Raw genomic sequence first — 144,179 nt, 5'->3', positions numbered from 1 at the left:
TTTACTTACTATCACAGCCTGTTAATGTAGTTCAAACCTTCGATAAACGTCCTAGAATGGATAATATATCAAAAATCTATCTTTGGCACTATAGGCTAGGTCATATCAATAAGAACGGGATAAACAGATTGGCTCAAGAAGGAATTCTTAAAGTTGGTGATTGTGAATCACTTCCAACCTGTGAGTCCTGTCTTCTTGAGAAGATGATCAAATTACCTTTTACTGAAAAAGGTGAGCGAGCCAGTGAACTCTTGGGTCTGATACATTCTGATGTATGTGGACCCATGAGCTCAAGTGCAAGAGATGAATATTTCTACTTCATAACCTTCACAGATGACTTATCGAGGTATGGATATGTCTACTTAATGAAGCATAAGTCGGAGTCATTTGAAATATTCAAACTATTTCGAAATGAGGTAGAAAAACAAACTGGGAAGTGTATTAAAATTTTTCGATCTGATCAAGAAGGTGAATACCTTTCCAATGAGTTTCTGACATATTTTGGAGAGAATAGGATTCTCTCTCAGTGGACTCCTCCTGGAACACCACAGCATAATGGTGTGTCTGAAAGGAGGAATCGGACTTTGTTGGATATGGTTCGATCCATGATGGGGTTTGCTGGTCTGCCGATCTCCCTCTGGGGATATGCGCTTGAATCGACTTGTTACCTTCTAAATAGGGTTCCGAGTAAGTCTGTAACCAAAACGTCATATGAGATATGGATAGGACGTAAGCCAGTACTCTCGTACCATAGGATTTGGGGGTGTCCGACTTATGTTAAACGTTTAATTACGGACAAGCTTGGACCTAAGTCTGACAAGTGTTATTTCATAGGGTACCCAAAAGAGACCAAAGGATATTATTTCTACCTAGCTGATGAGCAAAAGGTGTTTGTCAGCCTTAAGGCAATCTTTTTGGAAAAGAAGTTCTTTGGAGAAGGAACTGTTGCCTCTAAGGTCGAACTTGAAGAAGTTCGGCAGGTGAAAAAATCGATACAAGTTGCTGAACTTGAACCGGATTTGGTTAGATCAGATCCGGAGCCCATTGTTCTTGAACTCTTAAGGTGGTCTGGTAGAGTACCACGTCAACCGGACAGATACTATGGTTTCTTGATCCAGGACGGCGATCCTATCGAACTTGATGAAAATGATGAGGATCCGATCACCTACATGGATGCAATGCAGAGACCTGACTCTGAGAAATGGCTAGAGGCCATGAAATTTGAAATGGAGTCCATGAAGGTCAATGATGTGTGGACATTGGTTGACCCATCCGAAGGAGTAAAACCCAAAGGGTGTAAATAGGTCTTCAAGAGGAAGAGGGATGCAGACAAAAAGTTGGAGACCTATAAAGCCCGTCTGGTTGCCAAGGAATATCATCAACATTATGGTATAAACTATGATGAGATGTTTTATCCTGTGGCAATGCTCAAATCTATTCGGATTATGCTTGTGATAGATGCCCATCTGGACTATGAAATCTGACAGATGGATGTGAAGACTGTAGTGAGTTTTAGTGCAGGGATAAAACTATAATTTTAAAACTTTTTCAAAATTATTATTTTATAGTAGAAATTATTAATTAATCTAATTTGTGGCTGAACCCTTTTGATGGCCGATGTTGATCGAACTCCTTCGATCTTGATCTACTGACTCTTCGAATGCTCTGGATCATCAGCAGATGCACATGAGAAGTTGATGATGCTCTCCCTGAAGTTTGGTGGGCTCACGACACTCGTAGCTCACGTTCTTACTTCCCGAACCCTAAGCCAAAACCCTAGGGTACACTACGAAGAAACTTGCGCCCACTTTGTTTCTTTCTTTTCTCTCCTTTTCTTTTCTTTTCTCATGCAGAAAAGCTCTCTCACACCACCCTACTCTCTCAGATGATCTTGTGTGCATGCCCTATCTTATCTTCTTTTTAAAACGATGCAAGACCGCATCTTTGCAGCATTTTTACCATGTGAGAGGATAAAGATAAGTGGTTGCTCATTTGAATTCAAATTGAATTTGAATTCAAATGCCAACCAACTCATTTCTATCCACTCTACGTGTGAGAAGAGAGGGGTGTGGGCTCTCTTGTGCATGGAGAGTTTACATGAGAAACTCTTTCTCATGTATAATAAGTGATGCACAAGATGGATAAGGCAAGTTGGCGCATGGAGTTGGTTGCCCCATTCAAATTCAAACTTCATTTGAATTTGAATGGCCAACCAACCATTTTTATCCAGATAAATGGCACACAAGAGAGGGTGTGGGAAGGCTTCTACATGGGAGAAAATTCATGAGAACTCATTTCTCGTGAATTCAAATGGGCACTTGAGAAGTGAGGTGGCGCAGGGAGATTAGTTAAGGTGGTTTGAACCTAATTGAGCCAACCTAATCAAAATAAGTTAGGCACAATTATACTAAGTTAAACCCAACTTAATTAAGCTCAATAAAATCTTAATCAAATTAGAAATTGACTAAGCCCAACTCCTGATCAAATCAGTGACCAAAATACCTTAGCGATTAGGTCAACACTTAACCTAATCGGGTCAAACCCAACTAAATCCAATTCAATTGGACTTGATCTAAAAATAATTACTCAATCAAATTAAGTTAATTAGTGATCAAATCACTAATTAAACCTTTCATAAATACTGAGTCTAAATTCGATGGGCAATCGGGCATTAGAGTCCATCGATATGAAACCCTGATCAAAAAAGTCTCAAACCAGTGGGACTCTTGACCCCGGTACCCAAAATGTGTGAAACTCGTGATTAGAGAATCCTGATTCTCGATCATAGAGTTTCAGACACGTAGGACTCAAAGTCCATGAGCATTAGGACTCTTCATCAACCATCAGATCAGATAGGAATCTCTAATGTGTGTGACCCCGCAGGTTCGAACCTAAGTCGGTAGCACAGGAACCAATTCCTGTACTAATCAAAGTGACCATCTAGCAATGGTACCCGATATTCGGATAGATCGAATAGTCACAATCATAATATTCAGAACCTACGTGAATATGGTTACTGTATAATTCATCCCTTTGGACCCCTATGTTTAGGACGACTCAGGGTTAAACTGTCAACCCTCATTAAATCATCCGAATCATGCTCAACTCAAACAGTCCTGTGACTCCTCACTAGGACTACCCTGGCCAAGGTTTTGCTAAATTGAAACATAACTGTACACAGCTCTTGAATTGGAGTGGTCAATCCCATCTTGACATACTCACCGACAAGTCAAGTACTTGACTACACCCAGCAGCCTTCCGTCACTGAATTAGAAATTCAGGTAGTCCAGTGCCTAAGTGTAGTGAGTTGCTTGAAAGTCACCATAGCGGTCTCAGGTCGGAGGGACAGTTATACCCATATCCCATCGGAGCAAATCTTGACAGTAGAAATAGCTCCGGAGTCTGTCACATTCAGTGCAGATGTATCCTTACATCTCACCTGTATGCCATACCAGTGTCTCCACACTCCTTGATTAAGAGGACAACCAACCCATATGGCACACAACGATCTATGCTTGATAAACATTATTGCCCTTAGTTACAACATATCATTTGGTTGCGAACAAGTTTAAGGACTAAACGACAAATCCTCCTTTATCGAGTCTAAATAGTCCTAAGGACTTCACCACAACACAGGAGTTCATTAGAAGATAAAATAATTTGTGATGAAAATACCAAAATAACTTTTACTTATTTATAATTCATATGCTAATACAAGAAGGAGCATAACCATCAACAGATTGACGATTGACTTTGGGACACTATTTCCAATAATCTCTCACTTGGTCTAAAGCCAATCGGTGCAGTATCTAATACCCATCTTCGATTTGAAGTCATCGAACTCCTTCACCACAATGGCTTTAATGAATGGGTTGGTCAGATTCTCCTTTCCGTCGATCTTCTGAAGGTCGACGTCACCTCGATCCATGATTTCTTGGATGAGATGGTAGCGACGCAGAATATACTTCGTCCGCTGGTGTGCCTTTGGTTCCTTCGCCTGAGCAATGGCTCCAGAGCTGTCACAGTAGAGCAAAAATGGACCAACGAGGGAGGGTGCTACTCTGAGCTCAGTGATGAATTTTCTCAGCCACACCGCTTCTTTGGCAGCATCTGATGCAGCGACATACTCTGCCTCACAAACTAAATCAGCCACAGTGTGCTGCTTGGAACTCTTCCAGCAGACAGCCCCACCATTAAGGGTAAAAATAAATTCCGACACACTCTTGCTGTCATCGTGATCAGACTGAAAACTAGAGTCTGTAAACCCTATAAGTCTCAAGTCCGATTCACCATGAACAAGCCACTGGTCCTTAGTATTTCTTAAATACTTCAGGATGATTTTAACAACCTTCCAGTGATTCTTCCCTGGATCAGATTGGTATCTACTCACTACCCCTATCTGGTCGTGTACATGTCATGGCGTACATGATAGATCCCACTGCCGAAGCATATTGAATTCTACCCAGACGCTCTCTCTCTTGAGGTATTGTCGGACAATCTCTCTTTGAAAGAGAAATTCCATGGCTTATCGGTAGATAGCCTTTCTTAGAATTCTCCATGCTGAACCTCTTCAACATAGTATCAATGTACATGGATTGGGATAAGCCAAGCAACCTTTTAAATCTATCCCTATTGTCGCGCCCCCGACCCGAGATTGTGAATCGAGGGTCGCGGCAACCGCCGCATACTCATGAAGAACTCTCTCCATAAGCATGCAAGGCATCTCATCACGATATCAATGCATCACAGCGGAATAAATTTAAATAATTATTATTCAACTGTAATTCAAGTAATTAAATCAAATATCTTATATCCAATAAAATTTTTGCTAAAAATAAAACAATAGATCTAAGTTTATTGAAGTTGACAATGCTAAATCTCGCCTCTAAAAGCTCTGTCCCAATATTTCTTCCCACGCTCGAAATTAATTATCTGAATCTGAAAAATAGAAAAAAAAGTAATGAGCTAGGCAGCCTAGTAAGTAACAATTATCTCAACTAGATATTTCAGATATTATATAATTTTCAAGAACAATGTTGCAAATAAACATAAAAAATATATTTCATACTGATTTAATACAAATTCAATATTTTCAAATATTCACATATAATATAATCATAAATCCGATTCGATTCAAAGCACTCGTAACTCAACAGCTTCGACTATGACCAACGTTTAACCCCCATTGGCGGGGTCCACAGAATACCAGCGCACAACCTCCACTGGCAGGGTCCACAAATACCAGCGCACAACCCTCACTGACAGGGTCCACAAACACCAGCGCACAACCCCCACTGGCAGGGTCCACTGAGTACCAACATATAATCCTCATTGGCGGGGCCCACTGAAACATAGTTAGGCTGAGAGCATAAATCCAATCAGTACCAAAACACTTTGTACCATAATATATCATAATTTTTCACTGAATATGTGCATAAATCGACGTACCATAATATTTCAAAAGCACTTTTCTTTCAAAACATAATTTCATAAATCATGCATAATTTCAGAGAATAATTATTTATTTTCAGAATAAATATGGAATATCTCGAGAAGATGATTCATTACTTACTGTTGGTGCAAAAATCCGCTTGCACCGGAGAAGTTGGAGTCGGGGAAGCCGCGGTCGCCGTCGGGACCTGCAAGGGAAGTCTAAACCGGAGGTGGGGTTGCTCCGGCAAGACCCTCCGACGCTCAAGTCAGTTCTCTACCTCAACAAGAATGGAGTGCTCGAACGGAGAATTTAGCAGAGTTTTGAGATAAGGAAAATGAGCTTAAAGAATAACGTATCTGGTCCCCATTTTATAGGCGAAGGAGGCAACGGATTGATGGCGACGTTTGTAACCGTCTGGTAGTGGGCCGCCCATGGTCAGGAGAATTGATTGCGAAAGATAGTGGGGTAGACCCGTGGCTATCGTCATAGCCCACCACGTAGGGCTTGTTGCAAATAGTGGAGCGGCATCCGTTGCCGCTAGCTGTCAGCGAGTAGTGGGATCGTGCAGCACCTGTCGCAGGGAATGGAGCAGCATCGTGGCCGTTGACACAGCCTGTCAGAGAGTAACGGGTCCGCTGCAGGGGGCGATGGAGCCGCACGAAATCCGCTATAGGAAGTGGAACAGGATCATGGTTGTTATTGTGATCTGCCAAGGGGCGCGGATCTGTTGATCGAGGCTCGGCAGTGGTCGGAGTTTGGCCTTTGTAGGAGTCCGGGAGGGGTCCTCCTTTCGGTTGAGGTCGTGGGTGGAGTCCGGCTCCAGCAGCTGATACTGAAGTCGGAGACTGAGGGCGGAGCCCGACTCCCATAGGAGTCCGGGGGAAGCCGTCCCACTGTCGATGGCGGAGCCCGGCTCCCGTAGGAGTCCGGGCGAAGCCGTTCTGCTGTCGACGGCTGAGCCCGGCTCCCGTAGGAGTCCGGGCGAAGCCGTTCTGCTGCAGATGGTGGAGCCCGACTCCCGTAGGAGTCCGGGCGAAGCCGTTCTTCTGTCGATGGCGGAGCCCAGCTCCCGTAGGAGTCCGGGCGAAGCCGTTCTTCTGTCGATGGCGGAGCTCGGCTCCCGTAGGAGTCCGGGCGAAGCTGTTCTTCTGTCGATGGCGGAGTCCGGCTCCCGTAGGAGTCTGGGCGAAGCCGTTCTTCTGTCGATGGCGGAGCCCGGCTCCCGTAGGAGTCCGGGCGAAGCCATTCTTCTGTCGATGGTGGAGCCCGGCTCCCGTAGGAGTCCAAGCGAAGCCGTTCTGCTGTCGATGGCGGAGCCCGGCTCCCATAGGAGTTCGGGCGAAGCCGTTCTGCTGCCGATGGCGGAGCCCGGCTCCCGTAGGAGTCCGGACGAAGCCGTTCTTCTGTCGATGGTGGAGCCCGACTCTCGTAGGAGTCCGGGAGAAGCCGTTCTTCTATCGATGGTGGAGCCCGGCTCCCGTAGGAGTCCGGGCGAAGCCGTTCTTCTATCGATGGTGGAGCCCGGCTTCCGTAGGAGTCCGGGCGAAGCCGTTCTGCTATCGATGGTGGAGCCCGGCTCCCGTAGGAGTTCGGGCGAAGCTGTTCTGCTGCCGATGGTGGAGCCCGGCTCCCGTAGGAGTTCGGGCGAAGCCGTTCTTCTGTCGATGGTGGAGCCCGGCTCCCGTAGGAGTCCGGGCGAAGCCGTTCTTCTGTCGATGGCGGAGCCCGGCTCTCGTAGGAGTCCGGGCGAAGCCGTTCTTCTGTCGATGGCGGAGCCCGGCTCCCGTAGGAGTCCGGGCTGTGGGGGTACATATGGGCGTTGTGAGATCTCTCCCCCCATCCGGTCTAAAAGAACTGGGCCTTCGACTTTGCTCAAGTTAGGGCGAGGTTCTCCTCCTGTCCCTAACAGGGCTGTGGAGGCACATATGGGCGTTGCGAGGCCTCTCCCTCCATCCGGTCTAAAAGAACCGGGCCTTCGACTTTGCTCAAGTTAGGGCGAGATTCTCCTCCTGTCCCTAACAGGGCTGTGGGGGCACATATGGGCGTTGCGAGGCCTCTCCCCCCATCCGGTCTAAAAGAACCGGGCCTTCAACTTTTATAAGGTTGCCCTCTCATTTTTGATACAGTCTGCTTGAATTGTCCCAAGATAAATGGGCACGCATTTTTTGATTAGGACGAAATTACTGGTAGTACATCCGTAAGTTTTCTGAGCTCCAAGGTCGCAGGAGGTCGGCTCCTCCGAGCTCCTTGAGATAATAAGCTCCAGGCCGGACTACTTCTTTGACCTCATATGGTCCCTCCCAGTTTGGGGCAAGCTTCCCCTGGCCCTATGGTTGTGAGACAACAGCTCGTCGGAGTACTAGATCCCCTGCTTTAAATGCCTTGTTCTTGACTCGGGCGTTGTAATATCGGGCAACTTTCTGTCTGTAGGCTGCCATTCGAACCTGAGCAATCTCCCGCCTTTCCTCCAGTAGGTCGAGGTTGGCTCTGAGACTTTGCGCATTTTGGGGTTCGTCGAATGCCACGACTCATGCCGACAGGAGTTTAAGCTCGATCGGGATGACGGCTTCCGTACCAAAGGCTAAAGCAAAGGGAGTCTCCCCTGTAGGCAACCTCTGGGTGGTTCGATACGCCCATAGCACATGATAAAGTTCGTCCGCCCAAGTTCCTTTTGCTTTTTCGAGCCTGGTCTTAATCCCCTGCAAAAGGGTTCTGTTAGTTACCTCAGCTTCGCCGTTCGCCTGAGGATGGGCCACTGATGTGAAGTTGTGGGAGATGTTTAGATCTTCACAGAATTCAGCAAATCTGGCTCCCGCGAATTGCCGTCCGTTATCAGTGATTAGGGTTCTGGGCAAACCGAACCTACACACGATCGATTTCCAGACGAAGTCCTGCACTTTCGCTTCCGTGATTTTGGCTAGTGGCTCGGCCTCGACCCATTTGGTGAAGTAGTCGATTGCTATAAGGAGGAATTTCCTTTGACCAGACGCCATGGGAAAGGGGCCAAGAATATCCATCCCCCATTGCGCAAAAGGCCATGGGGCGCTCAAGGGTGTGAGCTCGGTAGCAGGTTGTCTCTGGACGTTGGCATATCTCTGGCATCGATCACACTTTTTGACATATTTGATTGAATCACGATGCATTATTGGCCAGTAATATCCTTGGCGGAGTAGCTTGTGGGATAGAGACCTGGCACCCAAATGGCTTCCGCAAGCTCCCTCGTGTACTTCCCATAAAGCGTAGTCAGCTTCTGAGGGTCGGAGGCATTTCAAGAGAGGCAAGGAGTACGATCTTTTGTACAATTTGCCCTCATAAAGGATGTACCGGGAGGCTTGATTTTGGAGTTTTCGGGCTTCTTTCGCGTCCTGGGGGAGAATCCCATCTCTCAGATAGGTTATCAGCGGGTCGACCCAGCTGGGCTCGTGGTCGATCTCCATTACGAGCCGCGGTTCTTTCGTACTCGGATGTTTTAAAACTTCAAAGAGGACGCCTTTGGGTAATTTGGCCGGAGCCGATGTCGCCAATTTGGAGAGAAGATCGGCTCTGGTATTCTCCGACCTTGGAATTTGCCTGATGTCGAAATTGCCAAAGGCAGGGGTGAACTCCTTCACCTTCTCAAGATATTTGGCCATACTGTCCTCCCGCGCTTCGAAGCTCCCGCTGACTTGCCCCACCACAAGTTGGGAATCGCTGTGCACCCGGAGTTGATCTATTCCGAGCTCCCTGGCGATCCTCAATCCTGCGATCAGAGCTTCATATTCCGCTCCATTGTTTGTTGCGGGAAATTCGAAACGCAGAGCGTACTCCGCAACGACTCCTTCCGGGCTGGTCAAGATCAGGCCCGCACCCGCGCCTGTCATGTTGGAAGATCCGTCCACATGGAGGGTCCAAAAGCGATCGGAGCAACTGGCTTCTTCGTCGGGAGAGTTCGGATGAGTCTTCAGGTCGTCAATTTTGCTTTGCTCAGGTTCAGCCTCCTCGGAGATGGTGCATTCTACTATGAAATCCGCCAATATTTGGGCCTTTATTGTCGGTCTTGGTTTGTAGTTGATGTCGAATTCTGTGAGCTCGATTGCCCATTTCGCCATTCTCCCAGAGGTGTCAGCTCGGTGTAAAACCGCCTTGATCGATTGGTCGGTGAGTAACGTCACCGTGTGCCCTTGAAAGTAAGGCCGGAGTCTCCGAGCTGCAATCAACAAGGCGTAGGTCAGTTTTTCTAATTTAGTATACCTGGTCTCGGCGTCCCTCAACACGCGACTAATGTAGTAGACCGGTCGCTGGACTTTCATTTCCTCTTTAACAAGGACAGCTGCAAGGGCTGTGGGAGAGACTGCCAGGTACAAAAATAGTTCCTCCTTAGGCTCGGGTTTCGCCAGCAGTGGGGGCGAGCTAAGGTAGCTCTTTAATTCTTCGAATGCCTGTTGGCATTCAGAGGTCCAACAGAAGTTCTTCGGTTGCTTGAGGGTTTGAAAGAAGGGAAAACATCGTTCGGCCGACCTCGCGACAAAGCGATTGAGAGCCGCAACTCTTCCCGTGAGGCACTGAACCTCCTTGATCGACCTTGGGGCAGTCATATTTTGGATGGCGCAAATTTTCTCCAGATTGGCCTCGATCCCGCGCCCCGATACCATGAAGCCCAAGAACTTTCCTGAGGTTACCCCAAAGGCGCATTTGGTCGGGTTCAGCTTCATTCTATACTTTCGAAGAGCGCCAAAGGTTTCCTCGAGGTCGGCGACATGATTTCCGAAAGACCTGCTTTTCACGAGCATATCGTCCACATAAACCTCCATGTTTCGGCCGATCTGCTCCTTAAAAATTTTGTTCACCAGTCGTTGATAGGTTGCGCCCGCGTTCTTGAGGCCGAACGGCATAACCCTGTAGCAGTAAAGGCCGCAATTAGTGATAAAAGCCATCTTTTCTTCATCTTCCGATGCCATTCTAATCTGGTTATAGCCGGAGAACGCGTCCATAAAAGTGAGAAGCTCATGGCCCGAGGTTGCGTCCACCAGTTGGTCGATCCTGGAAAGGGGGTAGCTGTCTTTTGGGCAAGCTTTATTCAGCTTTTTGAAGTCGATACACATCCTCCACTTGCCGTTTGCTTTCTTGACCAAGACAACATTGAAGATCCACTCAGGATAATTGACTTCCTTGATAAATCCAGCCTTGAGAAGTTTATCCACTTCCTCGGCTATTGCCTTTTGCCTCTTCGGGGCTTGACTCCGGATTTTTTCTTTTGTCGGCCGATGTTTAGGGTCGACCGCCAGACGATGTTCCATGACTTCTGTGTCAATCCCCGGCATATCCGTCGGGACCCATGCGAAAACGTCCGCATTCCTTCGAAGGAAATCCACGAGACGCGTCCGCACCTCCTCCTCCAGGTTGGAGCCAATTAACACCACATGCTCCGCATTCCCATCATTCAAAGGAATTGGTATTAGGTCCTCGATCAGACCGCCCCTCTCTTCAGTGAGGTCATCGCGCACATCCAACCCATCGACCGGACAGAGGTCCGCTTGATCGTTTCTCTGTAGGGCAATGTTGTAGCATTGCCTGGCCAGCGCTTGGTCTCCCCGGACTTCTCCGATCCCCTTGTTGGTGGGGAACTTCAATTTCAAATGGTAGGTCGAAACAACGGCTCTGAGGGCATTGAGGCCGGGTCGGCCAAGAATTGCATTGTAGGCAGATGGCGCCTTCACCACCAGAAAATTCACCAGGGCTCTAGACTACTTTGGATGCTGACCCACGGTCACAGTTAGAGCTATCGTTCCTTCCGTCGGAACGGCGTCACCGGTAAACCCTATTAAGGGGGAGCAAATCGGCCTTAGATGACTGCCAAGAGTGGCCATTCTTGAAAAGGCACCGTAGAATAAGATGTCGGCCGAACTCCCGTTGTCGACGAGAATGCGACGGACGTCATAATTTGCTATGTTCAAGGAAACTACGACCGCGTCGTTGTGAGGGAATTGGACTCCCTGGGCATCTTCTTCAGTGAAGGCTATGGGTTCTTCAACTTTTTGCCGCTTGAGGGGTGCAGCTGATGTGCTGATTGCCTCCTGCCGGGATTCCCCCGAGATGACATTGACGGAATCCGGCGGAGACTGGTCGCCCGGCCACACTTTATCGGCGACCACAACTGGAGGTAGTTGTGCAGGAACCTCGTGAGAGGGCATCGAACGGGGAAAAGAGGATTGGGTGCCAGAAAAGGTGGCCGGAAGCGGGTCCGTTGAGCGCTCCTTCAAGAACAAGGGTGCTGCGAAGACATGCCCCCTTCCTCTAGCGCTAATCCTGTTGGTGCAAAAATCCACTTGCGCCGGAGAAGCTGGAGTCGGGGAAGCCGCGGTCACCGCCGGGACCTGCAAGGGAAGTCTAAACCGGAGGTGGGGTTGCTCCGGCAAGACCCTCCGACGCTCAAGTCAGTTCTCTGCCTCAACAAGAATGGAGTGCTCGAACGGAGAATTTAGCAGAATTTTGAGATAAGGAAAATGAGCTTAAAGAATAACGTATCTGGTCCCCCTTTTATAGGCGGAGGAGGCAACGGATTGATGGCGACGTTTGTAACCGCCTGGTAGTGGGCCGCCCATGGTCAGGGGAATTGATTGCGAAAGATAGTGGGGTAGACCCGTGGCTATCGTCATAGCCCGCCACGTAGGGCCTGTTGCAAGTAGTGGAGCGGCGTCCATTGCCGCTAGCTGTCAGCGAGTAGTGGGATCGTGCAGCACCTGTCGCAGGGAATGGAGCAGCATCGTGGCCGTTGACACAGCCTGTCAGAGAGTAACGGGTCCGCTGCAGGGGGCGATGGAGCCGCATGAAATCCGCTATAGGAAGTGGAACAGGATCATGGTTGTTATTGTGATCTACCAAGGGGCGCGGATCTGTTGATCGAGGCTCGGCAGTGGTCGGAGTTTGGCCTTTGTAGGAGTCCGGGAGGGGTCCTCCTTTCGGTTGAGGTCGTGAGTGGAGTCCGGCTCCAGCAGCTGATACTGAAGTCGGAGACTGAGGGCGGAGCCCGGCTCCCATAGGAGTCCGGGCGGAGCCGTCCCGCTGTCAATGGCGGAGCCCGGCTCCCGTAGGAGTCCGGGCGAAGCCGTTCTGCTGTCGACGGCTGAGTCCGGCTCCCGTAGGAGTCCGGGCGAAGCCGTTCTGCTGCTGATGGCGGAGCCCGGCTCCCGTAGGAGTCCGGGCGAAGCCGTTCTTCTGTCGATGGCGGAGCCCGGCTCCCGTAGGAGTCTGGGCGAAGCTGTTCTTCTGTCGATGGTGGAGCCCGGCTCCCGTAGGAGTCCGGACGAAGCCGTTCTTCTGTCGATGGCGGAGCCCGACTCCCGTAGGAGTCCGGGCGAAGCCGTTCTGCTGTCGATGGCGGAGCCCGGCTCCCGTAGGAGTTCGGGCGAAGCCGTTCTGCTGCCGATGGCGGAGCCCGGCTCCCATAGGAGTCCGGGCGAAGCCGTTCTTCTGTCGATGGCAGAGCCCGGCTCTCGTAGGAGTCCGGGCGAAGCCATTCTTCTGTCGATGGCGGAGCCCGGCTCTCGTAGGAGTCCGGGCGAAGCCGTTCTTCTGTCGATGGTGGAGCCCGACTCCCGTAGGAGTCCGGGCGAAGCCGTTCTGCTGTCGATGGCAGAGCCCGGCTCCCGTAGGAGTTCGGGCGAAGCCGTTCTGCTGCCGATGGCGGAGCCCGGCTCCCGTAGGAGTCCGGGCGAAGCCGTTCTTCTGTCGATGGCGGAGCCCGACTCCCGTAGGAGTCCGGGCGAAGCCGTTCTTCTGTCGATGGCGGAGCCCGGCTCCCGTAGGAGTCCGGGCGAAGCCGTTCTTCTGTCGATGGCGGAGCCCGGCTCCCGTAGGAGTCCAGGCGAAGCTGTCCTGCTGTCGATGGCGGAGCCCGGCTCCCGTAGGAGTCCGGGCGAAGCTGTCCTGCTGTCGATGGTGGAGCCCGGCTCCCGTAGGAGTCCGGGCGAAGCCGTTCTTCTGTCGATGGCGGAGCCCGGCTCCCGTAGGAGTCCGGGTGAAGCCGTTCTTCTGTCGATGGCGGAGCCCGGCTCCTGTAGGAGTCCGGGCGAAGCTGTTCTTCTGTCGATGGCGGAGCCCGGCTCCCGTAGGAGTCCGGGCGAAGCCGTTCTTCTGTCGATGGCGGAGCCCGGCTCCCGTAGGAGTCCGGGCGAAGCCGTCCTGCTGTCGATGGCGGAGCCCGGCTCCCGTAGGAGTCCGGGCGAAGCCGTTCTTCTGTCGATGGCGGAGCCCGGCTCCCGTAGGAGTCCGGGCGAAGCCGTTCTTCTGTCGATGGCGGAGCCCGGCTCCCGTAGGAGTCCGGGCGAAGCCGTTCTTCTGTCGATGGCGGAGCCCGGCTCCTGTAGGAGTCCGGGCGAAGCTGTCCTGCTGTCGATGGCGGAGCCCGGCTCCCGTAGGAGTCCGGGCGAAGCTGTTCTGCTGAGAATTTTGGCTGTGGGTATTTTATACCCAACACTTACCTTTCACGGAGCACTGAACGAATTGATCGACTAACTTCTAGGAGATTCTTTCACACCTATTATCCAAAATTATATTTTTACATTAATTTTAATTCAAAATTAAATCTAAACAAATCCCAATTCAAAACCTCACTTAAAATTGACTCTTTTCTAAACTCGATCAAAATCATCAAAATGAAGCCTTTCACTACGCTAATCCTAGAGGAGTAACTTTGGAGAGAAAAATCCATCAACAGAGAGAAATAATCTAGAGAGAGAAAATTCTAAAGAGAGAAAATAGAGAGAAAAAGTCCAATTTTAGAGAGAGAAAGTCAGGGTTCAAACTGAAAGAAGAGAGAGAAGAGAGAGAAACTCTCTCTCTCATCATTTTTTTATTTTTTTTATTTATTTATTCATTTATTTATGTAAATATATATATAAGTATATATATATTTTTTTTTTTGTTATTATTATTATTTTTTTTCTTTTCCTTTCTTTTCTTTTCTTTTTCTTTCTTTTCTTTTCTCTTTTTCTTCATTTTCTTCTTTTTCTTCTTTTCTTTTCTTTTCTTTTTCTCTCTTTTTTTTTTCTTCTTTTTCTTTTCTTTTTTTTTCTTTTCTTTTCTTCTTTTTCTTCTTTCTCTTCTTCTTCTCTCGACTCCTTCCAGGCCGAACTGGGGACCGACGGTCCCCTCCTTGTGCCGGGCCGTTCAGGCCACGGCCGCCGCGGCGGAGGCCGGTGGCAGAGGGGGGCCACTCCCCCGGTCACGGTGGAGCATGGCCGGCGGTCGATTGCGATCGCCGGTGCCAGAAAATTCACGGAAAAAAGAGACCAAAACAGAGGTCCCTTTTTTCGATCAAAAATCGGCGACTCCCATCGCCGGCAACCACGCACAAATGCACGGGAGGAAGGGGAGGGAAGAGAGGAAAAGAAGGAGAACTCACCTCGACCTCCGGTGACCCTACCGACGAGCAATCACGGTGAAAACGAAGCAAGGATCCGCGGCTCTAATTTGGGAAAATCGGAGAGGAAAAGAGGGAAAGAAGACCAATGATCGGCATCAAGGAAGGGAAAAGTCCTTTTATAGAGGACCCTAGGACTCCGAGAGGTCTTAGGATTCCCGTTTCGTCCGGATCTCGCCGGAGAAGAAGACTCCTATCGGGAGTCTTCTTCCCGATTTGATTCCTCTATTTTTTTTTTTTTTGGGTTTGGGTCTCGACGGTATGGCTTGGGCTTGGGCTAGGTTTTGGGCTATGACATTCTTCACCCCTAAAAAAAAATTTCGTCCTCGAAATTTTTCATACCTGTCACCAGTGTATTGGAAACCTGTGCATTCTATTGAGTAAGCGCATAAACTCTTCCCTGGATTTTAGAAATCTGTCCACCACCCTTATGTTGTCCTTCATGAGTTCTTTAACCAACTTGATTTTCAGTATTTAGCAGACAGCTAGCAATTTTATGATTCATCTGACCACATTTGAAACAAGCACCTGTATTCCAATAGCAATCCTTGTCTGTATGATTTTTGCCACATCTGGAGCACTGCTCACCATCAATCTGTTGAGTCTTATTATCTATTGCTCCCTTAGCTGATCTTTTGATGTTTTTATTATTCTGCCCTTGTGTGTCATTTGATTTTGCTCTCTTTCTTTGCTTTCTTTCTCTTTTCATGCGTTCTTCATTGACTTCTCTTTCAATTATCAGTGCTTTGTTTACCACATCTACATAAGTTGTCAATTCATATGGAACCACTTGTTTTCGAATCTCAGTTCTCAGTCCCATCTCAAACTTGTGAATATATTCTTGCTCACCATCCACTAATCTCGGAGCAAATTTTGCTAACTCTATAAATTTTGCTTCATATTCAGTCACACTCATACCCTTTTGCTTCAAATAAATAAACTCTTGCTCTTTCTGGATCCTTATACTCCGAGGAAAATACTGATCATAGAATGCAATCCAAAATCTTTCTCAGGTAAGTATTTCGCCGTCTTGTTCATGCTTGCGCTGTAGTTGCTGACACCAGTTGTATGCTTCTCCTTATAGTAAATAAGCTGCATATCGAATCTTTTCTTCATCAAGACACTCTTGGACAGTGAAGGCCTTCTCCATCTCCATTATCCAGTTATCAGCCTCCAAAGGTTCAGTAGTCCCCTTAAAAGCTGGAGGAGCAAGCTTTTTAAATTCTGAAATGTTGTTCCATTGTACTGGTTACTCTCCATGTTGTGGTGGTGGATGCTGATGTTGTTGTGTATCTCGTTGTGTCTGCTGTTGTTCAAACATTTGCTGCTGTATTTGTTGTTGCGCTTGTACCATCCTGATTAGAGTCTGCATTAACTGAGCCATATCTGATTCTTGACGTGCTCTCGAAGTACTCCCATTAGGATCTATGACTCCCTCCTCCTGAGGGGTGCCACTGATCAGATGGAGAGTGCTACCATCCCGTGGTTGTGATGTCTCCCTTGCAATTCCTTGAGTAGTTCTTGTCTTTCTACGGGGAGGCATGATAACCTTGTAGTAGTAAAACCTTATTAGATTCATTTATCTATTTGTTAGGATGGGTTTATTATGATGCTCATACTTTAACATCCCAATATTCCTAATGTTTACCCACCTACACTCATACTATGTCAAATTCTATGTGTCATAATTTATCCACTTATACTCTGATACCATATTAATTGTCACGCCCCCAATCCGAGATTGTGAATCGAGGGTCGCGGCAACTGCCGCATACTCATGAAGAACTCTCTCCATAAGCATGCAAGGCATCTCATCATGATATCAATGCATCACAGTGGAATAAATTCAAATAATTATTATTCAACTGTAATTCAAGTAATTAAATCAAATGTCTTACATCCAATAAAATTTTTGCTAAAAATAAAACAATAGATCTAAGTTTATTGAAGTTGACAATGCTAAATCTCGCCTCTAAAAGCTCTGTCCCAATATTTCTTCCCACACTCGAAATTAATTATCTGAATCTGAAAAATAGAAAGAAAAGTAATGAGCTAGACAGCCCAGTAAGTAACAATTATCTCAACTAGATATTTCAGATATTATATAATTTCCAAGAACAATGTTGCAAATAAACATAAAAAATATATTTTATGCTGATTTAATATAAATTCAATATTTTTAAATATTCACATATAATATAATCATAAATCTGATTCGATTCAAAGCACTCGTAACTCAACAGCCTCGACTATGACCAACGTTTAACCCCCATTGGCGGGGTCCACAGAATACCAGCGCACAACCCCCACTGGCAGGGTCCACAAATACCAGCGCACAACCCCCACTGACAGGATCCACAAACACCAGCGCACAACCCCCACTGGCAGGGTCTATTGAGTACCAACATATAATCCCCATTGGCGGGGCTCACTGAAACATAGTTGGCTGAGAGCATAAATCTGATCTGTATCAAAATACTTTGTACCATAATATATCATAATTTTTCACTGAACATGTGTATAAATCGACGTACCATAATATTTCAAAAGTACTTTTCTTTCAAAACATAATTTCATAAATCATGCATAATTTTAGAAAATAATTATTTATTTTCAGAATAAATATAGAATATCTCGAGAAGATGATTCATTACTTACCTTTCACGGAGCACTGAACGAATAGATCAACTAACTTCTAGGAGATTCTTCCGTGCCTATTATCCAAAATTATATTTTTATATTAATTTTAATTCAAAATTAAATCTAAATAAATCCCAATTCAAAACCTCACTTAAAATCGACTCTTTTCTAAACTCGATCAAAATCATCAAAATGAAGCCTTTCACTATGCTAATCCTGGAGGAGTAACTTTGGAGAGAGAAATCCATCAAGAGAGAGAAATAATCTAGAGAGAGAAAATTTTAAAGAGAGAAAGTCCAATTCTAGAGAGAGAAAGTTAGGGTTCAGACTGAAAGAAGAGAGAGAAACTCTCTCTCATCATTTTTTTTATTTATTTATTTTTTATTTATTTATTTATTCATTTATTTATATATATATATAAGTATATATATATATTTTTTGTTATTATTATTATTATTTCTTTTCTTTTCTTTTCTTTTCTTTCTTTCTTTTCTTTTCTCTTTTTCTTCATTTTCTTCTTTTTCTTCTTTTCTTTTCTTTTCTTTTTCTCTCTTTTTTTTTCTTCTTTTTCTTTTCTTTTTTTTTCTTTTTTTTTCTTCTTTTTCTTCTTTCTCTTCTTCTTCTCTCGGCTCCTTCCAGGCCGAACAGGGGACCGACGGTCCCCTCCTTGTGCCGGGCCGTTCAGGCCACGACCGCCGCGGTGGAGGCCGGCAGCAGAGGGGGGCCACTTCTCCGATCACGGAGGAGCATGGCCGGCGGTCGATTGCGATCGCCGGCGTCGAAAAATCCACGGGAAAAAGAGACCAAAACAGAGGTCCCTTTTTTCGATCAAAAATCGGTGACTCCCATCGCCGGCAGCCGCGCACAAATGCACGGGAGGAAGGGGAGGGAAGAGAGAAAAAGAAGGAGAACTCACCTCGACCTTCGGTGACCCTACCGGTGAGCAATCACGATGAAAACGAAGCAAGGATCCACGGCTCTAATTCGGGAAAATCGGAGAGGAAAAGAGAGAAAGAAGATCGATGATCGGCTTCAAGGGAGGAAAAAGTCCTTTTATAGAGGATCCTAGGACTCCAAGAGGTCCTAGGATTCCCATTTCATCCGGATCTCATCGGAGAAGAAGACTCCTATCGGGAGTCTTCTTCCCGATTTGATTCCTCTATTTTTTTTTTTTTTTTGGGCTTGGGTCTCGACGGTATGGCTTGGGCCTGGGCTAGGTTTTGGGCTATGACACCTATAGATCCTCATCCCTAGGATGTAGGAAGCTTCTCCCAGATCCTATATGGAGAACTGTGATGACAGCCAAATCTTTATTCTCTGTAATGCAGGGACATCATTCCCGATTAAGAGAATGTCATTCACATACAATACAAGAAATACTACTACTGGACCATTAGCCCACTTATAAATGCAGGGCTTTTCTTCATTCTTGACGAAGCCATACGTCTTGATCGTCCTATCAAAATATATGTTCCAACTCCGGGATGCCTGCTTAAGTCCATAAATGGACCTCTGTAGCCTGCACACCTTAGACTCATCTGTGGATGTGAATCCTTCAGGTTGTATCATAAACACCTCTTCGTCCAGCTCTCCATTTAGGAAAGCTGTTTTCACATCCATCTGTCAGATTTCATAGTCCTGATGGACAGCTATCGCAAGCATAATCCGAATAGATTTGAGTATTGCCATAAGAAAAAATATCTCGTCATAGTCTATACCATAACATTGATGATATCCCTTGACAACCAGACGGGCTTTATAGGTTTCCACCTTTCCGTCTGCACCCCTCTTTCTCTTGAAGACCCATTTACACCCTATAGGTTTTACTCCTTCGGGTGGGTCAACCAATGTCCACACATCGTTGACCTTCATGGACTCCATTTTAGATTTCATGGCCTCTAGCCATTTCTCAGAGTCAGGTCTCTGCATTGCATCCATGTAGGTGATCGGATCCTCATCATTTTCATCAAGTTCGACAGGATCACCATTCCAGACCAAGAAACTATAGTATCTATCCAATTGACGTGGTACTCTACCAGATCGCCTTAAGGGTGCAGGAACAATGGGCTCCAGATTTGATCTAACCAAATCCGATTTAGGTTCAGCTACTTGTGTCCGTTTTTCTACCTGTCGAACTTCCTCAAGTTCGACCTTTGAGGCAACAGTCCCTTCACCAAAAAATTCTTTTTCTAAAAAGATTGCCTTAAGGCTGACAAACACCTTTTGCTCATCAGCTAGGTAGAAATAATACCTTTTGGTCTCTTTTGAGTATCCTATGAAATAACACTTGTCAAACCTAGGTCCAAGCTTGTCCGTAATTAAACATTTTACATAAGTCGGACACCTCCAAACCCAAAGGTGCGAGAGTACTGGCTTACGTTCTATCCATATCTCATATGGCGTTTTGGTTATAGACTTACTCGGAACCCTATTTAGAAGATAACAAGCCGATTCGAGCGTATATTCTCAGAGAGAGATCTACAGACCAGCAAACCCCATCATGGATCGAACCATGTCCAACAAGGTCTGATTCTTCCTTTCAGACACACCATTATGCTGTGGTGTTCCAGGAGGAGTCCACTGAGAGAGAATCCCATTCTCTTCAAGATATGTCAGAAACTCATTGGAAAGGTATTCACCTCTTCAATTAGATCGAAGAGTTTTAATACACTTTCCAATTTATTTTTCTACCTCATTTCAGAATAGTTTGAACATTTCAAATGACTCCGACTTATGCTTCATTAAGTAGACATACCCATACCTCGATAGGTCATCTGTGAAGGTTATGAAGTAGAAATATCCACCTCTTGCACTTGAGCTCATGGGTCCACATACATCAGAATGTACCAGACCCAAGAGTTCACTAGCTCGCTCACTTTTTTTAGTAAAAGGTGACTTGGTCATCTTCCCAAGAAGACAGGACTCACAGGTTGGAAGTGATTCACAATCACCAACTTCAAGAATTCCTTCTTGAGCCAATCTATTTATCCTGTTCTTATTGATATGACCTAGCCTATAGTGCCAAAGGTAGACTTCTGACATATTATCTATTCTAGGGTATTTACCGAAGGTTTGAACCACATTAACAGGCTGTGATAGTAAGTAAATTTCATTATTTAGTTATCCAACAAACATTGAAACACCATTCAAAATGATATTGCAAACATTTTCTTTTATTAAAAATTCATAACTGTACATGGCCAAAAGGCCTACAGAAATAATATTTAATAAAAAACTTGGACAATAGTGACATTCACTCAGAATTACATTACGAGAGTTGATTACAAGGTTCATGATTCCTAAAGCTAGAACTGGAATTTTGCTTCCATCTCCAACATTCAGGAACCTCTCGCCTTCATCAAATCTCCTACTGACCTGCAGATCCTGCATCGAATTACAGATATGATAAGGGCTTCCGATATCCAATACCCAGGCAGTAGTATCACAAATGGAAGAGTTGCAAGGTGTTATCATATAATTACCTTACTTTTTCTTCAGCCTGTTCCGGTCCAGGGAGGCAATGTATAGAGGACAGTTTCTCTTCCAGTGCCCCTGCTTCTTGCAAAAGAAGCACTCCGCCTGACTCTGGTCGGGCTTGCGCTTCTTGGTCTGACCCTGTGCAGACGTCCCAGCATGCGGCTGCACCTTCTTATTCTTCTTCTTCTTGTTCTTCTTCCCTTTCTTAAAGGGTCGACGTCCAGAAGAAAATCCTCCCATAATATTCACCGACTTCTTATAGAGCTGGTGGTCCTTCTCAAAGTTCTGTAGCAACCCCAACAAGTCATGGTAGTTCACTGTAGGCTTTGTCATCCGAAAATGAGTAAGGAAGGGGAGGAAGGACTTGGGCAAAGAATTAAAGATCGCAACCTTAGCGAGCTGCTCATGCAAGGAAAAGCCCAGTTTACTTAGGCACTCAATCATTTCGATCATGTACAGTACATGATCGGTGACTGAGTCTCTATCCCTCATCCGAGCTTTGAAAATGGCACAACTAGTTTTGTGCCTTTCAACATCGTTAGGCATGCCAAAGGAGTCGTTCAATATTTGAAGCATTTTCTGCAGCTGGGCATTCTCGAACCTGCGGCTGAACTCATCATTCATTGCCGCCAGCATTATGCACCAAATGGTGGTACGATCGTTGAGCCACTTCTGATAAGTGTCTCAGACCGTCCCTCTAGCGTTCGGGGTTGGCTCCTCAGGTGCCGGATCCGTTACTACATAAAGGATCCGTTCATGCTCAAGGTTGATTTTTAATTTTCGATACCAGCTATCGAAATTAGGTCTAATAATGATCGGAGTGATAGGGTAGTTGCCATAACTCCATAAAGGAAAACCAGACCTCTATTGGTATATAAATTATTAATACTAAAGACTTGGATTTTAGTCTAAAGTTTCTCCCAGTATTTTTACAAACTGGTAGCCTCAACCTCCAATTCGAGGAATTATTTTAATTTCTTAGTGGGTACTAGAATCCACACAGACCACACACGAGCCCAACTTTGGTTGGTCAACCCATGTGCATCTATGGGTAGGTTCATAACCAGTTGTTTCTCTAAACAACTTCTAGTAATTAATTTTTTCCTAGAACCTAATCAGTAGGCTTTGGCCTCCACTGAAAAGATCGGGTTAGGTCCAACCATTAACATGACTTGATTTGGTGAATCAGACCAATAAATGATCAGGTCTGACTTTGGCCGGCCAACCTGACCACCATCAGAAAGACTCAACCAAATGATCATACTATGAATGATAATTTCATTAGTCAATAAGCACCAGGCCTTTGGGCCTCCAATGATTATTAAACTAATGAACTCATTATCACTCACTTAATGGGAGGCAATGACTTAGTTATCAGTATAACTTAATCATTTTTAGGGATCTAATAATTTTTGAGGATTTTATTAAAGGATAGAAGAGAAGAAATTAACCAGCCAATTTTAATCCTCCCACTGACTTCACCAAGTCAGATTAAAAAGGATTTAATTAAAACCGACATTAGGAGCACCTAAATCAGTCACACTGATTTACCTAATGACATGGGTGAGTCCTAATCACCAAGTGATCTAATCAAAACCTAACTCACCAGGTTGGCCAGGTAAGTGAGATCAGTGGTGGGGATATGTCATTAACTCGTTAGAGATCGAATCAATGTGAGTAGCTCCCACTTAAAAACCACTGGTCAAACTGCCGAACTTATCTTAGACACCAACTGGTTCATTAATTTTAACTTGATCAACTTAGTAAATAGGGTTCCACTGTGTAGCCATGAATTAAGTCCATCTTGGTCTAGTTAAAGACATGGACCCATTCAACTACAACTATTGGAGTTGAGTCTAGAGTGTCTTTGACCTAATCTAATTCAACTTTTGATTAGATTTGACCAATTACTCTAATTTAGTCTATTTCTTTAAGCTAACCTTAGGTCTAACCCAATTATAGACCTAATCCATCTAACCCATTGACCCACAAGTTTATGCAATTGTCTTAGGTCTTAATTCACAATTCTAGACCAACTAGACAACACTTAATTCTTTTAATTAAGTATTTGGACTGATGGGTCAGGGTTTGACATTTCAAAAATAATTTTCAAATTGGAAAGGTTTTATTTTCTATTCACCAAATGTGTTGACTTATTTCACAAACAGATCAGCACATTTCATAAATAGCAATCCTATTGCTAATAATAGAAAATAACTCAATCAAAATAAATCATGAATATTCTTTTAGATCTAATCTAACACATTCATGATAAATTTTATAATTGAACCTTTATAATTAATTCCTTTTGCTGCTTCATTTGTATGGAATATAATTACAGTGACACCCCTACCGCCATAGGAGAACCCCATCGAATGGGAGGAGAGGGCCTTTAAACTCTACTTTTCTCCTATGACCGGATGACCATGGCAATCAACCCTATTAGACTACTTGCTACTTGGATCAAGTATATCTAAATATACCAATTTCAAAATTTAAATTTCAAATTTCAAATTTCAAATTTCAAATTTTGAATTTCAAATTTCAAACAAATTTCAAATTTTAAATTTTTGAATTTCAAATTTTGAATTTTAAATTTTGAATTTTAAATTTAAAATTTCAACCAAATTTCAAATTTTAAATTTTGAATTTCAAATTTCAAATTTTTGAATTTTGAATTTTGAATTTCAAATTTTAAATTTTGAATTTTAAATTTTTAAATTTTAAATTTCGAACAAATTTTAAAATTCAAAATTTAAATTTTGAATTTTAAATTTCAAATTTAAACTTTTAGATTACAACTTAATCTATGCATGCAAATATATATCATATTTTAGAACCTGCTCTGATACCATTTGTAGTGAGTTTTAGTACAGGGGTAAAACTGTAATTTTAAAATTTTTTTAAAATTATTATTTTACAGTAAAAATTATTAATTAATCTAATTAATTAATATGTATAAACTCTATACAAGGATCTAAATATGATATATACATAGCATGTATTTAAATTTGAAATTCAAACTTCTACAGTAAATATTTTACTGTTATGTGTTCAGAACACATTACCTTTGTGTGGGTAGTCGATCGTCGTAATCTGATCACCGTTGGGAGGGTCTGATCATCGTAATGCAGCTACACAGTATGTCTGACCTCTGTGGATCATCCACACGAAGCTCTCGATCTGATCGGCTCCTCACGAATGCTAGTTCGTGGCTGAACCCTTTTGATAGCCGATGTTGATTGAACTCCTTTGATCTTGATCTACTGACTCCTCAAATACTCTGGATCATCAGCAGATGCACTTGAGAAGTTGATGATGCTCTCGTTGAAGTTTGGTGGGCTCACGACACTCGTAGCTCACGTTCTCACTTTCCGAACCCTAAACCAAAACCTTAGGGTACACTCCGAAGAAACTTGCACCCACTTTGTTTCTTTCTTTTCTCTCCTTTTCTTTTCTTTTCTCATGCAGGAAAGCGCTCTCACACCACCCTACTCTCTCAGATGATCTTGTGCGCATGCCCTATCTTATCTTCTTTTTAAAATGATGCAAGACCACGTCTTTACAGTATTTTTACCGTGTGAGAGGATAAAGATAAGTGGTTGCTCATTTGAATTCAAATCGAATTTGAATTCAAATGCCAACCAACTCATTCCTATCCACTCTATGCGTGAGAAGAGAGAGGCGTGGGCTCTCTTGTGCGTGGAGAGTTTATATGAGAAACTCTTTCTCATGTACAATAAGTGGCGCACAAGATGGATAAGGCAAGTTGGCGCATGGAGTTGGTTGCCCCATTCAAATTCAAAGTTCATTTGAATTTGAATGGCCAACCAATTATTTTTATCCAGATAAATGTGCACAAGAGAGGGTGTGGGAAGGCTTCTGCGTGGGAGAAAATTCACGAGAATTCATTTCTCATGAATTCAAAAGGGCGCTTGAGAAGTGAGGTGGCGCAGGGAGATTAGTTAAGGTGGTTTGAACCTAATTGAGCCAACCTTATCAAAATAGGTTAGGCACAATTAGACTAAGTTAAACCCAACTTAATTAGGCTTAATTAGGTTTAATAAAATTCTAATCAAATTAGAAATTGACTAAGTCCAAGTTCTGATCAAATCAGTGACCAAAATTACCTTAGCGATTAGGTCAACACTTAACCTAATCGGATCAAGCCCAACTAAATCCAATTCAATTGGACTTGATCCAAAAATAATTATTCAATCAAATTGAGTTAATTAGTGATTAAATCACTAATTAAACCTCTCATAAATACTGAGTCTAAATCCGATGGGCAATCGGACATCAGAGTCCATCGATATAAAATCCTGATCAAAAAAGTCCCAAACCAGTGGGACTCTTGACCTCGGTACCCAAAATATGTGGAACTCGTGATTAGAGAATTCTGATTCTCGATCATAGAGTTCCAGACATGTAGGACTCAAAGTTCATGAGCATTAGGACTCTTCATCAGTCATCAGATCAGATAGGAACCTCTAATGTGTGTGACCCCGCAGGTTCGAACCTAAGTCGGTAGCACCGGAACCAATTTCTGTACTAATCGAAGTGACCATCTAGCAATGGTACCTGACGTTCGGATAGGTCAAATAGTTGCAATCACAATATTCAGAACCTACATGAATATGGTTACTGTATAATTCATCCCTTTTGACCCCTGTGTTTAAGACAACTCAGGGTTAAACTGTCAACCCTGATTAGATCATCCGAATCATGCTCAACTCAAACAGTCCTGTGACTCTTCACTAGGACTATCCTGGCCAAGATTTTGTTAAATTAAAACATGACTGTACACAGCTTCTGAATTGGAGTGGTCAATCCCATTTTGACACACGCACCGACAAGTCAAGCACTTGACTACACCCAGCGGCCTTCCGTCACTGAATTAAAAATTTAGGTAGTCCAGTGCCTAAGTGCAATGAGTTGCTTGCAAGTCACCGTGGCGGTCTCAGATCGGAGGGACAGTTATACCCATATCCCATCGGAGCAAATCTTGACAGCAAAAATAGCTCCAGAGTCGGTCACGTTCAGTGCAGATGTACCCTTACATCTCACCTGTATGCCATACCAGTATCACCACACTCTTTGGTTAAGAAGATAACTAACCCATATGACACACAACGACCTATGCTTAATAAACATTGTTGTCCTTGGTTACAACGTATCATTTGGTCACGAACAGGTTTAAGGACTAAACAACAAATCCTCCTTTGTCGAGTCTAAATAGTCCTAAGGACTTCACCACAATACAGGAGTTCATTAGAAGATGAAATAATTTATGATAAAAATATCAAAATAATTTTTATTTATTTATAATTCATATACTAATACAAGAAGGAGCACAACCATCAATAGACTGACGATTAGCTTTGGAACACGATTCCCAACAAAGACAGCTTTCCTAAATGGAGAACTGAACGAAGAGGTGTATATGATACATCCTGAAGGGTTCACATCCACAGATGAGTCTAAGGTGTGCAGGTTACAGAGGTCCATTTATGGACTTAAGCAGGCATCCCAGAGTTGGAACATACGTTTTAATAGGACGATCAAGACGTATGACTTCGTTAAGAATGGAGAAGAGCCCTTCATTTATAAGTGGGCAAATGGTCCAGTAGTGGTATTTCTTGTATTGTATGTAGATGACATTCTTTTAATCGGGAATGATGTCCTTGCATTACAAGGAATAAAGATTTGACTGTCGTTACAGTTCTCCATGAAGGATCTGGGAGAAGCTTCCAACATCCTAGGGATGAGGATCTATAGGGATAGATCTAAAATGTTGCTTGGCTTATCCAAGTCCACGTACATTGATACTATGCTGAAGAGGTTCAGCATGGAGAATTTCAAGAAAGGCTATCTACCGACAGGCCATGGAATTTCTCTCTCGAAGAGGGATTGTCCGACAACACCTCAAGAGAGAGAGCGTATGGGTAGAATTTCATATGCTTCGACAGTGGGATCTATCATGTACGCCATGACATGTACACGACCAGATGTGGCATACTCACTAGGGGTAGTGAGTAGATACCAATCTAATCCAGGGGAGAATCACTGGAAGGTTGTTAAAACCATCTTGAAGTATTTAAGAAATACTAAGGACTAGTGGCTTGTTTATGATGAATCAGACTTGAGGCTTATAGGGTTTACAGACTCCAATTTTTAGTCTGATCACGATGACAGCAAGAGTGTGTCGAGATTTATTTTTACCCTTAATGGTGGGGCAGTCTGCTGGAAGAGTTCCAAGCAGCACACTGTGGCAGATTCAGTTTGCGAGGCAGAGTATGTCGCTACATCAGATGCTACCAAAGAAGCGGTGTGGCTGAAGAAATTCTTCACCGAGCTCAGAGTAGCACCCTCTCTTATTGGTCCAGTTCTGCTCTATTGTGACAGCTCTGGAGCCATTGCTCAGGTGAAGGAACCGAAGGCACACCAGCGGACGAAACATATTCTGTGTCGCTACCATCTTATCCAAAAAATTATTGAAAGAGGTGACGTCGACCTTCAGAAGATCGACGGAAAGGAGAACCTGACCGACCCATTCATTAAAGCCATTGCGGTGAAAGAGTTCGACGACTTCAAGTCGAAGATGGGTATTAGATACTGCACCGATTAGCTTTAGGCCAAGTGGGAGATTGTTGGGAATAGTATCCCAAAGCCAATCATCAGCCTGTTGACAGTTGTGCTCTTTTTTGTATTAGTATATGAATTATAAATTAAATAAAAATTATTTTGGTATTTTTCATCATAAATTATTTTATCTTCTAATGAACTCCTGTGTTGTGGTGAAGTCCTTAGGACTATTTAGACTCGACAAAGGAGGATTTATCGTTTAGTCTTTAAACCTGTTCGTGATCAAATGATACGTTGTTACCAAGGATAACAATATTTATCAAGCATAGGTTGTTGTGTGCCATATGGATTGGTTGTCCTCTTAACCAAGGAGTGTGGAGACACTGGTATGGCATACAGGTGAGATATAAGGGTACATCTGCACTGAACGTGACCGACTCCGGAGCTTTTTCTGCTGTCAAGATTTGCTCCGATGGGATATGGGTATAATTGTCCCTCCGATCTGAGACTGCCACAGTGACTTACAAGCAACTCACTGCACTTAGGCACTGGACTATCTGAATTTCTAATTCAGTGATGGAAGGCTGCTGGGTGTAGTCAAGTACTTGACTTATCGGTGCGTATGTTAAGATGGGATTGACCACTCCAGTTCAGGAACTGTGTACAGTTGTGTTTCAATTTAGCAAAATCTTGGCCAGGGTAGTCCTAGTGAGGAGTCACAGGACTGTTTGAGTTGAGCATGATTCGGATGATCTGATCAGGGTTGACAGTTTAACCCTGAGTCGTCCTATACACAGGGGTCAAAAGAGATGAATTATACAGTAAACATATTCATGTAGGTTCTGAATATTGTGATTGTGACTATTTGACCTATCTGGATATTGGGTACCATTGCTAGATGGTCACTTCGATTAGTACAGGAATTGGTTCCTGTGCTACCGGCTTAGGTTCGAACCTGCGGGGTCACGCACATTAGAGGTTCCTATCTGATTTGATGGCTGGTAAAGAGTCCCACTGGACTGAGACTCTTCGATCAAGAGTCCTACATGTCTGAAACTCTATGATTGAGAATCAAGATTCTCTGATCATGAGTTCCACACATTTTGGATACCGGGGTCAAGAGTCCCACTAGTTTGGGACTTTTCGATCAAGGTTTCATATCGATGGACTTTGATGCCCGATTGCCTATTGGATTTGGACTCAGTATTTATGAGAGATTTAATTAGTGATTTGATCACTAATTAACTTAATTTAATTGAGTAATTATTTTTGGATCAAGTCAAATTGAATTGGATTCAGTTGGATTTGACTCGATTAGGTTAAGAGTTGACCTAATCGCCAAAGTGGTTTGGTCCCTAATTTGATCAGGGATTGGGCTTAGTCAATTCCTGATTTGATTAGAATTTTATTGAGTTTAATTAAGCCTAATTTTATTTGGTTTAATTTAGTCTAATTATGCCTAACCTATTTTAATAAGGTTGGTTCAATTAGATTTGAAACCACCTTGACTTATCTCCCTGCGCCACCTCACCTCACCTGCGTCTATTTGAATTCACGAGAAACAAGTTCTTGTAAATTTTCTCCCACACAGAAGCCTTCCCACGCCCCTCCTTTGTGCACCATTTTGAGTGGATAAAGATGGTTGGTTGGCCATTCAAATTCAAATGAAGTTTGAATTTGAATGGGCAACTAATCTCATGCGCCACCTTATCCACTTGTGCGCCACTTATTCTACACGAGAAAAAGTTTCTCGTGTATATTCTCCACGCACAAAGAAGCCCACGCCCCTCTCTTCTCATGCCTTCAGTGGATAAGGATAGGTTGGTTGGCATTTGAATTCAAATTCGATTTGAATTCAAGTGAGCAACCACCTAGCTTTATCCTCTCACACGGTAAAAATGCGATAAAATCCAATCTTGCACCGTTTTAAAAGGGATGAGAAGGTGGGGCATGCACACATCTGATCTGTGAGAGAAGGGTGGCATGAGAAAAGCCTTGTGCATGAGAAAAGAAAAGAAAAGAAGAGAAAAGAAAAGAAAAAGAAAGGGCGTAGGTTTTTCTAAGAGTACCCTAGGGTTTCTACCTAGGGTTCGGAAAGTGAGAAGGTGAGCTACGAGTGTCATGAGCTCACCAAACTTCAGAGAGAGCTTCATCAACCTCTCAAGCACTTTTACTGATAATTCAGAGTATTTGAGGAGTCGGCAGACATCGATCGAAGAAGTTCGATCAGCATCGATCGTCGAAAGGGTTCTGCAACGAACTAGCATTTATGAGGAGCCGATCAGATCGAGAGCTTCATGTGGATGATCTGCAGAGGTCAAATACACTATGTAGCTACATTACGATGATCAGACTATCTCAACGATCATCAGACTGCAGCCATCGACTATCTGCATGAAGGTAATGTGTTCTGAACATAAAATGTTTACTGTAGAAGTTTAAATTTCAAATTTAAATGCATGCTATATATATCATATTTAGATCCTTGTGTAGGGTTAATACATGTTAATTCAATAAATTAATTAATAATTTTTACTGTAAAATTATAATTTTAAAAAAATTTTAAAATTACCATTTTACCCCTGCACTAAAATTCACTTCAGATGATACATTAGAAATACTTTTCTAATTATCATCCTCAGGCACAACAACCAACGTCCAAACTTGATTGGCATACATGGAATCTATTTTGGATTTCATGGCATTGAGCCACTTATCAGAGTCACTACTCATGACAACTTTCGAATAGGTCGTAGGCTCATCATTCTCAATGATGTGGGTTGTGTTGTCATTCTCAATGACAAACCCATACCTAAGTGGTACACTACCACTTTACTCGACCTTTGGAGAGGAGGTGTGTGTAGTGGCTGTGCCTCAACAATGGACACATCTGGTTGAGAACCATCTGATGAATCCTAGATAGATTGTAGGTTCTGAACTTTCTCAAGTTCAACAGACCTCCCACTACCTCCTTCTTGGATAAACTCTTTCTCCAAGAAAATGGCATGCCTACCAACAAACATCCTTTGTTGAGTAGGATTATAGAAGTAGTATTCTATACTCTCTTTAGGATAACCTACAAACTTGTATTTTTCTGATCTAGCATCCAGTTTATGTCCATTAATATTTTTCACATAAGCTGGACAATCTCAAATCTTAAGATGCTTAAGATTGGCTCTTTTTCCTTTCCATATTTCATATGGAGTGCTAGAAACAGATTTCAAAGGTACTTTATTTAAAATATATACTACAGCTTCAAGGACGTATTTCCAAAAAGATAATGGAAGATCCATGAACACATCATGGACTGCACCATATCTAATAAGGTGTGATTCCTTCTTTCTGCAATTTTATTTAATTATGGAGTATAAGGAGGTGTCCATTGAGAGAGTATACCATTTTATTTCAACTAATCGAGGAACTCACTAGATAAGTATTCTCCTCTTCGATCTAATCGAAGAGCTTTAATACTTTTACCAGTTTGTTTCTTGATCATTCTTTGATACTCTTTAAATTTGTCAAAGGCTTTGGATTTATATTTCATTAAATACACATATCCAAACCTAGACCTATCATCAATAAACGAGATGAAGTAAGAGTATCCACCTCTGGTTTGAGTCGACATTGGATCACATACATCAGTATGTACAAGGTCTAAAATATCACTCGCCTTTTCTCCATGTCTGGTAAATGGAGTCTTGATCATTTTTTTTCATGAGGCAAGATTCACAAGTTCTATATGATTCATAATCATAAGGATCAAAAATATTATCTTTGAATAACTTGTTAATCCTTGACTCATTTATATAGCTAAGTCAGCAGTGCCAGAGGTATGTGACATTCACATCCTCTCTCTTTCTTTTCTTCATATTATCAACATGAAGCATATTATCATTAAGTGAAAGAAACATATGACCATTATCAATAAAAGCACTTCCATAATATTCATTAGAAAAAAATATAGAACAACCATTATTTTTTACAATTATTTCAAAATCTTGTTTCAATAATAATGGTACAGAAATAATATTTCTAACAATATTTAGAATGTAATAACAGGTCTTTAGTTTTAAAATTTTTTTTGAAGGCAACTTCAAAACCCTGGTTCCTATGGCTTCAGCTTGAATGAACTCTCCACTTGCGTCGAACAGCTCGAAGTCACCTTTATTCAGATTTCTTATTTCCTATAGACCCAGCAATGATTTGCAAAGGTGTGAACCACAGGCGGTATCCAATATCTAAGAATCTGATATTGAAGTACTTAATGATAAATTAGTTTGTATCATATACAAATCTTTAGCAATGTTTGCTAATTTCACGGTTGCAAGGCACTCCTTGCAATTTCTCTTTCAGTGTCTCTCCTTGCCACAGTGATAACCAGTACCTTTGGCGAAGACCTTCTTCATCTTCTTCTTGAAGATGCTAGCCTTAGGGTTCAGCTTTTTTTTTGAACCCTTCTTCGCCTTCTTCTTGCTGATCTTATCAACATGAAGAATCTGAGCCTTTTCACCCTTGAAATGGCTCACTGCTATTTTTAATATATTTAGTAGCTCAGACAAGCTGATGTCCAGTTTGTTCATATGATAATTAATGATAAATTGATAAAAGAAGTCAGAGAGAGACTGCAAGATCAAATCCTAGCTCAGTTCACCATCCATGGCAAAATCCAACTGTCCCAGACGAGTGATCAAATCAATTATCTGTAGGACATGCATTTACACGAAAGAGCCTTCAGTCATAGGGGCACAGAACAACATCTTCGATATCTCATATCGAGCAGTTCGACTTTGCTCCCCATATAAATCTTTAAGATTAAGAAGAATAGAGGGAACGTCCATATCCTCATGCTGCCTCTGGAGCTCATTGCTTATGGAGGCAAGCATGATACATTTGACAGTCACACTGTCATCTTTCCACATCTTGTATATGGCTCTTTCCTCCTCGAAAAGATCTTTCTCAAAAAAATCTGGAGTAGGTATATCTAGAAAGTAGGAGACTTTCTCCTGAGTGAGAATAATTCTCAAATTTCTTAACCAGTCGACATAGTTGGATCTGGTCAACTTGTTAGTATCTAGGATAACTCTAAGGGACAGTGAGGATGCCATAAGTGTAATTAATCTATAATGACAAGAACATAATATAAGCAGACAACTCATGAAGATATTCACAACTAGACTAGGACTTTTATCTAATTATGTCTCCCACTATTTTATCGAACTTCATAGCCCTCAAATATGAAAATTGAGAAACATACTAATATTTCTTAGTAGGGTTGAGATCCTTATTCCTCACAAACACCTTGTGGATAGCACAACAAGTATTCATGAGTTCAAGAGTAGATAATTCTTTATCAATTGTACCTTTACAATTCTCAACATCTTTCATTCTGATCTCTAGATCACATATAGTCTTGTGGATAGTATAACAAACTATAGTGTTCTAGTTAAGTTGACCCTTCAATCCCATATAGTTATATTTAAATAATGCTGTCCTTGTGGATAGCACAATAAAGTAACACAATTCAAATATGCCATAAACATCAATATGCACTTGATCAACATCATGTCAATTTTTATAGTAAGCCTTATAGATAGCACAACAAGCTCACTAAGATCTTGGCATACTCTATCAACCAAGTTTGAAGAAAGGTCCTTGTAGTGTCTACATCACTAATTAATCTAAGTCTGAAATTCAAGAAGACCAAATTGGTCAGGTAAGTAGGTGGGAGGCTCCTCGTAGCTTTTTTAGACACCAAGAGAGTTGGCCAGGCTAACATATGGATCTAATTAGAAAACTACCTTTCACACTTTTTTTGACACTAATTGATCTTAAGAATTTGTCTTTTGATTTAAAAGTGAATCCCGATATTATAACTTAATATAATTTTATGAGGAATTTTAAACTGGTCTCGACACATCCTAACTATATAAGCGTATAAAATATATACTATAAATTATGCAAATTTGCATATTTCTACTATTCAAAATAGCAATCACATTATCATGCCAAAAAATATATAAGAATGCAATCAAAGTCATAACATATGACTAATAAATTCATATAATATAACATACTCTAATCTAATTAGGCATGCATAACATTCTTATTAGCTATACAACAATTTAATCATCGTGAAACCATGATAATAAAATTTTAAATTATCATAAATTTATAATTTAATAATGAAAATTTAGAATCATGGTTCATAAAAAGTCAAAAAAAAAATTTTAAGTTTTGTTGGTGCAGAATTTCATCGAAGCCGGAGTTGCTGGAGTTGAGATGACCGCGGCCGCCATCGGGACCTGCAAGGGAAGTCTAAATCAGAGTTGGGGGTGCTCCGGCAAGATCCTCCGACGCTTAAGTCAGTACTCTGCTTCTACAGAAATGAAGTGCTCGAGTGAAAATTTTAGTAAAATTTCGAGATAGAGTTTTGAGCTTAGAGAAGAACATATCTGGGATCCCTTTTTATAGACGGAGAGTGTAACTGATTGACAGTGACGTCTGTAACCGTCTAGTAGTGGGCCGTTCAGAGTCACGCGGAGTTTGTTATGAAGAGTAGTGGCGTCAAGGGTCATCCAGGACCACATGGAGTTTGTTACGGAGAGCGGAGTGGTGTCCGTTGTCGCAACTTGCCAGAAAGTGGAGTAGGGTAGTGGCCCTTGTCGTGGTTTGCCAGAGAGTTCGAATCTATCGGTTGGAGCTCGGTTGGGATGTCTGATGGAGCGGAATGGCTCTCTATCTCATCGATCTAAGAGAAGCTCGGATGTTCCGAGGTTGCTGACGAGTCTACTGTTGTCGGATGCCTCGGGCGCTGATGCTACAGACGGGAGTCATCTGCTACAGAAGTTCGGATGGAGACTTTCTGTTGGTGAAATCCGGTAGGAGTCCGATTGCTAGAGAAGTCTGTCTGGGATTTGCTTGATGTGGAAGCTCGTCTGAAGATTATCCACCGGAGAAGTCTGGTTTCATGAAGAATCTGGCAGAGGATCAGCCGGCGGTGGACTTCGGATGGTGTTGGGGAGGCTCATCCGCTAGAGGAGTCTGGGGATCCTGTGGAAGTCTGGATGGCATTATGGAAGTCTAGCTGATGCTATTGAAGGCTGATGGTGGGGGAGGTTCGGCAGACACCGGAGGCGATCGGCCATTGTAGAAGTCCAGCTGCTGGAGCCCGTCTGTTGTAGCAGCTCGTCCGAAATCCATCCACTACAAAAGTTCGGACGGAGCTCGATTCTTGCAGAAGACTGAAAGGAGGCCACTTATTATAGAAGCTCGATCGAAGATCGGTTGTCATGGAAGCTCGGATGGAGATTTCTTACTATAGAAGCTCGGAGTAGTGACTTGGCTGACGGAGTCTGCCCCATTATAGAAGCTCGTAGTAGAGATCCAGGGTAGATCATTTGCAGTAGAAGTTCGAAGTAGAGATCCGGCTGGTGGAGCCCTCTCATTATCGAAATTCATCTGGGATCCCTCCACTGTGGGAGTTCAGCTGGAATCCGATTCTCGTAGGAGCTCGGATGGAATCTAGAAGGTGGTCGATCATCGTAGAAACTTGGATGGAGTCGGTTACTGTAGAAATCCCATTATCGGAGAAACTCGGATATTGACGAAGTCCGAAAGAAGTTCGGAGTAGGATCGTCCGTGGCCAGAAGAAGTCTGGAAGGGATTTGGAGAATAGTTGATCACTGTAGAAGATCGGCTGATAGTGAAGCCCAGAGAGCCTTTGGAGCGACTCGGTAGATGAATGGAGAAGCTCATTGTCGGAGAAGTCCGGACGATCGAGGGGGTTCAGAGAGACGCCACACAAGGTCGGAAGTCAAAAAAGTCCTGGAAGGGTCAGTCTTTTACAAACATCGGTCGGGGGTATTTTATACCCAACACCAGTCCTCCTACTTTCGAGTTTGGATTCCAAATCAAAGAAGTACAGAGAAATTTTCACGATCGAAGTTGTCCCCCTTGATTTTCGCACTCGGTGGTTGCCAGATATTTTGGCGCTTGGCGCGCTGGTGCCGGAGTCTTTTCAAATCAAAGCGATCCGAAAAGATTTTTTCGAAATTCTCGCTGGGGCGTGGCTCTAGGTACGGTGCAATAATGATTTTGTCAGCTGTCAGCCATTTTCAGCCGCATGCCATGGTGAGTGGGACACGCGGCAAGTACAAGTCGGCCAGAAAAGATCTGCAATCATTATTGCGTCGGACCTCGGGATCTATTTAAATACGTCCTCTTCCTTCATGGGTTTCACTTTGTCTGAGAGAATCCCTCGGTCCCCTCCTCTTCTCCGAGAGCTCCAGCCTCCTTTAGCATCCTTCTTGGCCTTAGGCATCCTCCGGGTCGACTTCCATCATCCTTGCCATCTTCCTGCACTCCTCGGGCCAACCTAGGTTAGTTTCAGAACTTCTTGCCATTTTTCTGTTCTTTCTTCTTCGTATTCCATTCGTTTAGCTTCCTTGCGAGCTTGTTTGCTGTTTTTCTTGATTTTTTTTCGAGATTTTTTGTGGCTTCCATTTGATCCAAAATATCTTTTGATATCTCCTCTTCTAGTGATTCTAGGAGTTCGTCAGCCTCAGTTCCTCAAAGTCCTTGTACCGTAGACAAATCCGTAGTTAGGACCGAACCTCGTCTGGTCTTTGCACCAGACACCATCCCCAGCTCTTTGACTCCAGATGAACTCTCACTGATAAGGATTCAGTATGGAGTTCCTCCAGAGTACAAGCTGGAGCTTCTCGGGCCAACTGACCGGGCTAGCGCCCCTCCTCCCGACCGCTTCTGTCTGTATCAGGAGGCCTTCCGTGCCGGACTTCAGCTTCCACTTCCGTCTTTTGTCGTCACTCTCTTTCATTTTCTGAATATTTCTCTAGTCTCAGTAGCACCGAACTCCTTTAGGTTTTTGATAGGATTTCTTTTTCTTTATAGTTTAGCTGAAGTTTGGCTGACTCTTTCTTTGTTTAGGAACTTCTATACTTTCAAGTATCATCCCTCGGCAAAAGACAGGTGGTACTTCTCCCCTCAGTTCGATAGAAAGGGGTTGCTGAAAGGCGCCCCCTCTTCTATCCACAACTGGAAGGAGAGATTATTCTATATCCGATGCCCGACCTTGGAGCTAGGATTACCCCCTTGGGGCTCTTTGAGGGATTCCGTTCGTCGGACTTCTAGCCTGAAAAGGGATGACCTCGAAGCCACCAAAAAGCTCGAGGCCTATCAAGCCCCTCTCCTCTCCGAACTTCTGAGGGAACAACTCTTATTCAACATCGACCTGAGTCTTCTTAACCTTGCTGGTATCATTTTTTTTTCTCTTTTTTTTTCGCTGCTTCCCCTTTCTCTTATTCCATCTCTGAGTCGTGTTGATCTTCTTTTATTGCAGACATGGATGCAGGCGTGGCTCGGAGGTTAGCCCAGGGCCTCAAGACCCATAAGAGAAAAGACGCCTTGACTTCGGGGCCGGTGAAGAAAGCCAGGACAGAAGGGACAAGCTCGGTCATGCCTGCTCAGGTGGTCGTTGCCGTCGACGTTCCTTCCGACATCGAACTCAAAGTCCCCCGAGCCCTTTCAAGGAGCCCCCCGACCGAGGATCCCGCTCCAGAGGCTCATCCCGAGGGGGCACCCAGGGCCGAAGGGAGGAGGAGAAAGAAGACCCTAGCCCGGAAGAGCCACAGTCGCAAGGCTGCCGTCGAGGGGGCCGGCGGCTCCGAGGAAGACTTGGGGAAAAATCCCTTCAACAACAAGGATTTAATAAAGAGGCTGGTCGAAGGGTCCATTCTGCCCAAGGTCGTCCCGAGGATCGTCCTTGCTGATCCCGAGCTGCGAGTCTGGGACTCTCTGGGATCTTTCCTCGAAGTAAGTTAATTCACTTTTTTCTCCTTCTTGCTTCTTTACTTAATTTATTCCTTAGCCTTTATATTGACTCCCTGGCCTCTCTTGCAGATTGGACACCAGCTTGTCGCCAACGTCGAGGTGGTGAAGATTGCCAAGAGGGAGGTAGCTCAGGTGGAGGAAGGTTGCCTGGCTGGGGCCATCCGTCTCGAGGAGAAGATCACTGAGGTCCTAAATCTCCTGTAGGCGCTGGAAAAGGAGGGACAAACCTCGTCCGATCTGAGGACCGCCTTGGAGGAGGAGAGAAAGAAGGTTGAGGCTGAGGTCTCTGAACTGAAGGCACAGATTTTTGAGTTGAAGGTGCAGGTTTTATAGCTGAAAGCATGGATCCCGTCCCTGATCTCAGAGGCAGGGGCCCGAGCAGTGGAGGAGTTCAAGGTCCCCTCCGAGATGGAGGATCTACAGGTCCAGTTCGGCCAGGATGCCTTCATCAAGGGCTTCGAACTCTGTCAAGAGAAGGTGGTTGGAAGGTTTCCTAAACTGGATCTCGCTTTCTGGATGAGGCATCCGACGATGAAGTCGGACCATCTGAAGCCACTATCGGTCCTCCTCCAGCTGGGACCTCATCGACCGCTGCGGCCGCCGCTGCCGATCTTTTGGGGATGCCGAGCCCCTCCACTTCTGTCCTAGAGGTCTGGAACCTCTAGCTTTGTATTTTTTCTTTGTGGTGACTTTTCTTCGTTCTCTTGTACTTAAAAATTATTTAATCAATAAAATCGGACTCTTCTTTACAGAGGGCCCCCCCTTTTTTTTCTTCTATATTCTTTTCCTTCTCTTTTATCTTCTTGTACTAATTTGAGTCATGGCGCTTTTGTCTCCCAACGATAGTGCCCTGCCGAAGCTCTTCTCCTGCCACAGGAGATCCCTCTGAAGTCGATGATCCGAGATCTCAGAAGGAAAGTTCATCAGTTGACGAGAAAATCCAAGAAGCTGAAAGATGAACTTCATCGACTGAGGAAGAGCCATTCGGAAGTCACTGCGGAGGTTATTCGCTTTCAAGACCTCCACAGAAAGGGTCTCATGGAATACACCCAGAGGAAGGTCGACTTTGTGACGGAGCTTGAGGAACTCTGAAAATGTGCCAATGATCGATCTTGGACTCAGGCTTCCAAGATCAGCTCCCTTGAAGTCGAGCTGACGGCCGCACGGGAGAAGATCGGCCAGTTGGAAGGGAGCTTGTCCTGGCTCACAATCCAAGCCGACCGTGATCGAGACTGGTCGAAGAAGTTCTCCGACCTTCAAAAGTAGCTGTAGGATGCTGAGGCAAACTACAATGCCTATCGAGTCGACTGAAGTGGGCAAGTAGAGGACTACCGAAGGAAGCTCCAAACGACGACCGACAAAGTTGCCCGCCTTCGGAGGTAGTTGTTTGAGAGAGTCCAGCTTGTCTCTGCACAAGGCTCCGATGAGCTCCGCTCCTTGAGGGAGACCATGGCAAAACTGTCTGTGGCCCTTGGGTGGGAGGCGACCGAACTGCAGCGGCTGAAGATTCAGCTGGTACATGAGCAGCAGGCGGTCAAAGATGTCAAGGCGGAGTCCGAGGTCCTGAGGAAGAGGCTTCGAGAGTCAAAGGGTGAGAGTCGGTGGTTCCATCAGATGTACCAGGATATGCTGCTGAGAAAGATGGAACTAGAGGAAGAAGTCAAAAACTTAAAGTAATCCCTAATAAGGATCGAAATCGAGAGCGTGAAGTCAGAAGAAGCTGGGCTTCCTTAGGGCTCCTTTCTCTTTTTTTTTATCTTTCATCCTTCCATGTATTCTTTTTCTTTTCTTGTCATTTCTCTTTTTGGTCTTCAAGGCTTTGTAATGTATACTTCATTAATGAAATGAAAAGAAAATTTTCCATTACCTTGTCCATTCTGGTATTGAGTTGTCGTTTATCGAACTTCTTTTATCTTTTGTCTTGTTCGACACTGTCGTTCTTTGAAGGTTTCCGATCGCCGTCGTGTTGATTTATCTTTTTGGTTCATGACCGTAGGTCTTTTCGAGATCATTTGAGTTTGACGCTTCCTCTCGGTGCTCAAGCTTGGGGATCTGAACTTCTCATTACTTTGAGGAAGGCGATTTCTCCTCGGCCTGTGTTGAGTTCCCTCTTAGTGACTGAGAGTTTTTTGATAGGAGTATCCTTCCTCATTGAGATGAGGTCCCTTGGATCTTTGATGTAGTTTGTTTTTCACTTATCGCTGGTGTAGTTCGTCACTTTCCCTTTTCATCTCCTCCTTTTTTTTTATTTTGTGTTCGAGTGAGGGTTTTTCCTCGGCTCTTAACGGGATCGTGAGAGCGTAGAGGAGCCATTGAGGAAGCTTTCCTCCTCATCCGGTCTTCATCAACTGGATCTTTGTTTGTGTCAGGATGAGGTTCTCCTCTTATTTTTGACAGTCAATTTCAGCTCATGTTAGGACGAGGTTCTCCTTCTATTCCTAACAGGGCTGTGGGGGCACATAAGGGCCGCTGCAAGGGCCTCTCTCCCCATCCGGTCTTTAAGTAACCGGATCTTCGACTTTGCTCATGTTAGGACGAGGTTCTCCTCCTGTTCCTAACAAAGTTGTGGGGGCACATAAGGGCCGTTGCGAGGGCCTCTCCTCCCATCTGGTCTTTAAGTAATCGGGCCTTCGACTTCGCTCATGTTAGGACGAGGTTCTCCTCCTGTTCCTAACAAGACTGTGGGGGCACATAAGGGCCGTTACGAGGGCCTCTCCCCCCATCCGGTCTTTAAGTAATCGGGCCTTCGACTTTGCTCATGCTAGGACGAGCTTCTCTTCCTGTTCCTAACAAGGCTGTGGGGGCACATAAGGGCCGTTGCGAGGGCCTCTCCCCCCATCCGATCTTTAAGTAACCGGGCCTTTGACTTTGCTCTGTTAGGAATAGTGTCCCAAAGTCAATCGTCAGTCTGTTGACGGTTGTGCTCTTTGTTATATTAGTACATAAATTATAAATAAATAAAAGTTATTTTGATATTTTTTATCATAAATTGTCATCTTCTAATGAACTTCTGTGTTGTGGTGAAGTCTTTAGGACTATTTAGACTCGACAAAGGAGGATTTGTCGTTTAGTCTTTAAACTTATTCACAACCAAATGATACGTTGTTACCAAGGACAACAATGTTTATTGAGCATAGGTCGTTGTGTGCCATATAGGTTGGTTGTCCTCTTAACCAAAGAGTGTGGAGACACTGGTATGGCATACAGATGAGATGTAAGGGTACATCTGCACCGAATGTGACCAACTCCGGAGCTATTTCTGCTGTCAAGATTTGCTCTGATGGAATATGGGTATAAATATCCCTCCGACCTGAGACCGCCACGGTGACTTGCAAGCAATTCACTGCACTTAGGCACTGGACTACCTGAATTTCTAATTCAGTGACGAAAGACTGTTGGGTGTAGTCAAGTACTTGACTTATCGGTGCGTGTGTCAAGATGGGATTGACCACTCCAGTTCAGGAGCTGTGTACAGTCGTGTTTCAATTTAGCAAAACCTTGGCCAGGATAGTCCTAGTGAGGAGTCACAAGACTGTTTAAGTTGAACACGACTTGGATGATCTAATCAGGGTTGACAGTTTAACCCTGAGTCATCCTAAACACAGGGGTCAAAAGGGATGAATTATACGGTAACCATATTCACGTAGGTTCTAAGTGTTGCAATTGTGACTATTCGACCTATCCAAACGTCGGGTACCATTACTAGATGGTCACTTCGATTAGAACAGGAATTGGTTCCTGTGCTATCGGCTTAGGTTCGAACTTATGGGGTCACACACATTAGAGGTTTCTATCTGATCTGATGGCTGATGAAGAGTCTTAATATTCATCGACTATGAGTCCTACGTGTTTAGAGGTTTCTATCTGATCTGATGGCTGATGAAGACTCCTAATATTCATCGACTATGAGTCCTATGTGTCTAGAACTCTGTGATCGAGAATCAGGATTCTCTGATCACAAGTCCCACACATTTTGGGTACCGGGGTCAAGAGTCCCACTGATTTGGGACTCTTCGATCAAGGTTTCATATTGATGAACTTTGATACCTGATTGTCCATCGGATTTGGACTCAATATTTATGAGAGATTTAATTAGTGAATGGATCACTAATTAACTCAATTTGATTGAGTAATTATTTTTGGATCAAGTCCAATTGAATTGGATTCAGTTGGGTTTCATCCGATTAGGTTAAGAGTTGACCTAATCGTCGAGATGGTTTGATCTCTGATTTGATCAGAGATTGGGCTGTTGGGAAATGTGTCCCAAAAAGCCAATCATCAAGCTGTTGATGGTTGAGCAACCAAGTATTGTAATTGATTTGTTAATAAATAAAATATATTTGGCATCTTCATCATAAGCTTTCATCTTCTAATGAACTCCGTTGTTATGATGAAGTCCTTAGGACTATTTAAGTTCGATAAAGAGAGGATTTATCGATTAGTCCTTAAAACTGTTCACGACCAAATGATAAGTTGTTAATAAGGACGACAGCTTCTATCGAGCATAGGTCGCTGTAGGCCATATGGGTTGGTTGTTCTCTTAACCGAGTGTGGAGACACTGGTATGGCATACAGGTGAGATGTAACGGTACATCATCATTGAACATGACCAACTCCAGAGTATTCTGTTGTCGAGAATGTCTCTGATGGGATATAGGTATAAGTGTCCCTTAGACTTAAGATCGCCTCAGTGACTTGCAAGCAACTCACTGTGCTTTGGTACTGGACTAACTGAATTTCTAATTCAGAGACGGAAGGCTTCTGGGCACAGTCAAGTACTTGCGAAGTCAGAGTGTGATCGAGATGGGATTGACCACTCCAAGAGTTGGAGAAGAATGAGTCACTGTATTTCAATTTAGCAAAACCTTGGCCAGGGTAATCCATTAGATGGATTTGATATTTTGAAATACAATGTGGACAACCTGATCAGAGTTGACAGTTGAACTCTGGGGTGTCCTATGATCATTTTGGTCAAGGGAATGAATTATATGAAAACTATATCCGCATGGGTTCTAAGGATGTTGTTCTATACATTCGACCTATCCGGTCGTCGGGTACCATTGCTAGATGGTCACTTCGATTGGTACAGAAATTTATTCCTGTGCTACCGATTTAGGTTCGGATCTATGAGGTCACACACATTAGAGTTCATAATCCGATCGGATGGTTGATCAACGATTAAGAATCGTTCTAGGGTTAAATGATCAATACGATTAACATTTAACCCAGTGCAAGTGTTGCAGGAGGATCGATTAGCAATTCGATTGCTAATTGGCTTAATTTGATTAAGCCAATGGGCTGAGATTAAGTTTAATTAAATATAATTTAATTAGATTTATTTTGGGCTTGATTGGATCAAGTTCAATTGGTTTATTGGATAAGCCAAGTGCAAGGAAAAACTAGTCTTAGTTCAACTAGGACTTGGGTCAATCTAATTTCTAATTTGATTAGAAAATTAAATCAGATTTAAATCTAATTTAATCTGATTAAATTAGATTTTTAGTTGGGTTAAGACCTATTTTAATTAAGTTGATCTAATTTTAGTTCGATTTGATTTGAGAAACCAAATTAAAACAAGTCATAAGATAGAATCCTAGTAAGACTAGGATTCCACCTTGCGCCACATAAGCCTTCCCCACGCCCTCTCTCTTATTCAACACCAATCTCCACTTATTTTGTGTGACAAAAGCCCTCTCCCAGGTCTCTCCCACGTTCATAAAAAGTTTCCTCTCTTCTTTCTTACATGGAAGGTAGTTTGGATCAAATCAAAAAGGAATAAGTTTGGATTTCGAATTCTATGAGATAGAGTTTTAGAAATCCAAAACTCTTTCAATTTTGCATCAAATTTATCTAAATTTTTTTTAAAAATTTTATAGATTTTAGGGTATACATTATGTACCCTTTTCTAGCGATCCATGCACAAAAATATGGAGGACGTGCTCAAGAGTTGGGCGCCCCTTAACTTGCCATGTTTGGATAAGCCTTGACTAGGTATTTGACCTAGACAAGGACTCTATCATATCTCTCTATATAAGATGAGTTTCTTTATAAAATTTTTGGAGAAGATAGAGATTTGAGAGACTTTTGAGCCATCCAAAAATCAGAGAGAAAGACCCTTGGGTCTGATCTATTGTTTAATACATACATTAGATGTGGTATAGAAACATGTTGATATGATCAACATGTAGTTCATGCTATATTTATATATTTTAATTTTTGATTTAATACTATGTAATAATCATGTAATAGGATCTTAAATCTAGAGATTTTCTAATTTTAGAAAATAAATTTTAATTTATTTTAGTCTTCCGCTGTATGATCTTGAAAAAATTTCAAGATCTAACCCTGAAACCCTAGATCTGGTTCCTACAATTGGTATCAGAGCCCAGGTTCTTTATTACATGATTATTTATACATACTTAGATTATTTCTTAGATTAGTTTTAATTTATAATCTGATTATTAAATCTGAAATTAAAATTTTAGATCAATCACGAACTGCAAGGTTGTCCTGCTGTAAGGTTTACCCCTTACAGTGCAAAAGTTGTCCTAGTTTGTGTAGATCTATCTTTAATCATAAATTTATTAGATATGATCTAGATTAAATTTATGATTTATTAAATTTAAAAGATATTTAAATCTAAAATAAAATCTCTTTGTTAATAATTTTTGTGTAAAAAAATTGTTTAAAGTTGAAATTGTTTCAATTATATGAACCTGTTTAGATTAGATCTAAAGTAGTTTCATGTTTATTTCACTTGTATCTTGATTATGAATCAAACATGCAATATGGTTGGTAGAATCATATTATAAAATTATTTTACAAATATGAAAATTATTTTTTGAAAAGCCGAACCCAACTCTCAGCCCAAAACTTAATTAAGAATTAAGAAGTTGTTTGATTAGGTTCTAGGATTGTGAATTGAAGAACCTAAGACACAAACCATAACATATTGGGTTAATGGGTTAGTGGGAATTAGGTCCATTAATTGGGTTAGACCTATGGTTAGATTGAAGATGGACTTAATTAGAGAATTGACTAAATCTATTCAATTATTGTCTTAGATTAGGTCAAGGATTCTCTAGATCAATTACAATAGTTGTAGTTGGTCAAGTCCATGTCTTTAACGAGAACCAAATGGACTTGATTCTTGGCTAAGCGGTCTAGCACGAACTGTTAGGTTGATCTAATCAAAACTAATTAAATCAGTTGGTGTCTAAGGTAAACCAGACTGGTGATTTTTAATTGGGAGCCCGCTTACCTGGCCATTTCTGATGGTGTCTAAGGCAAGCTTTGGTAGACCCTCCCACTGATCGAACTTACCTGGCCTCTTGGTGAAATTATGTTTTGATCGGATCACTTGACTATTCGAGCTAACCCATGTCAGCTAGGTAAATCAGTGTGACTGATTTAGGTGCTCCTAGACCAGCCCTTTTTAATGGTCTCCCTTAAGCTGACTTGGTGAAGCCAGTGGGAGGATCATGATAAGCTGGTTCATCTGACTTCATCCTCTAAATTATTTAAATCTTCTAAAATTATTAGGTCCTTAAAATGACAAAATTATGGAGATAACTGAATCATAGTCTCCCATTAAGGTGTTTGATAATGAGTCCATTAACTCAATAATCATTGCAGACCCAAAGGCCTGGTGCTTGTTGACTAATGGAATTATCACTCATCATATGATGACTTGGAAGTGTCTCTCTAATGGTGGTTAGGTGAGCCAACCAAAGTTGGGCTTAATCATTCGTTGGTTAGATACACCAAGTATGATCATGTTAATGGTTGGACCTAACCGGATCCTTACAGTGGAGGCCAAAGACTACTGATTAGGTTTCTGGGGCAAAATTAAAATTACTAGAAATTATTTAGAGAAATAATTGGTTATGAACCTACCCTTAGATGTACATGGGTTGACCAACCAAAGTTGGACTTGTGTGCAGTTTAAGTGGATTCTAGTACCCACTAAAGAATTAGGGTAATTCCTCGAGTTGGAGGTAGAGGCTACCAATTCGAATAAAATAATGGGAGAAACCTTTTGATTAAAGTCCAAATCTTTAGATTTAATGAATCAATTACTAATTAGGTTATGGTTCTCCTTTGTGTAAATATGGCCACTTCCCTATCGCTCTGATCATTGTTGGACAATGATAAGTTGGTGGGACCCAACTTCGATAGCTGGTACGGAAAGTTGAAGATAGTCCTGGAGCATGAACGGATCCTATATGTGATAATGGATCCTGCACCTGAGGAGCCAGCTGTCAATGCACGTGAAACAGTCAGAGACACTTACCAGAAGTGGCTCAATGACCGGACCATGGTGCGCTGTATCATGCTGGCTACCATGAGCGACGAGTTCAGTCGCAGATTCAAGATGGCTCAGTCAAAGGATATGCTTCAAGTGTTGGAGGATGCCTTTGGCACATCCGATGACATTGAGAGGCACAAGACTAGTTGTGCCATCTTCAACGCCAAAATGCGGGATGGTGCCTCTGTCACTGATCATGTATTGTACATGATCGAGCTGATGGAACGATTGAGCAAGCTCGGCTTTCCCTTGCATGAGTAGCTTGGAAAAGATGCAATACTGAACTCGCTGCCCAAGTCTTATCTCCCATTTCTCACTCATTACAGAATGACAAAGCCTGAAGAAAACTACCACAGATTACTGAGGTTGCTTCAAAACTTTGAGAAGGATCACCAACTTCACAAGGAGTCGGTGAACTCAGTGGGAGGTTCGTCTTCTGGTTCTCGACCCTTTGAGAAAGGGAAGAAGAACAAGAAAAAAAAAGTGAAGAAGGTGCAAGTTCAGGCTGGGACATCAGTGCAGAGCCAGACCAAAAAGATCAAGCCTGATAAAAGTCTATTCTACTGGCAAGCACCCTAGATTAGATAGTGTGTCTGATATCTACTTATGGTATTGGAAGCTAGGTCATATAAACAAGAACAGAATAAATAAGTTGACTCAAGAGAGAATCCTCGAAGTTAGTGATTATGAATCACTTCCAACCTGTGAGTCCTGTCTTCTTGGTAAAATAACCAAGTCATCTTTTACTGAAAAAGGTGAGAGGGCTACTAAGCTCTTGGGCCTAGTACATACTGATGTATGCGGGACCATGAGCACCAGTGCTAGAGGTGGATATTTCTACTTCATAATTTTCACGGATGACCTATCCCGATATGGATATGTCTATCTGATGAAACATAAGTCAGATTCATTTGAAATGTTCAAATGATTTCGAAATGAAGTAGAAAAATAAACTGGGAAGAGTATTAAAACTCTTCGATCTGATCGAGGAGGAGAATACCTTTCTAGTGAATTTCTCATATATCTAGGAGAGAATGGGATTCTCTCCCAATGGACTCCTCCAGGAACACCACAGCATAATGGTGTGTCTGAAAGAAGGAATCGGACTCTGTTAGACATGATCCGATTCATGATGGGTTTTGCTAGCTTGCCGATATCCTTCTGGGGATATGCACTCGAATCGGTCTGTTATCTGTTAAATAGGATTCCAAGTAAGTCTGTAATTAAGACTCCATATGAGATATGGATGGGACGTAAGCCAGCACTTTCACATCTTAGGGTCTGGGGGTGCTCGGCCTATGTCAAACGATTAGTCACAGACAAACTTGGACCTAGGTCTGACAAATACTCATTCATAGGATACCCCAAAGAGACAAAAGGATATTTTTTCTACCATGCTGATGAACAAAAGGTGTTCGTCAGCCTTAAGGCAATCTTTTTAGAAAAGGAATTCCTTGGTGAAGGAACCGTTGCCTCTAAGGTTGAGCTTGATGAAGTTCAACAGGTAGAAGGACCGACACCAATAGCTAAATCTGAGTCAGATATGATTAGATCAGATCCGAAGCCCAATGTACCTGCACCATTAAGGCGATCCGATAGAATACCACGTCAGCCGGACAGATACTATGGTTTCTTGGTCCTGGATGGTGATCCCATCGAACTTGATGAGAATAATGAGGATCCGATCACCTATATGGATGCAATGCAGAGACCTGATTTCGAGAAATGGCTTGAAGCCATGAAATCCAAAATGGAGTCCATGAAGGTCAACGATGTATGGACTTTGGTTGACCCACCTGAAGGGGTTAAACCCATTGGGTGTAAATGGGTCTTCAAAAGGAAAAGGGACGCAGATGGAAAGGTGGAGACCTATAAAGCCCGTCTGGTCGCCAAGGGATATCGTCAACGTTATGGTATTGACTATGACGAGATATTTTTTCCTGTGGCAATGCTCAAATCCATTCGGATAATGCTTGCAATAGCTGCCCATCTAGATTATGAGATCTGGCAGATGGATGTAAAGACAGCTTTCCTGAATGGAGAGCATGTAAAGATAGCTTTTCTGAATGGAGAGCTGATCGAAGAGGTGTATATGATACAACTTGAGGGGTTTACATCCACAGATGAGTCCAAGGTGTGCAAGCTTCAGAGATCCATTTATGGATTTAAGCAAGCTTCTCGGAGTTGGAACATGTATTTTGATAAGGTGATCAAAACGTATGGCTTTATTAAGAATGGAGAAGAGCCCTGCATCTATAAATGGGTAAATGGTCCAGTTGTGGTATTTCTTATCTTGTACGTGGATGACATTCTCTTAATCGGGAATGACATCCCCGCACTATAGGGAATAAAAGTTTGGTTGTCATCACAGTTCTCCATGAAAGACTTGGGTGAAGCATCCTACATCCTAGGGATGAAGATCTATAGGGATAGATCTAAAAGGATGCTTGGGTTATCCTAGTCCATGTACTTAGATACTGTGCTGAAGAGGTTCAGCATGGAGAATTCCAAGAAGGGCTATCTACCGATAGGCCAAGAAATTTCTCTCTCTAAGAAGGATTGTCCGACAACTCCTGAAGAGAGAGAGCGTATGAGTAGAGTTCCATATGCTTCAGCCGTGGGATCTATCATGTACGTCATGACATGTACAAAATCAGATGTGGCATACTCACTAGGAGTAGTGAGTAGATACCAATCTGATCCTGAAGAAAATCACTAGAAAGTGGTTAAAGCCATCCTTATGTATTTGAGAAATACTAAGGACCAATGGTTGGTTTATGACGAGTCAGATCTGAAACTTATGGGGTTCACAGACTCTAGCTTCCAATCTGACCATGATGACAGCAGGAGCGTGTCGGGTTATATCTTTACTCTGAATGGTGGAGCCATCTGCTGGAAGAGTTCCAAGCAACATACTGTGACGGACTCTGTTTGTGAAGCGGAGTACATCGCAGCATCGGATGCCGCGAAGGAAGCTTGTGGCTAAGAAAATTCATCAACGAGCTCGGAGTAGCACCCTCCCTCGATGGTCCAGTCCTGCTTTACTGCGACAGCACTGGTGCCATAGCTCAGGTGAAGGAACCCAAAGCACATCAGCGGACGAAGCACATCTTGCGCCACTTCCATCTGGTCTGAGAGATCATGGATCGAGGTGACGTCGACCTTCAGAAGATCAACGAAAAGGAGAACCTAGCCGACCCCTTCACTAAAGCCCTGGCGATAAAGGAGTTCGACAACCACAAGTCAAAGATGGGTATTAGATACTGTACCGAGTGGCTTTAGGACAAGTGGGAGTTGTTGGAAAATGTGTCCCAAAAAGCCAATCGTCAAGTTGTTGACGGTTGAGCAACCAAGTATTGTAATTGATTTGTTAATAAATAAAATATATTTGGCATCTTCATCATAAGCTTTCACTTCTAATGAACTCCGTTGTTATGATGAAGTCCTTAGGACTATTTAAGTTCGATAAAGAGAGGATTTATCGATTAGTCCTTAAAACTGTTCACGACCAAATGATAAGCTGTTAATAAGGACGACAGCTTCTATCGAGCATAGGTCGCTGTAGGCCATATGGGTTGGTTGTCCTCTTAACCAAGGAGTGTGGAGACACTGGTATGGCATACAGGTGAGATGTAAGGGTACATCGTCATTGAACGTGACCAACTCCAGAGTATTCTGCTGTCGAGAATGTCTCTGATGGGATATAGGTATAAGTGTCCCTTAGACTTGAGATCGCCTCAGTGACTTGCAAGCAACTCACTGTGCTTTGATACTGGACTAACTGAATTTCTAATTCAGGGACGGAAGGCTTCTGGGCATAGTCAAGTATTTGCGAAGTCAGAGTGTGATCGAGATGGGATTGACCACTCCAAGAGTTGGAGAAGAATGAGTCGCTGTATTTCAATTTAGCAAAACCTTGGCCAGGGTAATCCATTAGATGGATTTGATATTTTGAAATACAATGTGGACAACCTGATCAGAGTTGACAGTTGAACTCTGGGGTGTCCTATGATCATTTTGGTCAAGGGGATGAATTATATGAAAACTATATCCGTATGGGTTCTAAGGATGTTGTTCTATACATTCGACCTATCCGGTCGTCGGGTACCATTGCTAGATGGTCACTTCGATTGGTATAAAAATTTATTTCTGTACTACCGACTTAGGTTCCGACCTATGAGGTCACACACATTAGAGTTCATAATCCGATCAGATGGTTGATCAACGATTAAGAATCGTTCTAGGGTTAAATGATCAATACGATTGACATTTAACCCAGTGCAAGTGTTGCAGGAGGATCGATTAGCAATTCGATTGCTAATTGACTTAATTTGATTAAGCCAATGGGCTGAGATTAAGTTTAATTAAATATAATTTAATTAGATTTATTTTGAGCTTGATTGAATCAAGTCCAATTAGTTTATTGGATAAGCCAAGTGCAAGGAAAAACTAGTCTTAGTTCAACTAGGACTTGGGTCAATCTAATTTCTAATTTGATTAAAAAATTAAATAAGATTTAAATCTAATTTAATCTGATTAAATTAGGTTCTTAATTGGGTTAAGACATATTTTAATTAGGTTGATCTAATTTTGATTTTATTTGGTTTGGAAAATCAAATTAAAACAAGTCATAAGATAGAATCCTAGTAAGACTAGGATTCCACCTTGCGCCACATAAGCCTTCCCCATGCCCTCTCTCTTATTCAACGCCAATCTCCACTTATTTTATGTGACAAAAGCCCTCTCCCAGGTCTCTCCTATGTTTACAAAAGGTTTTCTCTCTTCTTTCTTACATGGAAGGTGGTTTGGATCAAATCAAAAAGGAATAAGTTTGGATTTCGAATTCTATGAGATAGAGTTTTAGAAATCCAAAACTCTTTCAATTTTGCACCGAATTTATCCAAATTTTTTTTGGAATTTTTGTGGCTTTTAGGGTATACATTGTGCACCCTTTGCTAGTAATCCATGCATGAAAATATGGAGGAGGTGTTCAAGAGTTGGGCGCCCCTTAACTTGCCATGTTTGGATAAGCCTTGACTATGTATTTGACCTAGACAAGGACTCCATCATATCTCTCTATATAAGATGAGTTTCTTCATAAAATTTTTGAAGAAGACAGAGATTTGAGAGACTTTTGAGCCATCCAAAAATCAGAGAGAAAGACCTTTGGGTCGTGGAGATATAAAAGATAAAAGTTAGGATGTCTAGAGAGAAAAACGTGAAAAAGAAGAGGGTCTTCTTCTAGGGTTTTTTGTTTTCATATCTTTCCTCCCTCCATCTTGAGTTTTCTGAGAGCATCTTAGATCTGAAACTCCTCTTTCTACTTTTCATCGTTGGAAGAGTCTAAATCAAGAAGAAGGAGGCACCTGATCAACCATCAAAGAAGGATCAGCGCAGTACTAGCATACTGTGCTGATTTTCTGAAGCAGGATTTCTGATCGAGATTCGTGGGCTCGTGTGGATGACTCCTAGAGGCCGGACGCATGTGCAGCTTGCAACATCATCCTTAAGCCTTGATCAGCGAGGTTAGAGCGTCTAACTTGCAAGGTAATAGATCTGATCTATTGTTTAATACATGCATTAGATGTGGTATAGAAACATGTTGATATGATCAACATGTAGTTCATGCTATATTTATATATTTTAATTTTTGATTTAATGCTATGTAATAATTATGTAATAGGATCTTAGATCTAGGGATTCTTTGGTTTTAAAAAATAAATTTTGATTTATTTTAGTCTTCCGCTGTATGATCTTGAAAAAATTTCAAGATCTAACCCTGAAACCTTAGATCTGGTTCCTACATGGGCTTAGTCAATTCCTAATTTGATTAGGATTTTATTGAGCCTAATTAAGCCTAATTAAGTTGGATTTAAATTAGTCTAATTGGGCCTAACTTATTTGGTTCAATTAGGTTGGTTTAAATAATGAAACCACCTTGACCCAAACTCCCTGCGCCACCTCACATCCACTGTGCCCATTTGAATTCACGAGAAGGAATTTCTCATAAATTTTTTCTCACGCAAAGCCCTCCCCACGCCCACATTTGTGCACCATATGGATGGATAAAGCTGATTAGTTAACCATTCAAATTCAAAGCGTGTTTGAATTTGAATGGATAACTTATCTCTTGTGCCTTCATGCTTATCCATCTAGTGCGCCACATAACTTACACGAGAAAAGATTTCTCGTGAAACCTTTCCATGCACAAAGAGTCCATGCCCTTCTCTTCTCACGTCATAAGTGGATAAGGGTGAATTGGTTTGCATTTGAATTCAAACTCGATTTGAATTCAAATGTGCAACCACTTATCTTTATCCTCTCACGCGGATAAGACACGTTCGACGTTATTTTAAAAAGAGGAGAAAGGTGGGGCGTGCATAGAAATTTTTGGAGAGAAAGTTTGAGGTGTGAGGAACCTTTCTGCATGAGGTGAAGGTCCAAAACCTTCTGAGAGAAAAAGAAAGAAAAGAAAGAAAAAAGGGCACAGAGTTTTTCTTAGTGTACCCTTGGGTTTTAGCCTGGGATTCGAGAAGTGAGAAGGTGAGCTACGAGTATCGTGAGTCCACCAAATTTTAAGAAGATCTTCAACATCCTCTCAAACATGTCTGGTAATGATCCAGAGTATCCAAAGAGTCGGTAGATATCGATCGAAGAAGTTCGATCAGCATCATTCGTCAAAAGGGCTCTACAACGAGCTAGCACTCATGAGGAGCCGATCAGATCGGGAGCCTCATGTGGATGATCCGTAGAGGCCAGACACCCTGTGTAGCTGTGTTGCGGTGATTAGAGCTTTCTGATAGTGATCAGATTGCAGAGATCGACTATCCGCATAAAGGTATTGTATTCTGAACACATTACAGTAAAGTGTTTACTGTTCAAATTCGAATTTCAAATTTAAATGCATGCATGCTGTATATCATATTTAGATCCTAGTGTAGGGTAAATATATATTAATTAATTAGATTAATTAATTACTTCCACTGCAAAACTATAATTTTGAAAAAGTTTTAAAATTATCATTTTACTCCTGCACTGAATTTCGTATCAAATGGTATCAGAGTAGGTTCTAAGATATGATATATAAATTTGCATACGTTAATTAAGTTATAATCTAAAACTTTAAATTTAAAATTTAAAATTTAAATTTTGAAAGTTGTTCAAAATTCAAAATTCAAACATTTGAAATTCAAATTTTGAATTTTGAAATTCAAAATTCAAAAATTTGAAATTCAAATTTTGAAATTTGAAATTTAAACTTTGGTTGAAATTTCAAAATTAAAATTCAAAATTTAAAATTCAAAATTTGAAATTTGAAATTCAAAAATTTGAAATTTGAAATTTATTTAAAATTTGAAATTTAAAATTTAAAATTTAAAATTTAAATTTTGAAATTGGTATATTTAGATATACTTGATCTAAGTAGCAAGTAATCTAATTGGATTGGTTTCTATGACCGTCCGATCATAGGAGAAAAGTAAGGTTTAAAGACCCTCTTCTCTCATTCGATGGGGTCTCCTATGGCGATAGGGGTGCCGCTACAATTATATCCCATGCAGATGAAGCAGTGAAAGGACTTAATTGTAAAGGTTCAATTATAAAATTTATCATGAATATGTTAGATTAGATCTAAAATAATATTCATGATTTATTTTGATTGAGTTATTTTCTGTTATGTAATTAGCAATAGGATTGCTATTTATAAAATATGCTGATCTATTTGTGAAATGAGTCAACATATTTGATGAACAGAAAATAAAACCTTTCAAAATTAAAAATTATTTTTGAAAAGCTAAACCCTGATCCATCAGTCCAAATACTTAATTAAAAGAATTAAGTGTTGTCAAGTTGGTCTAGAATTGTGAATTAAGACCTAAGACAATTGCATAAACTTGTAGGTCAATGGGTTAGATGGATTAGGTCCATAATTGGGTTAGACCTAAGGTTAGCTTAAAGAAATGGACTAAATTAGAGTAATTGGTCAAATCTAATCAAAAGTTGAATTAGATTAGGTCAAGGACACTCTAGACTCAACTCCAATAGTTGTAGTTGAATGGGTCCATGTCTTTAACTAGACCAAGATGGACTTAATTCATGGCTACACAGTGGAACCCTATTTACTAAGTTGATCAAATTAAAACTAATGAACCAGTTGGTGTCTAGGTAAGTTCGGCAGTTTGACCAGTAGTTTTTAAGTGGGAGCTACTCACATTGATTCGATCTCTGACGAGTTAATGGCATATCCTCACCACTGATCTCACTTACCTGGCCAACTTGGTGAGTTAGATTTTGATTAGATCACTTGGTGATTAGGACTCACCCATGTCATTAGATAAATCAGTATGACTGATTTAGGTGCTCCTAATGCCGGCTTTAATTAAATTCTTTTTTAATCTGACTTGGTAAAGTCAGTGGGAGGATTGAAATTGGTTAAAAATTTATTCTCTTCTATCCTTTAATAAAATTCTCAAAAATTATTAGATCCTAAAAATGATTAAGTTATAGTGATAACTAAGTCATAGCCTCTCATTAAGTGAGTGATAATGAGACCATTAGTTTAATAATCATTGGAGGCCCAAAGGCCTGGTGGTTATTGACTAATAGAATTATCATTCATAATATGATAATTTGGTTTGAGTCTTTCTGATGGTGGTCAGATTGGCCGGCCAAAGTCGGGCCTGATCATTTATTGGTCTGATTCACCAAATCAAGTCATGTTAATGGTTGGACCTAACCAGATCTTTTCAGTGGAGGCCAAAGCCTACTGATTAGGTTCTGGGGCAAAATAAATTACTAGAAGTTGTTTAGGAAAACAACTGATTTTGAACCTACCCATAGATGCACATGGATTGACCAACCAAAGTTGGGCTTGTGTGTAGTCTGTGTGGATTCTAGTACCCACTAAGGAATTAAAGTAATTCCTCAAATTGGGGGTTGAAGCTACCAGTTCATAAAAATATTGGGAGAAACTTTAGACTAAAGTCCAAGTCTTTAGTATTAATAATTTATGTACTAATTAAGGTCTGGTTTTTCTTTATGCAGCTATGGCCATTACCCTGTCGCTCCGATCATTATTAGATAATGACAAGCTCATGGGATCGAATTTCGATAGCTGATATCGAAAATTAAAAATCGTCCTTGAGCATGAGCGAATCCTTTATGTTGTAACGGATCTAGCACCTGAGGAGCCAGCCCCGAACGCTAGAGGGACGGTCTGAGACACTTACCAAAAGTGGCTCAACGACCGAACCACCGTTCGATGCATAATGCTGGCGGCAATGAATGATGAGTTTAGCCGCAGATTTGAGAACGCCCAACCACAGGAGATGCTTCAAATGTTGAGCGACTCCTTTGGCATACCTGACGACATTGAAAGGCACAAAACTAATTATGCCATTTTGAATGCTCGAATGAGGGATGGGGCCTCAGTCACTGATCATGTACTGCAATGATCGAAATGATTGAGTGCCTAAATAAACTGGACTTTTCCCTGCACGAGCAGCTCGGTAAGGATGCGATCCTTAATTCATTGCTCAAGTCCTTCCTCCCTTTCCTTACTCATTTTCGAATGACAAAGCCTGCAGTGAATTACCACGGCTTGTTGAGGTTGCTGCAGAACTTTGAGAAGTACCACCAGCTCCATAAGGAGTCGGTGAATGTTGTGAGAGGGTCTTCTTCTAGTCGTCGACCCTTTAAGAAAGGGAAGAAGAACAAGAAGAAGAAGAACAAGAAGGTGCAGCCGCATGCTGGAATGTCTGCACAGGGTCAGACCAAGAAGTGCAAGCCCGACCAGAGCCAGGCGGAATGCTTCTTTTGCAAGAAGCAGGGGCACTAGAAGAGGAACTGTCCTCTATATATTGCCTCCCTGGACCCAAACAGGCCGAAGAAGAAGCAAGGTAATTATATGATAACACCTTGCAACTTTTTCATTTGTGATACTACTGTCTGGGTATTGGATACCGAAAGCCCTTATCATATTTGCAATACGATGCAGGGTCTGCAGGTCAGTAGGAGATTTGATGACGGCGAGAGGTTCCTGAACGTTGGAGATGGAAGCAAAGTTCTAGTTCTAGCTTTAGGAATCATGAACTTTGTAATCAATTCTCGTAATGTAATTCTGAGTGAATGTCACTATTATCCAAGCTTTTTATTAAATATTATTTCTGTAGGCCTTTTGACCATATACGGTTATGAATTTGTAATAAAAGAAAATATTTACAATATCATTTTAAATGATGTTACAATATTTGTTGGACAAATAAATAATGGAATTTACTTACTGTCACAACCTGTTAATGTGGTTCAAACCTCCGATAAACACCCTAGAATAGATCATGTGTCAGAAGTCTACCTTTGGCACTGTAGGCTAGGTCATATCAATAAGAACAGGATAAACAGGTTGGCTCAAGAAGGAATTCTTGAAGTTGGTGATTGTGAATCACTTCTAACCTGTGAGTCCTGTCTTCTTGGAAAGATGACCAAGTCACTTTTTACTGAAAATAGTGAGCGAGCCAGTGAACTCTTAGATCTGGTACATTCTGATGTATGTGGACCCATGAGCTCAAGTGTAAAAGGTGGATATTTCTACTTCATAACCTTCACAGACGACCTATCGAGGTATGGGTATGTCTACTTAATGAAGCATAAGTCGGAGTCGTTTGAAATGTTCAAACTATTTCGAAATGAGGTAGAAAAATAAACTGAGAAATGTATTAAAACTCTTCGATCTGATCGAGGAGGTGAATACCTTTCCAATGATTTTCTGACATATCTTGGGAAGAATGGGATTCTCTCTCAGTGGACACCTCCTGGAACACCACAGCATAATGGTGTGTCTAAAAGGAGAAATCGAACTTTGTCGAACATAGTTCGATCCATGATGGGGTTTGCTAGTCTGCCGATCTCCCTCTGGGGATATGCGCTCAAATTGGCTTGTTACCTTCTAAATAGTATTTCGAGTAAGTCTGTAACCAAAATACCATATGAGTTATGGATAAGACGTAAGCCAGTACTCTCGCACCTTAGGGTTTGGAGGTGTCCGGCTTAAGTTAAACGTTTAATTACGGACAAGCTTGGACCTAGGTCTGACAAGTGTAATTTCTTAGGGTACCCAAAAGAGACCAAAGGGTATTATTTCTACCTAACTGATGAGCAAAAGGTGTTTGTCAGCCTTAAGGCAATCTTTTTAGAAAAAGAGTTCCTAGGTGAAGGGACTGTTGCCTCTAAGGTCGAACTTGAGGAAGTTCAGCAGGTAAGAAAACTGACACAAGTAGCTGAACCTGAATCGGATTTGATTAGATCAGATCTGGAGCCCATTGTTCCTGCACCCTTAAGGCGATCTGGTAGAGTACCACATCAACCGGATAGATACTATGATTTCTTGGTCCGGAATGGAGATCCTATCGAACTTGATGAAAATGATGAGGATCCGATCACCTACATGGATGCAATGCAAAGACCTGACTCTGAGAAATGGTTAGAGGCCATAAAATCCGAAATGGAGTCCATGAAGGTCAACGATGTGTGGACATTGGTTGACCCACCCGAAGGAGTAAAACCCATAGGGTGTAAGTGGGTCTTTAAGAGGAAGAGGGGTGCAGACGGAAAGATGAAAACCTATAAAGCCTGTCTGATTGCCAAGGGATATCGTCAACATTATGATATAGACTATGACGAGATGCTTTCTCCTGTAGCAATGCTCAAATCCATTTGGATTATGCTTGCGATAGCTGCCCATCTGAACTATGAAATCTGGCAGATGGATGTGAAGACAGCTTTTCTAATTGGAGAGCTAGATGAAGAGGTGTATATGATACAACCTGAAGGATTCACATCCATAGATGAGTCTAAGGTGTACAGGCTACAGAGGTCCATTTATGGACTTAAGCAGGCATCCCGAAGTTGGAATATACATTTTGATAGGATGATCAAGACGTATGGTTTCGTTAAGAACAGAGAAGAGCCCTACATTTATAAGTGGGCTAATGGTTCAGTTGTGGTATTTCTTATATTGTGTGTGGATGACATTCTCTTAATCGAGAAAGATGTCCCTGCATTACAGGGAATAAAGATTTGGCTGTTGTCACAATTCTCCATGAAAGATTTGGGAGAAGCTTCCTACATCTTAGGGATGAGGATCTATAAGGATAGATCTAAAAGGTTGCTTGGCTTATCCCAATCTACGTACATTGATACTATGCTGAAGAGGTTTCAGCATGGAGAATTTCAAGAAAGGCTATCTACCGATAGGCCATGGAATTTCTCTCTCGAAGAGGGATTGTCCGACAACACATCAAGAGAGAGAGCGTATGGATAGAATTCTATATGCTTCGATAGTGGGATCTATCATGTGCACCATGACATGTACACGACCAGATGTGGCATACTCACTAGGAGTAGTGAGTAGATACCAATCTGATCCAGGGAAGAATCACTGGAAGGTTGTTAAAATCATCCTGAAGTATTTAAGAAATACTAAGGATCAGTGGCTTGTTTATGGTGAATCGGACTTGAGACTTATAGGATTTACAGACTCTAGTTTCCAGTCTGATCATGATGACAGCAAGAGTGTGTCGGAATTTATTTTTACCCTTAATAGTGGGGCTATCTGCAGAAAAAGTTCCAAGCAGCACACAGTGGCTGATTCAGTTTGCGAGGTGGAGTATGTCGCTGCATCAGATGCTGCTAAAGAAGCGGTGTGGCTGAGAAAATTTATCACCAAGTTCGGAGTAGCACCCTCCCTTGTTGGTCCAGTTCTGCTTTACTGTGACAGCTCTGGAGCCATTGCTCAGGCGAAGGAACCGAAGGCACACCAGCGGACGAAGCATATTTTGCGTCGCTACCATCTCATCCGAAAAATTATGGATCGATGTGACGTTGACCTTCAGAAGATCGACGGAAAGGAGAACCTAGCCGATCCATTCACTAAAGTCATTACAGTGAAGGAGTTCGATGACTTCAAGTTGAAGATGGGTATTAGATACTGCACCGATTGGCTTTAGGCCAAGTGGTAGATTGTTGGAAATAGTGTCCCAAAGTCAATCGTCAGTCTGTTGACGGTTGTGCTCTTTGTTGTATTAGTACATAAATTATAAATAAATAAAAATTATTTTGATATTTTTCATCACAAATTATCATCTTCTAATGAACTCTTGTGTTGTGGTGAAGTCCTTAGGAGTATTTAGACTCGACAAAGAAGGATTTGTCGTTTAGTCCTTAAACTTGTTCGCGACCAAATGATACGTTGTTACCAAAGACAACAATATTTATCGAGCATAGGTCGTTGTGTGCTATATAGGTTGGTTGTCCTCTTAACCAAGGAGTGTGGAGACACTAGTATGGCATACAGATGAGATGTAAGGGTACATCTGCACCGAACGTGACCGACTTCGGAGCTATTTCTGCTGTCAAGATTTGCTCCGATGGGATATGGGTATAAGTATCCCTCCGACTTGAGACCGTCACAGTGACTTGCAAGCAACTCACTGCACTTATGCACTAGACTACCTGAATTTCTAATTCAGTGACGGAAGGCTGTTGGGTGTAGTCAAGTACTTGACTTATCGGTGCGTGTGTTAAGATGGGATTGATCACTCCAGTTCAGGAGCTGTGTACAGTCATATTTCAATTTAGTTAAACTTTGACCAGGATAGTCCTAGTGAGGAGTCACAGGACTATTTGAGTTGAACACGACTCGGATGATCTAATCAGGGTTGATAGTTTAACCCTGAGTCATCATAAACACAGGGGTCAAAAGGGATGAATTATACAGTAACCATATTCACGTAGGTTCTGAGTGTTGCGATTGTGACTATTCAACCTATCCGGACAACGGATACCATTGCTAGATGATCACTTCGATTAGTACAGGAATTGATTCCTATACTACCGGCTTAGGTTCGAACCTGCGGGGTCACACACATTAGAGGTTCCTATCTGATCTGATGGCTGATGAAGAGTCCTAATATTCATGGACTATGAGTCCTACATGTCTGAAACTCTATGATTGAGAATCAAGATTCTCTGATCACAAGTCCCACACATTTTGGATACCGGGGTCAAGAGTCCCACTGATTTGGGACTCTTCGATCAAGGTTTTATATTGATGAACTTTGATACCCGATTGCCCATCGAATTTGGACTCAATATTTATGAGAGATTTAATTAGTAATTTGATTGCTAATTAACTCAATCTGATTGAGTAATTATTTTTGGATCAAGTCCAATTGAATTGGATTCAATTGGGTTTCACCCGATTAGGTTAAGAGTTGACCTAATCATCGAGATGGTTTGGTCCCTGATTTGATCAGGGGTTGGGCTTAGTCAATTTCTGATTTGATTAGAATTTTATTGAGCCTAATTAAGCTTAATTAAGTTGGGTTTAAATTAGTCTAATTGGACCTAACTTATTTGGTTCAATTAGGTTGGTTAAAATAATGAAACCACCTTGACCCAAACTCCCTGCGCCACCTCACATCCACTGTGCCCATTTGAATTCATGAGAAGGAATTTCTCATGAATTTTTTCTCACGCAAAGCCCTCCCCACACCCACATTTGTGTGCCATATGGATGGATAAAGCTGATTAGTTAACCATTCAAATTAAAAGCGTGTTTGAATTTGAATGGATAACTTATCTCTTGTGCCTTCATGCTTATCCATTTTGTGCGCCACATAACTTACACGAGAAAAGATTTCTCATGAAACATTTCCATGCACAAAGAATCCATGCCCTTCTCTTCTCATGCCATAAGTGGATAGGGGTGAGTTGGTTTGCATTTGAATTCAAACTCGATTTGAATTCAAATGTGCAACCACTTATCTTTATCCTCTCACACGGATAAGACACGTTTGATGTTGTTTTAAAAAGGAGAGAAAGGTGGGGCGTGCGTAGAAATTTTTGGAGAGAAAATTTGGGGTGTGAGGAACCTTTCTACATGAGGTGAAGGTCCAAAACCTTCTGAGAGAAAAAGAAAGAAAAGAAAAAAAAAAGAGTGCAGAGTTTTTCTTAGTGTACCCTAGGGTTTCAGCCTGGGGTTCGAAAAGTGAGAAGGTGAGCTACGAGTGTCGTGAACCCACCAAATTTTAGAAAGATCTTCAACATCTTCTCAAGCATGTCTGCTAACAATCTAAAGCATCCAAAGAATCGACAGACATCGATTGAAGGAGTTCGATCAGCATCAGTCGTTAAAAGGGCTCTACAACGAGCTAGCACTCATGAGGAGCCGATCAGATCGGGAGCCTCGTGTGGACGATCCGTAGAGGCCAGACATCCTGTGTATCTATATTGCAGTGATCAGAGTCTTCCGACGGTGATCAAATTGTGGAGATCGACTACCTGCATAAAGGTATTATGTTCTGAACACATTATAGTAAAGTGTTTACTGTTCAAATTCGAATTTTAAATTTAAATGCATGCATGCTGTATATCATATTTAGATCCTAGTGTAGGATAAATATATATTAATTAATTAGATTAATTAATTATTTTCACTATAAAATCATAATTTTGAAAAAATTTTAAAATTACCATTTTACCCCTGCACTGAATTTCGCGTCATGCTCATGTTAGGATGAGGTTCTCCTCCTATTCCTAACAAGGCTGTGGGGGCACATAAGGGCCATTGCGAGGGCCTCTCCCCCCATCCGATCTTTAAGTAACCGGGCCTTCGACTTTGCTCATGTTAGGACGAGGTTCTCCTCCTGTTCCTAACAAGGCTGTGGGGGCACATAAAGGTCGTTGCAAGGGCCTCTCCCCCTATCCGATCTTTAAGTAACCGAGCCTTCGACTTTGCTCATGTTAGGATGAGATTCTCCTCCTATTTCTAATAAGGTTGTGGGGACACATAAGGGCCGTTGCGAGGGCCTCTCCCCCCATCCGATCTTTAAGTAACCGAACCTTCGACTTTGCTCATATTAGAACGAGGTTCTCCTCCTATTCCTAACACGCTTAATTTTGACTGAATGAGGGAGTTACTTCCTGTCGTTATAAGCTCATGCTAAAAGGATAAATATGCAAATATAAAACTTTTATTTAAGGCAAAGCTATTGATAATACATTCGCAGATTTTTCGAATCCTATAGCCGCGGAAGGTCTGCTCCCCATCGGGATCCTCCTGAGATGGAGTTGATAATCCCAATCGGAGGCCGATCTTCAGGCTGCTTCTCCCTCCTTGGTGGCTCCGACTGCGGTAGGGCCCTAGGCCGATCTTCCCTACCTTCAGGTCGGCATCGAATGAATCTGTCGAGCCGACCTCGTCTGATGAGCTCCTCAATCTCGTTATGGAGCTGAATACACTCCTCCGTGTTATGGCCGTGGTCACGATGATAGAGGTAGAACTTGTTAGGATTGCACTTCCCAGGGTGTGTGCGCATCCTTTCTGGCCTTGGTAGCTGCTCCCTAACCTCCATCGGCATTTGAGTTTTCAATGTGTTGAGAGGGGCGTAGCTGTAGAATCTTCCCGGGGGAGAGCTCCGTCGAACTCTATGGTCCGAACTTCTCTTCCTACGAGTCCGAGGAGGAGTCTGGGCATGCTTATGTCCGGAGGGAGTTCGAGAACATTCGCTCGGCCCTTTTACAACTGCGGGCTTGCTGGAGTCCCCCGCCCGCCGCTCCTTCGTGGCCTCCTCGTCCTTCATCTTGAAGGCTTCTTCTGCTCGGGCATATCCTTCGGCCCGAGCCAGCAAATCAACAAAGTCTCTGGGATATTTCTTTTCCAGAGAAAATAGAAGATCGTTCTTTAGAAGACTGCCCTTCAGGGCGGCCATCGCGATCGATTGGTCCAAGTTTCGGACCTCCAACATGGCGACGTTAAAATGGTTGATGTAAGCTTGGATGGATTCTCCCTCCTTCTGCTTGATGTTGATAAGGGAGTTCGAGCCTCTCCGGGGATGCTGACTGCTAACAAAATGAGCCGCAAACTGATGGCTCATCTGATCAAAGGAGAAGATAGTATCCGGCTTCAGCGTCGAGTACCAATTCTTTGCTGCTCCCTTCAAAGTAGATGGAAAAACTCGGCACAGGATGGCATCTGGCGTGCCATGGAGTAGAATCATTATCCAGAAGGCCTCCAGGTGGTCAACCAGATCCGAAGTCCCGTCGTAGCTTTCGAATTGGGGGAGCTTGAAGTTTGGCAGGATCGGTTCCTGCATGATCATTTGAGAGAAAGAAAGGTCAGTACAGATGTCCTCACCATAAACAGGGGGAGCATGGCAGAGCTCTTCGATCTGCCGGTTCATCTCCTGAAGCCTTCGATCCAGGAGGTCCTCTTGACTGCGAGTCTCGAGGGTCTTCTGATAGAGTGGAGGTAGGGATCCTCCAGGAGTGGAATCGTGATCAGACTGAGGGCTCTCCACCCTCAGATCCCCTTTTCCAGAGAAGACAGGGTGATTGGCCCAAGTGGCCCGCCCTACTATTGGATTTTGGAACTCCGACGATGCTCTTTCCAATCGCACTGATGCCTGCAGCTGTTGCTGTTGCTGCTGCATGGCCTGCACTGCTTCAGTGAGGCCTCTAACCTGTTGAACCAACAGATCGAACTACTCCATCTCGATCGTCGTTGCTGGAGGAGAAGGAGCTTGAAAAATTGGAGGCGAGGTCGAAGCTTGAGATCTGGCTGCGGAGGCCGTGGATCGCCTGGTGGATGCTTTTTGGGGAGGCATCAGATGAAGATCTAGTAGGAGAAAGAGAAGAGGATGTCGGAGAAGATGACCAGAGGCAGTCCCATTGAGCACTCCTTTAAGAACAAGGGTACTGCGAAGACACAGCTCCTTCCTCTAGCACCAATTCTATTGGTGCAGAATTCTGCCGAAGCCGGAGTTGTTGGAGTTGAGATGACTGTGGTCGCCACCGGGACCTGCAAGGGAAGTCTAAACCGGAGTTGGGGGTGCTCCGGCAAAACCCTCCGATGCTCAAGTCAGTACTCTGCTTCAATAGAAATGGAGTGCTCGAGTGAGAATTTTAGCAGAGTTTCGAGATAGGGTTTTTAGCTTAGAGAAGAACATATCTGGGGTCCCTTTTTATAGATGGAGAGCGTAACTAATTGACAGCGACGTCTGTAACTGCCTGGTAGTGGGCCGTTCAGAGCCGTGCGGAGTTTGTTACAGAGAGTAGTGGCGTCAGGGGTTGTCCAGGGCCACGTGGAGTTTGTTACGGAGAGCAGAGTGGTGTCCGTTGTCACGACTTACCAGAAAGTGGAGTAGGTAGTGGCCCTTGTCATGGCTTGCCAGAGAGTTCGGATCTGTCAGCTGGAGCTCGGTTGGGATGTCTGATGGAGCGGAATGGCTCTCTATCTCGTCGATCTAGGAGAAGCTCGAATGTTCCAAGGTTGCTGACGAGTCTACTGTTGTCGGACGCCTCGGATGCTGATGCTACAGGTGGGAGTCATCTGCTGTAGAAGCTCGGATGGAGACTTTCTATTGGTGAAGTCCGATAGGAGTCTGATTGCTAGAGAAGTCCATCTGGGATTTGCCTGATGTGGAAGCTCGTTTGAAGATTATCTGTCGGAGAAGTCCGGTTTCATGAAGAATCTGGCAGAGGGTCGATCGGTGGTGGACTTCGGATGGCGTTGGGGAGGCTCGTCCGCTGGAGGAGTCTGGGGATCTTGCGGAAGTCTGGATGGCATTGTGGAAGTCCGGCTGATGCTATTAAAGGCTGATGGCTGGGGAGGTTCGGCAGACATCGGGGGCAATCGGCCGTTGTAGAAGTCCAGCTGCTGGAGCCCGTCTGTTGTAGCAGCTCATCCGAAATTCATCCGCTACGGAAGTTCGGACGGAGCTCGATTCTTGCAGAAGGCTGAAAGGAGGCCGCTTATTGTAGAAGCTCGGTCGAAGATCGGTTGTCGTGGAAGCTCGGATGGAGATTTCTTACTGTAGAAGCTCGGAGTAGTGACTTGGCTGACGGAGTCTGCCCCGTTGTAGAAGCTCATAGTAGAGATCCGGAGTAGACCATTTGTAATAGAAGTTCGGAGTAGAGATCCGACTGGTGGAGCCCTTCTGTTGTCAAAATTTATTTGGGATCCCTCCACTGTGGGAGTTCGGCTGGAATCCGATTCTCGTAGGAGCTCGGATGGAATCCAGAAGGTGGTCGACCGCCGTAGAAATTTGGATGGAGTCGGTTACTGTAGAAATTTCATTGTTGGAGAAGCTCGGATATTGACGAAGTCTGAAAGAAGTTCGGATTAGGGTCATCCATGGTCAGAAGAAGTCTGGAAGGGATTCGGAGAATAGTTGATCACTGTAGAAGATCGGCTGATAGTGAAGCTCAGAGAGCCTTTGGAGCGGCCCGGTAGATGAATGGAGAAGCTCATTGTCGGAGAAGTTCGGACGGTCGAGGGGGTTCAGAGAGACACCACACAAGGTCGAAAGCCAAAAAAATCCTGGAAGGGTCGGTCTTTTACAAACTTCGGCCGGGGGTATTTTATACCCAACAAGTTTGAAGAATCGATGCAAAAATAATGCTACATTTTTGGCAGGATATGAGCAAGAATAATTTTAAGCTACTATATTATACTTGTTTGATCGAAACAGATAAGGGTGGCTTTGATACCACTATTTGGTTTCAATTACACAGTAGAAAGTTATTTTTAAAATTTTTTAAAATACTCAAATCAATAGCTTTATCAAATAAAATTATCGAGCCGAATTCAAAACCCTATAATCACCTTGCCGAACATGATTAAAATAAATTCAAGCATGCAAAGAGATAGAATATTATACTTTAATCAAAATAAAAAAAATGGTATATTGGTATTCTTCATAAGACTCTAAGATAGAAGTCCTCCAACGGTGATCCATATGGAAGTTGGCCAAGATCCTTCCTAACCGGTGCGCAGCTGCAGCCTTATCTTTTCAAGAACACTATCGGCTTCAAACTTGTGTCACGATCGTATCAAAGTCCAGTTGCTTTTGATCTTGCCACCAAAATGACACCAATAAGATGCTCTTCAGATGTCATACAACCTAGGATTTAATTTTTAGCTCCAACATATAGAAAAACCAAATCTTAGGGCACTCTAGCAACACTTGCTGAAAATCTCACCACCCTTGTAGCAACTTTTGCCACTTAAATTCCCCTCTTTTCTTTTCTCAAAATTTTTTCAAATTTTTTTCTATGATTTTTACATTGCTTCTCTCTAGCTCACCCAAAAATCTTAGCCAGAAGCCATCTGGGGCATCCCCTATAAATAGAAGACCAGGGGATGTTACATAGGATGAAGGGGCACCAACTTTTGGTGCTCCAACTTCCCATGCACCAAATAAATTTATCGAGTGAATTTTTAGTAATTTAGATACTTAGACTAGAAGGACTCTTCCTTCTCTACATGTCATAAAAATTCCATTAATTTTTGGCATCAAAACATAGGATTTCTAATTTATCTTCTAAGGCAACGTGTTTAATAAAGAGCCTTCTTTAAGAAGGACTCTTTATTTTTTATGCTGATTTGAGGTGGGCGGCAATTATATTTTTGTGTGGCTTTTGGTGAACATGGAAGAATCCTTCTTCACTTGAAACTGATCCAAGTTGGATAAGGATCCAATCCAAATTGACCCAATCCCATTAGGTCAAAGCCAACTGGTCTAGGTTAGTTCAAATACTTTGAACCAAATCAATTTGGAAACTTGGGTCAATACAATGTGCTAGCATATGAAATTAACCCATAGAATTTATATTAAACTTTAATTAAATCAGACTAAGATCAAATTTCAAAGTGTGTGATCCATTGAGTTCCAAATCTAGCCAGCAGTGGATCCGGACTTTTGATGTAATCCTAATCCGATGAGATTAGGTCACCCGAAGAGTCCCAATCAACTTGGACTCTTCCAAATTGATTCCAGAATCAAATTTTTTTAATTTTTATCAAGCCCACAAGTCAAGATTAACATCTAACAATATGTCATGACTATTTGAAAGATTTAAAATTTTGATAAAAAATTACCAAAATACCCTTCAATGGCAAGTTCCCGTATAATTCAATCTTTTAGTCAAACAACATTCCAGATGAGCTGTGTGCATAAAAATATGTCAAATCCAGTCACTTATCTTTATATATCTCGATCTGAAGGTGATGATTTAATTGATGATACATTAGAAACTCTTTTCTAATTATCACCCTGCTTTGGCCAAAGACTTCCGAAATTACCGTCCTATGAGATCACATAGGATGTTCGCTCTCTTTATTAGAAGTGACTGATCTCTTATTGATCACTCACAACCTCCATGCACACTTCACCATATCCAAAATATCCCACACAAAGATCAGAGGATCAAGTTAGGTAGTGAACCAAAACATGGATCCATGTACACAAGGTACCATGATGACCTCAGGTCAAAGAATCACTTACACAACTCCGACTAAAAAATTATCAATTGACATGTAAATAAGACTCCATCTGATTATTCTCTTATAGATCAATTCAGTGAACTCATTCTCTAATGAGCACCCATATCCTTGTATTAGTGTCACTACACAAGTGGTTGTGAGATCAACCACCTTCATTTCTGAGCATACATAAGACATACCAGTCTTATCGATATCATTGATCTCCGACTCAATGTACCAACGACTAGAAATATTTTAGATCAGGACTATCAAAGATTTAGGTCTCACTGGCGTGATCTCATTACGGTCTTAAAATCATTACCCAGACCCATGGGGTTCATTATAATCTTAAAATTAATAAGATGCAGCATATAATGAATCAAAATATCAATTTTATTAATAATATTAATATCAATTATATGAGTTTGGAAGATAAATTACAATAAACATCCTATCGCATCCTATATGCGATTGGCTTGTAAGGCATAATTCTTTCAAAAAAAAATTTGTTTACGGGCATAGGTGGTTCTTGACCGTGTTAGTTGTGTTGTGGGAGATGGGTGGAACATTGATCTTACATGTGACTCTTGGATCGACGATGTGCTAATGATCCGTTGGCCGACATATATCAGCATGGAGACCTCGACTTGATGTGAGTAGCGGATCTTCTCCGGCTTGAGGGAGGTGGCTGGCGGAGTGAAATGGTTTCCTAGCTCTTTGGACCAACCTTAGTAGATAGTGCTAGCCACTGCTGTCCTCAACTTTAGCAGTTCGAACATCAGAGTTTGGCATTCTACTAATACACTAAGGACAGTAACAAGAGCCCTCTATGAGGTATTTAGGGGGTAGTCCGATAGGAGGATAGATGGAGCATAGATTTAGAGGCTCTGTATCCATTTGAGGATTCGTTTTTTCCTCTAGAAGGTGGCCTGGTGCTGATTATTGACAAAGGTGATGCTACGCGATAAGGGTATGGACATCCCTCTATCATGTCCAAGCAAATGCAATGATGAGGAGACGTTGGACCCCTATTTTATTCCTTTGTCCTAGGGCCCTACATGTTTGGGCACTGACAGGGTTTTCTTCGATGGCGAATTCCTCAATGGAGCCATCTCAGTGCTTTCTAAAGGAGCTTCCATAGAGCTTACTTAGTTCTTCTTCTAGGGGATTGGGGATCCAGGCGATATATATTGCCTATCACATCTGGCTTGCGAGGAACTGGGGCACCTTTGAGGCATTTTGGTAGCCGGCAGGATTTACATTGGAGTGGACATTGGTTTAGGCTAGGGAGATTACTGAGATGCTATCAGTTGGTTCGACCTCCGATTTTTGGAAAACCTGGGACTCTTCGGCCACTCAGGCAGTGACCCGTGTGGCGTTTATTACTTGGAAGACCCTACCCCCAAGCTTCCTTAAGGTCAATTTTGACGGTAGCATTAGAGGCTCCAGAGGTAGTGCGGGTTTTGTTATCTATGGTCTTGATTCTAGATTTATTGTTGTTGGCGGGTATCACCTTATTGATTGTATTGTGCTTGCAGTTGAGTTGCGAGCTGCTTAGGTGAAAGTGTCCTTTGTGAGACTACGATTGCGGGTGGATAGACTGATTGTGGAGGATGATTCAGCTACGGTGATCGACTGACTATGAAAGTAGCTTTTAGTTGGGGCTACTCACCCTCTCTTCAGCGACATCTGATGCTTTGTACATGGCTGTTCCTCGATCGAGATCAGGCACATGTACCGTGAGGCCAACATGCAGTAGATTGGATGGCCTGCTTTGTAGCCGAGCACTCAGAAGGGGCAGTTTGAATGGAGATGGCTGAGGTGCCGGATATTTCGAGATATCCTTTTTCTAATCTGTTTAGTTATGTTCATATACATTTTGTATAAGTGCTCCGTTTTATTTAAAAAAAATATAAGTGCTGGAATGGTTGCTTTATGGAAGAGTTGCAAGGAGGACTTGAATGTTTTTTAACTTAAAAAAATTGAGGAGCTTCATTTACATTTGAAACCCCATGACCATCAATCATAAACTCATAAAACTATAAAACTGAATTTGCTGGTGACTGCTCTCATACATTTTATCCACAATCCATTTTCCAGAGCCAGGCGCTATAGCTATCCGCAGCAAAAACGGAAACGGACAGCTGGGTACATGCTCGAAATGTCTTCCGCGTGGCAAAGGATTGGAAGACTACCGCTCCACGGCGACGGTTAACCGGATTCGGGTACGGGCCCCTTCGCTCGGCATCTCCCAAGTCCCTATAAAAGCAAACCCCTCATCCTCCTACTCCGGCGAGAGTTCGAGCGAGAGAGCGGGAATGGAGTTCTATTACGGTCCTCTTCTCGAGAAAACCCGTGTACCGCAGCCCTCCTTCCAGCGCCTGGCGGTCGTCTCCATCTTCCAGAAGCTCCGCGCGGCCCCTCCTCCCCTCGGCCCGGACTCCGGTCCGGCCCGCCATGCCCTCTCCCACTGCCTCCACTCCCCCTCTGCCGCCGTCGCCGACCAGGCCGTGCGGGAGCTCTGCCGCCTCGTCCGCGACGGCCACCTCACTGCCTCCGCCGGTCTCGTCGAGCTTCAGTCCAGTCTTGAAGGCTGTGTTTCCGGGTTCGCCCCCGTCTTCGTCAAGGGGATCGGCTTCTTGGTCCGCTTCGCGTTCAAGAGCGATCCCTCGTGGGGCCGCCGCTTCGATCACGTCGAGCTTCATCCTTTCGTCAAGGTTCGCTCTCTCGTCATTTCTTGAGCTACAGCTACTTGTGCTTGTGCATTGATTTCTACCATACAGTGGATGGATTATCTTCTAGGTAGCATATGATCTGATGAAGTATTCCATTATCTGGGTGTTGCCATTTTTATTTTGTTGTTTTTTCTTGGCTGTCAGGTTCTTTCATGTCAGGTAGAGATACAGGCAGAGCTCATACAGCAAGTTATGTTGTTCATCGCACAGAATAAGTCAGTTGGAATAGAGGCCATCTCGAAGTTCTTGAGGCCATTTCTCGCATACTCTGTTCTACGAAAACAATCCTCATCTTTTGTGAGGGATTTGATATCGTCAATTGCGTCATTGTCTTGCTCGTTTCTGTCTGAAGCTGCTTGCATTATGAAGCTTCTCACAGGATGCCTAAAATACTTCCCCTGCAGTAATGAAGGGGTGAGGGTTTCATTCTTGAATTCTTATTACACCTACATTTGATGCCGTGATTTTAATAAAATCTTTTACTGGGAAGTTCATATGTTAATCATTGGTTATAGTGTAAAACAAGTTAACATGCAAGCAAAAAATTATCTGCAAGGATATTGTGTAAAGAATTGAGATTGTTATCGTCAAGTTTATGTTGTGTTTTGAGAGGGCTTCCTTGGATAATTTATGGAACTTAGTATGGTGCTGCCACACTAGCTTTTTTCTGTTGCATACTACTGAAAAATTTGCACTGATGAATTAAAAAATAACTTCACTATGGCTGTTATTGTGTCTTCCTATGTTCTAAAAACTTGTGCAGGATTTTAAGTACCTGATTGCTTGTGCTGAGTATTTGGTGGATGCATTCATGGTGCTCTTGAAGAAAATGGTTTCTACTCAGATGGTATATCCTCTGCACTTTGTAGTTAGTCAAGTCTTTGTTTCAAACAAGCACCTAATTACTTTCTTATCATGGACACATATGTTTTATGGCATTAGAGCATATCTTTCTGTCCAGGTCCTAAGAAGTACTCATCAAAGTTTAGTATAATATGTCACCATGCTGGGTTTTATTTGGCACATACAGGATAATATTTGAGTTCTTGTTATAGTTGTATCCTATCATCTTCTGAAAGAATCTAGTGGTTTTGAAAGGCAGAAATTGATTGTATATCAAAATTAATAATTTCTTTAGAGATTTACCCTCTGTTTGGATTGTGACATTTGGAGAAAAGAGAAGAGACAGGGAGGAGAGAGTATGTAGAGAAAAGAGGAGAGGATCAATCTCTGCCTTTTGGATGATAAAGCGAGTAGAGAAGAGAAGAGAAATGGAGAAGAGGTTTGTCACCAAGTTCTCCTTTTTAATATCTCTATAAGTGGAGAGATTCCAAAAAAAGGGAAACTTCCCTTTTCTTCCTCTTCTCTTCTCTTGCATTTGAGGTCCACTTTTCTTCCTTTTCTTTGCTTCCCTTGTTTTGCTTGTTTTCTTTCCTCTCCTCCACTTTGTGTCCAACCAAAGTGGTAGTTTGCAAAGTTCCTTGATTTGTCACTATCCTTGTCTATAAGAATCCAAGATATGGGGGAACTTTTACAGGGGTTAGTGTGCAACTAAAACCGATATGTGGTTAACTAGAAGAATGCAAGTACAGTAGCCTAACAAAGTAATTTAAATTGAAGCCTAGAAAGGGTAAACATAACCATTAGTCCTTATTATTTTTTTCTTTTTTATGAATTTCTTTTTGCAATATTTTTAAAAAGAAGATGGTCTTTAGTTTTATTTTAGAGCCATTCGTTCTGATTGTGTATTTCAAGAGGTTATGAAGCAATTTGTCATAGACTCCAAAACTTTATAAGTTTCGCTCTTAAAAAGAACACCGTTCAGAGAATTGTCAATAGCATGCCTCAAAACATTTGTTATTCTTGTGGAACTCTCTGAAATGGAAGTTCTATTTGTTCTGGTAAACAAAGTGTACTTTGCAATGTCTCTAAGCAGACAATAAAACCTTAATGTGATATGTAGTTTCTAAATCTATTTCGGTATGAGAATGCTGAGCATGTAAAAAGTGGACCATCGTTTTATATTAGAAAACAGGTCTCCTAGCCGAGAAGCTTATCCTTCAATCATGATCTATGAGATGACATGTTTGATATTGTCTTGTGATTCGATGTTAGCTAATTCAGATGCTCGTTTCTTTATTTCCTCTTTTTTTTTTTTTTTTGGAAAATAGTTGGTGGCAAACTCTTGATGGCCTGTATTTTCGTCTCCTCTTCAACCATTTTATGGATGAGAATTTTCTTAATTATTTTTAAACATTCGGAAGTAAAGAAAGTCTGCTTTGGGAGCTTTCTAGGTGCAGAAATTGACTCGTTGCTGAAAGTAGTTTAGTTTAAAAGTATATATTCTAGACTATATAATCTTAAACAGTCATGGTGCATGTTATTGAAATGAATGCCTATTAAATGAGAACCGTTGTTATAACATTGAAGAGATCTTTGATGATAACTAACCATAACCATTACCACAAGCCTTATCTCATATTCTTTGTATTTCTGGAAATCAAGAGTGGGGCTAAATCTTCATAAACATAAGCCAAGCATTTTAAATCCTTCTCACAATTTCTATCTAGAAGGACCCTTCATTCTTATTTTTCAGGTGTTTTAACAAATTACGAATTTTACTATATTTGTATAGCCTTGGACATTGTTGCATGCTTATATGCATCTTAGTTACCTGTCTGCTACTTAGCACTTATAGGCATGATATATGATGCCTATACAATAACTGACAATTATATCCTTCTTATGTTATTTTCCTTTTTCATGAACACTTTAATCACTATAAGAGGGGATAAAAGTGGTAATGTATTATACCATATCTGGAAGATCCTAATCCTTTCAATGGGAGAGTTGGTCTTGGATTTTTGTCAGTTAGTTCTGGATCAATTTGTTTTGTTTGGCTCAGCCAACATGCAGAATCCTAGGATTAGAAGCAATGTATGCTGAACCGGTACCGCCGGCCGTTTCGACCGGCCGGCGGTATGGTTCGGTATGGTTTCATACCATACCGAATCGACGACCTGAATCGGAAGAAAAAAGAGAGAAATAGAGAGAGAGAAAGAGGAAGAAAAAAAAGAGAGAGGGGAAGGAGCCGGCGGGGCCACCGGATGGCCTCCGACTGGCGGCCGTGGCCGTCGGAGGGCGCAGTCCATGCGCGCGGCGCCGCAGGCGTGAAACAGGGGCATCGCCCCCGTTTCGCAAATTTTTTTAAAAAACATGGTTTTAAGTGAAGTCGGCAAATGATTTGCCGCTTCACGATTTTTATTTTTTTATTTTTAAAAAAATTCTTAAGTCGGCAACCCAGTTGCCGACTTCATAAGTTTAAAATAAAAAAAAAAAAAGAAAAAGACGTCTGTTTCGAAAAAGAAGAAGGGGGTGGAGCCGCGGAGGGGCTCCGCCCGCTCGACCGCCCTCAGACCGTCGGCGTCGGCTCGCTGGTCACTGGGAGTCTCGCAACGGAGGCACCGTCCGTCCGGTAGGTTCCCCGCCCCCCCTTCGAGTGCTCTCTCTCTCTTTTTTGCTCTCTTGAAAGCCCTATCGGGTGATACGGGGCTCGGAAGCCCTCCGACGGCCGCAGCCGGCCACCGCCGGCCTCCGGCAGCTCCCACCTCCCTCCCTCACCTCTCCTCCCCTCCCTCTCTCTTTCTCACTTTCCGTTTTTTTCTTCGGTACCGCCGGTGTACCGATTTTACCGGCCGAGTCGTGCCGGTTCCCCACCGGTTCGGTACGAGATGGGGTGTACCGACCGGTTCGACACGGTATGGCAAACCTTGATTAGAAGACTGTAGAGTTGGGTCTTAGAAGGGACCTCGATTAATAACATTTTAAAGTTGGTTATACGAGGGATTTTCATCAAGCATCGACTCATAAACTAATTTCTTGGATGTCTGTTTTACACATTACAAATGGGGGGCCAAGGAACGCTAGCCACATCTATGTAGGGGTCTATATGGGGTATTTACAGAGTTAATGAAAGAGACTGATAGACTAAGTGATAATAGAGGCATATAAACTTTTAGCTAGGACCATGGTACATATTTCATTCATTTCTAAGACTTCATTAAGACATGGTAGAGTGAATTAGTTCATCCTTTTAGTGGAAGGAATAGGAAGTGAGTATGCTACTAGACAAATGATCTATTTTTTGTGGCTAATAAAAATAGCAGGTATAAAAAGCTCCAAGAAATATGATAAAGCCCTCTAAAGAAAATGCTACTCCCAGTTAGTGCTTATTGATAACTCTAAATAAGCAACAAGGCTCACATGACAGTGCAATGATTCTTTGTAAGTTGGATGACAATGTATTCAAAACTAAGGCACATAGACATCAGGAAAACTAAACAATCTAAAGGATCATATTATGAAAGTAATGGTGCATTGCAAGAGAAGTTGAATGGAAAGCCATCAAAATTGATGATTGTAATGAAAAATTTTTGGGGCGGAAAAAGCATGCATTGTCTCTAAATACCCTTCCACCATAACAAGAAGATAATAAGCTTCCCTTTTCCATTCTTTCTCTCCTATGCTTTCCTTTTCTATCTCCACATTATATATTTTGTAAGGGTTGTTAACGACAAATCTAGGTCAAGCTAAATAATCCATTGTCACACCATTGATCTAGTTGCAATTTAACCTTGACATCTAATTCCACCCTCTATCTAATCCTCATAAAGGAAGGCTCCCTTAATGCACTTAAATTCGAAAAACTCCAGCATCAATAATTTTCTTCCACAAGCCTCCATCATGATCACCTAGTCTGCACATTCTCCCTCTAGATAGTCCCTATTTATAACCTTTTTTTATTGGATTGGTTGCCTTACAAAGTTCGAGTAAATATATTCAGTCACATTAGTCACCAGAATGTCCTGAAGATGTCTTGGCAAAGCAGAAGAAGTCTCCCACAACTTTGAGCCAGTATGCTCTGCTACATAGGAGGCCACCCAATTAGCTGCCTTGTTGGCCTCTCGGAAAATACGCCTCACAGTTGATGAAGTGATGTTCGATTTGAGTCTCCAAATATCCATCATGAGTGGATGATTAGATCTTTGAAATTGCAATGCTGTAGTGATCCAGGATATAACTGTCCTAGAGTCTTCCTCTAAATTGATGTGGTCCTCCTATAAAACAGTGATCGCATATACTAGACCTTCCTATGTAGCCCTCATTTCGGCTAGTGGGATTATTGTATCAAATATTGATGAGCCATCTCATGCCATGATTGCTGACCTCGAATCCCGAATGACAAACCCTCCTCCACCAACTTGACCCCTGTTCTTCACATTGCCATCGAAGTGGGTTCCCAAGTGAAGTAAACAACACAGGATGTAGAACTTGCAAGTGTAGAACCCTAGATTTTCCTAACACCCAACAATCTCTCTAATTATCTAGTCTGCATGATTATTGGGCATGATGGAAGTCTCTCAAAACAATAACAAGAGGGCTTTCACTTACATTTTCAAAGTCTCTTGTTTCTAGCCAACTAACTGTAATATGCAGTACAGCTCAAGTAAACAGACTTCTGATCATCAATGAATCTAAGATTGCCCCACTTAATGAATTGGAAGAAAGCCTCTAAATTCCAAGGATGGATACATCGGGAAAAATAACTAAGGGCTTGTCTCCAAATTTGTAAAGCTAGAGGGCACTCGAATTGCACATGGTCAACTAACTCTTTAGTCTCTGTGCACTGATCACAATAAAAGGGCCTAGGAATATCTTTGTGGTGTAGAATCCTTCTACATGGTAATCTATCCCAAGCCAACTTCAAGAGGAAAAGTGCCACTCTCGGATGAACCCCTACCTTCCAGACCCATCTTGCATCCCTTTGGTGCCCCAGAGAGCCTTTGAGAGTGTTATAAAGCTCACTGGCTTTGATCCTCAACCCACGATATCCTTCCCAACCAAGTCTATCAACTGCCTCACCCAAAGGAATTGCTATGGAGAGCTCTTAGGAACTAAGCTGACCTCAAAGCATTGTTCAGTAGGTCCCTTGCCCCATGTTCTCGTTCCAGTAGCCATCAATCACATCCCATTTTGTTATCTAGGGCCTCATGGTCGATAGTGTATGGATAGCACGCCAGCAGAACTGTAGAGATCCAGGGGTCATTCACTACATTGATAGCCCTCCCATCTGCAACCATCCATCTGAATCTGAAGTCAAGCATGGGAGCAAAAGAACATATTGACCTGCAAATAAAAGAGCAGTTGATCTTTTGGTTAGTTATGATGGTCAAGTTACCTGCTCAATACTTGGCTCTCATCAACACATTCTAAAAATTTTCAGGCTCTGAAAGTAGTTTCACAGCATGTCTCATCATCAACGCATTGTCTAGAAGATAATGAATAGATACCAAGACCATCAGACTAAACAGATTGATGTACTGCATCCCAAGCTAGGAGGTGAATCCTTTTGGACTGATATGTTGAAAGTATTGGCCATAATATATGCTGGCATGGCACCCAACACTGATATGATCATAACAGTTCTGCCCATCATTGATAACGAGTTTCATTGCCACCCATCCAAGCAATCCTGGATCCTTTGAATTAGTGGATTGCGTTAAACAAACTTGAGGTCATCCACCCATTATTGGAGGTTTGGCAGTATTTATAACCTTTGAACCTTTTAGTTTCAGTCGACCTCCCTTTATTGAACTTTCATGTACATAACCATTGCCTTATGGTTTTGAGAATCTTAGGTCAACACAAGGTCAACACATGGATCTGCAGCTTTTTTCCTTTTCGTTTCATACTGCTGTAAGAAACTGCTTTCTTTCCGTAGCTGCCCCTACCTATCTATTTCTGCTGGGTGGTTCGACTAGGTCCACCACCCTGATTGGCCATACCTCTCTAATTGGATAGGGTGTCTAGTGATCTCTCCTCAGTATCTCCTTGTCATATCCTGGGTAGATGTCTCAGAATAGTCTTGCGATCCCTATCGGCCCCATCCGCCATTAGTGGTTGTAAGCATGGTTTGGGCCACTAAATGTCCTGAAAGGCCTTATTGCCCAGTTCCCACCAGTTTGGGTCGTTACATCCTAAATCGGGCAGTTCGGTTCGATTTTGGCAGACCCTGGCCTGGGTCAAAATAAAGAATTTTCAATTGTATGGAATCTGTTACCATATGGTATTCATATATTCATTGGTAGCAACATGCATGCTGTACATGGCATGATGTAAGATTTATATTATTCTTTGACACTCGTACATACATACATACATACATACATACATACATACATACATACATACATACATACATACATACATGTGTGTGTGTGTTCATATGTTACATATCAAAAATAAATTATGTGAGAGAGAGAGAGAGAGAGAGAGAGCTTATCTTGGTATCTGTTATTGGCCTATTGTTAAGAGGCTTACATATTTTGTTCCAGGACTTAATTTTTTGTGGCTATAGTAAGACATTTTGGAATTTACAGTATCATGATAAACATGTTATATTTGACCTTTTGAAAGCCTAACCACATTTATAAGGAAGCTACAGAGTTGGAAGTTCTATAAAAAAGGGAAAGCGTGCACTATTATCATATGTTAGTTGATCTTATAATATGAGTTTTTTGTGCAAGAAGTTGGTAATTTGTGTATGATTTTTTTCATGCTATTTTTTGTCTGTAAAATATTGACATGCTCTCAGAATAAGTTATCTGTTTTTGGATTAGGAGTTTTTGTTTATGTGACCTTATCATAATTCCTGTAGGTAACAACGGATGCCCGAGCATGCACTATTGAGCTATTGGAGACTCTCCTTTCACTATGTACTGGTCAGCATAAACTTCAGGGAAGAACTGAGATTATTCTTGAGTTGTCAAAGCGTTTGTTGGTATCACAGAAAGAGCTTGGCTTACACTATTTGTCCGAGTTCATGATGGTTACTGTCTCAATTTCTATCCTCCTTACACAGGTGGAGTTTGAACATGAACAACTCTTTATTTTGAAGCTTCTAAATTTCTTAGTCGAGTGGAAAACTGAAAATGGTGCGTCTTTCCCATCTTTGCTGACAGAATTGCATTATATTTATTTAACATGGGGAATTGGAAACTTTAGAATGTGCTTTTCAGTCTATAACAGTGTGGAAGAATAAATGCCTGGACTAATTTTCTTATTTTTTTTCCCCCTTTAAAGAAGTTCTTTCCATGTTGATCATAATTTTGAAGTTCTAACTTGATGCTCCTGTATTCTTAGGAATGCTGACTGTTTGGATTCCAAATTCTGTGTATGTGTGATATGTGGACTTGGGTTGTAAGGAGTGAGGTGAGTGGAGACAGGAAGAATGAAAAGTTGCCGGATCTTTAGGAGTCTGCCAATCCTACATTTCCAATGATTTAGGGATGCTATACTGTTTTAAATGAGATGTTTTCTGGTATCTGAGAACAACCGTTCACCGATCAGTGGACTTCATGAGATTTGAATTGTGACCCTGCCTACTTCTTCTCTCCACTTCTATTCTCCTCAGCCCTTCCAACAATGAGAGGATTTACACAGATATGAGAGTTTGGAATGTGCAATGACTTGAATCATTGGATTGAAGTAGAATACCTTCTACTTCTCTTTCTATGCATGCATAAATTCTCACCTATTTAGCTTTGCAACCTAACTAATCTCGAAAAGGGTCCCAAACACTCGATGGTGAAAAAACATAAACAGTTAAAGAATGGGCAATGTATGATCATCTATGGCATTGCTTGATTATCAGCTAAAATTTCCCCAGTTGTTTGCAACTTATTAGTGTCAGGGAGGAAAAAAACAGTTAGAGATAAAAAAAAAATGTTTGGTTGGTGGGCTTGAAGGAGTACAGCATAATAGTGTTGCAAATTGTAAAGGATATTGCATGATTAGTGATGAAGGCACATTTATAGTTGATGACTGTGATACTGGTACTTTCTTGTGCTAATATGATAAGTGGCGGGGCCAGAAATTTATGTGATTGTGGTGGTAGGCGGCAAAAACAACACTATGCCAATCATTATATTTAATAATAGGAAAAATATATTTTTTCAAAGAAAATATGATGCATATACAATATATAACATTAAAAATGGCTAATATATCTAAGGTTTTAAATCCCGTGAGATAGAGATGTCTTGGTATCTTTTTGGAACGGGTTGTCCCTCCTATGTTGGCAATTGTCCTGATCATACGTCTTGGTAGATATCCTCTATCTCTCTCTCTTTTTTTTCTTTCTTTCGTTTTTTTTTCATCATTCTTTTCTTTCTTTTCTTCTACCTTCCTTTTTTTCTTTTTCTTCTTCTTTATTTTTCTTATCCCTTTCTTTCTTTTTTCCTTTTTCTTTTTCTTTCTCTTTGCTTTCTTCCTTTCCTTCCTCTCTTTTATTCTCCTTTCCTTTCTTTCTTTCATTTTTCTTCTTCTTCTTTCCTTTCATTCTTTTCCTTCCATCTTCCTTTTTTTCTTTCCTCTTTTTTCTTTTCTCCCCACATGGATGGGTTTCAGAGGTCCGACTACATCCCAATCTTGTTTTCTCATGGAAACAAGATGGGATGGTGGGGACACACTCCACCCCATTGGGATGTAAAACCTCCATTATATCTTAAGAATTAAGAAGGTAATTATAAGCATAATTGAAGGGAGAAAGTTTATGATAGTTTACTTTTACCATTTTCTTAAAAAAATAATTAATTATTAAAATAAATTTTTGTTAACTTTTACAGTAAGAGTATACGGACATGAGCCAATTAGATTGTTAAATAACACTGCATAAATATTTGAGGTTGGGTCTTGTGTCTCAATTAAATATTTACACCTTATCTTTTCTAAAAATCTCTCCTTTAAACTTCAGAATCCATAGGGCCCTTCTCGGACAATATTTTCCTCTTCAAGTATCATAGATATGCATTGATCATTTTACTAACCCAGCTGTGACCTAGGATTTTAAAAATATAGAAATGATATGGAATCAGAATGTACAATTAAATGCATGCTTGTAAGAAATACCTGGTGTGGATGCTCTTTAGTGGCTGTTTTTAATTTCAGTTGTTTGGAATACTTTTCAAAAGTAAGAAAAGCAAAAACTTATATCTCTGAAATTATCTTTCAGGAAAGAGAAAATATAGATCGTAAAGAAAAATGATAAAAGAGTGAAATTGCAAATATGTACCTGGGCTGTAGAGAAAGGCATTTCTCTTCATCTTCCTTTTCCTCTTTCTATTCTTTAGGGAGCCCTTGTTTCTTTTCTTATTCATATTAGTTCCCCTTGTTCTTCATCTCCTTCCTCTCCCTCTCTCTTCTTCCTCTTTTTTCTTCTGTTGGATTTCTATCAGGTCTAAAGTTTTGATGAACAAAAAACATGTTTGGAAAGATGAGTGAGAGTAACGAAGTCGGAGAAATTAGGTTATGTTATTAGAAGGTTATAGGGAGTAATTTGTTCGTTGATTACAACAGTGGTTGATGTGGAAGGTTAGGATTAATTTAAAACAGATTTCTATTCTATGTTATACAATGTCCATGAAAATAATCCCACTACTATGGCTGGGTGATCTCTGGTGAATTTTTGACCCCAATTGTATCTGGTAAAGACCAAATTTTTAAGAAGACAGGAGAGGGGTCAATAATCATGCTGAAGCTAATTTATATATTTGAAACCAGAAATTTGGGGTTAGAATTGCACCTCCTGCACACCCCCCTCCCGTGGATCCTCCCGTTACCATGATGCTATGAAACAACAAACAAAGCACTATCATAATTGAGTAGCTGCTTCGAGCTGCCACTTGCTGGCATTACCCATGATGCAATCAATGGGATTTCTAGAAAGATTTTTTTTTGGCTTCAAAACTGCACGCCACATTGTATGGTACATTATCTCAGCGAAAAATTTTCTGAACTAAGAAATCTTCATATCTTTAGAAATTGACATTTAGTGATTAGTAATGTTTAAAATCTGATGTGATGGGCCAAAAGTAATTATAACACAATAAAGGCATAGAAGTCTAGGAGTTAGCCTCTCTTGAAATTGTGTTCAGGTTGCCCATCAAATTATCTCCCATGGATAGCAGTCCTTAAAGGAAACACACATAGGAAGCATGCACGCAGACACACATATATGGTAGAGATAATATAGGGTGGAAAGGGAGGATTCAGAATCCACTGCGAGGGTCACAAGATGAAAATCTAGAATGGTTGATATGATTTACATGGTCTAAAATGGATATGAACAAAGGTATGCGATCTCAATACAGGATCTCATATATGGACCATCTTGGCATAGTGTCAGTATGCTAGGTACGGGGTCAGTTTGGCATATGGAATACTCAGTGCACCTTCTATACCAAACCGGTATAGTACGGTATGCCCAATGCACATTGGTACGGACTGGTATGGTATATCGAGTTATGAACAAAAAAATCATATGCTTTGGAGATCTCCCAATGTTAAAACATATATCATTAATATTATTTTGGGATGAGTTGATGCATAGCAAATGGGTCTCTATAACTTATTGTTTTCTGTGTATTTATGTTCTAGACCTTGTTGATCATATCTAATTGTTGTTTCATTTTGCAACCACCATCTTTGAAATTTTCACGGGTGAAAAAACCACTTTTTCCATCCAATGCATATTGTAACTCTACCCATACAATTTGAAGTGTGGACGCACAGGTAACTTTGAAAGATTTTTATTGGTTGCACAGGCCATTCGATTGTAGGCATCCATGGCTAGACTAGATTACTCTGTTAAAATGCCTGCAAGGGCTTGTGTCAATCTTAATGTGTTTGATTATACATTCTTGGTTACTTCTACCTTACAAAATGTCACTTGATTTGCCTTGCTTTTGCATGACTTTCGTGTTTGAATGTTTGATGTGTATTAATGATAGAATTCATCTGTAAGATTTTGTTGATGCTGCAGAAATTAATATAAAAAGAACTGCAAATTGCATTAGTGAAGAGCTTCTGTGTGTCTTTCCTGTTATCAACCTTCTGTCATCTCCTTCAAAATCTGTTAAAGCTGCGGCAACTTGTATACTTTCGAAAATGGACCGGCTTCTATTAGATTTACCAGTTGCTCCAGGAAAACCACTGATTAGTGATGCTATATTTCCATCTATAAGCACTCCAGAGTCTATTCTTTTCAGGCTTCTGCATCATCTCTGGTTCAAGGTTATTTTTTAAATTTCTCATTGTGATTTAATTCACCTATCTATTACACTTTTGATTATTTACATATCGAGATTTGATTCTCCACTTCTTAACGTGTTGTCTGATGAAAAGTAGGTGGATATTGTTTGATAATAGTGCATTTAAAATCAAAAGTTTATATTACATCAATTGTTGCTTAATTTCAAAGCCGAGTTCTGGGCCAGGTCAACTTGTCCTCACTATAAATATAACTTGTTGATTTGCTGATTATGCTATTGCATTAACTTGGTAGGTGTCTCTTGTTTACTGCTGGACCATCATCATCATTATTTGTTCTTTTAATTTGAAGTTATATAGTTTGTATGTAATTAGTTAGTTCTTAATTTTCCCATGTCCTGTGTGCATGCAGAGGAACATTGTTTTCCATGTTTTGTTATTAGTTGGATATTGGATATATATGATTGTTGTTCTAATTTACTATGTAAATCTAATTTCCCTTCAAGCATTCTTGCTAAGTCTCTTTTAAGCAGTTGCTACATTTGCTGACTTGTACACTCAGTAGTCAGCAGTACTGTTCAGGTAGCTTGTATTGTAGAATTCATTAAGTTACCTATGTTTCATGCTCCATCATTTGATTTTTTGTCTTAATACATGCCAGTCATCAGTTGGTTGCCAATACTCTTCCTCTTGTATGTATCCATATAAATGGCAACTGGTTTAAGGTGATGAGTTGGCACTTCATTTAGATTTGGTGATCTAACCCTGTAAATATAAGGAAGCAAAAATTTAGTTATTTAGTAGCGATATGAATTTTAGAGCCGTTTTCTCTTTGTATTTATGTATGATGATCTTTTATGAGTTTGTCTAATAAAATTTCTCTCGTAGTATGATTTTATTTAAAACATTCTTTTGGAAGTATCTTGTGAACTATTTTTGACTCTCTCTCTCTCTCTCTCTCTCTCTCTCTCTCTTCATATACATATTTACATATACATATATGTGTATATATATATATATATATATGCATATATACACATACATATATACATATATTGTGTATGTGTGGATGGATGGTAGATGCTTGTTGTTAGATGTGTGCCCTAGATGCCAGATTGGCTGACACATTTCTAGACAAATCTAAAGGCAAATTTATAATTTTGACTATAAATCAATAAATGGGTTATTCTTCTATCACATTGTGTACATTGTCTGTGATGCATCCTTTGAGTTAGTAGGAATGTCAATTTATATTTTCAAGAGTTGAAAATTTAAGGCATGAATTTACATAACTAACTCATAAACAGCTCCTGACCATAGGATCATCACGAGGATGGTGATCGATCCGGAAAGTTGGTGTACGATCGTTTTCTTAGGGTAGATGTCTTGAGTCTATGGTGTGGAGACACCGAAACGAGAGTACAGGTATTCGTTGAGAACGAGTACTGAGCGTGACCACCTCGAGCAGTCATAAGGAAGTCTATCTTCTCGTCGATGACTAGCTCGATGCTGCAGCTGTGTGTCTAGTTCTTTGACCTGAGGTGCATCGACAGTTCACCTTGAGTGTCTTATAGTTTGACTACACCATAACTCGGTCTCCGAGCCATTCGGAATCCTGAGGTGTATGTTGGCTGTAGCATATTCATTGTAGGAACTAGGTCGCACCAAGATAGGATCTATCAACCTCGGTAGATGAGAGGAGTAGTCCTATGATGATCAAAAGATCGAGTCCTTAAGCCCATGGCCATGGCAGAATGAAATAATAGAAAAGAATTTTTCATTAGGGTTTCACATCGGATTCAGATCGATCGATTGATTCATATGACTGATGTTGGGTTTGACGAGTTCACCTAAATCCTAATTCAGTCGGGACTCATGATAGAGGAACTCAATCACATAGGTAGCTGCACCGAGAGGTTCGTCTTCAGTTCTGATGGGTTGCCACCATATACTGCTAGGTGTCACTGGTGGATTTTGGGAGCAATTAGAATGATCTTGATGATCGATCATTCTAATTGTCTGAATCAGAAGAGTTCTGGTCCATCGAAAGGAGTTTCGATGATGTCGATGATGAGATTATGACATGTCTCATTACCGTACAGAATTGAACCTAACTGGGTTACACTAACAAGGGTTAGGATCTGGATGTCATCAATTGGACTAGCTCAATTGATTTGGATTAGATCCAATTAGGTTTTAGAAAATCGTGCTAGCACACGATTGAGCCTAACTTTCTCCTCCTGTAATCTTTTCTATCTCGATTGAGCCAAATGTGTTTTGACTCACCTAGAGAACCTTAAGAAGGTTTCTCTCAGTCTGACTGGGGTCAGTCCAGCTCAGAAAAGGTTTGTCTTAATTCATGAGATGAATTAAAGACAACACCTGCTAATTCCTGACACCTGTCATTTTCATTTTAGGACATATGTCAAATGTTGACATATGGGTCTTAAACTGAAGGCCACTTAGCAAGAGGTTATTGAAGGTTTTTTTTGTGGAGTGTCCACCTGCCAAAAATAAGCACCAAAGTGGGCGCCACAATTGGACAAAGCTTGCGCCCCAAATGGATAAAGATCAAGAGGAGTCTTGATCAACATAAACTCTTGGGCGCCATCTCCCTTGTGCTTATCCAATGTTGGCGCCAACATAGGAGAGAGAGTGGGGGTTCTTATCTGATGTGATCAGATGACATCACTCCAATCAGAATTTTTCTGGATTAAATGAAATTTTCTGATTGGTCGAATGATGTGATACTGCGCAGTGCAGCAGGGTCTATATAAACCCTGTCTGCGCCTAGGGTTTAAGTAATTCTACTCCCTACCCAGCAAAAGCTAGCCATCCCTCCTCTTCTCCACGTCCTCCCTGGTGCTCCCTCTCCCCTCTTCACGCCCAATAGTTTGGGCGTCCATCTGATGAAGGATTAAGGCGTGGTGACGCATTGAACAAAGGGCTGCAGGAGTTTTTCGACAAGCTGCTGCTTCAACTTCAGGAAGGCTTTTGAAGATCTTCCTAATTAGATTGAGTTCTGATTTTTGGAGCAGAGAGTCGCGAGGAGAAGACGATCCACATCCTGCCCGAGTGGATACTGGTAGAGGCCAGACGATTACGTGGCTAAATCAGAACCTCAGGCTTGCTGCGATCATCTACAGGGTAATCAGATTATCCTTGAGGTATTTCATGTTTCCTTATGCTTTTAGATTTATTTTAGAATTAATATCAGATAATAAAATTAGATCTAGAGATTTAGATCTGAAATAAATGTAGGATAAGTTTTTTTAAAATTATTCCGCCCCAGATTTGATGAAATCTGGAAGATCCTACAAAGAAAAAGGCGGTTTTTCCTTCAACTGGTATCAGAATCAGGTTGATGGCTCAGTTTCAGATCTAATTTAGATCTAATTTTAATTTATCTGATATTAAAGGATTTCAGATGTCACATCAGATGTGATAGGATCTGAAATCAAAATATTTAAAATTAAATTTGAGAAGATCTAACATGTATGAGATGCATGACTAGACTAGAAATAGTTTGATCTATGAATAGTCTTGTAAGTTTATATTTTAATGAGATTAAAATATAATTTAGATCTAAATTATTCTCTGTTTTTGATGATATAAAATATTATATTCAGATTAAAAACAGAAAATAAAAATTTGGATAATACATAAGATTGATCTGTTGCATGCCTAGACTAGTTGTAGAATTGTTCTAGTAACTGACTAGAATAAATTTTATGTTGAATAGTTCAATTTAAATTTTATTTTTCAGATGTTATATGTGATGTATTAAATCTGAAAGCATGTTAATTAGATCAATTTTTGATACATAAGATGTATGCAAAGCATGTATTAGTTAGATCTTAAATTGTATATGTGATATGTAAATTTAAATTTAACTAGTTTTGTAGTTAAATTTATATTTCTGATTAAGGTGTTCCTTATGGCCGTCCGGTCATAAGAACAAAGTAGGGTTTAAAGGCCCTCTCCTCCCATTCAATGGGTGTTCTTATGACGTGTAGGGGTGCTGCGCGTTCATCCTTAATCAGAAATCAAAACTTACTTTTCTGCAAAATCCTAGATCCTGAAATCTTCGGATTTATTTTACATGTTTTGTTTATGAACCCAAGACTTAATTAATGAATTAAGCTTATGAAATTAAATTAGGTCTAAAATTGAGAATTTCAGATCTAAGTCATTTTCATAAAATTGGGTTCGGGCTTGGGTAGCTCAATTAGATCTAGTGGTTGATCAAACCGAATCAAAAGTTGGTTAGGTGGGATCATTAAAGCTAATAATTGACCAGCCTAATAGGATTAAGTCTAGGTCAAGGTCGAATCACATTTAGATGTGACTCGATCAAGTTAAGACTTAATTTGGCTCAGTGGTTAGAGCCTAGATTGTAGGCTAACCCAATTAGTTCTGGTTCGACAATTTGATGTCTAAGGTAAGTTGGGTAAATGCGACCGACTGATTTTTAATTGAGAGCTACTCGACTCGAATGCGTTCTTGTCGAGTTAATGGCATATCCCTTCCACTGGTCTCACTTATCTAGCCATATGTGTCAATTCAGTTCTGATTTGAGGTGACTAACAATTCGAGCTAACCCATGCCATTAGGTTAGTCATAATCGTTATGACTATGTCAAGTCAAGTTTAATGAGATCTAAATTAAATCTTCCTAAAAAAATATTAAGTTTAAGGTCTTCCACCATTGTGGATGTACGGGCTCTTTCCGGGATTGATTGTTCTCGACTGGTTACAGTGGCTCAGTTGCATCGGGAAGACGCAACCATATCTATTAAGCATTGGATGCTACGGATTAGAGGATGGGTTGTGCTCAATATTTCGGATACGGTGAGGGACTCAATCAGGAATCTAGTTCGTACAAATGGTGGGTCTGACTTAACTAAGGATTGGAGCAATATTCCGAACACGGTGAACTTCATGAATTAGAGATCAAGTTTTGGGTGCACCATGATTAGAGAATCATTGGACAAGAGTTGTCCACTCATCGGTTGACTCATCACTAATAACTGTTAGGTGAGGTGATGAGCTAGTCGGTGAGACCGCACCACCCACTAGAAATCACTAATCAAAGAGATTTTCACATCTCTACCTAGAGAGTGTAGGGATCTGAGAAAATAGTGGGAGCCTAATTTGTTTAAAAATGAAACTCCTAAACAAATTGGTTAAGTCTGATTACAAAATCTAACTAGAAATTTTTGACTCTCTACTACAGGAAACATGTCTGCGTCCAACCCCCTGACCAAAATACTAGACATCCACAGATTGACTGGATCCAATTTCAAGGACCGGTTGAGGAACTACAGAATTATTCTGGATTCTGAGAAACCGACTCATGTCTTAGACCAGGACCCACCTGCCATGCCAGCATGTCCGACTGCTGAACAGAGAGCGTCTCTGGAAAAATGGACGGATGAAGATAATAAAGCTAGGTACTACATGTTGGGTGCAATGTCTGATGACTTGCAGCGCCAGTATGAGAATATGATGACTACCCGCCAAATGTTGGCTCACCTACAAGAGTTGTTTGGTGAACAAAGTCGCCAGCCAAGTATCAAGTCTGCCAAAAACTTTTTAAGACTAAAATGTGTGATGGGCAGTCAGTCCAAGATCATTGTTTGACAATGATCAAGGATCTTGAGGAGCTTGAGAAGCTCGGTGTCATCTTAGACAAGGATTTTCAGACTGATGTGATCCTTCAGTCCTTGTCTGATGCATATGGCCAGTTCATCATGAACTTCCATATGCATAAGGTGCAGTGTACCTTGGCCGAGTTAATGAATATGCTGGTTACGGCTGAGCTTTCTATGAAGGGTTCAAAAGGCTCAGTTCTTACTGTGGAGCGGACTTCTTCCAAGAGAAAGTCTTTTAGAAACAAAAAGAAGTCTGCGAAGAAGTAGAAAGTGGATGGGAAGAAGAAGAAGACAGAACCGAAGAAGAAGGCTGCTGAAAAGGAAAAATGTTTCCACTGCCAATCAGACGGCCATTGGAAGCGGAACTGTCCTCAGTACCTGGCCACCCTGAAGAACAAGAAGGATGGTCCTTCTGGAGGTATGCTCATTTTAGAATCTAATCTTACGGTTTCTTCTGTATCCAGTTAGGTGCTTGACTCTGGTTCTAGTGCTGATTTGTGCACTTCTATGCAGGATCTTGAAGAGAGCAGGAGGCTGAGGGATGGGGAGATGATCCTACGCATCAGGAACGGAGCAAGAGTTGCGGCTGTGGCCGTGGGAACCTACCCTCTGCGATTATCGTTAGGATTAGATTTAGTTCTTAGAGATTGTTATTATGTGCCTGCAGCAAGCAGGAATTTGATTTCTGTTTCATGTTTAGCACAAGAAGGCTATGTGATTAGCTTTCATAAGGACCATTGTAACATATTTTATGAAAATAATAAAGTTATAAATGATTTTCTTATTAACGGTCTCTATCAGTTACATATTGATGTATCTGTATTAAATATCGAGCAAAATATGAATGTCATAGGAATTAAAAGGCCTAGAGATAGTTATCTGTGGCATCTAAGGCTAGGTCATATAGCGGAAGACAGGGTTAACAAATTGGAGAAATCCGGGCTGTTGAGTCCGTTGATTTTCGAGTCATATCCAGTTTGTGAATCATGCCTTCAAGGCAAAATGACCAAACTCCCTTTTGTAAGACATGGGAAAAGGGCCACAGACCTACTTACCCTAGTACATACGGATGTGTGCGGCCCATTTGATGTGCCGGCTAGAGGCAACTATGTCTACTTCATTACCTTTATCGATGATATGTCTAGGTACGAGTATGTGTTTCTAATGAAACACAAGTCTGAAGTCTTTGAAAGGTTCAAAGAATTCAGACATGAAGTAGAAAAACAAACAGGAAAGCCCATTAAAGTTCTTCAACCAGATCGAGGAGGTGAATACCTTAGTCAGGAGTTTCTAGACTATCTTAAGGACAATGGTATAGTCTCTCAATGGACTTCACCTGGAATGCCACAACTCAATGGAGTTTCAGAACGGAGAAACCGGATCCTATTAGATATGGTCCGTTTCATGATGAGCTTCACGGACCCCCCTGAGTTTCTTTGGGGACATTGTCTCATGACAGCAATATATGTATTGAATAGAGTTTCATTTAAAACCGTTCCTACCACACCATATGAGATATGGCATGGTAAGAACCCAAGTCTGAATCATTTCAGAATTTGGGGTTGTCCGGCTCATGTCAAGAGACAGTAGGCGGACAAGTTAGAGTTCAGGTCTTTTAGAGCTCGATTCATAGGATATCCTAAAGAGTCATTAGGATATTATTTTTATATTCTGGAAGACCACAATGTGATTGTGAGTCGAAATATTATTTTTTTTGAAAAACAGTTTATTCAAGACGGTGGCATCGGAAGAATAATTAAGCTCAAGGAGAATGTCTCCTAAGAGCAACGAGCTAAAGAACCTGAGGAACCAAATCAATCAGAACCAGTCCTAACACAACCTCTTCCACCTCGTAGATCGACTAGAGTTTCCCGTCCTCCTGAAAGGTACTTAGGTACTATACAAGAGGATATAGAGGAAATGTTCCTCACGGAAAATGGGGCTCATGGTGATGATCCCAAGACCTATGATGAGGCGATATCAGATATCGACTCCGAGAAATGGTTAGAGGCAATGAGATCAGAAATTGATTTGATGCACTCAAACCAAGTCTGGACCTTGGTAGATCCACCTGAAGGTATTGTACCTATTGGGTGTAAATGGATCTTCAAAAAAAAGATAGGTGCAGATGGGAATGTAGAGACATTCAAGGCTAGGCTCGTAGCGAAAGGTTATAGTCAGCGCGAAGGCATTGACTATCAGGATACCTTCTCGTCCGTAGCCATGCTAAAATCCATCTGCACATTGCTTGCTGTTGCAGTCTATTTCGATTATGAAATATGGCAGATGGACGTGAAAACGGCGTTCTTAAATGGACATTTTGAGGAAGATATGGAACAGCCACTTGGTTTCACATCCAGTGATGATGATCACAAGGTCTGCAAGCTGCAAAGGTCTATTTATGGACTTAAGCAAGTATCTTGGAGCTGGAATATTCGTTTCAATGATGTGATCAAAATATTTGGTTTCATCAAGAACGAGGAGGAACCATATGTGTTCAAAAAGGTCAGTGGGAGCGCAGTTGTCTTCCTCGTATTGTACGTAGATGACATCCTCCTAATTGGGAATGACATTCCCATGTTGACCTCAGTCAAAGTATGGTTGTCTAAGGAGTTCTCTATGAAAGATCTAGGAGAGGCATCCTTTATACTGGGTATTAAGGTCTATAGAGATAGACCAAATAGGATGCTGGGACTTTCACAGAAGATGTACATAGAGGAGGTGCTAAAAAGGTTTAGCATGGAAAATTCTAAAAGAGGTTTAGTATCTTTTAGACATGGCATTCATCTCTCCAAGAAGATGTGCCCTAGCACACCTGAGGAGATTGAACGCATGAGTAAAATCTCTTATGCTTCGGCAATAGGGAGTCTCATGTATGCCATGCTATGTACACGACCTGATATAGCCCATGCTGTGAGTGTCACAAGCAGATATCAGTCGAATCCAGGGGAAGAGCACTGGACTTCTGTGAAATGTATTCTTAAGTACTTGAGAAGGATTAAGGATATGTTTCTAGTCTTTGGAAATGGAGAACTCCAGATTCAGGGATATACAGACTCAGACTTTATGTCTGATATAGATGATCGACTCGAAAGTCGACATCTGGGAGTCTGTTCATTTGCAATGGTGGTGCAGTTAGCTGGAAGAGTTCCAAGCAGATGGTGATTGTAGATTCCACCATAGAAGCAGAGTATATTGCTGCATCGGAAGCTGCGAAGGAGGCATTCTGATACAAGAAGTTTGCCGTGGAGCTTGGAGTGATATCATCGGATGCCATCCCTCTTTACTGCGACAATAATGGTACCATAGCCCTAGCTAAGGAGCCAAGGTCTCACCAGAAGTCCAAGCATATCGAGCGGCGATTCCATCTGATCCGTGATTACCTCGAAAAAGGTTATGTCGAGGTTAAGAGAGTCGACTCCACAAACAATGTGGCAGACCCGCTGACAAAGCCATTAGGCCAGCAAAAGATTGAAGCCCACCTTGAGAAGATGGGACTTAGATATGTAGCCAATTGGCATTAGGTCAAGTGGGAGTTTGTTAGATGTGTGCCCTAGATGCCAGATTGGTTGACACATTTCTGTACAAATCTAAGGGCAAATTTATAATTTTGACTATAAATCAATAAATGGGTTATTCTTCTATCACATTGTGTACATTGTGTCTGTGATACATCCTTTGAGTTAGTAGGAATGTCAATTCATATTTTCAAGAGTTGAAAATTTAAGGCATGAATTTACATAACTAACTCATAAACAGCTCATGACCATAGGATCATCATGAGGATGGTGATCGATCCGGAAGATTGGTGTACGATCGTTTCCTTAGGGTAGATGTGTCTTGAGTTTACGGTGTGGAGACACCGAAGTGAGAGTACAGGTATTCGTTGAGAACGAGAGTACTGAGCGTGACCACCTCGAGCAGTCATAAGGAAGTCTACCTTCTCGTCGATGACTAGCTCGATGCTGCAGCTGTGTGTCTAGTTCTTTGACCTGAGGTGCATCGACAGTTCACCTTGAGTGTGTTATAGTTTGACTACACCATAACTCGGTCTCCGAGCCATTCGGAATCCTGAGGTGTATGTTGGCTGTAGCATATTCATTGTAGGAACTAGGTCGCACCAAGATAGGATCTATCAACCTCGGTAGATGAGAGGAGTAGTCCTATGATGATCAAAAGATCGAGTCCTTAAGCCCATGGCCATGGCAGAGTGAAATAATAGAAAAGAATTTTTCATTAGGGTTTCACATCGGATTCAGATCGATCGATTGATTCATATGACTGATGTTGGGTTTGACGAGTTCACCTTAATCCTAATTCAGTCGGGACTAATGATAGAGGAACTCAATCACATAGGTAGCTGCACCGAGAGGTTCGTCTTCAGTTCTGATGGGTTGCCACCATATACTGCTAGGTGTCACTAGTGGATTTTGGGAGCAATTAGAATGATCTTGATGATCGATCATTCTAATTGTCTGAATCAGAAGAGTTCTGGTCCATCGAAAGGAGTTTCGATGATGTCGATGATGAGATTATGACATGTCTCATTACCATACAGAATTGAACCTAACTGGGTTACACTAACAAGGATTAGGATCTGGATGTCATCAATTGGACTAGCTCAATTGATTTGGATTAGATCCAATTAGGTTCTAGGAAATCGTGCTAGCACACGATTGAGCCTAACTTTCTCCTCGTGTAATCTTTTCTATCTCGATTGAGCCAAATGTGTTTTGACTCACCTAGAGAACCTTAAGAAGGTTTCTCTCAGTCTGACTGGGGTCAGTCCAGCTCAGAAAATGTTTGTCTTAATTCATGAGATGAATTAAAGACAACACCTGCTAATTCCTGACACCTGTCATTTTCATTTTAGGACATCTGTCAAATGTTGACATATGGGTCTTAAACTGAAGGCCACTTGGCAAGAGGTTATTGGAGATTTTTTTTGTGGAGTGTCCACCTGCCAAAAATAAGCACCAAAGTGGGCGCCACAATTGGACAAAGCTTGCGCCCCAAATGGATAAAGATCAAAGGAGTCTTGATCAATATAAACTCTTGGGCGCCATCTCCCTTGTGCTTATCCAATGTTGGCGCCAATATAGGAGAGAGGGTGGGGGTTCTTATCTGATGTGATCAGATGACATCACTCCACCAATCAGAATTTTTCTGGATTAAATGGAATTTTCTGATTGGTCGAATGATGTGATACTGCGCAGCGCAGCAGGGTCTATATAAACCCTGTCTGCGCCTAGGGTTTAAGTAATTCTACTCCCTACCCAGCAAAAGCCAGCCACCCCTCTTCTCCACATCCTCCCTGGTGCTCCCTCTCCCCTCTTCACGCCCAAGAGGTTGGGCGTCCATCTGTTGAAGGATCAAGATGTGGTGACGCATTAAACAAAGGGCTGCAGGAGTTTTTCGACAAGCTGTTGCTCCAACTTCAGGAAGGCTTTTGAAGATCTTCCTAATCAGATTGAGTTCTGATTTTTGGAGCAGAGAGTCGCGAGGAGAAGACGATCCAGGTCCTACCCGAGTGGATACTGGTAGAGGCCAGGCGATTGCGTGGCTAAATTAGAACCTCAGGCTTGCTGCGATCATCTACAGGGTAATTAGATTACCCTTGAGGTATTTCATGTTTCCTTATGCTTTTAGATTTATTTTAGAATTAATATCAGATAATAAAATTAGATTTAGAGATTTAGATCCGAAATAAATGTAGGATAAATTTTTTTTAAAATTATTCCGCCCCAGATTTGATGAAATCTGAAAGATCCTACAAGAAAAAAGGCGATTTTTCCTTCACTTGTTGCATGTGCATGCAGCCATGTGCTTATGTACTGATTCGTAGATGCATGTTTGCATAGAGCTGTCAAGACGGGCCGGCCCGCCCCGACCCACCCCGACCCGTCTCTAAACGGGTCGGGGCGGACTGGCCCGTTTAACTGACGGGTTGGAAAAATCCCAACCCGACCCGACCCGCCATGGGCCGCGGGTTAAATGGGCCAACCCACCAAAATTCAAAAAAAAAAAAAAATCTGTAAACAGTAATATAAACTGAATTTCATATTCAATTTGAGCTCAAATCAACCTATCAAAGTCTCACATCTCAATTCTTAGTCATAAAATGAAATTGTCAAACTTAAATTAAATATTTAATACAACTCAAACTTAAAAAGACTTTTAAGTTTCAATTTTCAAACTAATTTAGAGGCAAATCAAAGTTCCAAAAAATTATCCTCCATATCATTATTGTGGTCCTTATTATTCAATTCTTCATCTTTTTTCTCTTCATCATCAATTCTCTTCAAATAATATTAGAACGCTCTTTTGAAATATATATATATATATATATATATATATATATGTATATGTATAAATAAAAGAGATGGGCCAGTCCGCCCCGACCTGCCGACCCAAACGGGGCGGGCCATTTGACCCGCTTCTAAATGGATTGCTAAAATATAAACCCAACCCGTCCCATTTACATGGCGGGGTGGGCTAACCCGACGGGCCCAATTCAAATTGACAGCTCTATATTTACATTCTTTCTGCATGTGCATGCAGCCATGTGCTTATGCACTGATTCTCAACTTCTGCTACGAAATTAAATGTGTTGTAGCTTTCCTTTATAGAACATTCCTGTTTTAGAAACTAAATAATTATCCTCACTTTCAGCTCATCATGTATGTCAGAAACATTCTTTATCTAATCATTAGTCTATATTAACTATATAATTCTAATCCTAAGGGAGTCTTAATATGTTTCCACACCTTTAGGCTTGTTGTGATCAAGAATCCACTTCTGTTAGCTATTAACCTGATTATTATTTTTTAAGAATGGCAGGATGAGTTTTTTATATTAAGATAAGCTATGTAAGGAAAAAAAAGCTCAAGGCAATTCTTTGTTGTAAAAAAATTGTAAATAAGGAAAAGTATGTTGGGGTGGGGATGTTTGTAAATCATGCCTACGTTATAATGGTATTCTAGTAGCATGTAGGATAGTGGCATAGCACTTCATCTATTGCCAATTTCACTTGTACATAATTGGAAGAGCTTACTTTGTATGGGATATCATGTTCTTTTAGGTTGACATGTTTCCTCTTCGGTACTTCATTGTTGCTGCTTCTTGTCCTTGAGTTACGGCTGAAATCAGATTGGATACGGATTGGATACTAGGATATCAATATTCATATTTGTTTGGTCTAACGAATACAAATATGGATACATGTATTATTCGGATGCAAAAAATTCATATCCATATTTGTTTTAAACAGATAGGGATACAATTCGGATACTGGAAACATGGATATAATTACAGATATTACTTAGATAATTAAACTTTATGACTATAGAATTAAAGATATTTCTAAATAGATGATAAATCAAGTTAATAATATATTAATATGATTGTATATTTTTCTTAAAAATTAATAAGTGTTATATAAAATTATATAGGGTTAGATGTAGATTTGGATATTCGGATACGGATCGGATAGTTGTTTATCCATATCCATATCTATTTTTCTTTGATGGATATGGATATGGATACGGATATTAGTCAGATCCTCAAATTTCTGTCCATATCCAAACTGATTCGGATACGAAAATGGATCTGGATAGAAAATATCCATACCACTTTCACCCCTACCTTGAGTTGTGGCTTTCAAACAATTATCCGCCATGTGTTCTACATTGAACCATGGTTGGTGCTTTCTTCTACCTTATGCGGAGCATCTGCTCCTCCATCTCAGCATATTTTGTGCTCTTTTTGTAGCCAACCAAGTTAATCTAGGAACTTGGCAGCTTTCCTGAAATCATCTCAACCATGAACTGTTTGACTGTGGGCATGCTTCCACCCTCAATTATCTGTTAGAGCTTCCCAAAATCAACTTAAGTTTAAGTAATATGTGGTGAACCCCACTATCTCTGATTTCATCTTAGCTAACTCCCACAAGAAATAAGTTTACCATGGGATCATATGATCATATTTGAAGTTATTCTACCTTTTTTTCTCATCCTTGTTCTCCCTTCCAAGTGCAAGTTGTTAGTGACTGAGGTTTAGTTGCATTGCATATTGGATGTTAAACTGATCCAATACAAAGTTTTCAATACGAGGTAGTGTAGTTTATCTCTAATACCTTGTCCATCAACTGATTTTCAATCATTGACTATTTTCAAAATTTTTATTTGTGGATGAATTTCTCATAAGTGTCAATAGGTCCAAGTTCAACTATTTAATGTTAACTCACTTAACAAGCTGCAGGAATTTGACAGACCAAAAATCGCTATCAGAAAATTTGGCATTTGTTCTGGTGGCCATGATGTGTTATGAAGGAGTAAATCAATCAAAATCATTATCTTCCGTTAACTAGGAAAATATTTTTAGTGCTTATTGGAATGTGATTCTACCTACCTATTCATTAGGAAAGCACTTGACAGTCAGCTATGTTGGAGGTTTTGAAATCTCATGGACACTTTGAAGAATCTTGACAAAGCATGGATTAATGGAATTTGGTGGACAAAATACCATTATCCAAATATGTTAACAAAAAGGGCCACTTAGAGACCATGACCTTTGAGAGGTACTTTGTGAATGCAACCTACCGTTCGTCCATGCAACTATGGTCTCATGTGGTACTTGGAACTACTTTTTTTGCCATGTTTTTTATTTTCTTGCTGGTAAAATTGTGCTTAATAGATCTGTATAACTAACCTTAGGTAAAATTGTGCTTAATAGATCTGAATAACTCACCTTTCTTGCCAACCACTTTCCACCCTATTTCAATATACAGGGAATGCCAAAACTTTAGCTTTTAAAAATTAATGATGAAGTCCAATTATTTCAGATATGTCTCTTTCAGACAGCTTCTGTAGTCAAGTTATACAATCACATTCATGTCGTTATTTATCTCTGCCCTGGATAAGCCCAATCCTGTACCCCTGCCCCCCAATAAAAGAAATATCCTCCAAGAATTCATAGAAAAGTTTAGTCTGCTCCTTTTGAGGTAGAAAATTTTATTGTCAGGGACATTTTTGCATTATGTAGGTTTCTTTTTCTTTCCAGCTCACTGTCAGGTCTTTGTAGCAAGGGCATACGCTATCCAAATCTGTATGTTCCCTAACTTATACATGTTTTCTTCTTTTTGTTTGTGTTATCCACTCTTCTAATCAACCTTTATTGGTGTTAAACCTTCTCTGACCTATGATCCCTTATCAAAACTGTCATCAAGACAACCTCCTTTAAACTAATTTTTCTCATTGTTTGATTACATTTTTGCTAACTTTCTATCAATGGTTGATAGCATCTTGCACACAAAGGTAGTTTCTTTGGTTACAAAAAGACTACTGTTTAGGAGTTTGTTATTGAATTAACTCGTTTTTAGCCTGTGAAAAAGGCTTCAAAATTTCTTTGAATTTCAGCAATGAGGATGCTTTGTAGTTCACTCATTGCATTGATCTTTGCCTCGTGAAGTGCTTTGCCGGTACTGTGATATGATCAACTCCGAAGTATTGAAAGTTCGCTGTCTTGATACCGGATCCTATATCGGTACCATTCTATTACAGTGTTGATATACGGTTTTGTACGGTATGGGATATCATATTGCGTGTCAGTACCGGTATGGTACTGTACGCCAATGTACTAGGTGGTACAACAAACCATGATTGAAACTATAAAAGCTTTCCACTAAAAAGTTTCTTTTTGTGTTTTCAGGAGCACTCTTCTTATCGACATTCCTTTTTCATACCAAATGTTGGTAATGATGCATCTACGGGCAGTGAGATATATGAGGAAACAAAATGTTGGACATCTCTTCTGAAGAAGTACTTATCAACTCTTGAAAAGCAGAAGATGACATTGCCTGCCCAACCACCAGAATGTTCTCTCACAGGTTCATGCCATTTACATTGCCTCAGCATATTCTGAACTTATCCATCTGGTTTTTGCTTCTCCCATTATCTAGTCTAGAAGTGCCCAATGTTATTTGTTTTGCTTCCCCCATAATGCCATTTTTTTGCCCTTCTGTAGGAATATCATGGTTACTGGGCTCCATAACAACCACTTTAGTTATGCATCCTAAGCATCACATCTCTGCGGTTGATTGTTTGGCTGCTATTGGTAAAATGGACCCTAAATTGGGAATGCCATTGTTGCTAAGCATTCTCTTCTACAACAAAATTCTCTGCAGTAGTGGGAGTGACTCACCAGATATGTTGGTAAGTGGTTAAAATTGGACTTACACGCTATTTCTAGTTGCAGAGAATTGAAATAAAGGAAGAAATCAAAGTAAAAACGAAATCAATCAACAATTTGTTAGAGAAACAAATTGATGGTATGAAATATATAGGAAATGATTAGGGGCATATTTTCTCATTTTCTTCTCCTATAAGGGTGATTGTGTGATTTTTTTTTTTTTTTAAAAAGGATAAGGAAAGAACTTAGGATCGGACTTTGAATATGGGCCATTGTTGTTGAAGACTTGAAGCTGTCACTTTTTTTTTCTTGGTTGACTACTTGGGTAGTTGACAAGCTTCAAAAGTTAAAATGTCAAGGCAACCCTCACCTAGACCACCACATGATGTAGCTTTTAGCTTATGGTCACTCCCTTAGGTGGTTAGGTGACATCTAGGTAACCTTTTTCTTTTTTATTTACGTCATTGTCTATATTGGGTGTGTTCTAGCATTTATGGATATCTATACATAATACTGATTTTATAAGTTTGAAATTTGAACTAGATTCGATTGGCTAACTTTTCTCCTCAAATTGCAGATTTTTCTAGGAAACCTTACTAGAAATTTTATATCTATGATGAGATTTCTGTAAATCTCACAAGTAACAGTCTATTCTCACAAGTAACAGTCTATTTCTTAGCCTTTTTCTTTACTGCTTAGGTTCTCTCAATATGTACATGAGTTCTTCCTCCCCCTGATAAGGGTGGGTCCAATGTTCACCATCTCGGTATCAAATCGTGTACCATTACCATCCTATTACAGTGTTGGTATGTGGTTTGGCATGATCTGAGATAGCGTACCAAGTGTCGGTATGGTATGAGACACCGTACTGGTATGGTACAGTATGGGGCAGTATGATAGATAATGGTTGAGTCATTGGGTCATCGGTCCAGCCTTTAGGTCAATTAGTTGGACTGTCTATGTATTAAAATTTAAAATAAATTAAAGGAATTATATGTAAGTTTATCATAAGTAGTGGTAGAAATTGAGTGGGTTGGGTTGGGTTGGAGGTTAGCCCAGGCTCGACTTGAGACATTCAGACCTCCGCCAAAAACCCAACCCAAGCCAACCTTTAACATGATCTTCTCAACCCAAAACCAATCTGACCTAATTTTTTGAACTAGGGTTCAAAACTAGATTGGTGGGGTTGGGTTGGGCTAGTCGGATCAGTTGAGCCAAATCAACTACGAGTGTTCCCATGCTACATGAATGATTTCTAAAAGTAAAACAAAATGAACTAGGAATGATAATGTGTGAGTAAAATGTTGATCCTAATTTTTGATAGTTAAATGAACACCAGTGAAATATTGAAAAATAGAGACATATTTAATATATGTATATTATATATTAAGGAAAATTACTTAGATATCCCTTCAACTTAGGGCTCGTTTCACTTAGTTACCTTTGAGTTTAAAAGGTTTCAAAGTGGTCTTTGAAGTTAGTTATGTGGTTCAATGGGGTCTTGCCATCCATTTTTGTTTACTTGGACTCACGGGATTCAATCATGTGCTGATCATATGAGACTTTTAGGATTGAAATGCCCTTGTGAGGAGTGAGTTAGTTGGAGAAGAATGATGGAGAGGAGGGGTGAGGATTATGGCGGGGTTTAGTGATGAGGAGGAGATGCTGGAAAAGGAGGTCATCGGAGTGGGTGAGGCTTGGGACTATGTTAGATGGAGAGGAAGGTTGAGGACGGGGGCAAGATTTAGAGAGGTGTAGGAAGTATTGGAAGAGGAGGTGGTGGTGGAGGTGGGTGGGACTCGAGAGGAGAAGAGGGATGGAAAGGAGGGTTGAGGATGGAGGCGGAGTTTAGAGAGGAGGAGAAGAAACATGTTGGAAGAGGAGGTGGGAGTAGGTGGGGCTTGGGAGAGGAGGGATAAGGATGACATCGGGGTTTAAAGAGAGGAGGAGGTGGTGTTGGAAGAGAAGGGTGTTGGAGTTAGGAGAGATGAGAAGTGAGGACATTTTTTGATAAGCTATTTTAATGAGGGCAAAATTATCTTTTTTGATGACATCTTAATGGTGTTGGATGCTGAATTGGTTCGGGGCCATATTAACCCACTTAACTTTGCATAGTACTTTGAAACTATTTAAACCCGAGGAGTACTAAGTGGAACTAGTCCTAAGTTGACAGGGTGTCTAAGTAATTTTCCTTGTATATGGGTTTAGGTTGGGTCAGGTTGCCTAATATTTCAGCTTGAACTCAAGAAGAGTTCCATTCATCTTGGGATTTTCAACCTAAACCCAACCCAAAGCTATGCCTAAACCCATCCAAGCCTGACCAGTTTTAGGTTGGGCATGAATTGGGTTCATTTGACCTGCCCAATTTCCACCCCTTGTAATAAGTGTATTCTATCATGATAATGTTATAACATAGCAATTTGTCTTATGGGTTAAGATAGTTGCTTGGATATGGGACATAAGATCCAACTTGATGCTTAATCTCATTTTCTCGAGTCTTTTTCTTTTGGAATTAAAAGGTAAGGAGGGATGCAGGTCACTAAAATCCTCTTTCTGGTCAAGCCAAACCAGGACAAGTCTGGTAAGTTTTGCCCAGTCAGTTGTAGACCCCATCCAACTAGAGAACTAGACCACACCTTGACCAAGGTTATTGATTTTCCAGTCTGACTCCCATCTCTTTCTTATTCCCCCTTTGACCCTTTCATTATATATTCATTTTTTAAGTTTTTATATAATTTCTAATTTGTATTTTCTGCTTATTTTATATCATTACATTTTCCATTCTGCATTTTATAAATTTTATGAATGTTTCTTAAATTTTGTGTTGTATTTTTGTTTATTTTATTTCTATTTATTATCTGTATTTTATTAGCAAATATTATTTTTGTTTCAGTTTATTTTGTAGAATCATTTTATTTTGTTCTAAATTCTAATTTTAGTGATTTTATATTTCATGTTGTAATATGCACTTTGTTTATGCATATTTTGTCTTAAATTTTATTTTTCAGTTCCTTAGATTTTTTTATTTTAATATTTCTGTTTTTGCACCTTCTGCTTGACATATTTTTGTATATGGTCAGTCTTCTGTTTTTCATTTTTCAATTTTCAATTTTTTTGCTTTCCGTTTGTTTTGTTATCTGTTTATGTGCAATGATTCATCAAATATGGAAATATAAAACTATAGAAGTACTCATTATATACTTTATTTACATTAATAATAATCTGGCCTTTTCCCAAATATTTGGGGTTGAGACATGCAATTATTTTTTCTTGAGCAGGTATCTTTGTGATTGTTGAAACTTGCAAGTATATAATCATACATATATTCTTGCATGTATGCATTTATGTGAGTTACGTTTTATTGGTTTTTTTTCTATGGTATCTAGTTTAATATATCTCATCTTGCATGAGCATCCAAAAAGTGCTTTCATTCAAAGTCCTTAAGTGGAGATCTTATAGCAAGCTTGACAATCAAATTAGCTCAGCAATTTTAACTATTGGTATCCACCAACATGGGTGCAATCACTATTTGCCATCATTGGCTGTCAGCATTGTGCAATGGCCTTTTTCATCATTATATTACTATTGTCAATCACCAAATTGAAGGGAGCAACATCCAACCTCTCTCTCTCTCTCATGGTGACCAAACAATAAGAGTTTCTAATTTTCTTTTCTTTTTATTCTTGGTTCAATCTTATTGTTCTCCTTCACTTCTAAACACATTAATAATGGTTATTCTTTTTAAACTCAAGTCATGATTGAGCATTTTCTCATATATCAAATTTTTACGTATGCTCTAACTTTTTTTTTTTTTTTTGACATTTGCTTGCAGCTCAAACTGTTGGAAATGCTTCCATCACTTGCTTTGCATTCTATGATGGTACCGATTATAATGCAGACTATTTTGCCAATGCTTCACAGAGATGCAAAACCGTATGCTATCTTCTGATTTCTTTTTCACTCTGTTACATGTCATATACAGAATTACAGATAACTCATGCATGAACTGTTTCCATGGTTAATGCTGACTGTTATTCCTTGGCTGCTCTGTAATTTTTTTAATAATGCATCTTGAGATAAGTTGATGATATATGAGCTTAATCTGTATGCTGATTTTTTTTTTTTTTGCCTATGTTGTATGCCATGCTAATGAATCTCATTGATATTTTTCTCACCTTAATGTTTCTGTTCTTTCTGAAATGGCAGAGTAGATTGTGCCTTAAGGGGGGTATGCTGAATGAAATGACATGGTTTTTACTTTTGGGTGTTTTAGGTGATTGTTGAATGCTTTTAAGAGATGACTGATTGATATCAACAATTAATCACACTATGTAGCTAAAAACGTTGGATGAGAAACAGATATATCATTAAGGTTGATGATGGAAGATAATAATGCTTATGTGATGTTTTACATCTATGGTGCGTAGGTGCTTCACTTGTTAATAAAGTTATAGATAATTAAGTTAACATCCACATGCCCAATCATTGTCTAAGGAGGCTTTGGAAAGTACCAGTATTTGTTTCACATGATTCATAGAGAGAGCATGGCAACATGAATGAGAGTTGTAAAAGAAAAAAAAATGAAAATTAGAAGTTTGAGGCAATAGGACATGGCCTATGATAGCAATTAACAGTGAAGAAGGATTCAAGGAGCTGACTTGAAATAATCAAGAATTCCTGGTTATGTTCATCCTAGCAAATTGTATCAGAAGAATATTTGCTAAATTTTTTTGAAAGGAACAAAGTGCATTCATAAGTGGGTACGTATCTTGATTCAATATTTCAAGTGCAATGCATGGCTATGTTATAAACTGCCTTGCTGCCTGTCATTATTTTTACTTATGGACTCTCCACATTAAGGGGTAAGGTTGCATACATCTGATCATTCCCAGACCCTGCAGAGGCAGGACCCTAATGCACTAGGACACCCTTTTTTTTTTTGCTGTGACTTATAAATCAGCCATTTTCTCATTGATTAGTGTATGATCAACCTTGGGTTCTTGCCTGTAGCTCAGTTAGTTGATAGAAGCATATTTGCAGCTGTAGGTTTGGGGCTTGAATCCACTTGTATGGTAGAATGCATTGTCAAGAGTTGCATGATTTATGATGTGGTTGTTGCAATTTTTGTAGGTATTATTATTTTTTACTTATTATTATTTCTATTATTACAGTTGTTGTTATTGTTGGTGGTGGATTTTATTAGTTTTCTAATATTGCATTTTCAGTGTGTTATATGCTGCAGCTGTTCGTTTGCTTTGTAAGACATGGATTGTTACAGATCGGGCTTTTGGAACTCTGCAAGTAAGAAAATTACTTCTTTCCATCATCTCAGTTGACATTATGAGCATCTCTGATCTCTTGTAATTTTTTATCAACTAAGCAGCGTAGGCATGGGCATACTTGTAAAATTGCAAGATGCAAGGAGCCATATTTAATTGCCTAGATATATGGGTGCACATTTGGTATAGTAGCAAGGAAGGATTTGAGATCGAGAGCTCAATAGATTCTTACATACTACTTATTGTTAGATGCAACTCCATAGCAAAAGCTTATTTGTATTGTGGCTGTATCTTGTAAATCACAAGATTGTAAATATTTGAAGAAAAACTACAAAACTTACAAGAATAGTTGAAGTAAAGTTATGCTAATAATGAGTGCTGGTTGTTGAGGGGATGTAACTGCATAAGAATTAGGATGTGGGTTTGGCAGCAGGCATGGTCTTCCCAGGTACATGTGACATTTGAGTACAAAAGTGAAATTTATCTGCTGACTGATTTGTTCCAGCTTTATTTGCTCCATAAACTGTAATTTTTTTAGGAGACTCAAAGCTGAAAACGTTATTTCATTCATTGTAAGTGAAGCCCTATCCTGATCACTGTCCACTTTGATCTATGACTGATGTCATTAAGTAATAACTTGCTTTTGTTGACAGAATTCATGAAAATAAATGTAGAGAACTACAAAGACTTAGGAAAAATGATTCTTTGGACATGTGTGTCCATGTCATTATTTGACTAACCTTATCAACTATATGTGTATGTGCACATTCTTATTGTATAATGTCCATGTTGCCGCATCTGAATTTTGAGAGTTTGCTGTGGAACACACCAGTATCCTTGCCACCACATGAGAATTGTTTCCGTTTTGGCTATATCATAGCTTTTGAGTGGACAAGCATGTGGGTGCAGCCACATTGATTAACATTCTGAATGATTGTCACTGGTATTTTGTTAATAAAACTTCATCCAATGAGTTAGACTGTGTTTCTTCCTTATTAGATGTGTGTAATTAAGGATTCAAGTCCCACTAGAACATGATGGTGTCCTCAGTCCATACTGTTCTGACAAGAAAACAAGACCAATGCAGGTGCTGGACACTGGTTCTCTGAAATGTCTTGACTGTTCTGTTAGATGGATTGACAAAGACTAGGATTTTTTTTTTATAATTTTTAATTCTTGTTGTTGTTGACTGTTTGGGTCCATTCCAATCATACTATCCTATCCTGGTTCCATACCATCCCAAGAGCAAACTGTGTTGCGGCCAGGTACCGGGATTTAAATCATGAAACTATCACTTTTCTTTCTTGCAATATTGCGAGCATCACATAGAACAAGATGTAGCAGGTCAAGTTCATCCAACCAATCCGGTTGCATTTGTCATGTTATACATTCAATAGCTTCTTCTTGATTTTTTTTTTTTTGGGTGGGTTCAAAGCGCCTTTGCTGCGGGTATCATTACTTTACATACTATTATTGTTTTAGATGTCTTAATGAATTTTACAATAATATGTGTCAATATGATGACTGCTTATAACTATTATGACTCATCTGTCATATTCATATTCCATTGTTTTGCAGTATGCCACTTAATGTGACTCACTCAAAGAAATCATCTGTCTGCTCTCTATACAAACAAATTATTGTTCAATGTGGACCATCTTTGACTAATAACCAGTCTATATGGCTACCTGTGGATGAGAATTAGTTTGTGTCATTATATTTTCTCAAATTCTTCATCCTTTGTTTGTACATGATGAGTTGGTTAAGATATTTTTGCTTTTATGCACACCTAAAAATTCAATTGAAAAGTTGGGCGATTTATTTGAACTATGTAAAATATTTAGATCCATGCCAACATATTGGCATGATAGTTTATACCTGATTGTAGAGTATGAGAAACTGAAAAGAGATGACAGACTTATGTATTTATCCTTTAGTTGTAAACTGAAGGGTTGAATTTTTCATGCCCACTCACACAAGCTTTTCATTAGCTTTTCTCTATGATATACTAATAATGCATTTTGTGTACGTTAACCACTAAATTGGTGAATTTTTCATTAGATAGAAAATACCTGCTTAACTTTTTTGTGACATCCAGTTCTTTGCTAATGGTCCCCCCACCTCCTCTCAAATAGGGAGTCTTGGATCCTGAAGCATTTTCTGTTTTTATCGCTGAGAGAGAAATTTGTATTAGTGTTGCTGCTTCAATACGCGATGTTTGTAGGCACAATCCTGATAGGGGTGTTGACCTTATACTATCTGTGTCGGTATGAATCTTAAAACTTTTTCCATGCTTGTTTGGCTACACTTTTATAAAACTTTATCTATATTCTTCTATATTAACAGTCATGTATCGAGAGCAGAGATCCCATTGTGCAAGCTTTTGGTCTTGAAAGCCTTGCCCATCTTTGCGAGGCAGATGTAGTTGGTAATACTTCTTTACTTGTATGACAACCATCTTGTTTCAAAGATCAGCAATTTAGCTTCTTTTTTCCCCCTAAGTTAGTAATGTTTTGTATTTTAGAGTCATCATATTATTACTATGTTGTAATGTTTTGTATTTTAGAGTCATCATATTATTACTATGTCGTACAAGTATACTCTTATACAATGTCAGTTATTTAGTTGGGGTTGGGGGATAAGGGAAAGAGAGATGCTTCTAATCTGTCTTTAATTCAGGCTGAACCCCTCTGTTTCATGTCATATATATGGTTGACGCTAGTGAAAGGCTTGATGATCTGGTGGGCTTTGTAGTCTGTGATTCACCACTTTAAAATGTTGGCTTACCCTAGTGGGGTGCAAAACCATTACACCGGGGCCTAACAATTCAAAACCCATCACATATCAACTGAGAACACTATGACATAATTCAAACATGATTTCATCAAGTCAATTTTCAACATCCTATATTTCGAGATGCTAACGTTTCACATTTCAGAGTTGCTAGTTAGCAACTCTCGCATTTAATGACTAAGCATGGCCATGGAAGTAAAGGCAGTCGATAAAAGGGATGAGTTTAGGTGTCTAACAGACATCATGGTTTGCCTCTCTAGGAAGTGTCACTAGCTTTACATAGGTGTCTGGAAGATATGTTCTATAAATCCCTGTCACATGTATATTTTGTAGAAATCTAACTTAAAATAATTCTGTATAAATCTCTTTCTCCTGCAAGTGTTTACCATCTAGTATCTACTAAAAGGGGTATTGCTAGTGAAAATTGAGACAGATTAGAATACAACCTAATAAATCGGAAGTCGTAGATAAAGGGCTTCAATTTTTACTCGGATTCGACACTTGCTAATTTTTCCTTGTTACATGAGTAATCTCTTATGTGCTTGCTTCTTATGGATCTCAATTAAGATGAAAAGGTGCCAAGATTGGAAACATGAGTTCTTTTTATTATATTTCCCTAGCTATTATTACTTAAATGACTTACCAGGTGCTGATTCTGTTATACATGATTTATGTTAATCGTATTTGTGAACTGCTTCCATTGCTCAATTATTTCAGAAAAGCTTTATCTAAGTCCTCTACTGTTTCCCTTATCAGTAGATTGTTACATGTGTGGTCATGCTAGTAAAGTGTACTACTCATGCAATCTATCTTCTTAGCAGATTTTTACACAGCCTGGAATGTTATTTCGAAGCATATGCTTGATCATTCTGTTGATCCTATTGTTGCACACGGGTAAGTAGACCCCCACTAAGTTATCCTTTTCTTTGGAGGGGATTGAGTGGCTCAAGTATTCTATAATTCTTTAACTCAATTTGCCTTGCTCTATTCTGTAGCTATCTTTTAGGAAGCACACAACATGGTTCAACAAGATTACTAATAAGCAAGATGCTTATATAATGACATTTTGCATGCATCTTCTTGATCATCAACGATCGTTTCATTGTCTGTTCCAAAAATTTTGAAGTTAAGCAAATAAACTGTTACAAGAGTTCTGTCAGTTTCTTGTGTCATCTAAATGGTTTCATTTTGACTTGTTTGTCATCAACTATAGGATAACTCTCATGTATTTCTCTTTGGATGTTGTTTGGGAAATCCAGCAAGATTGGGCTGGATTTCTTGCTGTAGATTCGGAAGCCCATTTGGATAGGGCCCATATCAACCTAACAGCCTCCCAACTCCAATCCTGCAGGAGGGAAAAGATGATTTTCATGGGTTCTTTTTTTTTTTTTCCTTGCAGGTCAATGGGCCTATAGGCTGGGATTTAGGCTAAGATTTGGTAGGCCTTTAGGAGACTTGCGGGCTGGGCAGGCCAATAGGCCCAATTTCATCAGGAATACCCAAATATGCCCTTAAAAATTCTCTCTTACAATCCTTAATTTTTTAGTCAAACACCTTTTTATAATCTGAAGCTGAAATAGAGGCCATTTGTGGCTCTTGCTGTGCATGCCTCAATTGGCTTATTCTATCATTGTCTAATGGTTCAATTGTGTAGCCTTTATTCTATGTGCATGCTCCAACATTACATTTTAAATAACAGTGATGGAATTTTTTTTGGAATGTTGAGTCTAAATGACTAACCAATAATCATACTATGATTTAGAGAGCTTGTTGTCATTTTGTTAAGTTGTTTTATTTGATGACTAGAACATAACAATTAATTTCTTAAAGGTATCCATTTGTTATTAAAAAACAAAGACTGATAGCTGTCATTTAGGTTCAAAGTCAGATCTCCTACATGTCATATTGTTTGAATTTAAGTGCATTAAATCAACATTCTTCTATCCATGCAAATTTGTGAGTTGATTGCAACAAATGACAAAATCCTGAAGGTGCATACTACAATTGATCTGAAATAAAGAAGAAAAAGCGAAGAATGAAGAAAGTAAATAAACAGAAGGGAGTAAAAGATGTAGAAACTAGAAAATGCAACTCCATGTTTCTCTATATTATTACAATGACCACCAGGAGATCAAAATGCCCCTTGGACTAGGTAATAATTATTCTATTTGTGTGGCCTGGCTTATGCCTTGTCACAGACCATTCTTTGACCACTCCTGTATACTTCAAGCAAGCAAACATTTTTGACTGAAATGAAATTATTGTCAAAATAATCTCTTGAGCACATGGCAGTCGGAAATGAATATGAAAAAACCAATGGTGCTTAGGTTAGTGGCAATGGAAATAATTGAATAAATAATCAGTGAAATAACTAGAGGCCAGACAATACTGGATAAAAGCATACTGAATAATATTGCTTCAACACCGCAAATAACATAATTAAATGTTGGTAAACTAACTGGCTTTATTTCATTTTTAGGGGGTTGGGTCCATGATTCCTTTTTGCCCTTTTTCCTCTCTATGACCACATTAATGCATGCTCTTTCACATATCATCACTGATCTTCCAGGGGAGTTTGGAGTTATCAATAGCTCATACTATTAAAGGATTACCTAAAGCATTCATTGTGTTGCTATGTAAGTTCATCATTACAAGTAAACAATGCTGGCATCTCTTTCATTTATTTCCAGATAAAAACTGTTAATCTTAGCAATCTTTTCGGCAAAGGTTCTCTTTTCCACATATTTGCCATTGCTTATGTTATTTGTTCTCCCAAACCATTGTGCAGTTTGTGTACCTTGTTAAGATGGGGTGCGATGGATGCAGAAGCTTACCCTGAAGCTGCAAAGACTGTTGTGCATATTTTGTGGGAAGTTGGAACATCCAGGAGCCATAGTTTGGAATCGTTATGGGTGAAAGCACGGGTTGCTGCCTTTAAGTCCTTGTCCCATTATGAGGTGAGGCTTTTGTCCATTGTGGCTCCATGACTCACTCCTCCCACACATATTCTAGCATAAAATTTTCTTTTTGATACATTTTGATCCTTTTATCTGGTTGATTTCTTAAAGTATCTGTATTCCTTCATTTTTATCTCAAATGATTCATCTCTCATTTCTTCATGTAAATAAAAAAATTCTCAGGTTGCACAAATTCAGGACAAGATTTCTGATTTTAAGAGAAGAAATTTTCAGTGTCTCATTTCTGAAGATAATGTGGAAGTACTCAAGGCCATGGAGGAATTCCAAGTCAAGATCATCAAATTTGAACACATGTCAACATCATTTTTGTTAATTTAACATTTATCATCTTATTATTTGAAAAATGATCGATGTGCACTTACTAAGATTTGCACGTTGACTACAGAACTCGACGTAGATTATATAAGGAGAAAAGAGTCATGGTGCATAAGGTTGAAAAACTATTGGATGCCTTTCCTCAGGCTATGTTTTCTCCAGGTATCAAGAAATACTGGTTGTTAATTCTAGACAAATGGTGTTTAAGCACCATGCCACATACTTGGGTCGGCGTTGCTTCAGTTTGGTACAGGCTGAACCGCCGGTTCGGGTTAATTTGGCATTCCTTGAAATTTTCATTTTATTGATCTGAATACAATCTCTTTCTTAGTGTGATTCTTATGTCTTGTGAATGTTTATTGCTTTTAGCATTTGTGACTTTTATGTTTGTTACATATTTATATCTGAATCACTACCTTTTTGAAGCCAAAGTTGATTTAAGAACCTTTATGCAGGGGAACGAAAACATGTTGAGTTACCTGGTGCTGCTTTGCTATCTCTTGTTTTCACTCCTAAGGATCTCATTGGTAATGAGACATCAAAGGTGAGGCTTCTATACTATTGCCTAGTGGTTGATGATGCTTTCAGTTCTTTAAGATTTGAAAATTATGCTATTGAACTTTTTTGTTCCTGTAAATGTGGTTTACCTATAGGATTTTCGCAAACTACATTCTGTATATGAAAAGACACTGCTGGAAATAGCCGAGTCCCTTCATACATCAAGAAATATATTGTTTGCACTTCTTGCACTGCAATCATGGAAGCCTTTCATTCACCATTGGATGAGGGCAGTGGTTATACTTACTGATGCTAAAACTTCTTCTGATGCATTGGATAAAAGTTCAAGGGCTGCCAGCAATATCTTCAAGGTTCATTCCTTCACTTTTATATGACCGCTGCATATCTTGTTTGTTATCACTTCATCTTTTTGTATGGTGCTGCAGTGTAACTTTAGGCCTTCTTCACAGAAATGCATTTTATAGGAATTTAAGGCATTGATATATTATATTATACCAACTCGAGTATAGCTTGGTTACCAGAATCTAAAAACTTACCTCAGAGCATGGTTGGTGGAAATCATCCCGAACCGCTTGGTTTAAGGAGTGCCGTATCGTACTAGTGGCCAATTGGTTTCGCATTCGAAATGAAACATCGGCGAGGTGGAGGGGAGGGAGAAGGAAAGAGAGGAAAAGAGAGAGGGAGGGCAAGAGAAGGAGAGGGAGGGACCATCGGAGGGCCGTTGAGCCGACTGGAGTGTCGGCGAGGATGGGGGAGGGAGAAGGAAAGAGAGGAGAAGAGAGAGAGAGGGGGGAGCGAAGGAGAGGGGAGAGGGAGACTCTCTCTCTCTCCCTCTCCCTTTTCTCTCTTTTCCTCCTTTTCCTTCTTCCTCTGCCTTGCACTGTCGGTTGGAGCCCAGTACGGAATGGTATAGAGGCATACTGAACCGTACCGCTGGTCGATCGATCGGGGCGCCAGTACTAGTAATAGCAAACCTTGCTTTAGAGCAATTGAAAATTAGTTAAGAACTGAGAAAACAATGTTTGATTTCAAAAAAAAAAAAAATGCTAGAACTAAGGTGGTACAGCCTATAGCTTGGGATGTGTCAATTGTTAAATAGAGGGGTCAAAGTTGCTGGGCATAGTTGTAATATAGCTCTATTTGTCTTGTAAAAAGGTTTACATGCTTACTTGAAATTATATCCCCATGAAAACTCATCTTAAAGGGCTAGTATATGCCTAGAGATCAAGATGTCATTAGAAAAGAAATCACAAGTAAATTCACATACGGAGTGTGCAAATTTATTTACAAGAAAGGAGTCAAAAAGGGTAAAGCAAGGTTTTAAATATTGTTGGATGGGGCCAATCCGGTCCGTTTCTTGACCTGTCCTAATCCGATGCTTAGATGGTGCCCCTTCTTGGCCCTCAAATGGTAGGACACTCCACTGTCCCATCAAGATTTAAAACTTGGTTAAAACACTCCAGGTGCATGAGCAATTTACATGCATGCAGCATGTTGCCCCACAAATATTAGAGGGAAGCTAGGGAGCCATGCCTACGTTCCCACTCTCCACTCTCCATACACTAGCTGACCCCTAAAACTGGTTTCCATTTAATATAATTTAGGCTTCAACAGATACCCCTCCAATGTGCCCACTCTCCAACTAAGTCTTGGCCTCCCTTCTTCTAAGAACTAGCCTAAGACAAACCAATATTAGATGGATATAGAAATATGTTTTGGCCACATTTTGGGTTGACTAATTTTATAAGGGAAAAAAAATGTAGTACACGGCCAAATAACAAATTATATATTTGTATCTATTTTGCAATAATATATGTAAAAAAATATTGGAGGATCATAAAGTACCATAGCTAGTGTTTGTTTAATGGTGTTATGTATAGAAAAGGTGTATGCTATATACAAGTATATACAGTTTCTATGTCGTTTTTGTGTAGTCATTCTATGCAAAAATGCACTTTAGAGTCTAATGATTTTAGGTTCATCCTGACTAGTTTGCTTCATGGTGCCACTTGGTAACTGTACAACCTTAGGTATTTGGGTCATGGCCTTGTCAAAAGAAATAGGAACATGAGGTTGAAAAGAAGTGAAGGCAGGGGCAGGCGGCCTTCCTACCTTGTGTCTCAAGGCCCTTAACATTGCACTGACGCCATTGCCTCATCAATTCATCAATTTGTTGCTTCCATTCTCATTTTTTTTTTTAATGTTCGGACATGTTGAACTTTTTTTTCATTATTGTCTTTCACCTCGTATTTTATGATGGCAATTTGCAATCATTGTTTTGGAGAATTCTACTCTTTTGTCAGAGAAACTATTGCCAACTAACTTTAGGACATGGTTTTGGAAGCATCTGATGGATGCCTGCTGAAGGAAAGATGCTGACATGGATTTGTTGAGACAAAGATAACAGGGAATCACTTTTCTGTGATATAAGCAACACTGGATTTGAAACCTTTATGTAAACTTTTATGCCAATTAGTGCCAATGATGAGACTTTGAGAGAAACCAATGGCAGATTGGAAACCTTGTCCCATGTGAAACTTACAGTTTATTCACGTGAATCATTCTACTTCATGTAACTGTCATGTGAGTTCAAGATGGATCTGCCAATCTGGGGTATACCATAAACATGAATTTCTTCTGAGCTTGTGTATGTGGTGTACAGGGTGTTATAGGACTTTTGTAGCATACAAATTTTTTGGAGTTTGGGGCTTTTGGGTCATGTAAGCCCAGATCGATGGGGGACATAATTGGGGGAAATAAGCTCAATGCATCTGAATCTTGCCTAATAGACCTTAGGACTATCATACAGGGGGCCCTCCATGCCAAGTGCCTTAGGTTGGTTTTGGTGAAGAAGTGCAGAAAATATGACTTTTTGCTGATCTCATCTTGTAGGTTAGCATTTCATGTCTTAAATTGACAATTGTGGCTGCTGTTTTCTTGGTTTGAGAGTTCAGCAGCTTTTATCGACAATTTACAGGCTCAAGCATTTTTTTCTTTACAATAACACAAATAACAATTTGCCGAAACAATCTACCAAAGTATTTAGCCAAAAAACAATTTAAAGTTCTGTAATGCAGAACTAGTTCCAGTGATTAGAAATATCTTATTCATGCTTCACAAAGATCTAATAAGAGGTGTATAGTGTACAATTAAATTGAATTTCTAATGAAACAGTATCACTCCCTTTGCTTGTGCTTTATTCCAAAAGTTACAACTCAAGCTTGAGTTTATGGTTGCTAGTGCTTGAATTGATGTCTCCAAATCAGTAATCGCCAAATCGACCCGAACCAGGCAATTTGTTTTATGTTAAACCAATCCAACACCAAGTCAGAATGGTTCAACGGGTCAAGTTGGTTCGGTTATAAATCCCCTCCTGTTTGAAGGTTTGAGAGCTTGATGTCTCTCTCATTCGCCTCACTGCCAGGTGCTGTCTCTGCAACACCTCTCCCCGCCCCCTCTCTCTCTCATTCTTTTGTTGTGAGAGACAAAAAATGGTCGATTTATGGCCCATTAGAATATAGCCATTTCTCATTGTTCTCTTCCTCTCTGAAGGCAAGAAAGGAGTGAAGAAAACCCTAGATTTGATCTCCTCTGATCGAGTATTGAAGAAAAAAGCCACTCTATTCATAGTTTGATTTGAGCTGAGATTGATTTGAGGCTCCTAGTGGAAGAGATTGTTGTGTTTGACATTGCAGTTTGCCCGAATATTGAGATCAAAACAAGAACATTGTTTTGATTGATTTGTTTTCTTTGCCATTTTGGAAGATGGTTGTCGAGTATTGCTGGGAGATTCGATTCTTGATGTTATGGGAGGTTGATCAGGGTTAGGTTGGTTTACTTTGAGAAAGGTGGTGATTTGGATGTGGGTTTGTTTTGATCCTATGGGCCTCTCCCTCCCCCTCCCTCTCCCTCTCCCTCTCCCTCCTTCCTTCTTGTTCCTTCTCCCTCTCCCTATGTTGGTACATCCTGATGTGGCATGGTGCAGACCTATACTGTGCCGAACTGATTGTCGGCCAGTACGAGCCCCAGTATTGGTTTGCCAAATCTTGCTCCAACCCTTGCAGAACCTAGTAGTTTTGCTTAATGTTGTCATTTGGTTATGATCCCAGTTTTATAGCCATGCTCCCATCATTGAGTATATTTGTGTAAGTCAGCTTTTTGGACCTCATGGAAGTGTCTAGGCATGCTAGCAAAATAGTATTGGCCAAATACTTATTGCTCCTTAATTCCTTCTAGGTAGATTTTTATGTAATAAATTCCCTGAATTTTTGGGGCTTAACATCGTCTAAAAATGAAAATCATATCATTTTACATGTTAAAAAGATAGTTAGTGGATACAGATATTCAAAAACACTATGTAGTAAGTTGAGAGAGTTAAATAAAAGCTAAGGTATTTTTGAGATTTTCTTTTATTAATTTGGAGGACTCTTTTGCTATTCTTCTTCGAGCTTTTCCAAGTTTCTGTATGTTATAATACAAATGAAGGGACGAAATGCATTTCTTGGGTAATCCCCCTTATTGAAGCATGCCAATTTTTTGTGACCTATGAATGTTGAAAAATTTTGGAAATAATTTTTTTTGTATTCATTTTATGCAAGGTATACTGAACCGGTACCGCCGGCCGGCGGTATGGTTCGGTACGGTTTTGTACCGTATTGAACCGAGGAAGGCAAGCGGACCCAAACTGGAAGAAAAAAAGAGAGAAAGAGAGAAAGAGAGAAATAGAGAGAGAGAAAGAGGAAGAAAGAAAAAGAGGGAGGGGAAGGAGCCAGTGGGGCCGCCGGACGGCCTCCGGCTGGCCGTCGTGGTCGCCAGAGGGTGCAGTCCACGCGCGCGGTGCCGTGGGTAAGAAACAGGGGCGTTGCCCCTGTTTCTCAAATTTTTTAAAAAAATCTAGTTTTAAGTGAAGCCAGCAAATAGTTTGCCGGCTTCACGATTTTTGTATTTTTTTTTTAAAATCTCTTAATTCGGCAACTAGGTTGCCGACTTCATAAGTTTAAAACAAAAAAAAAATCGAAACAGATGGTCGTTTGTTTCGAAAAAGAAGAAAGGGGCGGAGCCGTGGAGGGGCTCCTCCGCGGCTCCGTCCGCTCGACCGCCCTCAGGCCGTCGGCGTCGGCTCGCTGGCCATCGGGGGCCTCGTGATGGAGGCGCCGTCTGTCTGATAGGTCCCTCGCTCTCCTCCGAGCGCTTTCTCTCTTTTTCTCGCTCTCTTGAAAGCCCCATCGGACGATACGGGGCTCGGAAGCCCTCCAACGGTCGCAGCCGGCCACCGCCGGCTCCCACCTCCCTCCCTCTCCTCCTCTCTCTCTTTCTCACTCTCTTTTTTTTCCTTCCGTACCGTCCGTGTACCGAATTTACCGGTCGAATCGTGCTGGTTCTCTGTCGGTCCGGTACGATACGGGGTGTACCGGCCGGTTCGGCATGGTATGGAAAACTTTGATTTTACGTATGCATCTTGGTCAAATTCCAACTTGGCTTTGACATCCTAAACAGTTTGAATCATTTCTTTCCTACTCTATTTGCGGAGCCTTATTTTTTTTCCTCCCTAAACAGACTTCCCAATTTTTACCCCAATACCTAACCTTTCCAATTTCAATTGTCTCTCAATTTCTCTTCTATTAAGTAACATCTGTCGGCATATTACCTTTAGTGATACACTTTTTGGCTTTAATCCTCTTCATCTTCATATTCTGTAGATTACCAAGCTTTACTTCCTTAGCACAGCCATAACTAGGGTCTGAAAATTCTAGGGCAAACAATTTGCCTACTTTTTTCCTGTATGTACAATGATAGCTGTGTGTTTTTGCATTTTGCTACAAACCACTAATTTATAATACCATGTTTTGGTTCGTCATTTCTTTATTTATTCATGAAGTTCTCTATATTTAGTTAAGTTCTCAATATGGTTTATACCAAGGTCTGCCGGACCATGTGTTGGGGCTCATACTGGTTAGCAACTGATTTGGTATGGTATGGATTATATTGTGCCATGCTGGGGCATGTCGGAACACGGAGAAGGAGAGGGATGGAGGGAGGGAAAACACTAACCTTAGGAGAACCTAGGGTGGGGGGAGAAGAAGGGAGAAAGAGGACAGGGAGGGGGGAGAGGGAGAGAGAATGAGAGAGGTGTATTTGGAGCTTCGAAGCTCCATCCATGGAGGAACTAGGGGGTGAGGTATCGTGGAGCCTTCAAGGGGTTCTGCGGATTCAATGAAACATGATAGAAGTAGGGGGAGGGAGGGGGAGAGATAGAGATTGGTTGAACAGTTGAAGGCTCGAAGCTTTCAAAGGGGTCATCAAGGGGGGGGTGTGGGGGCTCGGGATTTATTTAAGGGACTGAACCATCTCGATCGCCTGGCCTGAACCGTCTCAGTTTTCTTGATCGATTCGGTTTGGCCGAACTGCTCGATTTAAGATGGTTCGGCTAACCCTGATTTATATACACTGCAGTAATACAGGTTTCATTCCACATGAATTAGATAATTCAGGTCCAAAAACCATGTTTTCCCTCTGTATGATAATTTTTTGTTCCTTGTGTTATGCACAGACACCAATGTTTGTTTCTCTTCATATGTAATTACTAGAGGAAGAAACGCTATGTCCATAGTAGGAGAAAAGGTTTTGGCTGGTGATTACATTTTTCTTTGCAAGGGCATGCCACTATTGTGACATAATTTTTACAAGCAGATCTCATGTTCTTGCTGTGAAATTTATTGCTAGTATTTCTGTTTTATCTTGTATGCTATTATGCTTATCCTTGTTTCAGGTTAAGTAAATTGCTTGGATTTTCTAGTTTTAGGTATTGTACAGATTCCTGAATATCTCATAGAAGTATTTGCAAGCTAATTATACATATGTTCCTGTGTAGACAATGTGTAAAGTTGCTGCAGAATCTACTCCTCGAGTTGCAGTAAACATGGCCTTTGCTATTGGTGCACTATGCATGGTAAGATCGCATTATGATATGTCTTACTGATCAGTTTCATATTTTGTTATGATCGAAATGGTGGTAGAAAATTAAATCTGCTTGATTATTAAATCCATAAGCAAAGTCATACAAACAATGGCAAGCTAAATTGCCCTCAAAATGTGGAATATTATAGCCTCCAAATACCATTTTGTATCACTTACATACTCCCAATGTGACATAATTTTGCTGACAATAGGCGATTTGGCTTATATTGATGTTATTCTTAAATGGCCATTGCAGTGGAGTAAAGAACTCATTTGACTTCTTTATATGGCTCCCAGGTGATAATGTATGCTACTCAAATGACCTTTCAACATCATGTGCTAGGTGGCATGTGCTATGTTTAGTACTTATTCTGGTTGACCAGATACCATTGAATGAGCTGCCTTTATTTCTGTTAGATCAGATTTTTGCATCTCCATGGATCTTGGGGACCATTTTGAACAGCCCAGTTACAGCTTATTTTAATTTCCAGAATCTGATATAACTTGAAAATTTGTCCTTGTGGGAGAAGAATAAGAAGCCTTGAGTTCCACATTTGATAAAAGAATAGCACATTTTGGTATCTTATTAAATGTTTCCAGTGATCTTTAATCCAACCAACAAGAGAATGAAAAGTAACGAGTCATATCTTCATGTCTAGATGACTGTCAGAAGGAATGAATCTCTGACTATGAGGACTGTTTCCCAAAAAGATGATAGAGACTTTACGGGAGATGAAAGAAATAAGAGGGTAAAGGAAAGAGATCTACATTAGCCAAAAAAAGTGCAATGCCCCATTGAGCATTCAAATTTTAAATAACAGTTGTTTAATGCTCCACAAAACTGCTTATGCAATGATACCATTTCAATGGCTATAAATCGTATTCAAATCCTAACTTTAAAGAAAAAGGATTTCGTAAAACCTAATCCCAGAAAATTACATCATCTTGATAGGCAAGCTGTGTCATAAGCATCTTCCAAACCACAAACTCTTTTCATTTAGAACCTATGAAGTCTGAAGCGACCATACCCCTGAAGACATTTTCATGATTCCATTTTAGATTTTTCAAAAAAAGCCAAATGATATCTAATAAAAACAATAAATACTATATGAAATTGATCATTTTATATTTTTGGGTATAAGTTCTTTGTGTTTTATTATCCTTAACATGCTATCCTTTTGTTCAATTTGACCTGTAGGCATTCAAAACTTCCTTAACCTTGGTAAGACCCAAGTTACCTTCTACGCTCTCACTAAACCTTGTTTTGGGAGATCCTCATGGTACAAGGAACCATTGATTTCTTGCTTGAACTTGTTTCACAAGTCATATGCTTCTAAGCCTTTTGAGTTTTGAGATCATCCATGACACGAGACATAATTCTTCCTTTGTAACCAATAATTGCTGCATGTCTAGAAAAACTATCTATGAGAAGAGAGAATGAGAGAGAGAGAGAGGTAGGGAGAGATGTTTCGTTTTTTGTTATTTTGGAACAAATAATGCATATTCTTTAGGCATGCTATGTTGATGTTCCGAGTGAAGTTTGTCCTAGTCACCCAAGCCAGTGGTATTCTAACAACAATGAATGGCATCAAAAAGATTTTTAAAGAGATATAATCTTACATTCCCCACTTGGCTTTATAGTATAATTTATTTGCTTTAATTTGACTAATGCTCATGAACTGATTTCACCCAGTGAGCTAGTAAGATACTTAGATACATATTTGAATTGTAATGAAAAATAATGGCTAAGCATTACTATCTGAAGTCAATTGTCATTTATTTTTGACAATAACATGATAAAACACTACAGTATTAGAAAAATATCAGCAGTAACGTCAACATGAATTTAATGCTGGTTGGCACTGTATGACATGACATAAAAAACATACAATGCTAGTGCCTTGCTGACATGTGGCATGGGCATGGAATGACATGTTATAGTTCTATGCTAGTGCCAAGCCATCATGCCATTGACACGTGATGCTTCATTATTTGAATGTCACTGCATAAAGTATTCCAAAAGTTCATTGTTGCATCATCAAACAAATAAGCCTTTTCTTATTTAGGGCCTTTTTGAGATCATTGCCGGTTTTCAATTTTTGGTTTTCATTTTTGAAAGCACAGCAAGCAGGGCTGGAAACTTCTTGATTACCATTTTGCTTTTTGATTTTCTAAAAACACATTCAAAAACTTCTAAAAAAAGTGAAAGCTCTTAGGACTGTCTTTTACCTTTTTTTTAAAAAACAAAAACTGTCTATGACCAACACCGCCGTCGCTGCCACCACCCCCATTGGCCTTATGCCACCACCTGTTGCCATCTGCCAGCCACTTATTGCCACCAACATTGAGCACTGCTAACAGCCGTTGTTACTGCTCGCTGGCCAACTAGCCACATCACTGCCACAACTTTAGTGGTGTTAAATGTATGTTCTAGAAATCAATTATTGGCTGACACATTTTTATTCTATAACATATATTTGTACTTAAACTATTGATTTAATCAATAAAGGGTAAGTTTTCATTTTTCATTCAAGTGTTATATGTCCTTGAATCGTTCTTGAAATTGATGTTATGATACATATTCTCAAGTATTGAGAATTAGAGGCATGTATGATCGATTGCTAAATTGCTTCCAGTCATAGGATAGTCATAAGGGATGGTGATCCATCCAGATAGACCGACGCACAGTTTACTTTTTTTGGGATATATGAATCTCTAGTTTACAGTGTAGAGATACTGAGCGAAAAGTGTGGATAATTGTTAGAGAACAACTTGTATTGAGCGTGACCATACGAGAGATCATATGAATTTCTATTCGATCGTTAGTGATTATCTCGATGCTGTAGTTGTGTGACTGATTTTTGACCTGCGGTGTCACAATTGCTCACAATAAGACTGCTGTAGTTTGACTATACATAAATATTGACTCGATCATATATTTTTGTAGTGGATGTTGGCGTCAGTTGATTGAGCTGTGCGAGCAATGTGTGCATCTATATGAGATCTATCGATTTTGATAAAGAGGAGTAGTCCTATGAGATTTGAGAAGCTGAGTCCATAAGTCTATGACCATAGCAGTGTAATTAATGGAAAGGAGTTTTCATTTGAAATCATTATTGGACTTGAACTAATTACATCTATTATATGATTGATGATGATGTTTGATGATTTATCTATGATTTGTCATCTAGTCGGGACTCACGATAGAGAGACTGTATCTTACATTAACTACACCTAGAGGTTCTATTTCGGTTCTACTGGATTGCCGCTACATATTGCTAGATGTCACTAGTGGATTGTGAGGGTTCAATAGGATCGTTTTGGATCAATGATCTTTGTCGAGTTAGAGTGAAATTATTCTGATCCACTGAAAGGGGTTTCAGTGATACCTATGATAGAAATCATGGTATGTCTCACTACCAGACAGAATTGAATCTATGGGGTCACATATAAAGGGAGAAGATCTGGATTGATTAATAATTGGGCTTATGAAATACCAATTTATATGGATTTAGAGAAATTCTATTGGGTTCATGTTAACCTTGCCAGTACCTGGGTGAATCCAATTTCTCTTGTAGTTGGTTTGCTTATATGATAAGCATTAACCAATTCTTATACTTGATTTGAACCTAATTGAATTTGATTCAATAAGATCCAATGGTTGGATGTTTAATTTATGGCTTGGATTAAATCAAGAAAGAGTTTCTTGATTTTATTCATAAAGAACCCTTGAAATGAATTTATGAAATTATATGGGCTGATTGGAGACTTTTTATTAAGTCCCATATGATGGGACGCCTAGCATTGGGTGTGAGTGTGGGTGAGTTATGGGTGGTGCTTCATTTATTTGGTCCAAATATATTTAAGCTAGGATTTCTAATATGATTAGAAGGGATCCTAATTTGATTAGGACACTCTTATATTGTTTATATAAAAGACCCTAGCCTTACTCTAATTTTCTCACTTCTTTGCTGCCACTTTTACTGTGCCTATCACCTCCCCTCTCCTTCCTCTCTCTAGCCCACACCCTCTCTCTTTTTTGGCGTCCCCTTGTTGGAGCTTTTAGAGAGGTGGGCGGCAACATTGTTTTGGTGTCAATTGGTTGGCGCCAAGTTGTTTGATTTCATCTTCTTCTTTTCAAGTTGTTGGGAGTTAGTTACAACTACTTCTTGATTGTTGTTCTTCGTGATTAGTTGAGGAATCAAGAAAGATTCTTGATTTCTTCAAGAATCAAGAAAGAAAGATCAAAAGGATTCACAATAGGCTTGGTTCAAGCCTATTCAAGCTTTTGGTTTAGGCAAGCAAGATTAAAAGGAGCCTATCCAGATCAGCCCTGTGGATACCCGTAGAGGCAGGACGCTTATACTACTAATTCAGAACCTGTTCAATCTCAGATCCAGAGATTGAATTGGATTCAACCTCAATTACAGGTTTGAAGTAAAAGGAAAATGATTCAGGTATGTGAACTGATTACAGCTTTCATTCATTCATCCTAAAATCAATTTATGTTAATTTCAGTATATGAACTAGATCCATGGGTGCTTTTATATGATGAATGCATGCTTAGATTAAAAGTATTTTAATCTGATTTTTTCGCTACATTTTGGATTTAGAAAAATTTTGAAATCCACATGCGCTTGCACATGTAGAAAATTCAACAGTGGTATCAGAGCCACATGTTCATATGTATGAAAATAGTATAAAAATTTTGAAAATTATTTTCAAAATTTTGATTTTAGTTTATACATGAGATGTATATGTTTATGTTCAGATCTGAAAAGTATTTTAGATCTGAATTTTATTCATATATGCGATATATGAAAGCATGCATATGTTAGAAATTAAATTTTTGTGATATAATTTTTTCGTATATGCAATATATGATAGTATGTTTAGATCTAAAATTGATTTCTGAAAAATCTGAAATTTTTTAAGTATATGATATATGATTGCATACATATTCTGAAAGTGTTTCGAGAATCAAAAATTTATTTTTATACAATGAATTTACATCTGAAATTTATTTCAATGATCTGAAATTAGTGTGTGCATGAATTGTTGGACATGGGTAGTTTTGCATTAGGTCAATGAATTGCATCTTAAGTTACAATTAGATCATATTGGGTTAAAATCGATATAGCTATTGATCAAACTGAGTCAAGTGTTGATTTGGGTTATATCAATTGAACTTATGATTTTACAAGTATTGTAGATTGAATTGATGAAACCCCATATATAGAATCGAGTCAACCTAAGGACCTAATCCAGCTTTATGGCTTGAATCTGATTCACCTAAGTTGACTAATTGAAACCAACAAGCCATTTGGTGTCTAAGACAAGTCTCGATTGGTAGTTTTTAATTGGGAGGCTACTGACCTAGACAATTTTGCCTACAGCGAGTTAATGACATACCCTCCCGCCGATCTCACTTATCTGGTCAATTGGATGATTGGGTTTATTAGTTGCTAAGGCGTTTTGGTTTAGCCCATGCCAATTAGATCGGTCATGTGATGACTGGTTAGATGAAACCTAACCTAAACCTTCCTAATTAATATTAAGCCTTATGGTCTTCCACCATTATAGAAGTACGGGTGTGGTACTGGCATTGACTGTTCTCGACTGGTTATAGTGGTTCAGTTGTATTGGAAACACGCAACCACTCTACTAGTAAAAAATTGTTTCAGGGTGAAGATGGGGTTAGGCCCAATATGTGTTATCTGAGGGACTCAATGACGGCTTCACACCTGTTTGTGAACGATGCATCAGGCTTAGTTAAGAAGTGGGGCAATATGTGTTATCTGAGCTCTCATGATTTAGAGACCAAGTCACTGCAATATGCTTAGAGAAGCATTTGGGCAAAGAGTTGCCTATGCATCGGTGTGTGTCACCAATAATTGTTAGGTGAGGTGCATGGCATCGGTGAGACCGTAGCACCCACTAGAAGCCTTGCATTGATCATATCGGATTTTCGCTTTCCACTCAAGGAGTGTCGAAATTCAAAAAAATAATGGGAGTCTATTTACATCTAAAAGTTTCTAGAGTAAATATAAATTTTAAGTACAAATGTCTAACTAGAATCTCTACACTCGCAGATAAACAATATCGACCTCTAATCCACTAGCTCGTATTTTTGAAACCAACCGACTGATCGGTATAAATTATAAAGACTAACTCAGAAATCTCAGGATAGTCCTGACATACGAAAAGATTGGGTATTTACTCGATCAGAATGTCTCAGCCTTATCAGCTCGTCCTATGATAGAGCAAAGAGCTGCTCTGGATAAGTGGACGGATGATGACCTTAGAGTGAAGTGCTATGTACTGGCTTCCATGTCAAACGAGTTGCAGAGCCAGCATAAGTACATGCTTATTGTCCGTGCTATGATCACTCACCTGCAAGAGTTGTATGGTGAGCAGAGCCGGATCGCATGCTTCGAATTGTCCAAGCAGTTGTTCAATATGAAGATGTGCGACGGACAGTCAGTCCACGATCATTGTATGACAATGATCAAGAATTTTGAGAAGCTTGAGATGTTCGAGCTTAATATGCAAAGAGAATTAAAGGTCGATTTGATCCTCCAATCTCTGATCAATTTGTTTGGACAGTTTATCATAAATTACCATATAAACAAATTGGACTGCTGAGGGTACCTTGAAAAGTTCAAGGGACTGTTCTTGCTGTTGAGCGGGCACCTTCCAAAAGAAAGTCTCAAGGAAAGAAGCAGAAAAATGTTATGGAGAAAGGAAAGTGTTTCTACTGCAACTCCGATGGCCATTGGAGGAGAAACTATCTGTCTTATCTGAAGAACCTAAAGATGAAAAAGGATGATCGACCTTCTGAAGGTATGTTCATAATAGAAATAAATTGATTATGAAATAAATTATTTTTTAATTTAATAAAAATTTTTGTTCTCTTTATTTATGAAATAAATTGATTACATCTAATCTTTTGATTGACAGTCTTTATCACTTAAGAGTTATCAACGGGCCGGGTCCAATCTCGAGATGTGCGGATTTTATCCGACGGGTCCAGATCTGGTACTAGTATTAGACCTGTTTACCAGGACCCAAATCCAGACCCGATAAACCATAATGTAAATGGGTAGGGTCTGGATATTTAATACCCAGACCCGATAGACTCGGGATCCGATAATATAATATAATATATATATTAAAAATATTTAATATCCCATTCGAGATCTTCTTTCTGTCTCTCAGTCTCCCTCTCTCTGTCTCTCAGTCTCCTCGAGGACCCCGACGGTGCCTCTCTCCGCCGCGAGATCCGTTTGTCGACGGTCGGACCCCGACACCAACGTCGGTCCTCGACTCTCTCCTCCAGCTCCTCGCTTCTGATCCGCTCAAACTCGCCCCTCACCATCGGCAATGAGGTCATGGCCACTGTCGACCGCAACCTCATCACCCACCTCATCGTTGCATGCACTCCCTCTCCGCTGCCTTGGCCGAGGCCGGTTTCCCTAAGATCCGCATCTCCACCCCCCACTCTCGGCATCCTCTCCGCCTTCGAGCCCCCATCCTTCGGCCGCTTCCATCAGGGCTACGACCGTGCCGTCTTCGCCCCTATGCTCGATTTTCACTGCGAGGCCAAGACCCCCTTCGTCGTGAACACATGCTCACTAACGGTCGGACCCCGACACCAAAGCTGTGGACGGAGGAGATCCGGACCGCCTCTCCCCCACGAGATCTACACCCCCTGTCTTTGCCTCGCATCGTCTCCGCCGCTATTCGGACCGCCTCTCCCCCTCCACTGCTACCTTTTGTGGCTCCGCCGCTCCGCCACTCTGTGCACCCTCCCTCTGCCTCGCATCGTCTCTACCGCCATCTGGGCCGCCTGTGACGAGGAGTTTCGGGTCTCGAAATCGGGTCCAGATATTCGGGATCCCTTAGGATCCGGGTCCGGTACTTCAAGGCCAGACCCGTCGGGTATTCGGATTCGGATCCGGTACCAGTAACTAAGATCGGGTCCGAATCTGGTATCCATGTTCCGACCTGAACTCGACCCGTTGATAGGTTGATTATCACTTGCATGCTGATGCTAATGTGAATTTAAATGAGTAAGTAGTGAGTGCCGTAGGCCAAAAGAGATCTAAAGATGAGTTTAATCATAAGTACTTGTGGCACCATAGATTTGGTCATATTAGAGAGGACAGGATAAACAAACTGAAAAAGAATGGGATCTTTGACTTAAATCTAAGTCGATTCCAGCCTGTGAATCATGCCTTCGAGAAAAAATGGTTAGGTTACTCTTTGTGGGAAAGGAGAAAGGGCTACTAAGTTACTAGCCCTGGTACACACCGATATGTGTGGTCCATTTCATGTGCAAGTCAGGGGTAGTTATAGCTACTTCATTACCTTTATTGATGATCTGTCATGGTATAGGTATGTGTTTCTTATGAAACACAAGTTTGAAGTTTTTGAAAGGTTCAGAGAATTCAGGCAAGAGGTAGAGAAGCAAACAGGTAAACCCATCAAAGTCCTACGATCTGATCGAGAAGGAGAATACCTGAGTGCTAAATTTTTGGGATATCTTAAGGAGAATGGCATTGTCTCTCAATAGACTTTTCCCAGCATGTTTCAACTCAACGGGGTATCCGAAATGAGAAATAGGACCCTATTAGATATGGTCCGATCCATGATGAACTTCACTGATTTATCCATATATTTTTTGGGACATGCCTTATCGCGATGCATATTTTAAATAGGATTCTTTCTAAGTCTGTTCCTACCACACCATACAAGATATAGCATGGTAAGAAGTCGAGTCTGAGTTATCTTAAGACTTGGGGATGTCCAGCCTATGTTAAAAAATAGAAAGCTGATAAGTTAGAGGATAGATCAGTTGTAGCTCAATTTATAGGGTATCCCAAAGAATCCATTGGGTACTACTTTTACTTTCTACATGATCATAATGTGATTATGAGTCGCAATACCACGTTCCTAGAAAAATAATTTATCCAGGACGGTGGTAGTGGGAGGTTAATTGAGCTTGACGAGAATGTCTCTGAAGAGTGACGAGCTATAGATCCTCAAAAATCTGTCAATGATGAGCCAGTAGTTAATGTTCCACTTCCACCTTGTAGATCAGATAAAATCTCCCATCTCCCGAAAGATACATGAGTATACTGAAAGAGGATGTAGAGGAAGCATTGCTTGTGGGAGATGGGGGTCATGGGGATGATCCTAGTACTTTTGACGAGGCGATGTCTGACATCGATTTCGAAAAATGGTCAGATACAATGAAGTTAGAAATTGGCTTAATGCACTTAAACCAGGTATGTTCTTAGTGGATCCACGTGAGGGAATTGTTCTCATTGGATGTAAATGGATCTATAAAAAGAAAATAGATGTTGATGGTAAGATAGAGACCTATAAGGCAAGGCTGGTGGCAAAGGATTATAGTTAGCGTGAAAGCATTGACTATCATAGCACTTTTTTATTTGTAGCTATGCTGAAATACATCCATACATTGCTTGCTGTTGTACTTACTATGATTATGAAATTTGACAGATGGATGTGAAAATTGCTTTCCTAAATAGATATCTTGAGAAAGATATCTATATGGAGCAGCCTCTGGATTTCACGTCCGGTGATAGTGATCATCGAGTCTGCAAGCTGCAAAGGTCCATCTATGGACTAAAGCAGGCTTCTCGAAGCTGGAATCTTCGTTTCGATGATGTGATCAAATCGTTTGGTTTCATCAAAAACAAAGAGGAACCTTATATTTATAAATGGATTAGTGGAAGCGTGCTTGTCTTTCTCGTATTGTACATCGATGACATCCTCTTTATTGGGAATGATATTTCCATGCTAACTTCGGTCAAGACTTGGTTGTCTAAGAAATTCTCCATAAAAGATTTAGGGGAAGTGTTCTATATCCTTGGGATAAAAGTCTATAGTGATAGATCTAAAAGGATGCTTGGCCTATCACAAAAGCTGTACATAGAAAAGGTGTTGAAGCGGTTCAGCATGAAAAATTTTAAAAGAAGTTTGCTAACCCTTAGGTATGGTATTCGACTCTCCAAGATGATGTGTCCTAACACTTCTGAGGAGATCGAGCGCATGAGTAGAATCCCTTATACTTCGACGATTGGAAGCCTCATGTATGCCATGTTATGTATTTGACCTGATATTGTCTTTGTTGTGAGTATCATGAGCAGGTATCAATCGAATCCAGACTAGGAGCACTAGATAGCTGTGAAGAACATCTTTAAGTACTTACGAAGGATTAAGAATTTGTTCTTGATCTTTGGAGGAGCATCTAAATTGCAGATTGAGGGTTATATAGATTTGGACTTCATATCGGATCCTGATGATAGAAAATCTACATCGGGGTATATATTTGTATGCAATGGTGGTGCAGTCAGGTGGAAGTGTTCCAAGCAGAGCATCATCGCAGATTCGATCATAGAGGCTGAATATGTCGCTGTTTTGGATGCTGTAAAAGAAGGCTTCTGGTTCAAAAAGTTTGCCGTGGAACTTAGTGTAATGACATTGGATACCATACCACTGTACTGCGACAACAATGGAGCCATAGCACTTGCTAAGGAGTCTCGATCTCATAAAAAATCAAAGCACATTGAACGGCAGTTTCATATCATATACGACTACCTTGAGAAGTAATATGTCGAGGTGCGAAGAGTAGATTCTATGGATAACGTGACAGACTTGCTGACAAAGCAGTTGAGTTAGCTCATAATGGAAGTCCACTTTTAGAAGATGGTGCTTAGATTAATGGCCAATTGGCTTTAGTTCAAGTGGAAGATTGTTAGATGTATGTTCTAAAAGTCAATTATTGGCTGACACATATTTTTTCTATGACACATAATTGTACTTAAACTATTGATTTAATCAATAAAGGATAAGTTTTCATTTTTCATTCAAGTATTATGTGTCTTTGAATCGTCCTTAGAATTGATGTTACGATACATATTCTCAAATATTGAGAATTAGAGGCATGTATGATCGATTCCTAAATTGCTTCCAGTCATAGGATAGTCATAAGGGACGATGATCCATTCAGATAGATCGACATACATCCTTTGGGATAGATAAGTTTCTAGTCTATAGTGCAGAGACACTGAGCGAAAAGTGCGGATAATTGTTAGAGAACAACTTGTACTGAGCGTGACCATACGAGAGATCATATGGATTTCTATTCGATCGTCAGTGATTATCTTAATGCTATAGTTGTGTAACTGGTCCTTTGACCTGTGGTGTCACAATTGCTCACAGTAAGACTGCTGTAGTTTAACTACACATAAATATTAACTCGATCATGAATTTTTGCAGTGGATGTTGGCTTCAGTTGGTTGAGCTGTGCGAGTAACGTGTGCATCTATATGGAATCTATCGATCTTGATAGAGAGTGGTCCTATGAGATTTGAGAAGCTGAGTCCACAAGCCTATGGCCATAGTGGTGTGATTAATGGAAAGGAGTTTTCATTTGAAATCACTATTGGACTTGAGCTAATCATATTTATTATATGACTGATGATGAGGTTTGACGATTTATCCATGACCTGTCATCTAGTTGGGACTCACGATAGAGGGACTGTATCATACATTAACTACACCTAGAGGTTCTATTTCGGTTCTATTGGGTTGCCACTACATATTGCTAGACGTCACTGGTGGATTGTGAGATCTTGGATTAATGATTCTTGTCGAGTTAGTGGAATTATTCTTATCCACTGAAAAGGATTTCGGTGATACCTATGATAGAGATCATGGTATGTCTTACCACTAGACAGAATTGAACCTATGGGGTCACACATAAAGGGAGAAAATCTGGATTGGTTAATAATTGGGCTTATGAAGTACCAATTTATATCGATTTAGAGAAATCCTATTGGGTTCATATTAACTTTGCTAGCACTTGGGTGAATTCAATTCCTCTTGTAGTTGATTTGCTTATATGATAAGCATTAACCAATTTCTATACTTGATTTGAACCTAATTGAATTTGATTCAATAAGATCCAATGATTGGATGTTTAATTTATGTCTTGGATTAAATCAAGAAAGAGTTTCTTGATTTTATTCATTAAGATCCCTTGAAGTGAATTTATGAAACCATGTGGGCTGATTTGAGATTTTTTATTGGATCTCATATGATGGGATGCCTAGCATTGGGTGTGAGTGTGGGTGAGTTATGAATGGCGTCCCATTTATTTGGTTCAAGTATATTTAAGCTAGGACTTCTAATATGATTAGGAAGGGGGATCCTAATTTGATTAAGACACCTTTATGTTGTCTATATAAAGGACCCTAGCCTTATTCCTCTAATTATCTCACTTCCTCCCTTGCCGCCACCTTTACTGTGCCCATCACCTCCCCTCTCCTTCCTCTCTCTAGCCCATGCCCTCTCTCTCTCTTGGCATCCCCTTATTGGAGCTTTTAGAGAGGTGGGCGGCAACATTGTTTTGGTGTCAATTGGTTGGCATCAAGTTGTTGTTTGGTTTCATCTTCTTTCTCTCAAATTATTGGGAGTTAGTTACAACCACTTCTTAGTTGTTGTTCTTCTTGATTAGTGGAGGGATCAAGAAAGGTTCTTGGTTTCTTCAAGAATTAAGAAAGAAAGATTAAAAGTGTTCACAATTTCAAGCCTATTCAGACTTTTGGTTCAGGCAAGCAGGATTAAGAGGAGCCTATCCGAGTCGGCCCTGTGGATATCCGTAGAGGTAGGATGCTTGTGCTGCTTATTCAGAACCTATTCAGCTCCAAATCCAGGGATTGAATTGGATTCAATCCTAGTTATAGGTTTAAAGCAAAGGAAAAGCGATTCAGGTATGTGAACTGATTACATGCTTTCATTCAATCATCCTAAAAATAGTTTATGTTAATTTCAATATATGAATTAGATCTATAGGTGCTTTCATATGATGAATGCATGCTTAGATTAAAAGTATTTTAATCTGATTTTTTCACTGCATTTTGGATTTAGAGAAGTTTTGAAATCCACATGCACTAACACTTGTAGAAAATCCAACAAGTGGTTGCCAAACAAGTTTCGGGTTGTCTTCAAAAAAGAGAAGCTGGTTTTGGTTTTCTTGAAAATTAAAAACTGAAAATTGGAAGTGGTGCCAAATGGAGCCTTAATTATGCATTCTTGCATATGTGAAAAGAGAGGGTTTTGGTTTGACTTATGGATATTGGACTCAGATATGTACGATCCTTCCAATATTGTTCGGCTTTTTGTTGAGGCCTAACAAGTACACCCTGGCAAGTGTGGAGCTGTCAGCACACAAGGCACTACTCCAAAGGGTCACAGGTGCAATTACTTACCAATGGACCTAGTTAACTTCAGCTTGAGAGAAAGTTGATTAACTGCAATTCTGTGTGTAGGGTTCAAGACCAATAGCTACTGGTTCATAATATGTGGTGAGCATTGAGATTGAAAATTCACATCATTGAACATAATCATGACACCTCGCATGCCGCAAAAGCAAAAAATCTTACTGTTTGGAGGTTTACCACCAAAGCATTTAGTGGAACAAAAATACGTGGTTTTCCATCTATTGCATATGAATTGTGTCTTTGCCCAGCCATGAGAGATTGGCTTTTATTGTATTGCGTTGAATGATTGTTATATTCTAACTAACCTTTTTTAACCTTTTTCTGTTGCTCTGGCTCCCATTTATGATATGTTATTTGCTTGTACACATCTCTTTGCTATTCATTTTTGCTCAGGTTGTGCCTTCATCAGCCCATGCAGTAATCTCTGCAGCATCAAACTTTCTTCTGAAATGGTTGTTTGAGTATGAACATGAACACCAACAGTGGTCAGCAGCCCTTTCGTTGGGACTGGTTTCTAATTGTTTTCATGCAACAGATAGAATGCAAAAGTTTGAAGTCATAAATGGACTACTTCAGGTACATTATTGGTCTATTCTCTATAATAAGATCGAAATTAGCTCATGTAGTGCATGTGCATATTGCAGTTTAGATTGATGCATTATCCTAAATCCCAAGGAGGGGAGAAAAGACATGGACAAGATAAAACTTCAAAAGAGACTTTGTGCCACTGCTTTTGTATAGCCCGTTCTCTCTCTCACTCGGGGTGGGGTGGTGGCATCAAAATAATCATAGGAGGATGAAATCAGATTTTGAGGTAAATTTAGAAGACTTTGGAGCAAACAAATCTTGGCTAATCTCTGGAAGAAAATGGTATGACACTTAACCAGAAGTGCCATTTTAGGCTATTAATTTCAATAACTAAATAATTCAGACTTCGTGTGTAGTTGCACCACAGTTTCCTCTGACAAAATGCACAAAAAGATCCATATCAAGTGTCCTCTTGCAGGATTCTTGATTCTTGAGATGCTAGATACGATGCCACTGGGTATTGTGTACAAGATGATCAGCAATGTATGATATTATTCTAATAATACTATCAACAGCAACATGCTTTCCAAGCCCCCCTAACATTTAGCACAAATCTTATTCCACTCGAACAGACAAACTAGAACTCATTGGATGCGAAATATTTTTCGTTGTGTAGATTCTTTTCTAAATAACCAAAATTTAAATTCCTTAAGCCACAACCTAGTATGCCATGTGTTTAAAGAGCTTCATGTTTCATATCACAACACTATATATAAAAAAAAAAAAACAACTGAGTTAAAATAAAAATAGTTGGAGATATCTTTGCTGTGAGACATTTTCTAGCATAGAAATGAGCTGTTATAGTTTGATTAATATATTGGAATTTTTGTACACATTTCGTGCTTTTTTCCATTTGTCAAGTACTTGCAGTTTATTTTCTTGAATGTTATCAACCACAAAAGAGTTTCTAATATGATCTATTGTCTATTTATAATTTACACGCTAATCTGTATTTCATAAACTTGTTTGTAATTCTTCTGTCAGACTAGTGGTCTTGGCATTTGTGTTTACTGAAGATTCTGTTATTGTACTATCATTACAAGTTTCTATATAAGAAAGTATTTCACAGGTCTTGCTTTTGGTTATTCATTGTATCAGGTAATCTGTAACAGCAAGAGCCCTTTAGTGAAAGGAGCCTGTGGAGTGGGTCTTGGTTTTGCCTGTCAGGACCTTCTTACAAGGGCTGGAATTTCTGAGGATTCAGAATTTGATGGAAGTGCTAGGTTTACAGAAACTGAATTGCTTCATTATATTATTAGCACCTTGTCTCGGATGATATGCCAGTTATGCCCTTCTACATCTGTTTCATTTGAGGGCCTCAATGATAGCTTTCCACTGACTGGATATGAAGCAAGCACTTCAGACTTGTCCCTTGAAAACTGTGATAAGTTGGAGGAAGATGCTTGGGGCCTTGCAGGGCTTGTACTGGGTTTGGGAAGTTGCGTGGTTGCACTATATAGGCTTGGAGCTTACGATGCTGTGCTTAAAATAAAAAATATGTTAGTTTCATGGATCTTGCACATTAATTCCCCTACCTATAGTTCCCTAGTTTGCAATGAGCTGGCTGAGATACCACTTTGTATGGGCTCATGTCTTGCACTTCCCAAAGTTGTGGCTTTTTGCCAGAGAGTTGAATTAGTCGACAGTAATTTAGATACACTCAATCTTTACACTTCATTAATTTCTGATCTTCTAAACTTAAAAAAATCTGGAACTCTTTATCAGAATCTGTTGATGACATCCTCTGTTGGTGCTGGATCCTTACTTTCTTGCATCTTGAATGATGGGGTGCAATCTATAAGATTTGATGATGTAAGGCATCTTCTGGAAATTCTAAGAAACACATACACTCACCCATCTCCTCCTCCTGTCTGCTTGGGTGGGATGCTTGGAGTTGTTAATGCATTTGGTGCAGGTGCAGGGGATCTCACTGAACTGTATCCTCAGCCCATCACTTTGCAAATCAATCATGAGCAGGTCATTAGTTAGTTCCCGATGTTCTTCAGTGTGTAGCTACTTCATTAACTGACTTGACCATCATTTTATTAAGCAGGAGACTACCTTTATCAGGGGCCCCATACTTTCAAGTCCTGTTTGTGAGACCCTCTCAACATCAATGGTTCAGGAAATGTTTCTGGTTGCAAAGGATTCAAAGGATCAACATATTAAACAATATGCCGCTTGGGCCATTTCATTTCTTAGACACCGATGGTGGTCAAAGGAATTTCAAAATGTCGATGGTTCCCAAACAAGTTCCATTGATTTCCATCAATCATCAAAAAATTTTGCTGAGGAAAGCTTAGTTTGGAAACTCTGCTTGTGGCTAAATGATATGAACTATAATAAGGTGAGTTTGCTGAGTCTATAGTCTGTTTTATCTGCATTTTACTGAATTCTTTTTTGCGTTTTTGGTTGGTACACAAATAAGCAACTACTGCTAATGGGAGAATGAAAGAGCTCATGTCAGCATGTTGTAGCATTAAGGACACCCAAAGCTCCAGCATTATTTGCAGCTCTAAAGAATTTCTGTGTCAGGTGAAATATGAAAGAATCTAACTTCTCTTAGAACTTAGAAGTCTGGGAAGGATGCCACCCTGGTCATATCGAGGTAGTATCTAAATTGAAGGACTGATACCATGATTGAAGATGATAAAAAATATACCAATTTGGAAGCAGCGAAAGGGGTATTGAAGAATCCTTATTGTGTTGACAAAAGCTGATGAGGAAAATGGATATCTGCACTAGAAACAATGTCTAATACATGTTCAAACCTTTTGTTTTTCTTCATTGCAGGGAAACCTGCCACTGGGGATGTTATCAGTGGCCTTTTTGCTTGTTTTATCTCAAAAATTTGGTGACTGAATTACTTACTGACTTTTTGTGCATTTTTCAAGAAAAATATGAAGTGTTTTTTAAAACTGTTTATCTTAATTATGATTTCAAGAAATTGCATTCTTTGAGTAAGTTTATACTTTACAAGTTTCATGAGTATTCACAAATTCTACCCTCTTGCAAGGCATATGGTTACTTGGTTGGACAAGTAATTTATCAGCTGATCTGATCCTATGTGCTTTGCATACTTGATTACTGTTTGTTGCTTATTTTACCTTAATGGGTTAGCGCAAAATGATGCAGACAATGTCTTGAAATTTAAGTAACTGACAATTTAATCAATATTATTTTAGTTAAAAATCTGTGTGAATTCTCCAAATTTTGCCATTTGATATTTTGATTATCACTCTATCACTTCATAATTGACATCACAAGATTCTAACTTCTTTTTGTCCAAGTGAGAGCACAGCCATTGGCATGTTTCATCACTCACACCTTGCTTTATATTACACACGCATTCATAGTTTAATGCAGTCATCCCAATATTTCCCCTCCCAATTAGTTCATGATTGTCCCCTTCTTAATGTTAAAACTGTCAAAGGAAATTAAACTAATTTTACTTTCATCTTTAGTTTGCACCCAAAGCAAAGGTCACACATTGGTTTTACACATTTCATCATTGTTTTCTTCTATTGTCCTATATTTTTTAACCACCACAAAAGAAGTTGGTGGGAAAGGAAGAAATTATGCTTGCACTTGCCAATTAGAAGTCCTTATAGTTGGAGACAGATGAGAGATGCATTATTCAAGATGATAGTGCACAGATTGGAGAAAGGCAAAGTGTGGCATAACATAAGAAACATTAGATATAGGGCATGGAGGTGTTCAAAAATGATAAAGCTACCTTAAAAGTATGGTCTTATTGAACTTTTAGCCTTTAAAATGAATAAGTAAATAACAAGAAGCAACCAGTTGATTTACAGAAACTGAGTTTATGGTTCAACTAGGAACCTGAAAAACATTATTAACTTTTGAGGCCACTGCTAGAATTTAAATATGAGTTCATACTTAAGAGCCTGGAGAACATTACCAATTTGGTAGCCAGCTGCTAAAATATAAACATAAGTCAATCCACCAGGTGTTATCTGATGAATATCTCCACTGGTTTGCAGGGTAAACCAGGCAAGTTGTGCACATATTCTGGGAAAATGAAGTGTTCAACAGTTACACTGATGCAATGTGTTGCTAATAGAGACAGGTGTTGGGGGGGCATGATAATGCCATGGAAGACTAGGCCAAGCTTTGGTCAAAAAATTGGGCACAATTCATTGAGAGGACTGGAGACTCGGTAATTATTAAAGAATAACTAATGTGTGGAATTGGCCCAACATATACAGTTGCAATAAGCCATCTTATCAGCTCAACTCAACTCAATTAAGCCTTATCCTAAACTAGTTGGGCTTGGCCATATATCCCAATATAATGATACGTTTATATTTAAGAGCCTGGAGATCATTACAAATTTTGTAACCAACTGCTAAAATATAAGGATAAGTTGATCCGCCAGGTGTCATATGATGAGTAGCTCTAGACCTGGTATGCAGTATGGTTAACCAATAAGGCAAGCTGTGCATATTCTGGAAAATCAAGTGTACAACAGTTACAATGTTGCAACATGTTACTGATAGAGACAAGTATTACGGGGGCATTTTGGTCAAAAAAATGAGCTCAAATCATTGAGACAACTGGAGACTAGGTAATTATTAAAGATGGCTAATGTGTGAAATTGGTCTTGACATATAAAGTTGCACCAGTCCATAACTCAGCAAGCCTTAATCCCATACTAGTTGGGTTCAATCATATATTCCATAAATATAATATTTGCAATTGATACATGAGACTCTGGTTTATACATACAAATCCTGACAATCAGTGTCCCTAAAAGAAAGCATATATGCAAGTCAAAGAAGCTTAAAAAGTTGCATCTAGTTTGGAATGTTATTGTGGATTCAATATATGCAATTCATATCAATTCCTTTACTTTTTCTAACAATTTTTGACTTTATGGAAAAAGGAGTATACCCTTCTAAGTGAATACGTCCTTAAATGATTTATGTTGTCAACACTAATCTTGTTACCAAGCTTTTAGTTGTATATTCACTTGTTTTACTAAACTGCAGATAGGTGAGATACCACATGCAAGCACAATTGCAACTGTTTTAAGATGCCTCTTAGATGCTCCGAGATTGCCAACTTTTGATTGGGGCGCTATCATCAGACGTTGCATGAGGTATGAAGCCCAGTTGTCTATCAAGGTGCAGATGGAACTGGCTCCAAAATTACTTAGAGAAGAATGTATACTTTTTTCTCTAGCTCATGCAAATGATGTCAGCCACCTCTTGCATTTCTTGGATGAGCTCACAGAGTTGTCCAGGTTCAGGACACTAGAGCCAAATCTGCAATCATTACTGCTCCAGCACCTGTCTGACTTATTAAAACTATTTTCTGGTTTGAGGGTAGAAAAACTGTATGGTGATTTGGTCAAGTACTTCAATTCTTCAGCTTCTTCGTACTTGGTTTATGGACCAGATCAAAAAAGGTTATTGAGAGTTTCATTTTGGAAGGGGATTTATCAATGCCTCACTGAGACCTCTGAAGAGTCTGTTTTATTGAATATGAAAACGTGCATCGAGTGCTTGTTCTGTTTTTTGCCTTTGTTGACTTGTGATGTCATTTCAGAAGGCGGGCAGGTTGGTCTTGTAGAGGAGTGGTCAGAAGCTGTACGATGCTTGGCTGAGGCACCACAAGATTGGCTGATGGATATCCTGCAAGTAAGTATGCTTGTAATTTTTTTGTAAATATTCCTTTACATGGTCTATCTATAACGTCATGTAAACATATACTTAGACTGGTCAACCCTTGTGTCTTGTTTGTAGAAACTATTTATTTGCACTTGTTCTGCAGCATATGACTGAATTTGCTATGTTATCTGTAGAAATGGAAATTTTCAAATTTGAAAATAAGGCTTTAGTTTTTTTGGTTTTCTTTATATTATTGGAGACCATGAAACCCTTTTCGTTGTTATTGCTAGAATGGTATTTATTGGACTTTTTTTTAATGATGTTTGGTATTTATGGCTTATGTTCCTTTTTACAGGTTCCCGTTTCAGACCTGTTTCATGGAGGAACCAACTCCGGTGATGTGGCAAAACGAATTTTAGCCAAAGCCAGGCTAGTTAGGATTGGATGTGCTCCTGTTTCTGAACTGGGGAAGCTAAGAGCATACATATTGAATGCAAAAACTGAAGGTCAACTTCTGCAACTCCAATACAACTATAGTCATACTGATTTTTCACATCCCCATACATTGTTACATAGGTAGAAGACATAGGAAGGCATATAAATTCACCATCTTAGAGTTGCAGATGCCACAAAAATCCACACTATAATGAAGCGGGGATTCCTGATTGTTCATTGTTGGGAAACTTGCAATATTCACTATTATTGTTACTAAGATAGCTCTTGTGAGTTGAGGATGATATGTCTTGAGTGGAAGATTCCTAGGGGTCTCTCTGGCATCAGTGTTAAGCAGGTGACACTATGTACAGCTTCATGGTGACCACTTCATGATTTCTTACCAAGGATGGTTGGATTGAATCAGGGAATTAATAGGTGGAGCATGGTTGCTCTTCAGTCCAAAATGTCAAATGAGGTCACTCTGACCTGGGACCTGACAGTAGGATCTCAGAGCTCAAAAGTTAACTAGTGACTTGGAGCTAAGGATTGAAGGATAGGTTTTGATAGTCAGAAGATCAAGAGAGTCGAAAAACTTAAAACCTCAATGTTAAACAGAAGAAATGAATATTTACTACATTGACTGTACATAATGGGTGCAAGGTTGCATATACATTATAATGGTAAGGTAAGCTCATGGAACATTAGGTGGTAACTCTATTGGTGTAGGAATTACATAAGAAAAATATTATGGACTTATGTGAACTAAACTGACTCCAAATGGTGCTTATTTTGGGTGTGGTTATGAGCTGCAACACCAATAGTGCATAAGCAATCTAAAGGTAAATCAGAAGGTGAGCTTGGAAGTTCTGTAACTCCTTAGTTGGAGGTTACAGATGGAGAGATCATGAATGTAAGTGCAAACATGCTGACATTTTCTTGCTTGGAGACTTGTGGGGCATGGTTTCAAATACCGGTACTGGATCTTGTATAATTTTTTTGCTGGATACAGTTTTGGGTACTGATGCATTGTAAGTGACTGCCTCTTGCAGCGACACACTGTATTGGTGCCTGTATTATGCCAGAACGATTCAGTATTGCTCGTACCATCCCATTCTGGCAGTTTTTAGAACCTTGCTTGTGGGTACAAATGTAGGGTTTGGCAAATATGGGGAGTTGTTCATGAGTTCGTTGTAGTTAATGCAAAGGATCATCCAAGTTCTGTTGAGGGAGGTGCACGGTGGATCCACAGTGCAAGGGTGGTATTGTGGTAGTTTGATGAGTTTACTTTCAATAACATATACCTTCATAGATCAACTCCCATATTGTTGGAATTTATCTTGGAATTTACTGAAAGTGATTTACCTCGATTGCTTTGAGCCACACCAACAATTTCAAAATTCTTGGGTATTGGACAAATGACATTAGATTCAATTTCAGGCATGATAGTGGCTAATGGATCTCATTATTTCCTGAGTTAAATTCATGTGGGCAATGAAAAGTAAATTTTTTTTTTTTTTAAAAAAAAAAGATGGAACGAAGTAAAGACATTTTAGGAAATCACCAGAAAATAGGAGAGTTCAGAAGTGAAACTTGTAGGGCATTTAACTTTTAGGAAGTAATGTTTAGGGTCTAGGGTTAAGTGTAAAAGTTGTATATGAAGAGAATTGACTGGTAATATAATCTTTAAATCCAACAAGGAAATTTGTCTCAGGTTATTACTTGATGGGGGTCATTCCACAGTGCAATGGTAAAAGGCTTGGCCTAACAAGCACACTGGCATGGGTTGGCATCCTGAGGCAGCCATTTTGTGCAATAAAAATGTTAAAGGTCAAGTCCATCCCCAGTTTCCACCTCCTAGGACCTCAATTTATCTGGACCTGGACCATAACTGTGTACTGTACTTTTAGTTTCTCCCAAGTTATTGCTAATGAAAGGTGGACTTGCAATCCATGCTCTCGATATTGGGAGGTGATAGGATCACATGATGTAAGATATTAGGCCATGCTATTCCTGCTTCATTATAGAGGGTACCGTGAATACTTGTGGGGTCAAAAGAACTGAATGCCCTGCATAAGTTTCTACAATATATGCAGTTACTGTGGTTTTTGATCTTGTATGATGGCCAATTACATGGAGTGATGTCTAGAAAGGCCAGTGGCTCTATAATATGCATGAGCAACTTAAATTGATCACAAGCTTTGCATCAAACAACATTAGTTCATAAGAGCTTCAGCAATGAACAGAAGGTAGAAGATTCTTTAAATTTGTGTCCCAAAATCAACGAGTCTATTATCTGAGGGGTTTATTTGAAAATTATAGTTCAAAGGATAGATCTTAAATTTTTTTTATTTTCTACTTGCTTTCAATGAATGCACTTGCTACCTTGGCCACTAACGAAAAATACAAAGTAAGAAGGGACATGCATATTAAATATGATAATGGCTATTTTGATGTTCCCTTTTCTGTGAGTGTGCATGTATGGTTACAGTATCCTGCATATTTGGGATAAGCAGTTTATGTTGCATACTCTTTTGTATTTTGAGAATATTTAAAATAATAGGTTTCTGGTGGAGTGTTGTTGTGGAAGTTGTTGCAGCTATATCCAGTGCAGAAGTTGGCATCAAAAGACAATGGCTTTGTGATGCATTAGAGATCTGCTGTATAACAGAATACCCTGCAACGGTGAGCGCATTTCATATTTTAACACAACTTAGATAGCACAATACTTTTTAAATATTTGAATTCTTTTGATGTAGTTGCTTAGAGAAATTTCAGATAATTTTTTTCTTTTTTAAGCATATGTAGACAGCTTAACGTAGCTTTGAATAGTTTCATCTGGTTTCATATATTTGCACACATTGACATATAGCCATGCTTCTCAGAGGTCTCATGGTTATTGTGAAAATGCCTTTTTGCACGTGCATGATGCCATTGATAGTTAGTATATATAAAACAATACAAATGCTGACTCTTTATTTGAATCCCTAAGGTTGCGTTTGGTGCATCGCCAGATAATCTTGGAAGGTAATCTGGATTGCCTTCAACATAGATTGCTATCATTAAATTGCCAGTAATGTTGATTACTGTGTTTGGTATATGTAGGCAATGTTGCAGTAAAATCACTGAAAATTTTGATTGACATGTTTGGTATGACAATCAGATTATCGGTAATATGAAATCAAATTCCTAAAATACCTCCTTAATCTAATAATAATAATATAATATAATATTATATTATTATATAATATAATATATTTTAATATAGTATATTATAGTATTATATTATGATATTATAATAAACTATTATAATATAATATATTATTTTATTTTAATAATATAATAATATTATATTATATATTATGTTATATTAATAAAAGATATTCTTATAATATATTATAATATTAACATATTAATATAATACAATATATTATAATATAATAGTATAACAATATAGTTAATATATTGTTATATAGAATAATATTTATATAATATACATTACAATATATGTCCATATATAATATTATATGATAATATAATAATATATTATTATAATATAATATAATATACTATATTATTATATATAATAATATTATATCATATGCTATATTATATTAATATAATATTATAATATAATAATATATAATAATATAATATTAATGATATTTATATAATTAATATAACATAATATATTTTAATATAATATATTGTAATATTATATTATAATATTATAATAAACTATTATAATATAATATAATATATTATCCTATATTATTACATATAATAATATTATATTATATATTATGTTATATTAATAAAAGATATTATTATAATATAATAATGATGTAATATAATATAATATAATACAATATAATTTATTGTTATATATAATAGGATTCATTTAATATATATTATCATATACTATATTATTGTAATACAATATAGTTACTATAAAAATATAATAATAATATAATAATAGTATATTATATTATAATATATTATATCATATTGTTATATATAATAAGGAGAGGGTGAGAGCCGTCGGGGAAGGAGGGTGGAGGGATGGGTTTTGTATGATTTTTTTTTGAAGGATAATTTTGTCCAAATTTTTTTTTAACAACATTGCCAAACAAGTGGTAATCTGGATAGCCACCTCTCTTTAAGGCAATCCAGATTATCTCCTAAGAAGTAAGAGGTAGTCTGGATTGCTACCCAAAAAGCATACCAAACACAGTAATCTGGTGGACCCATTTTAAATTGCCATCAATTTGGATGGATTGTTAGCTACCAAACGCAACGAAAGTTCTGTATGAAAGCATGAGTATTTGATTCTTTCATTAACAAAAAAAAAAAGAAAGAGTGCAGTATGCGAATTGAACAATCAAATCCATTTTCTGCCATTGAATCTTGCTCTGCACAGGAATATTTTAGAGAGATATGTATTGCAGCTTTTAGGTTGTCTTTAAATCTCTCACAACATATATTATCTCCCAACGACATTTTATTTTTATTTTTTCGCCTCATTACCCTGGAAGATTCAGGTTAAATTATCTGTTTTTTTTTCTGAGACTTTATATGTGTAACTAATCCTGATTAGAATTGCAAGAGAGCACCTGCAAACAAGTTATCAAACTCTCTTTCTATCATATCCAGATCTAGTCTTAATGGTGAAAATTACAATTCACAAACCTGATCCTAACCGAAGGAACCAAGGGATAACTGTAAATGGAAGGTAAACATACAAGTAAAAGAAAACATTGAGATATGCATTTTTGCATCTGTACTTTTATCATGGGCTGGGATTGATCATTTGTTAGGTTCTTAGGTATAAAATTGGCTTTGAAAGATGATATGTGCACTGTTTTTTTATCAAAAATTTTCAGGCACTGCAGTTTATAGGTTTGCTAGCAGGTAGCTGTTGTATGTACATGCCACTTCTGATCATCAATCCAATCAGCGTCTTAAATGACCTGCCAGTTACCCTGCCATCGCTTCTCTCAGACAGCAGCTGGGGTGCCATTTCAGGGCCTTTGGTTGATAACCTATGGTCATCCACGGAGCGAATCTGCACATGGGCAGCACGGTTAGCTAATGGTAATGGCTTTCCCAGGCAAGACGGCATCGATGAAAATGAAGCCAGCATGCTGGCTTTCTTGTCGCATGTGATGTATCGAACATGCATTTCTTTGAAAGACTATTTGCCATTCGACAAGCAGGTCAGGCTTGCAAACCTAGAGCTGTTGTAAATTAAAGGCTTTCCTGAATGTCTTTTTGGCCTTTTTGTCTGTCCACAGCACGTCTTCCGTGTGAAACAGTTCTTTCCCTGCTCCTGTTTGTCTTGTAAATTTGCTTACGCTTATAAATCGAATGCAGTTGTTCTTATGATCTGATTTTGTGCTGAATGGCTGCATCATTAGCGTAGAACAGCTTTAACCGGTCAACTTCCATGCAAGCCTAAGCCTGTTCATAAGAAGGTGACGGTCAACTTCCATGCAAGTGCGCTGCATTATGTATAATTTTTTTAACATAGCTAGCTTCCTCTTAGTTGTGCAACGAGGAGCACCAGGAAGGTTGACCTGCGTGGACGCACCAAATCACCGCTTAAGGATTCTCGGTTTGACCGGCCATCCTATGTTCTTATGAGGTTCATTTTCAAAATTTTTTCAAGAGTCAGGCACTCGGTAGGTAACGGACTGCCCGCTGGGATGAGTTGTGCGACTCCAAGAACTTCGGCACGTCAAGGTAGGCTTGAGTTTGAGTTTGCTCTGCGACCATCTTTCAACCGACCGGCCGTATCTCACCATCGAATTGCGTCTCATTTGGAAGCGTATTTGTCAGTTGCAAATCAATGCATACTTTCCCTTATTTCATAAAAAAAAGTTAAACCAAATGAATTATATTTGTATCAGAAAGGAGATTTGGGCAACAAAGCACCTGCCCGACGGGCAGTATTTTAACCGTATGCAACTCAAAAACCACACAACAAGCCTCAAGTAATTTTCTTGCGGAAAGGTGAGGCGTGCATGATGGCAGTTTACTTGGGTTAATCAGAATCGTTCAAATCTTTCAAAGAACCACTCTTACGTTCTGGGCTCAAGGAAACAAAATATCGGTTTGGGAATTGCCGATCGGATGAGCATCTCGAACCACCTACATGTGTGGCTAGTTATGACTGTATCCTTTCAGACTTCTTTCAATATATAGTTTGTTTCTCCTTTATTCAGAATAATCATGTCAGAGTAATTCTTTGGACACCGCCTGCAGTGTACAAAATCCGTGTTGGCTCGCACCGCGATTTCTTATTGGTCCATGTAGATCCGAGCTGGCGCACAAGGATGGGACACGATCTCTCTTAAATGCTGGTACGATGGTTTTTAAAATCCATTACATACCGCATCTGTATGTCTCTTCAAACTTCTTATTGGTCTACGCAGATCCGAGCTAGCGCACAAGGGTGGGACATGATCTCTCTTAAATGCCGGTACGATGATTTTTGAAATCCATTGCGTCTGCACGTCTCTTTAAATGAGTAGAATGTCATTTTTGCCCTTATCTCTTTGTGAAGAAAAGTGCGGCACCCAGAGCTGGCTGACGGAAAGGCGCCAAATCGAAAAAAAAACCTTCTCTATCCCGGGAGGTAATCCATTGTTTTTGCGATCCTTCAATCTCATCGGTCATCCATGTTTCCATCTCGGCAGTCATCAACGGCCATCTCGACAGTCGGCGGGACTTTTCAATAACTCGCACGAATGATGAAGATGAAGATTTAGGGTTCCCAATTTTTTCCTCTAATGGATTCTAAGGGTTTTGTGTTCAAACGATGACTGACAATTACAACGTAAGGAGGAAGCGCAGATGGTAGAAGGGAGCACAACACTTATTCTTTACATAGGAGGGTGACACCCCTTCAACTTTCGGAAGAGAAGAAATTGAGGAACCACAAAAAGGTAAAGAAATTTTACAATGTCCATATAATATTTTGAAATTCATGCATATAGAGGGATGTCATAACATTTTTTATAAAATTGATGACACCGATTCACAAAATTATGACTTCGTAGTACAAACTTATAACATCGTGCATAGTTTCAAGATAGGAAGTCTTAGATTGTTCTAGTAGTCATAGGATATCCTAGACTTATGACACTATGTTTTCTATGATTATTACATTTTTTCCCAAAATTATGATACCCTAGTTCAAAATTATGACACTGCTTCACAAAATTATGATACCACTTCACACAATTATGACACCGCTGCATAGATTTAAGCCGTAATGCCTTAGATTTATTCTGGATGTCATATGAGGGGTTAATGCCTTTGATTTTTTATTTAGTGCCGGAGTATCATAATTTTTATAAAGGAGTGTCATATTTCTATTTCCATATATATTTATTATTTTTTTCTTCATGACGTATCATGATATCTAGGAGACATAATTCAAGCCACAGATAATAGGAAGTATTGGTAGGAGGGGTTAATGCCTTCGATTTTTTGTTTATTATCGCAGTGTTATAATTTTTATGAAAGGATGTCATAATTTTTAAGAAGGGGTGTCATAATATATTTGTGCATATATTCATCAACTTTGTTCCTCCGAGGCTCATAATTCAGATCACGGATGACAGAAAGTATTGATAGGCGGGGTTAATGTCTTTGGCTTTTTGTTTATTGTC

At 40.1% G+C, this 144,179-nt stretch overlaps 1 protein-coding gene across 2 annotated transcripts; it reads left to right on the top strand.

Moving 5' to 3' along the window:
- Nucleotides 1-69,110: 69,110 nt before the first annotated feature.
- Nucleotides 69,111-141,890, top strand: LOC105056215 (protein RST1). 2 transcript variants are annotated; one of them, XM_010938325.4, is made up of 25 exons: nt 69,119-69,729; nt 69,892-70,161; nt 70,511-70,594; nt 77,465-77,741; nt 81,629-81,879; nt 97,217-97,394; nt 97,532-97,719; nt 101,529-101,629; nt 102,922-102,997; nt 105,111-105,242; nt 105,322-105,403; nt 106,590-106,662; nt 108,557-108,725; nt 108,909-109,039; nt 109,132-109,223; nt 109,517-109,605; nt 109,715-109,930; nt 116,452-116,529; nt 130,244-130,426; nt 131,537-132,415; nt 132,492-132,785; nt 135,451-136,101; nt 136,427-136,577; nt 139,067-139,188; nt 141,387-141,890. In XM_010938325.4, exons 1-25 carry the CDS (start codon nt 69,331-69,333, stop codon nt 141,747-141,749), a joined length of 5,529 nt encoding a protein of 1,842 aa, XP_010936627.1. In that variant the 5' UTR covers nt 69,119-69,330; the 3' UTR covers nt 141,750-141,890. The 2 variants fall into 2 exon arrangements, with proteins under 2 accessions (XP_029123715.1, XP_010936627.1); XM_029267882.2 differs by lacking the exons at nt 139,067-139,188; nt 141,387-141,890 and having other exon boundaries at nt 69,111-69,729; nt 135,451-135,869; nt 136,010-136,101; nt 136,427-136,579.
- Nucleotides 141,891-144,179: the final 2,289 nt, after the last annotated feature.

Source organism: Elaeis guineensis, chromosome 13 (genome assembly GCF_000442705.2).
Source record: "Elaeis guineensis isolate ETL-2024a chromosome 13, EG11, whole genome shotgun sequence".
NCBI lineage: Eukaryota > Viridiplantae > Streptophyta > Magnoliopsida > Arecales > Arecaceae > Elaeis > Elaeis guineensis.
Note: the sequence above shows the minus strand (reverse complement) of the source record. Positions and strands in the feature narration are given on the sequence as shown.

Excerpts from the sequence above, each read along its gene's own strand:
- LOC105056215 (XM_010938325.4), top strand. The coding sequence starts at position 69,331 with ATGGAGTTCTATTACGGTCCTCTTCTCGAGAAAACCCGTGTACCGCAG. Across the intron at positions 105,404-106,589 it reads TTGCGAGGCAGATGTAGTTG|ATTTTTACACAGCCTGGAAT; the intron begins GTAATACTTCTT and ends TCTTCTTAGCAG. Across the intron at positions 108,726-108,908 it reads AGTCCTTGTCCCATTATGAG|GTTGCACAAATTCAGGACAA; the intron begins GTGAGGCTTTTG and ends AAAAATTCTCAG.